Source organism: Sus scrofa, chromosome 2 (genome assembly GCF_000003025.6).
Source record: "Sus scrofa isolate TJ Tabasco breed Duroc chromosome 2, Sscrofa11.1, whole genome shotgun sequence".
NCBI lineage: Eukaryota > Metazoa > Chordata > Mammalia > Artiodactyla > Suidae > Sus > Sus scrofa.
The window spans coordinates 138,228,051-138,347,521 of record NC_010444.4 but is presented as its reverse complement, the minus strand read 5'-3'; the positions used below and the strand labels follow the sequence as shown (position 1 = coordinate 138,347,521).

The window sequence follows — 119,471 nt, the reverse complement described above, 5'->3', positions numbered from 1 at the left end:
CCCTCCTCCACCCTCCAAAACTGATCCGATCGGCAGAACTAGACAGGGGCTAAAACCATTAAAATAGGTTCTATTTTCACTTTCCATGGGGACAGGAATGCCTCCCTGTGATGGCTCTGCTGCCTGTAGCATGAAGCCTGGCTTGCAGTGTGCACGCAACACAGGTTTGGTGAGAGTAAGTGAAGAAGCAAAGGACGGACGAAGCCGGTCACAGTCGGAACTGTTACAACCAAGAACATGCCCCACCTCCACGTGTCTTTCTCGCCTAACCTTCCAGGACTAGCACAGCTCTGCCAGCCTCGTCCCTGAGCTTCCACGGCCACTTCAAGGCGGCTACCCCAGCTGCTACCATCGTATCTGCATTCCAGCCACAGGGAAGGGGAGGGGTGCGCGGACTCCTTGGCAGAGCGTTATGCCAAAACGACACAGATCATTTCTGCTCGAGACTTGGTCGCATGACCACCCCTAGCTGGAGAGGCTGGGAAATGTGGCACGAAGCTGGACACCGGTGTTCTAGGATCAAGGAAGGAGAAAATGGGAATCCGTAAACTCCTAGCAACTTATTAGACAGTTAAAGGAAAGCACGTGCCTTTTTTTTCAGATGAGGATCTTTTCAGGCTTCCTATTTACAGACAACCAGTCTGTGCGAGCATTCACCCCCTTCGCCTTCACTGCCGTCACTAGCCTGGCCTCGGCCAATTCTGTAAAATTCATGGAATTTTATGTAAATAAGACAATCAACGAATGCTTACTGTTAATCCTAATAATGTTTGCATCACCCTTCAAACACTCCTGTGCTTTTTCTCCCCCATCACACATGTACTCTCTTGAGCAAAATTCATCTTTTATTCTAAAAGTACAAGTTCAGGTCACTATGTTCTGTGTCTCAAAGGCATTACTTGTGGTGCCCCACTTGAATGTAACTGAAGGCATGTCCCTCAGGCACCACAGCTAGAGGTGACATTACGGCATCTAAGCCAGGGCACTGCCATCAAACTACAGGGTTCTCAATGCTGCCACCCCTGTAGGCTTACACTCTTCTTTTTGGTTATTTCCTCTTGTCAAATACATCAAGGCAACGGTACCCTTGATTTTTTTTTTTTAGGGCTGTACCTGTGGCATATGGAGGTTCCCAGGCTAGGGGTCGAATCAGAGCTGTAGCCACCGGCCTACGCCAGAGCCACAGCAACAAGGGATCCAAGCCATGTCTGCGACCTACACCACAGCTCATGGCAACGCCGGATCCTTAACCCACTGAGTGAGGCCAGGGATTGAACCTGCAACCTCGTGGATGCTTGTCAGATTTGCTTCCGCTGAGCCACAGTGGAAACTCCAGAAACTGTGCCCTTTCGCCTCTCTCTGGGAAAATATTCAATGTCAACAGGTTAAAGCTCCAACTTGACTGTTAATTTTGAAGCTTCTCTAAACAACAGTGCAGGAACCTGAACATTTTGAGGCAAAGATCTCAAAGGTCAGAGAGAAAGAACAGATAGGTGTGCTCTTAGTTGAGGTTCCTCCTTCTGCTATGAGGCATGTCATCAAGAGAGCGACAGAGTGCTGAGCTCAAATCCGTTCAATTAAGCACTGCGCTATTACATAATTCAATGCTACATTTTAGCGTAAAAAAAAGCACATCTGACTTCAGTATTCTCATTCATTTAACAAATTTTCGAGTACTTGCAGTATATCAAGAACTGTTCTAGCAGGGGGAACATGCGCCTGGCCACAGCTCACCTTCCTCTGAAATGAGACAGTCCATCAACAGGGTAAAGAAGGAAAACACGTAGGCCACTGAATGGTGAGAAATGCTGAGGAGAATGAAAACCTTTTTCTGTCTCATTTTCCAAGGTCTTATTTTCCTTCTTTCTGAAAGCCTTCCCAGATTAACACCCATTGTTTTTTTGCTGCTGTTGCCTGTTTTTGTCACTTCAGCAGTCTCATTAAAATATCTGGAGAGCTCAGCTTGATGTAATCTGTTTTGATGTAATCTGATGGAAAGGTCTGCCATTCAACAAAACAGGAGAGAGCTCAGAAAGGACAGTGCTCCCTTGAGGACACGGAATTCGAGAAATACTCTGGAACCAAACCAGTTTCTTCGCAAACTCTTTCTAAAAAGGTGCTACAGCTTCACTCCTAGTCAGCTAAATTTCTGTCAAAGAAGTAAAAGGACTGATGGAGGGTTACTATCTGAAAAGGTTAGAAGGCTACATGTACAGATGTTTAGTAGTTCGTTATGGGTTTGCGATTTTCAGTTCATACTTTACTGTTCAATTCTGAGGAGTTCCCTGGGGGCTCAGCGGCTTAAGGATTAGGCCTTGTCACTGCTGTAGCTTAGGTTCGATACCTGCCCAGGAACTTCTGTTTGCCGTGGGTACAGCCAAAAAGAAATTCTCAGCATTTATTTCAGATAAATAGGAATTATTTAAAATGAAATAGCACATGAGGGGAAAGGGGTAAGAGATTAAGACAAAGTATAAGGAGGCTTTCCAAATCCACCCCAAACATCAAAAACTGCCTCAGGAAACACCACTCACAGGAACTATACATACATCCACTTGAAAAAATATGGACAGTAAAATAATCTTAATCACCAACCCGACTCCTTCTTTCACTTCTCACTTCTATCCAACATACTTGAGAAGGAGATGTTTAAACAAGCTGGCAAAAAATCTTCTTTATATTTTCTCTAGAGCCCCATTCCCCTTTAAAATACAACCACAGAAAGTGATTTAGATCAAAAGAACACAAGAGGTTTTTTAAAACAAAAGTCAGTTTATTAAAGATAGGTTTACAAATTCAACAAAAAAAACCCAGGAATATTTAAAATGTTCAATGGAAGAAAAAAGTACTTTCTCAAAGTCCACTGACAGCCTTCTTATAAATATCTTATAAAATATAAACTTCATCAGAACTGCTGTCATATGAAATAGCATTAGCCACTGAGTCTCACGTCTAAAAGAAAACTGAAGCAGATGTCACAATTGATCCCTCTGTCACCTCAACTGTTTTGGCTATAGCAATTTGAAAACTAATTATCTTCAATCTGAGAGAAAACAACACCTCTCACTGTTAAAAATTGTGTGCCAGAACAAATGCTTTTAATATATGTTTCTAAAATAGCTGGTGAAGTTGCTAGTAAACACCTTCCTAAATGCCTTACATATGAAACAAGAAAAGCCTAAGAAGAAACTGATCCGGAAATGGAGTTTTTTGATGAAGCGTTTCCCTCTAAAGAAAATAATAAGTAGTTTTTTTATATTCATTCTTTTGGGTTAAAATATTTAGTTTGGGTTTTTTCCAGTAGGGTCACATGGGTTTTCATCCTCTCTTTCTAATTGGAAGAGTTTGTATTTCTTACATATACAACACAGAAGGTGGTAAAAGCAGGCACTTGGTGGGGATGACAAAACGAATGTGTGATTGTGAATATTTTTTTTTAAAGGATAAAATTAAGAAAAGCAAGGCTAATTTGCAAAGTGGGTAATCAAGGGTTAATCTACCAAGTTAATTAAGCAGCATCAGAAATAATCTCTCTCTTCCAGTTCAAAGAAGTACAGGAAGGTAAGAGATAATAACAAGAGTCCTTATGGGCTAGCACTGTTCTAAGTACTTTATTTGTATTACTTTACTTCATCTTCCCCTAAATCCTAGAAGGTAGTCTTTTACTTACAGATCAGGAAACTGAGGCACAGATGGTTAAGCAACCTGCCTAAATGCAGAGAGTGACGGAAGCGATGAGGCCCAGCACTCAAATGCAGGCAGGCAGATTCCAAGCCAGCTCTGCTAAGAGCTCTCCTCTCTCTCAACCATCTGGTCAAGACCTCTAATTTCAGAGTGCTCTAGAGAAGGGAAATGAATGGTTCAACTAAAAAGCCTACACACTCTAGATTCAAATACCTTTTCAAAACACAACTAAATTAACAAAGAAAAACACATCAACTGTCTTAAAAACAGAAAAGAAAAAAGCTGATCATTCTGAGCAAACCTCATGCTGATTGGAAAGGCATGGAATATTCATTTTCTATCACTAGTGCACAAACACAGATAACACAGCTGGTCACACAGCAACTGATAATCTCATCCTTTTTATAACTGTACTCAATGAAACATGTTAAGACAACAGAAAATACCCCCCAAAACAAACAAAAAACAAACATTAAGCAGATTTTGAGATTTATTAAAATAAAGTATTAGCAAACGATATGCAAAAACAAAGTTCTTAAGAGTTATGCTTTGAAAAGCACAATATAGTAAAACCTAATACATTTTCATAAGTATCAAAAAGATAACAGAATTGAAGCATGTTGCTAGAATTTCATTGTCTACAACATAAACAGAAGCAGAACAAGTATAAGTAAGAAGCGGACCTACAGTGCAGCCATTGGTTTGGTCTTTATCATCTGCATATGACATAGCTTTTTACAAGAACATGGGCAGTTACATACAAATACCCAGTTTTCATGATTATAATTTTACCCAATTTTAATAAAATGCAACTTTAACCAACCAGGTTAAGGAGAAACCAACCATTTTCTTCAAGAGTCCCTACAATTAAAATACTCTATGAATAAATCAAAGCAACATCATCTCCAATAGTACTAGGAAGGGAATATCAGACTCTAAAAGATGTATTCTTTACTTGGGATTGTCTGGCCTCATTGGGCTTTTGTTATAGCTAAGAAGGCACTATCTATCAACGGGGTAAAACAAGAGCTACCTCTACATAAAATTTTGAACTTTTTAAAAGCAATCTCTTCAAATAAATTCTTATGATGATTTTAAGAATTTTAAGAACTGAATTATCTGAAAGAGAACCACACACACCTTTTTCTCTCTGACATAAACAGTAGAAGTAGCCTGTTCCGAGACTCAATCTTTTCAATAAAACAACTCATCACTTGTTTTACAGCAATTGCTACCAGCAAATATTACAGAATATGCTCCTATTTTTTAAAAACAGTTGATAGGTAAAATCCATCTTACTGGTTTTTGTAAATCATCCAATTTTAGGGTAACATTTCAATTATAATAACTGCATTGTAGAAGATGAGTTTCTACTATGAAAAATCCAGTCTTACAAAGGCTTGACAAATACCGTTACCTCTTGTAATTAGGACAGGCTAAACCGCAAACCAGTGAATTACAAAGAACTGTCCAAGTTTCTGTTCAGCAGGTATGATTCTTTAGAAGAAATGCCTCAAATTCTCTCTCCATGCATGCATCTTCTGTAAGAAGAAAACCTCCCCAGATTTCCACCTGTATTAATCAAGAAAATGTTCCTGCTTCGGGGGAAACAGGCATCAAACCTGAGATTACGACCCCAAAAGCCGTGCTACTGAATACCTGAAGAGATGCCCATAAACTTCTGCCAAGGAGAATCACCAAACCCTTCTAAAATCACCAGGCTATCTACAACCTTAAAGAATTCTTGCTTATGGAGCTGACGGACACAGACTTAGATTCCTACCTGAGAGATTAGGTGAGGATGTAACTAAGAGCACAAAGAAGAGCCCCAAGCCTCCTCAAAGTTAACAGGTCCAAGATCTCAATCGTCACTGGAAGTGGAATTTAAGATTTATCTAAAGACTCCTCCTCAGAGAGTATAAAAAGCTACTTACATATTTTAGTGGGACACGATAATGATCCAAAGTACTGTTTAGCAGGCAACTAGGAAACGTGTAAAGAGATGGCTCTAAACTGGTGTACTAGATGCTCTCTGTAACAGAAGGACAGCTCTGACACGGGCACCGCCAAACTTTAGAGTTTCTCCGCTACAGGCCTGATTTCATTTTTGTATAAACTTTCTCTTTCAAAAGAACTCTATTACAGGGGAACCGTCTCCCACAGGTACTGGAAGGGCATACCGAAGGTTTTATAATGTGAGCCCCAGTCCTTATCTTGACAATAGATTTCAGATCTGAATTCCTGCTGATCATTTACATCCTAGATGAATGTCTTACTCTCAAATGTTATGAAAAGTATAAAACAGCTACACCCTCTTTCTGTACTATTTGGTTTAGCTTGTTGAACTACCTAGTAATATTACTGTGGATTTCACCTCAGAAACCCAGCCAACTCTATTATTATAGTTTATTTATATAACAAGAAAACGTAAAAAAGGGTTTATACTCTGATGTATATATGTGTCATTTAGACTGATACCTTCCTTAAATTTTCTCTATAAAGAAAAAGAGTTCACTTCAGCAGACCAATAACATGTCTACTAGTTTCTATTCCATAACCTAAGACAGGTAATTAGGAAGAGATGTTAGTCAAATGCACCTTTTAAATCTTTTCCAGTCAATATCTTTTTGTTGCTTTAATGAATTACTGAGATTAATTTTGATACTATTTCTCTTTTTGCATTTATCAAACTAGTTATAATTTTATTATTCCCAGACTCTCTTTTCAGCTGGCATATATTTATTTATATGTTGTACATGCTATAAAATGTGATTTTTCTGGTAGTGTTGATGTTTTCATAAATTCGACTATAAACCATCCTGAGGATTACGTAAAAACTTGAACTGTAACTTTCTGAAATGGTTTCTCTCAGGCACCTTTTTCACTGGTAGAATTTTACTTAGTTTTTTAAATCTCACTGGCAATTTTTATTTCCCATCCATTCCTACATTGAGAAACCACAGGAATTATAGAATCAGCTGGACTGAAGGAAGATAGTTCAGTTTTGGAAATAAAACAGCCTTACAGTTCTCACGAAGCTCTTCAGAGTTAAAAACTTTAGTACTATCATTCATAAGCCACACCTCTGTAGAGAAAATACAGAAAAAGCCAATCACATAAAATCCCATTAACTCTAAAGGCTGTTACATGAATAAAAAGTGATTTTTAATTGACTCCAAAGAAAGTATCAATAAAACAATTCAACAGTTTCCACCAGCTCAAGCCCACCGAAGTTGATTACATGTATCTGCCATTCAACCTGGGTGGTTTTTCTACAAACGTGTTCCAAAGATTGTGCCATGAGCCTGGTAAGTAAAAGAATGATGGAACTAGCTAAGTTCTATCACTAAGCAAATAATCCTCTTTTGTGTGGCTGACACATTTCTGGAAGACTGAGTATGCATGTCATGCAAAACTTAGGTTTAAGGCTCAGGTGACTGTCAGAAAGTTTCCTTTTACTTAAGCAAAGGACTGTGAGCATGAAACACATATGGCACTTCATCTGAGAGAAATGAAACCATCCCCTGGCTGCACTTTATAAAAGCAATAAACAATGTTATGGAAAACAAAAGGAATCACATTCTCCTTTCCTCAAAAAAAAAAAAAAAAATGCATTTTTCCCCCCCGCATAAAAGCAGAAAAAGTAGAAAGTCAAACCAAACTAAGAGTTTAAACAGAAGACAGACATGGCTCCACATACTTTCAAAAGGCACCAGAAAATAAGCTTCTTCTCTTAGGTAAATTAGGTGATTTTTCCCCCCAAAATAATGTCTTTCGTTCTTCATGCCACAACTAAGGGTCCATTTGGCTGCTCCACAGAAAAAGAGGTTAAGAGTCCTTTACTCAAAGGCCTTAAGTACAAGTGATTAAATGGATATTTTAGAGTTTTTCACATCTTTCCTCTGAGGACTGCAGAGACTAGCATCCACATAGGTGCTGGGGGAAAAAAAAAAAAAAAGAAAAAAAAAAAAAACAAGGAAAAAGAGCACACATGGTAACTGTTTCCAAATCAGTTAGCTCAATGATCACTGCTGATTCCTTTAAGCATCAGACCAGTGGCCTCATCCTTGGGGCCAAACTGAAGCGGAGAGATGGCTATAGGACACAGGTCCTTGCATGGGGAGACTGGTGCACGTTAAGAACAACGGGATTATATACACAATTTTTAACATTAATACCATCCATAAAACTGCAGGGAATTAAAAAGGCACCTTCAACTGGAGCTACTGAATAACAGTCTTATAATCTAGGCTGAAAATACAACAAAAGCTAGAAAAGAATAACTTCCTACAACTGTAATCTATAAACTGCAGTGTTTAATACAAAAGGGGGTACCGAGGAAGTCAGGATGGGCATCTAAGTCCAACTCACTTGAGTGTGTTTCACAAAAGGTTACACTAAAAACTGTCACCCATCAAAGTGCAAAATAAAAGATTAATGCATGTCAAAACTAGAGTTCTTGCAACATTGGCCAAAAGCAGCAAACACAGCTGAATAAAGCCAGGCATGCACTGGCACTAGCTATAAAGTAGTACTTAAGACAGATTCTGAGTCAATGACATATACTGGAGAGCTGTTGTTTGCAGTAATTTTTTTTTTAAAAGGAAATGTTTTAGAAAAGATATACTGAGTGAAGTCACAACACACTGACAAACATTTAGCTGTATTAAATGTAAATTTTACGATGTCATTTAGAAAACTATCACTTAGCTTTTATTGAACACTACTTGTTAGAGCAGTGCATAGTGTTCCTTCAAATAAAATATATTTTTATAGTTTCTTTTAAGGCCCTACCATATGATTTTATAAAACAGTGAATTACACTTTTTTAAAAAGTTGGTAGGACAAAGAAACTGGTAAAAAAAAAAAAAAAAAAAAAAAGTACAGCTTCTGGAAAATCAAGACTAGAAGGGAAGACTTTCACTGAACACCATCTTATACTGTTAACTCTTTTCCATCGTGTGACGTGTTACTTTTCCAAAAAAATTGTTGGGAAATAAGGCAACAAGTACATTCCAGTTTAAGATCAATGCCAAACTTTTGAACAGGGGCACAATACTTACTCTGCATCTTTCACAACACTTTTGAGAGTTAATCACATGAACATTAATACAAACAAATGTAGATTCTTCACAAAATACAAATGTATTGGTCACAATTATGTAGAAAAAAAATAAGCTGTGATATCTGTTTTCCATGTAAGCTCACAGTATCTGTACTGAAAGTTTCCCTAAAATTAAAACAAGTCCACTAATAATACAATTGAAAAAGAATACTTCTACACTATGAAACAGAAGAAATGGGGTTCAGAGGGGAGCCCATCTGAGTGAGGACTTTATCCAGCCACTGAAGAGGCCCATGAAGATGAATCTCAATCCAACACGGGGTGCTGGTAACATCCTGCCGGTGATATTCTGCTCCCCAGCCCTACAAAAATCAACAGACATCACAGCAAACCACTATTTAAGCTGTCAACCAGTCTAAACCAATTTAAACATACTAACCAAAAAAATACTTTAACAGTAGAGATGAATAGAATGTGTGAAAGGAAAAAACCATCATAAAACCAATCTTAACATTCACCATAGAATTAAAAGCAACACAATAGCTGCATCCATAATCCCTTAATGGAGCAAGATAGGTCTCAAAATTCTTGTTTTATTATTATTATTATTTTTTTTACTTTTAGAAAGGTAATACTGATGCAATATCTCATAATTAAACCATTAATATTTCTGCAGTGAGCAATATTCTCTCTTAATGGGATAAACAAAACCTGGATATAGCCTCATGTAAGTTCACATCAGATTTTGTTAAGTTTTTGATTTTCAGGGGTTTTTTTGGGGGGGGGTAATCAGATAAGGCACTGTAAATCTTATCAGTGGATATAAGTGTAATTAAAGTGGCAATCACATATCCTTTTTTTTTTTTTTTCTGGTCTTATTTTTTTTGGGGGGCTGCACCCACAGCATATGGAGGTTCCAAGGCTAGGAGTCAAATCGGAGCTGTAGCTGCCAGCCTGCACCACAGTCACAGCAACACGGGATCTGAGCTGCGTCTGTAACCTACACCACAGCTCAAGGCAATGCTGGATCGTTAACCCACTGAGCAAGGCCAGGGAGCAAACCTGCGTCCTCATGGATACTAGGCAGATTTGTTTCTGCTGAGCCACAGTGGGAACTCCTATCATTATCATTTTAAGATGGTAAATCATTGGGATGAACTGAGTTGGAACACTTTAGCCTAAAACCCCAAAGAGTGAAACAGAATTTTTTCACTTTTATTTACCAGATTTTTCAAGTTCTCTGCTTCACTGTTTACGGCGGTCCTGGCCCAAGAAAACTGGGCAGCTGTCGTTGGGCTGCAATAGGGGAGTACAAGTCATGTTTCTATAGAAGGGAAGGGAAATGCCTTCGGGGCTACTGATAAACTGCTGCGCAAACTGACCTATAACAAAGCAGCAAGGAAGAACTCACTGGGCTGTGAGACTGTGGGCCAAAAAGAAAGAACCTATACACAGTGAGTACTAGACAACTGCTCCTCTTTGGCTAAATCCAATTAAGGCCCAAGTGGATACAGCATAGGTTGCTTAAATCTATCACTAAAGTTCTAAATTGTGCCCATGAACCATCATTTGGAATGCCAATAAAATCCGGCCAAGAGCAAATAATAAATTTGGTAAGTTCTTTGAACTTTTGCAAGTCCTTAATAACAGAGCATAAAACAAGGACAATGATTTTAGTATTGTCAAGAATTCTTTAAGTCAATCTAATGGGATCTAATAATCACTGAAACTGCTAACGCCAAAAGGAACTTAAAAAGCAATTTTAACATTAAATGTTTTCTAGCAATTTAATCTTTAACCGAAATTCTTTATCAACTCAGCCCCTGCTCAATGTCAAAATCATTATCAACTACTTTATAATGTCTGGATTATAAAATAAAATCTCAGACCAATCACATGGTTTAAATTATAAATTGAAGGATATCATTTAAAAACCTGTTAAATCAGGTCAAAAGTAATTACTACCTTTCAAAGACTTTTAAGAAATCATCATCTGCAGACATGTACTATTCATATTTACAGTGACTCAAAGCTACAGATCACAACCCGCTTACCTTGACAAAACTCATTCGAATGGTACACATTTTGGTGAGCTCATACACCGCCTCGAATCCATGATTGACAGACTGGGCCAGAAGCTGAGCAAACTCCTGATTGTTAAAAATTTTGAGGCTGCAGCTGCTGGGAATCTTGCAGACAGTGGTAGGATGGAAGCCGTGATGAAAGTTGCAGTTCCTACTCTGTACAAATATGCTGCTGTCACTGAGGCACTCGGCATACACCTCTCCACCGACATAGTACAGATGAACACCTTAAAAAGACAGGCATGACAGAAGTCAACTTAAGGAAGCAGTACAATGAAACCAAAGAGGCTGTAATAGGTGCAACCAAGAATAACCACTGAACATAACCAGTTTTCAGACAGATGCTACCACTAGGTGGCCTTATATCGCTGAAGATAATCAAGATGTTGATGCCTGCCTACATTTAAAAGGACTCAAATAACTAAGACTTCGGCCTCCGGTCGGCAGCACACTAGGTTACCAGTTCTCAGGGGTTTTTTCCCTTTTCCAACAATCATTTACTGTTTCTATGAGGGGAAACGATGGCAAAAAGATCTCCCTGAAAAACACCTTCTGATGAATCCTTTCAAAGGAATATTGGTGCTATCAACAATCGTAAATAGTTGTTTGGCAAAGAGCTTTGCACTCTTTTTGCTAATGCAAAGGTCAGCTGCAGCTGCATTAAAAAAAGAAAGCTCGGAGTTCCCATCGTGGCGCAGTGGTTAATGAATCCGACTAGGAACCATGAGGTTGCGGGTTCGGTCCCTGCCCTTGCTCAGTAGGTTGACGATCTGGCGTTGCCCTGAGCTGTGGTGCAGGTTGCAGACGTGGCTCGGATCATGCGTTGCTGTGGCTCTTGTGTAGGCTGGTGGCTACGGCTCCGATTAGACCCCTAGTCTGGGAATCTCCATATGCCGCGGGAGCAGCCCAAGAAATAGCAAAAAAAGCCAAAAAAAAAAAAAAAAGAAAGCTGTAAGTCACAGACACAATTTCAGATCATAGAAGAGGCTTTAAATGGCAGGTCTATTTTACTTTCCTTTAAAAAGATGTTTTTGACACTTAAATTACATATAAATAATACATGAACATAGCTTTAATATGTAAAAATTAAAATTATATAGCTAAAGCTGAAGTTGTTTCCAACTTTTCACTACTGCAAATAGTACTAAAAAGACCATCACTGTATGCACATACCTCTGCACACATGTGAGTCACAGACTAGCATCAGGCTCTGATATTAAAAACTATGCTTTGCTTATGAGCAAATAAAAATGACCTGTGGAAGAAAGGATCTAGAACTGTATACCAGGGAAAAAGGGAAAAATGATTCTAGAATTTATGAATTCGCCAAGCAGATTTACTGTATTAAGAAAAATCAATGCATAGAAGAAAGGCATTCTTTTTTTTTTTTTTTTTTTGTCTTTTGTCTTTTGTTGTTGTTGTTGTTGTTGTTGTTGTTGCTATTTCTTGGGCCGCTCCCGCGGCATATGGAGGTTCCCAGGCTAGGGGTTGAATCGGAGCTGTAGCCACCAGCCTACACCAGAGCCACAGCAACGCGGGATCCGAGCCGCGTCTGCAACCTACACCACAGCTCACGGCAACGCCGGGTCCTTAACCCACTGAGCAAGGGCAGGGACCGAACCCGCAACCTCATGGTTCCTAGTCGGATTCGTTAACCACTGCGCCACGACGGGAACTCGCCGAAAGGCATTCTTACCTAAAAAATAATGGCTAGGTGATAATTAAGTCAAAAAAGAATGGAAACTTTCTTTCCAACTTATTTTTGGACACATCATTTTTCTGAATTTCTATAAGAAATTACATCACAATTACAGTTATTTAACTTTTGCCCCTAATTTGGACTTAGACTTTCTCAAGCCAAAGAAACAAAAAGTAGTAAGTAGTAAAAACAAAAGACAGGCAAATGGCTCTATCTGGGATGGGTTCCTTGTGAAAAGTTCCTTGTTTGTTGTGGCAACTGTCTTGTAGCATGAATTATATAAAAAACCTTATTACTGAATTTAAAAGGTGGGAGCAGTGGCAATGAAGGCATTGAAGACTTAAGTCTTTCAAACTGGAGTTTCTACTAGAAACCCTGCTCCTCCAACATAGCAGAAATTCTTCTAAGTTGTATCAAGGACTATTCAGCTTTAGCTATATAATTTTAATTTTTAAATACTGAAGCTATATTCATACATTTATACATAATTTAATTGTCAGATATCATAATTTAAAATTTTTAATCTTTCACTGACATTCACATATTCAACAAATATTTTTTATGTATGTACTATGAATGGAAATAATAATTCTATGCTACTGAAGACAATGTTGTGAACACGGCAGATTTCTGTAAAGCTTATATTTCAGTTAAAAAGACAATCAAAAAATAAATATAGAAGTAGTATGATTTCAGATCCTAAGTGTTATGAACAAAAAAACAGCCAGGATAAAGAAAAGAAGTCTGATTGTGTCTTCACTTATTTTCAGCATCTGCAACTTGAGGGCAGGATGTTGTGCCTAAAATTTCTCCGTATGCCCCAGCACCTTACACTATGCAGAATACACAGCCAGCACAACAAATGACTCAATTCAACTGAATGCAGGGAAATGTCGAAATCACCTTTTCCAATATGTCGCCTAGTGTTTTCAATTGTCGAATTACGATTAACATTTGACAACAACCCCAAGCAGAATCTACTTTTGTTATTTGAAGGGTCTGTGAATCCATCTACTAACACACTAGTAGAAGATGCATGGAAAGCTTCCCCAACACGATTATTTAATTCATAGTAGACAATTGAACACCAATGTTTGGGCTCTTCATAGGCAACAGGCTGAACATCTGTGAACAAACCAGACAGAAAAAATGTTTAATGATTATGAGATCATTAACTCCAGTTTCTGTGTTTCTCTTTAATCCAACCCAAGCGCTATATGAAAAAGAAAGATTTGGGGCTACTTCACTTAAGTCTCACTGTCTTTCCTGGACCTCAGTCTATATCAAAACAAAACAAAACAAAAAAACATCAGAAATGCCCTGAATATAACATTTTCTTAAGTCATACATATACAAGGATGGGCAACATCACATTTTATACTGTTTTTCTAGCAGAATCTAATCTGGGTTTAAATTTGAGATGACAAACTTCTGTTTCAACAAACTGAAAGATCCAATTATACCAGTATCCGTTAAATTATTTTAAACAAAAATTTGAACTAAAAAACTAAGTAAGACCCTCAGCAAAATAGGAATAGAATGGAACTTCTTCAACTTGATATAAAAAAATGTATAACAAATTTATAAAAAATTTAGGGAGTGCCCATCGTGGCACAGTGGAAACAAATCTGACTAGGAACCATGAGGTTGAGGGTTCAATCCCTGGCCTCACTCTGTGGGTTAAGGATCTGGCGTTGTCGTGAGTTGTGGTGTAGGTCGCAGACTCGGTTCAGATCCTTTGTGGCTGTGGCTGTGATGTAGGCTGGCAGCTGTAGCTCTGATCTGACACCTAGCCTGGGAACCTCCATATGCCGTAGGTGTGGCCCTAAAAAGCAAAAAATAAAAAAATGTAAAAAAATAAAAAACTTACAGTTAACATCATACTTGATGGTGAAAAACTAGAAACTTTCCTGCTAAGATCAGTAACAAGGCAAGGATGTTCTCACCAGTCCTTTTTAATAATACACTGGAAGTCTTAGCTAATGCAATAAGATAAGAAAAGGAAATAAAACACACAGATTGAGAAGGAAGAAATAAACTGTCTTTGTTCACAAATGACATGACTGTCTCTGCAGAAAATCTGAAAGGACTTACAAAAAAACTCCTGGAACTGATAAGCTATTATAGCAAGGTTGTAGAAGGTAATAAGGTTAATATACAAAAGTCAGTCACTTTCCCATACCAGCAATGAACAAGAGGATTTTAAAATTAAAATCTCATTGCCATTTACATTGGCACTCAAAAAATGAAACACCTAGGTAAAAACCAAACCAAATAGGTATAAGATCTATATGAGGAAACTATAAAACTTTAAAGAAAGAAATCAAGGAAGAACTAAGTAAATGAAGCTATATGCCATGTTCATGTACAGGAAGCCCCTGTAGTCTCAAGATTTCAGTTCTTCCCAGCATGACCTACAGAGTCAAAATCCCAGCAAATCATCTTGTGGATATCAATAAACTGATCCTGAAGTTTATATGGGGAGGCAAAAGACCCAGAATAGCTAACACATTAAAGAACAAAACTGGAAGACTAACACTATCCAACTGGGGACTCGTTATCAAGCTACAGTAATCAAGCCAGTGTGGTTTGGCTAAAGAGCTGACGAAAAGATCAAAGGAACAGAAATAGAAGCACATAAATATAGTTAACTGATCTTTGACAAAGCATCTCCATTATTTTCAAAAAACAGAGAAAACACAGTCTTTCCAACAAATGGAATAAGAACAACTGACATTCACATGCCAAAAAAAAAAAAAATCTAGTATCATACACCCCTCATGAAAATTACCTCAAAATGGATCACAGACCTATGATACAAAACCATAAAACTCTAGAAGACAACACAGAAGAAAATCCAGATGGCCTTGAATATAGTGATGGCTTTAAGATAACACCAAGCACAATTCATGAAAGAAATAATTGATAAGCTAGCCCTCATTAAAATTAAAAACTTCTACTCTGCTAAAGAAACTGTCAAGAGAATAAGTCAAGCCACAGAATGGGAGAATATATTTGCAAAATCCTGATAAAGGACTGTTAGGCAGGAGTTCCCACTGTGGCTCAGGAGACCAGTATCCATGAGGATGCAGGTTCAATCCCAGCATGTTAAGAATCCAACGTTGCCATAATCTGTGGTATAGGTGACAGACAGGCTCAGATCTGGCATTGCCATGGCTGTGCATAGGTAGGCAGCTCCAACTCTGATTCCACCCCTACCCTGGGAACTTCCATATGCAATAGATGCAGCCCTAAAAAGAAAAAGAAAAACAACAACAAAAAAGGACTGTAACATAAATATACAAAGAACTCTTAAAACCTAATATCCCAATTAGAAAAACTGGTCAAAGGTGTGAGGAGACATATCACTGAAGAAGCTATAAACATGGCAAATAACCACATATAAAGATGCTCCACATCTTATGTCATCAGGGAAATGCAAATTAAAACAGCAAGGAGATACTACTACACACCCACTAAAATGACCAAAATCCAAAACACTGACAACACCAAATGCTGCTAAGCATGCAGAGCAATAGCAGCTCTCATTCACTGCTGGTAAGAATATAAAATAGTATAGCCACTTTAGGTCAATGTATAAATAAACTACAGTACACCAGATAGCAGAATGTTATTTAACACTAAAAAGAAATGAGTCGTCCAGCCATGAAAAGGTAATGGCAGAGGTGGGGGTAGGGAGACTTAGATGCATATCACTAAGTGAAGAAGCCAATCTGAAAAGGCTACATACTGTAAGACTGCAATTATATGACTTTCTAGAAAAGGCAAAACTATGGAGACAATAAAAAGGTCAGTGGTTGTCAGGGGTTGGGAGATGAACAGGCAGAACACAGAGGATTTTTAGGACAGTGAAACTATCCTTTATGATACTATGATGATGGCTACATGTCATTCATTTGTTACAAGCCAAAGAATGTATAACACCAAGAAGCCTAATGTAAACCATGGATTGGGGGTGATAATGCAGTGTCAATGTAGGTTCAACGATAATAATAAATGTACCACTCTGATGAGGACTCTGAGAAGTTAGGGAGGCTATACATGTGTGTGCGGAGGGGGCATATATTTCCACTCAAATTTGCTGTGAACCTAAGGCTGATCTAAAAAAATCAGTGTGAAGAAAGAAAGGAAGGAGGGGGAGAGAAAAAAATATAACTAAGTAACCATTTACACCTTTGGATAAAAGGTGGTATATACATTTTAAATGCTAAGTGCTAGAACAGCCCATTGAAATAGGTTAGTACATAATATAAAATACTGGCCAAATTCTTATTGGTAAAAATCAACAATTCATAATGGAAACAATGGATGAAGCGACACATGGAAGCTCTTCATGAAGAGCTAGCAGGGTATCTTCCCTGGAGTTGAAACAAGGTAGAGAAGTCATGGACCCTCTTTTTTTTGTTTGTTTGTTTTTTGTTTTTTGTTTTTTCTTCAAGAAAAGCAGAAACAAAAAACGTCCAAGAAAAACATAGGAGTTGTCACAATGCCTATGTAGGCACTGCAAAAGACTTAACTTTTAAAATTCAATTCTGATTATTCAATTGCAAAGAATTCAAATGAGGGGAACAAAGAAAAACACACCAATGCAGACCTATAGTGAGAAGTACTAAGAGCTCAGATTTTAAAGAAGTTTATATAAAAGATAGAACAAAGAGGGGCGCATAACTAAAGACACACATATAGATGCATAGCAAGAAGTTATATAAAAAAAAGCTAAGCCAAAAAAAGACAATTTTAGTTTGAATAAAAAGAAGGAAAAGAGAAGTTTTGTCTCTGCTCAAAGCAAAGGACATATCGTTAACCAGTGAGTCAGGGTGTTACAGTTTAACTCTTTTCCTTTTGTTACTCTCTGTCAAAGAAAACAGACAAAAAACTCAGAACACCACTGAAATGAGAAGAAAATTTAGTGAAAAAAGACATCTACAAGGGTAAGGGGACTCTAAAGGGACTCTGTTTTGGCCAAGACAAATTATATTCCAAGGACTATCTAATATACAATACCACTGAAATTGCACTCTCTGATCACTGGACAATCAAGAGAAAGAGCAGGTAAATGATAGATGTGATAAATGTAGTTCATATTTTCAGAAGAAGGATGATAATACCATTTATTGGGTACTACCTCTGCTGTATGCCAAGATCATTACAAACTGTCTAATTCAATCAACATACTAACAATTCCTGTGTAGTATTATCTCTATTATACAAGTGGAAAAACTTCGGCTTGGATATTTTTTTAAAGCTACTCTAAGTTGCAAAGCAAATTAAGTAGAGATTTGGGAATTCAAATCCAGAAATTCATGTTCTGAGTTTGCTCTAAATGAAGATCGATTCTATGAATAGTAATCAAATTAGTATTGGAAAATTCCTAGATAAATTCTAGATTTTGAAAAAGCAAAAATATTACTCAAACATTAACAATATTAGTAGCGGGGCTTAAAATTTAACCACTTTTAGGAATGTGGAGCTCCTGGGCAAATAGAGTGGGACATCCAGTCATTCCATATTATCACAAACATACACAAAACACACAAAGACCTCATTCTTCTAAGAAATATATACAATGACAGCACCTTACATCCTCTAAACTTGTGACAAACTAAGAAGATTAAGGTCTCAAAGTGACTTTAAAACCACAAAGCAGGAAACCATAAAAAAAACAAAAAACAAAAAGACAACCTACAGAATGGGAGAAAATAGTTTCAAATGATGCAACTGACAAGGGCTTAATCTCAAAAATATACAAACAACTTATACAACTCAATAGCAAAAAACCCAACAACCCAATTGAAAATTGGGCAAAAGACCTGAACAGACATTTCTCCCAAGAAGATACATTAGATGGCCAACAGGCACAAGAAAAAAATAATCAACATCACTGATTATGAAAGAAATGCAAATCAAAACTACTATGAGGTACCACCTCACACCAGTCAGAATGGCCATCATTAATAAATCCACAAATAACAAATGCTGGAGAGGGTGTGGAGAAGAGGGAAGCCTCTACACTGTTGGTGGGAATGTAAACTGGTACAGCCACTATGGATAACAGTATGGTACCTCAGAAAACTAAATACAGAAATACCATTTGACCCAGCAATCCCAATCTTGCATATACTCGGACAAAACTTTCCTTGAAAAAGACACATGCACCCACATGTTCATTGCAGCACTATTCACAATAACCAAGACATGGAAACAACCTAAATGTCCATTGACAGATGAATGGATTAAGAAGATGTGGTATATATACACAATGGAATACTACTCAGCCATAAAAAAGAACAGAATCATGCCATTTGCAGCAACATGCATGGAACGAGAGGCTCTCTTATGGAGTGAAGTAAGTCAGAAAGAGAAAGACAAATACCATGTGATATCGCTAATATCTGGAATCTAATATATGGCACAAAGGAACCTTTCCACAGAAAAGAAACTCATGGACCTGGCGAACAGACTTGTGGTTGCTGGGGGTGGGGGGAGGAAGGGAGTGGGATTGAATGAGAATCTGGGGTTAAAAGATGCAAACAATTGTATTTGGAAAGGATAAACAATGAGATCCTCTCTATAGCACTGGGAACGATAGTCACTTACGATGGAGCATGATGGAAGATAATGTGAGAAAAAGAATGTATATATGTATGTGTGACTGGGTCACTTTACTGCACAGTAGAAAACTGACAAAATACTGTAAATCAACTATAATGGAAAAAAATAAAAATCATTTAAAAAATTTTTTTAAAAATTAAATAGTAAAGTGAGAAAGGCTACAGAAAAAAAAAAATAGCGAGACACCACTTCACATCCATTAGGATACTATTCTTTAAGGGGGGGGGGGAAGAAATAAAATAACAAGTGTTGGCAAAAATACGGAGAAATTGGAACCCTACTGCACTCCTGGTGAAAAAGTAATGGTGCAACCACCGTGGAAAACAGTTTGGTAGTTCCTCAAAATGCTAAACATAAAATCTAGAAATTCTATTTCCAGGCATGTAATACCAAATGAATTAAAAAACAGAGATTTGGAGTTCCCATCATGGTGCAGTGGAAACAAATCCGGCTAGGAATCATGAGGTTGCGGGTTTGATCCCTGGCCTCGCTCAGCAGGTCAAAGATTCAGCATTGCCATGAGCTATGGTGTAGGTAGAAGATGCGGCTCGGATCTGGCATTGCTGTGGCTGTGGCGTAGGCCGGCGGCTACAGCTCAATTAGACCCCTAGCCTGGGAACCTCCATATGCTATGGGTGCAGCCCTAAAAAGACAAAAAGACACACACAAACACACACACACAAAAACAGAGATTCAAACAGATACCTATACACTGATGTTCACAAGCAACACTGTTCAGGATTGTCAAAAGCTGTAAACAACCCAAATGTCCATTAAGCGATAAATGGATAAAGCAAATATGTTATATCCATACAACAGAGTATTTTCAGCCTTAAAAAGGAATGAAATTCTAATACATGCTATGACCTGGATAAATCCTGAAAACATTATGCTAAGTGAAATAAGCCAGACACCAAAGAACAAAAATAAGGTTCCACTTAGACACAGTAATTAGAATAGTCAAGCTCATAGAGATAGTAAGCAGAATGGTAGTTACCAAGGGGGTAAGGTGAGGGGGAATAGGAAGTTATTATTCAACAAGCAGAGTTCTGTTTGAGATGATGAAAAGTTCTGAAAACAGTGATGACTGCATGACACTGTGGATGTACTTAGTGCTACTGAATTGTACATTTGAACAACAGAGACCCCAAAACTAACAGAAGTGAAAGTAGAAATAAACGATTCAGTAGCAATAGCTGAGGACTTCAACCTCCCTCTCTCAATAACTGACAGAACTAAAAAGGAAATAAACAAGGATAAAGAAGAACTGAACAATACCACTGACCAACTTTTATCTAACTGAAATCCACAGACCCTATGACACCTTACAACATCAAAATACACAGTTTTTTCAAAGGCACATGGAATATTCTCTAAAAGACACTACATGTTTTGCCAGGTGTTAGCAAACCTTTTCTGCCCATGAGGTCTACCAACATATAAAAAGGATTATATAGCATAACCAAGTGGGATGCAAATACTTTAGGTTTTGCAGGCCACATACTATCTCTGTCATATATTCTTTAACAACCCTTTAATAAGCTCAAAACCATTCTTAGGTCACAGGCTATACAACACAGGCATAAAACAAGTTTCAAAATTTAAAAGAACCGAAATCATGCAAAATATGTTCACTGCTCATAACAGAATTAAGTTAGGAATCAATAACAGAAGGAAATTTAGGAAATCTTGAAATATCTGGATATTGATTAACATGCTACTAAATAATCCATGGGCCAAAGAAGAAGCCACAAGGGCAATTTAAAAATATTTTGAACTGGACAAAAATGAAAACAAATACATGAAAACTTATGTGATGCAATTAAAGGCTTGGTTAGAGGGAAATGAATAGTTTTGAACACCTATGCTAAAAAAGAAGCAACTGGAATTCCCTCTAAGACACAGCAGGTTAAGGATCCAGAATTGTCTCCGCAGCAGCTCAAGCTGCTGCTGAGGTGTGGGTTCAATCCCCAGCTTGGTGCAGAGGGTTAAGGATCTGGGGTTGCCACAACCATGGCTTGGATTCAATTGGTGGCATGGAAACTTCAGTATGTTGCAAGTGTGGCTAAATAAGGAAGTAAGTAAATAAATAAATAAATAAATAAATAAATAGAAGAATCAAACAGCTCGAATTAATAACTTAAGTGTCCAGGGAGTTCCTGTTGTAGCTCAGTGGGTTAAGAATCCAACCAGTATCCATGAGGATGTGGGTTTGATAGCTGGCCTCAATCAGTAGGTTGAGGATCCGTTGTTGCCATGAGCTGTGGGGTAAGTCATAGACAAAGCTTGGATCCCATGTTGCTGTGGCTGTGGTGTAGGCTGGCAGCTGCAGTTCCAATTCAACCCCTACCCTGGGAAGAAAAGCAAACCGAACCCAAGCAAGAAGAATAAAGGAGATAAAGATTAAAATAGACTTCAATGAAAAAGAGAAAAGCTGTTTCTTTCAAAAGATCAACAAAATTGATAACGTCTTATAGAAACCAAGCGAGAAAAAAAGAATAATAAAAAAAAGAATAATAGCAAAGGAAACCAAAAAGAAAAAAAAAAGACAACTTACAGAATGGGAGAAAATAGTTTCAAATGATGCAACCGACAAGGGCTTAATCTCTAGGATATATAAACAACTTATACAACCCAACAGCAAAAAAGCCAAAAAAGCAATGGAAAAATGGGCAAAAGACCTGAATAGACTGTTCTCCAAAGAAGATATACAGATGGCCAGCAAACACATGAAAAAATGCTCAACATCGCTGATTATAAGAGAAATGCAAATCAAAACTACCATGAGATACCACCTCACACCAGTCAGAATGGCCATCATTAATAAATCCACAAATAACAACTGCTGGAGGGGGTGTGGAGAAAAGGGAACCCTCCTGCACTGCTGGTGGGAATGTAAACTGGTACAGCCACTATGGAGAACAGTTTGGAGATACCTTAGAAATCTATACATAGAACTTCCATATGGGCATATATCCGGACAAAACTCTACTTAAAAGAGACACATGCACCCGCAATATTCACTGCAGCACTATTCACAATAGCCAGGACGTGGAAACAACCCAAATGTCCATCAACAGATGATTGGATTTGGAAGATGTGGTATATATACACAATGGAATACTACTCAGCCATAAAAAAGAATGACATAATGCCATTTGCAGCAACATGGATGGAACTAGAGAATCTCATACTGAGCGAAATGAGCCAGAAAGACAAAGACAAATACCATATGATATCACTTATAACTGGAATCTAATACCCAGCACAAATGAACATCTCCACAGAAAAGAAAATCATAGACTTGGAGAAAAGACTTGTGGCTGCCTGATGGGAGGGGGAGGGAGTGGGAGGGATCGGGAGCTTGGGCTTATCAGACACAACTTAGAATAGATTTACAAGGAGATCCTGCTGAACAGCATTGAGAACTCTGTCCAGACACTCATGCTGCAATAGAACAAAGGGTGGGGAAAAAAATGTAATTGTAATGTATACATGTAAGGATAACTTGATCCCCTTGCTGTACAGTGGGAAAATAAAAAAAAATAAAAAATAAAAATAAATAAATAAGTAAATAAATAAATAAATAAATTCAGGAGAAAAAAAAAAAAAAAAAAGAATAATAAATGAACTACCCAAATTAGGAATCGGTACCTACTCCTACAGTAGAAAGATTTAAAAAAAACAAACAATCCCTTTATATTAACAAATTAGACAATTTAAATGAGATGGACAACCCCCTAGAAAGATATAAATTACCAAAACTAACTCAAGAAAAAACAAACTCTGAATAGACCAATATAACAACTAAAGAAACTTGAATTGATAATTTAAAATCCTCCCACAAATAAAAATCCAGGCCCAAATGATTTCACTGATAAATTCTATCACATATTTAAAAAGGAAATAACACTGACACCTCACAATCTCTTCCAAAAATAGGAGGGAACTATTCCCAACTCATTCCATGAGGTTATAATTACCCGAGAGCAATACCAACAAGGGACGGCACAAAAAAAATTACAGATCATTGTTCCTCAAAAATATATAAGCAAAAATACTCAACAAAATATATTCAACTAAACCTAACCTAGCAATCTATAAAAAAGGATTAGGAGTTCCCGTCATGGTGCAGTGGTTAAAGAATCCGACTAGGAACCATGAGGTTGCGGGTTCGGTCCCTGCCCTTACTCAGTGGGTTAACGATCCGGCGTTGCCGTGAGCTGTGGTGTAGGTTGCAGACGCGGCTCGGATCCCGCGTGGCTGTGGCTCTGGCGTAGGCCAGTGGCTACAGCTCCGATTGGACCCCTAGACTGGGAACCTTCATATGCCGTGAGAGCGGCCCTATAAAAAGACAAAAAAAAAAGGATTATACACCATGACCCCATGGGATTTCTTTTTTTGCCACGCTTGCAACATATAGAAATTCCCAGGCTGGGGACTGAATCCAAGCCATAGTTGTGGCAAAAAAAAAAAAAAAAAAAAAAGTAATCCAGTCTTTTACCACTAATTATGATGACAGCTGTTGGTTTTCCACATACGCCCCTTAATAAGAAGAAGAAAAAGAAGTTAAAGACATCCAGGTTGGAGAGGTAAAAATAATACTGTTCTTTATTCATCGATGACATGCTTCTGTATTCAGAAGACCCTAAGGAATCCATATTTGCACACACACAAAAAAACCTACTATTAGAACCAACAAATGACTTCGTCAAGGTTGCAGGTTATAAGATTAATATACAAAAATCAATTGTATTTTTAATTAAAAATGTTTCATCTTTCTTCAGTTTTATTGATATAGGTGACATACAGAACTGTGTAAGTTTAAAGTGTAGAGCATAATGATTGATTTTACACACATCATGAAACATTTACCACAATTAAGTTTAATGAACATCCATCATCTCATACAGACACAAAATTAGAGAAACAGAAAAAATTTTTTTCCTTGTGATGAGAAAACCCTTCGGATTTACTCTCTTAACAACTTCATACATAACATACAACAGTGTTATAACATACAGCAGTGTTAATTACAGTTATCATGTTGTATGTTATATCCCTAGTACTGGAAATCTGTGTCTTAGGGCTGTCTTCATTCAATCAATTGTATTTCTATCTACTAATGAAGAATAAAAGCATGAAATAAAAAAAAATTCCACTCATTTGGCAATAAATTTAAAAAGAACAAAAGTAAAAGACTTACACACTGAAACTGAAGATCTAAAAGAAATGGAGAGGGAGTTCCCATCGTGGCTCAGCCGAAATGAACCCGACTAGAAACCATGAGGATACAGGTTCGACCCCTGGCCTTGCTCAGTGGTTAAGGATCCTGTGTTGCCATGAGCAGCAGTGTAGATCACAGAAGAGGCTTGGATCTGGCATTGCCGTGGCTGTGGCGCAGGCTGGCAGCTATAGCTCCAATTTGACCCTCAGGAAACTTCCATGTGCCACACCTGAGCCCCTAAAAAGAATAAAATAAATGGAGAGACATTCCATGCCTGCGTACTAGAAGATGATGGCAAATCTCCCCCAAGCCGACTTAAAGCCTCAAGAGGGCGGGGAGGGAGGGGAGACTGGGAGTTTGGGGTTGGTAGATGCAAACTATTACATTTGGAGTGGATAGGCAATGAGGTCCTGCTGTGTGGCACAGGAAACAAGTGAAGGAACTAGTGACAGAAATCCAGTCACTAGTGATGGAACATGAGAGAAGATAATGTAAGAAAAATTATGTATGTATATGCATAACTAGGTCACTGTGCTGTACAGCAGAAAATGAGAGAACATTATAAATCAACTATAATTAAAAAAAAAGAAACCATGGCAAAAAAAAAAAGATTCAATGTGACCTCTATCAAAATCCAAGGAGGGGTTTTTTTGGGGGGGAACAGACAAACTGATACTAAAATGATATGGAAATACAAAGAATGCAGAATTACCAATTTTCAAAAAGTACAAAGTTGGAGGACTAACATCTGTCATTTTCAAAGCTCCCTATAAAATTTTAGTAATCAAAACTATGAGGCAAGACAAAAAAAGGGGGAGTTCCTGTTGTGGCTCAGTGGTAACGAATCTGACTAATAGCCATGAGGACACAGGTTCAATCCCTGGCCTCACTTAGTGGGTTAAGGATCCAGTGTTGCCAGGAACTGTGGTGTAGCCTGGCAGCTACAGCTGTGGTTTGACCCCTAGCCTGGAAACTTCCACATGCTGCAGGTGCGACCCTAAAAAAAAAAAAAAAAAAAAAAAAAAACCAAAACCAAAAACAAAAATGTGAGGCATAGCTACATGGGCCAATGAATAAAACTGAGAGTCCCCCAAAAAACTCTCCCATTTATAGTAAATTGATTTTTCACAGAGATGCCAAGGCAATTTAATGGAGAAATGGTACTCTTTCAACAGCTAAGTTGATAGAACCAGCTGGATAAAGACTTGCACAAAGATGAGTTTAGACCTTTACTATACAAAAAGCTTAACTCAAAATGAATCTTAGACTTATGAATAAGAGCTAAAGACCTAGGAGAAAACACAGGAGAATAATTTTTATGACCCTGGGGTAGAGGAAGATTTCTTAGATGCAACACCAAAGCATGATCCAAAAAAGAAAAGAAAAAAAAAAAAACTGTTAAACTGAACTTCATCCAAATTAAAACGTTTGTGTTTCAAAAGACACCATTAAGAAAATGAAAATACACAGACTGAAAGAAAAAATTTGCAAATCATATTGTGATAAAGGACTGCTATCCAACATACATAAAGAACTCTTACACCTCAATAAGAAAAACACCCAATTTAAAAACTAAGCAAAAGATCATTAAATAAAAATTTCACCAAAAAGATACATGGATGGCTAATAAGTACCAAAAAAAATGTTCAAAATCATTACTCATTAGGGAAAACGCAAATTAAAACAAATGAGATATCACTTCACACCCACTAGGATAAACGCATCAAAAGATAAACAGTGTTAGGAGGATGTAAAGAAACTGGAATTCTCATATGGTAGTGGTAAGAATGCAAAATGGTACTGCCACTTTATGGTGATATGGCAGTCTTTCTTAGTATTTAAATTTTCCCTGTGACTCAGAAAAATAAAAACAAGGTCTACACAAAGACTTATCTGCAAATGTTTATAGGACGAAATCTAGAAAAAATGCAAATGTCCATCAACTGACAAATGGGTAAACGAAATGTGGTCCAATGAAATACGGTTCCGAAACAAAAAAGGATGAACTACTGACAGATACTGCAACATGGAGGAATCTTAAAGACACTATGCTAAGTGAAAGAAGCCAGGTGCAAAAAGACTACACATTGTTCAGAAAAGGCAAATCTACAGGAAGAGAAAACAGACTAGGTTTCTGGAGCTGAGGGGTAGGAGGAGAAAGACAACAAGCAGGCACAAGGGCTACTCCTAAAGGATTGTGGAAATGTTCTCAAACTAGATCATGGCAATGGTGTAAAACTTCACACATTTACTAAGAATCACCACATCATACACTTAAAATGATAAATTTCATGGTATATAAATTCTACCACAATAAAGCTGGTTTTTAAAAGTGGTTGAGAAGTTAAAAAAACAACAACAAAGTGAGTATTGTATTTCTCTTACCTCTGCTAGATATGCTGGGCATAATCTGAGGAATCATATTATTGCTTGTATCCATGGGCTGGGAATTGTCTTGACCCATCTGATCATCTGGTGGCATATAGGCAGGAGGAGGAGTATCAGCTATGAGGAAGAAAACGAGACAAGTTCCAAAAGAACAGTTAAAATACTCATCCTGCTCAGAGTTAATCTAAAAGCATCAGAAAATTCTTAAGATTACCAACAGGATTCATTACTGAACACCACAGACACATAAAAATGTAGGATGTTATCTCATGGCAAGGGAAAAGAAGAAACATACCCATTAGCTACCAAAAACCTACTGCAAGTCCACATGTATTTGGTCCAACCCAGGACAGCAAGGTGACTGTTAAAATTCACTAAAACAGAACGCAAGGTCAAGAATTTTGCCTTTATTTGCTTAGAATCATATGCTCAGAGAAACTGCAACTACCGGAAATCCATCTGAAAGCCACATATTATCCTCATTTAGATACCTACAGATACATTTTTAAATTATCAAGATCATGACATACTGTCCATTGTTACTTAAACCTGGAAAATAAAACTATGCTCTTTCAAAATTTACCAGCAACACGAACAGCAGCTAATTCTTTTGCAACATTCTAAACTGGTTGTATTGTCCTATTAAATGGCTAAGTAACTCTCTTAGGAAATTGAATGTTAACTAGAAAATCTTCTGAGTTCCAACATTTGTGGCTGAAAATCTTTACAAGAGCTACAGCTATACTCCTTTGTCTCAGTTAACTATAAATACTGACTATAACTTGTCTTTTCACCTTGGGTTTGTACAAGATGTTTTCTGAGACAAAGCACAGCACTGAATCTAGAACAAAGTATGAAAACTGGTTTTTAGAGCAAGTTAAACAGTTGAAACAACTCCTCTTCAAAAAAGCAAAAATAAAACTTCAATCAATATTTCACTGCATTAGAGAAACCACAAAGTATATATTTACATATGACTCTGCCTACAATAGTAGCCATTCCAATATTTCTTGAGAGACCTAAGGATGTATCCACACAGGCATGCCACTGACAAAAACTTACCAACTTTAAAAATCTACTTGTGATCTTTCTTTAGGCATATCAGTTCGTCAGTTATCTAATTAAATATAACTGGGAGTTTATTTTAACCTAACGACATTTAAAATGATTTAACAAGCAATGCAGCAAAGATAAAAGAGCATAGACTTTAGAATCAGAGAAACCTGAGCCTGAACCCCCACATATTAATTGTGTGGCCTAAAGCAAGGTACTCAAACTCTTGGGGGTAATACCAGTTTCATTTTCTATCTGTAAAATAAAAATATCTATCTCACATGGTTGTTTTCACGATTAAATTTAATGCAGTACTTTTTTTATCTTGAACTTTTTAAAAATAATTTTTATTTTTTTCCATTATAGTTGGTTTACAGTGTTCTGTCAGTTTGCTACTGTACAGTAAAGTGACCCAGTCACACATACATATATACATTCTTTTCCTCACATTATCCTCCATCATGCTCCATCATAAGTGACTAGATACAATTTCCAGCGCTATGCAGCAGGATCTCATTGCTTATCCATTCCAAATACAGTAGTTTGCATCTTTTAACCCAGATTCCCTTCAATCCCATTCCCTCCCCCTCCTCCCTGGCAACCACAAGGCTATTTTCCAAGTCCATGAGTTTCTTTTCTGTGGAAGGGTTCCTTTGTGCCATATATTAGATTCCAGATATTAGCAATATCACATGGTATTTCTTTCTGACTGACTTCACTCCGTATGAGAGCCTCTCGTTCTATGCATGTTGCTGCAAATGGCATGATTCTGTTCTTTTTTATGGCTGAGTAGTATTCCATTGTGTATATATAGCACATCTTCTTAATCTATTCATCCCTCGATGCAGAATCTTTTCATTGCAGTATCAGTTATATAAAATGCACTTAATAAATGGTACATGGTATTATAAGTTATGTGAAAACAGATATGTTAAATACAGCTAATTCCTTTGCTGTTGTTGTTGTTTTGGTCAAATTTAATTTTAATGCCTCAATATATGCATGGATTTAGTCATCTAAATGGTCCAATAAATGGTCAAGTGATACCAAAACTACTTTGTTTCCAGTTCATCTACTTTACTCCATATTCATCAAACAGATAGTTTTCTGTCTTAATGTTTTTGATAAGCTTTTACTACACTCTGCCTTTAAAGTTACCTAAGATTCCTCTCTGTGAAACTGCTCAAGTTAAATAACACAATTTGGCTTCAATCTCTCAAGTTGTAACTTGATGTAGGGGTATATCTATAGTTAGCAGTAAATGTATTTATGTGTTGCCATAATCTTATCCACTCATTTAGCAAATATTTATTGAGGATCTTCTGTGTACCAGACACTGATATAGGTATGGGGATGTGCCAATAAAAAAAGATGCTATAAAAATCTGTTTGCATGGAGTTTATCGTCAAGATAGAGAGGTAAAAGACACACCAAGTAAATAAAGACAATATTCACTATTTGGATTGTAATAAATGCTATAGAGAAAAACCAAACAATGAGAAAAGGTGGGTTGGGAGGAGGGAGTACAATTATTTTACTTTCTTGTCATTTTTAATGACACCCCAAACACCCCAAAAGTGTTTGCTTTTTTAAAAAATTCAATTTACTTAAACAAAAAAATAAAAATAGTCCACCCATTTCCCCCACTCCCACCTCTGCCAACCACCAATCTGTCCTCTGTATCTACAAGCTTATTTATTTGTTTATTTATTTTAGATTACGTATATGAGAGAGATCATATGGTATTTGTCTTGCTTGGTTTTATTTCACACAGCATAATGCCCTCAAGGTCTATCCATGTTGTCGCAAATGGCAAGATTTCATTCTTTCTTATGGGTGGATAATATTCCTGTGTGTGTGCACCTATCTTCTTTATCCATTCATCTACTGAGGGGCACTTAGGTTGCTTCCAAATTATAGCTACTGTAAATAAGAATGCAGTGAATATGAGGGTGCAGATACCCTTTCGGGTTAGTGTTTTTGTTTTCTTTGGATAAATATCCAGCAATAGACTTGCAGCACATGGTTGTTCTATTTTCTTTTTCTTTTTTGGTCTTTTGTCTTTTTAGGGCCACACCGGCGGCATATGGAAGTTCCCAGGCTAGGGGTTTAAATGGAGCTGTTGCTGCTGGCCTACACCAAAGCCACAGCAATGCCAGATCTGAGCTGTGTCTGCGACCTACACCACAGCTCATGGCAACACTGGATCCTTAATCCACTGAGCAAGGCAAGGGATCGAATCTGCAACCTCATGGTTCCGGGTTGGATTCATTTCCGCTGCGCCACGACGGGAACTCCTATTTTCAATTTTTTGAGGAAACTTCAAAAGTGGCTGTAACAAATCTCCATCCCCATCAATAATGCCTAAGAGTTCTTTTTTCTATACCCTTCTCAATACTTGTTATCTCCATCTTTTTAATGACAGCCATTCTAAGAGGTGCAAAGTGGTATCTCACTGTGGTTTTGTCCTGCATGTCCTTGATAAATGATGTACAGCATCTTTTCATGTACCTGTTGGCTAATTTTATGTCTTCTTTGGAAAAGAGTCTATTCAGATATTCCACCCATTTTTAAATAGAACTGTTTTCTTTCTATGCCACTGAGTTGTATGAGTTCATCATCTATTTTGCATATTAGCCCCTTATCAGACACATCATTCACAAATTTTCTTTTCCATTCAGCAGACTGCTTTTTCATTTTGTTGACGATTTACCTTGGTAGCAAAAACTTTTTCTTTTTGGCCGCACCCGCAGCATGTGGAAGTTCCTGGGCCAGGGATCAAACCTACACCAACAGCAGTGACCTGAGCAACAGCAGTGACACCACCAGATCCTTAATCCACAGTGCCACAAGAAAACTCCCAAAACTTTTTAGTTTGATGTAGTCTCAGCTGTGTATTTTTGCTCTTGTTGCTTTTGCTTTTAGTGTCAGATTCAAAAAATCACCAAGACTCATGTTAAGGAGTTTACCACCTACGTTTTCGTCTAGGAGTTTTACGATTTCAAGTCTTACATTCGATCATTAATGCATTTTGAGTTAATTTCTGAGTATGGTGTGAGAGAGAGATCGATCTCTGGCCTGGGAAGCTCCACATGCCACAAGTGTGGCCAAAACAATCTCATCCTTTTGCATGTAGCTGTCCAGTTTTCCCAACACTATTTGTTGAAGAGACTATCATTTCCTCAATGTGCATTCTTGGCTCCTTTGCTGTAAATCAACTGGCCATTCTTGCATGAGTTTATTTTTGGACTCTCTTTTCTGCTCCATTGACCTACGTATCTTGTTTTTATGTCAACGTTATACTCTTTTGATTACTATAGCTTTGTAAATACAGTTTGAAATCAGGGAGTATGATGCCTTCAGTTTCATCCTTCTTTCTCAAAACTTGGGCTATTCAGGATCTTTCATGGTTCCATGCAAATTTTAGGACTGTTTGTTATATTTTGTGAAAAACTATGTCTATGTACATTTTTTTAAACATATGGTACTTGACAAAATAAATAAATCCAAAACTATTCCGGAAATCAAAAAATTACCAAAGAATAAATAGTCTAATAAAACAGTTAACTATTGGCATAGTAACGGTTCACCCAGAGGATAAGCTGTAAAAGAACAATTCTCAGGAAATTTTTTTTTTTTTTTTTTTTTTTTGGTATCAATAAAATAAATTCTTACCTGGGAGCTGAAATGGACTTCCTGGTCCAGAACTTGCTGGGGAGTTGGGATACGTGCTGCTAGCAGGAGAAGGAGGGTAGGGACTATTCGGAGATAAGGGAAAAGGAGTGTTGTTGGGCTGATGGAAAGAATCTGGAAACGTTGCATTTTGTGGCATGTGTGGTTCATTGTGGCTTAAGTTTCTAAACTGAACCAGAAGGCTGTGTTGTGGATTGAATTCATTATGACGAGGCACTAATACTGGAGGTAAGACTGAAAGACAAAAATCAAAAGTCATTTGTCGGCAATGACTAACAAACATCTCATACACCTGAAGGGAAAGATAGAAAGGATTCAGGGAAGATTATAAACCTATTAAAACAATTTACTTTTAGGAAGGGCTGTTCTGTAGAACACTGAATCTGTATTTACATAATAACTAAAACAGCCTATACGAAATACTCTGAAAGACACAGCACCCAGAGCAGAAAAGACACCACTCCTGGAGTTCTATAGCAGATCAAGCACATTTAAAAACAACCATAATTACAATATAGGGAAAATAGACAATATTTATAAAAACCATAAATAGGTTCAATCTCTGGCCTGGGAACCTCCACATGCCACAAGTGTGGCCAAAACAAAACTATAAATAGAGTATAACTTTTAAGAATTTTAAATTCCCATGTTGTACACCTGAAACATATAATATTGAACATCAACTATACCTTAAAAAAAAAGATTAATTATGTCATTATCTCTTTAGATGTTGTTGCTGGTGATCTTGCTTTTTATCTACATGCAACAGGGAATATATTCCAAACTACATGTACAAAAGTATCATCCATCCTTTAGCTTCAAACAGGGCAGCTATTTTCATGACATTACGGTTTCTTTACATATTTGCTCTTTACCATTCAAGGCTGTGCAAGCTTTGAACGAAGTAAGATGTTCATATGATTTGAAATAAAATAGTGGATTTTTTAATTAATTTATTTATTTTTGCTTTTTAGGGCTGCACCTGTGGCATATGGAGTTTCCCAGGCTAGGGGTCAAATGGGAGCTGTAGCTGCCAGCCTACACCACAGCCACAGCCACAGCCACACGGGATTGGAGCTGCATCTGCGACCTACACCACAGCTCACGACAATGCCAAATTCTTAACCCACTGAAGAGAGGCCAGGGATCGAACCAGCAACCTCATGGTTCCTAGTCAGATTCGTTTCCACTTCGCATGCCAAATTCTTAACCAGGGATCGAACCAGCAACCTCATGCTTCCTAGTCAGATTCGTTTCCACTTCGCCACAACAGGAACTCCAAAATAGTGGATTTTTTTAGTTAAAGAAAATAGATAAATCGAGAAATCAAACAAAATACTGTGAAAAAGACAGCATCTGACTGGGCATCAAAGACCCGGGAGGGTTTCACGCAGAGGTGCTGGGGTGCTGGGGTGGAGAGAATGAAGGAAGGAGATAACAAGGACGTCAGGGGGCCTAAGCTCTGAATAGAAGGGTGTACGTCGGGGGCGCGGGGGGGCGGGATATATAAAACAAGAGTAGAGGTGAGGTCAGCTATGCACATGCCCTGAAAACCTCTGTGTTTCCAACTTTGAACATTTCATTGTTGTTTGCAAACTCCTGCATTTTTACCTTCTTCAGTAACATTTTCCCTAATGAAAACAGCAACATTTCCTAGGTAGACGTTTTCCATTCAAAATATTTTTATAAAAACACAACCGTAATGAAAACATATAAAGAAAGCCTAAACATTTTCAGAAGATACTTTTTATTTTTTTTTAAAGAACATACTTTTTAAAAGATTCACTTTGAATAAATGTTTGAATAACATTCATTTTCTGTAAGGACTCGAGTGATCAGGAGTTCCCACTGTGGCCCAGGTAGTTAAATACCCAACTAGTTAGAATCCATGAGGATGCGGGTTTGATCCCTGGCCTTGCTCAGTGGGTTAAGGATCCAGCATTGCTGCAAGTTGTGGCTTGGATCTGGCATTGCTGTGGCTGTAGTGTAGGACGGCAACTGCAGCTCCAATTCAGCCCCTAGCTGGGAACTGCCATAAGCCACGGGTGTAGCCCTAAAAAGACAGATAGACAGACACTCAGACAGGAAGAAAGAATAAAGACTCAAGCCATCAATCACACACCTTTCCCTATAGGAAACTGAAACAAAATAGCTTTCTCTCACCTCTTTCTGTACCAATTCATTTCTTGCACAACGTTCCTGGATCTGACAGCGTACTTTCATGTCTGAAAATGTCACTTTGACTCTGACACTAGTCAGCGTCAACAAAATCAACCTGTGTTTAAGTTAATGACGAATACTTCTGCTCCCTGAAGTAGGGATGAACCTGAGAATCAGGCTCTGTGAGTGAGTATTTGCACTGTTTTTGTCTCTTTTCATTTTACAGAACTAGTGCTGAAATTATGCAGTTAACATCTGATTACAAAACTGCTTTGTTCTACTGTGTAGTACTAACTGCTGACCCCTTAGAGAACGATGGGACAGCTGCCACTGGATAGTACATCATGAGACAGTAAGAATTTCTATGTTTAGCCGGCTAGCAATCTGAAAGCCTTAGTGAAATAACTACTCAGGAATTCAATCTGGTAGGGATTTTACTCTGTATGAGGCAAAACTAAAATCACTGATTTCTCTCTTACTTGTATATTATTTATATACATCATTTAAAAAGATTATTTTCATTCAAAAATAAGTAATTTTAAAAGATAGACACTATAAGAGGTTATAAATGAAAAGAATAATCTGTAAGCCTCCTCCCTCCCATACTGCTTCCACAGACAACAAATTTAAACTTACTCATTTCTTCTAATATTCACTTTGTGTACAACTACATAGTAACTTTATATTGCTGTTACTGGTTTCTCAAGACATTATTTGTAGACTTGCTGTTATGACGAATAAAGTATTTTATTAAATCATTCTATCCCACTGCCCTTTCCCATAATAAAATTACATAAAACATTTTGTTTAAATCAATATTCAATGTTTATATTTTATATATATTATACATATATACAATTCACTGCTGAACCAGGTATACACTATTTTTTCTCAAAAAGTGTTTTTATTAAAGTTAATTATTGCCTTATTCTTCATCTGCTTAATCTCAAGTAGGTATCATTGATTTCCAAAAGTCCAACAGATGTGTCAAATTCCTATCAGTTCAATTTTCCAGATGCCACAAATAAACAAATATCTGTTCACTCCATTTTCTCCCCTGGATCCTCCATCCTTTTGCTACAGTCTAGACTGGCTGCTTCTTAGGTCTCCTAGAAATCTGAGGTCTCTGGACCGCCCTTCTCTTCTCTCCTGTTGGATCCTGTTTCCTGGACTTTATTCTCTACTAGCTTCCTTAGGAAGGATGTAAAGAAGTTAAATTTTGAGTCCTTACCTATATGAAAATATCTTGTCCTATGTCTGTCTGCAGACAGATTCCCAAATAGATACCTTTTTCTCTTTGAATTTGGGGGGGAGGGGAGTATTGCTTCACTTTCTTCTAGAATCCACAACTACATTGAAAAATCGTATTCTCCTTGCCAATCTTTTGTAGGTACCCTGTCTTTTCTCTCTGGGAGCTTTCAAAACCTTCTCTTTTTATCCATGATATACTAAAATGTCATGTGTGAGTCTTTTTCTATCCCTGTTCTGGTTACTCAGTCACTAGGCCCTTTTGTTTTTCAGTTCTTGGAATTGTTCTGGTAGTATTTCTTCGATAATTTTCTCTTTGCCATTTTCTCTAATGCTTGACCTGTTTGATGAGACTGGTATATAATTTGAAACATTCTGAGTCAGTTAATGCATAAATTCATCTAATCCTCATGACTAACCTGAGGTAGGTATTATCCCCTCTTGACAGATGAGGGAACAAAGCCACCGAAAATTTAAGTAACTTGTCTGTGGTCACACCAATATGACTGGTAAAATCAGGATTTAAATCCAGAAAGTCTGATTCCAGAACAGAGTCTTAACCAACAGACCATAGTGCCTATTAGAGTAAACAGTAGACCACCTGGGTTGGCCATCTATTTTTCTTTTACCATTTTCCAACTATGTTCCTTTTTTAAACCATTTTGTAATAATTTATGGCTCCACTACATACTGGCTACGTAATTGTGCGTAAGGTACCTCCCTCTCAAGTTTGGATTTCCTTATCTGTAAATTTACCGTTAAACATAAAAGAACATTGTAAAATGTTAGTAGTATTTTCTAACCCTGTGAAGCAATAACCTCACAGGATTAGGCAAGTGTCTGGCCCTTAAATGCTCAATAAATATTCACAGAATTGAAAGTAACAGTAACCATTACTGTTACTATGACTTTATTAATACTGGTACTCTGAAGTGACCCATCCTGTGCCACAGCTGCTTAACTTGCTTAAGCATACCAGACCTAAGTCCCCGGCTTTTGTATAGAATGAATCACAGCTGAGAAAAATAGATGGCAAAAATAAGACATTTCTACTGACTCATTATCAGACAGACCCTGGCTATGGGGGAATTCACTAAATTCCTAGACTTTCTTTCCAACAACCCCTATTAAATATTAAGACTGGGAATTTTTCAGAGTATAGCTTCTCCATTAAATCCTCACATCTTTCTTTCCTCATCAATTCCTACAGCTACAGCTCTCCTTGGCATCTCTTAAGTAGTTGAGAGTCACCTCAAATACCACCTAGCAGCTCCAGAGCCCTTAAAATGAACTCTCCCTGATAGCACCACAAGTGCTATTATTTTGGGCTTGTCTCCACATCCAACATTATTTTTATAGAGTTTTTTTACCATCCTGGGCTTAAACTATCTTCATGTGAAACCCAGCATGGTCAGCAGACTAAGGTGACTACCATGACCATTCACCCCAGAGTAATCCCCTCCGAGTATATTATCTGCGACTTGCTTCTAACTAACCGGACATGGCAAAAGTGACAGGATGTACGTGATAACATTCCATAAGAACATAATGTCCCTTCTCACAAGAAGACCCTTTCTCTCGTACTGGCTTTGAGGAAGTAAGCTGCCATGACAGTAAAGCTGCCTATGGAGAAGATCATGTGGCAAGCAAATAAGGGCCGCCTCCAGTCAGGAACCCACCAGAATCAACAGCCTGCAAGGAACTGCATCTCTGAATATTCACATGAGCTGAGAAGCAGAGGCCTTCTCAGTTCAGACCCAAGCCCTGACCAATACCTAGACCATAGCCTTACAGTAGGACCCAGTAAAGCCATGTCTAGACTCCCAACCTACAGAAACTGTGAGATCATTAACGTGTGTTAAGCCACTCAGCTTGTGCTACTGTTATACGGCAAAAAAAATATCTAATGTACCCAGTCAGTATCTCAGCTTATACAATTTCTTCATTACAAAAAAAAATGTTTACTGAGCACTCCCTACTGAGTTCCAGGTCACAGTACTCTTCTAGGCACTGGGGATGCAGTACAGAGTAAGACAGCGAGGGTCCTTCTTACCTCAGTCAAAAAACAAAGTAAATACCTGAGGCAAGCAGTGATAAGAGCTTCTGAGCAAGGATGGAATGAAGAGATAAAATGTAACATGAAAAGAGCGCAGGGGTTTCTTCTAAGTAGAAGAAACAGGACAAAAAAAAAACAAACAAAAACAACTCCTAGATGCAGGAGTATGGCAAGTGTAAGGAGTGGAGGATGTCTGAGGATAGGTCGCGGAGGACCTTGTAGAAATCTGTTCTAAGGGTGACAGAAAGGCTTTAAAGTGTTTTGGGCAGGGACTGACATGACTTGATACATATTTTCTAAAGACCACTCTCCCCCCACAGAATGGGTGGGGGGAAAAGGAAACAGCAGCAACCAACCAGGAGACTACTTAAGGTGAAAGATGAATACTAGAGTTGCAGTGTTAGAGATGGTGAGAGGTGCTATCATCAAGATATATTCTGAAGGAACGGCAAACAGCATTTGCTCATAGCTCAAAAACCAGACTTCAGAGAGAAAAAGTAACTTCTAGGGAGCAGTTACACGAATGCTAGTGCCATTTACTTCAATAGGGAAAACTGGAGGAAAAAAGTGACGTGGTGGGGGAAAAAAAATCCTATTTAGACATATTAAACATGATATGTTTGTTAGACATTTGGGTGAAGATGTTAAGTAGGCAACTGGATACAGAAGACTGAAACTCAAAGGAGAAGCTGACTCTGGAGTTCAAAATATAAGCAAGAGCTTATAGACGGTTTTAAGATAAGTGGCGGCATGAGAGTACACAGAGGGAAAACAGAGGTCCAGGGGCTGAATCTTGTGAAAACAAGAAAATAAGCCAACAAAGAAACTAAGCAAAACAGCCAGCAAGGTAGAAGAACCCGCAGAGTGCAGTGTTTCAGAAGCCAAAATAAAAGTTTTGAGTGGGAGGGAAGGAGAGCAACTCTATCAAATGATGTTGAGAGGGAACGTATGATGAGGATGGAAATGAACGAGCTTTCCATCTGTAAGAAGGTAGTTATTAATGAATCTGACAAGTCAAATTGTACGGAAGAAAGACTAAGTGCAGGGGTGTCAAGAAAGAACTGGCAGAAAGTGATGCGGAGATAAGAGAGATGCAGACTCCTACAAAAGGACTAGAGGAAACGGCACAGTAGACCAGAGGGGGGCTATGCGAATGAGGTCGAGACAAAAATTCTTTAACTTTTATTTGAAGTTGGGCAGTATCATGACATGCTCGTATGCTGTCAGAAAAAGTCTAACAGAGAGAGAAAGTACAATGCTGGGCAGAGGGGCAATAGTTATAGAAACAAAGTTTGTGAACCTACAAAAAGGAATGGGACACAGTACACACGTGCACCTTGAGCCTTAGGTAAAATAGACAAACGGCAGAGTGTACGTATGACTGACTGCTTACAGTCAACAGTGAATTAGAACAAGCCTCTTGGGAGCCAAATCATCTACATATATTAAGCTAAATTCAAAATCCAGTATTCCTCTCAAGATTAAAATCTTTTTTTTTTTTTTTTTTTTAAAACGGCTGTACCTGTGGCATATCAAAGTTCCCAGGCAAGGGGTCTAACTGGAGCTGGAGCTGCTGGCCTACACCACAGCCACAGCAACGTCAGATCCAGGACGTGTCTGCAACCTACCCCACAGCTCATGGCAACGCCGGATCCTTAACCTGTGCAGGAAATGAACCTGCATCATGGATATTAGTCAAATTCGTTTCTGCTGAGCCATGGTGGGAACGCCTCAAGATTAAAACTTTAAGAAGGAAACATGAGGCTAAAATTACCTTTCAATTACTAAATTCAGTCAAGTGCAAATTATGAGAGAGGTTTTTATGATTCTTCCCAGGGGAGTAAAAACCTACCTGGACTCTCCACTCTCTTATAGTGGTATGGGTTGATACAAACTTCTTTTTGCTTAGATCCAAAAGGAAATTCACAAATATCCAATGGCTTTAGCTCATGATGACTCTGCAAATCAGGCCAGCGCCAAACACGACAATATATAACATGGGGTAAGCCTTTTCTGTGAGAAACCTGCAGGCGTCCGTCTAAAGATCTGGGAATAGTGACACATTTGCTCGGCTGTCCTGGGCTGCTCAAGGCTTTTTCCAGTTCCTCCATGGCACCCTTTTTCTTTTTTAGCTTCTTCACCAAAGCATCGACTGCCTTTTCTGCCCATTTCTCTTCTTCATCACCTTGCTTCCAGCCCAACAACCGCTTTACTGCTGGACTAGTAAAAGAAAACAAGCTGGCCATTGACGTCATTTGATAAAAATCTTCAGAGATCGTCCTGCAACTCAAAGTCAGTGGCTACTGAAGGAACAGATCACCGGTGAAAAGGCATGTACAGGTCCTAAGCAAAAGCACCAATTAAAAGGGAGGAGTGACATGTATCTTCCTCAGGGCCGTAAGCTTCTTTCATTGGTTCAAGTCCTGAAAGAGAAAGGGGGAAAGGATAATATCCTTAATTTAAATGAATTCAATTAACATACATTTAAATCAACATAATTGGAAAAACACGTTATTTTTTAAATAAGAGCAGAAAAGGATTACAAAGTTAAGCAAACAAACAAAAAAACCCCTAAACCTAGAAGGACAAATTTTTTCTAAGTCCTGTGACCACTCATTTCCTTCTTCATCATATGAACAAATGATGCAATGGCAATGCCAAATGTAACCAAAAGCAAAATAGGGTGCTCTACTTTCTATGTATTGTCTCCACAAAACTCAGCCCTAAACCTTCATTTCCTTCAATCAGAAGCCCCCAAATCTAAAGTTTAACTCTGAAGTACTTTACTGAAATCCATGTGTATGTGCTATGCCAGTTTTGAACATGATATTGTCCTGATTTCAACAAAAGTCTTAAGAGAAATCTAGCTAGGGTCATTATTTTCTTTAAAACATATCGCAGAGTTATAAGGTTTGGGCAGAAGTCATAGTACTATTCAAGCCACATTATCAGATGTAAATTTTATTAAAAGTTTTCATAAGACGCACAAAACCCTCAAATAAGTCCTAACACACTTAAATGGGAAGTATCTACTTTTAAAATAAAGAATGATAGATTTAAAGAGAATGAATTCAAAAGTTTAACCCCCAAAAGGATAGTTTATAATTTCATAAACCTATTGCCTTCTCTGATATTTTAAGTACGAAAAGTTAATGAATCTGACCCCCACCTTACACCCTGAAGAAGCTCTTGGCGATGGTGACAAGAGGAAGGCGATACGCACTGGCACTCCACCAATAAGAGTGAGCTGTCCTGCAACTCAAAGTCAGTGGCTACCACTATTGTCACTACATAGCCAGCTACAAACAATAAGGAGCCAGTGACCTAGGAGGAGTAATGTCTGGAAAAAGGATGTCAGTAACAAAAGATGTCCCAGAAAATCCCTTTTGCCCGGTGAAGTATTCTGGTAAACCATCTCTCAAAAACAAATGACAGGAGTTCCCGTCTTGGCTCAGCTGTCAACAAACCTGACTAGGATCCAAGTGGATGTGGGTTCAATCCCTGGCCTCACTCAGTGGGTTAAGGATCCAGCATTGATGTGAGCTGTGCTGTAGGTTGCAGACACAGCTCAGATCTAGCATTGCTGTGGCTGTGGCGGAGGCCGGCAGCTGTAGCTCCGAGTGGACCCCTAGCCTGCGGACCTCCACATGCTGTGGGTGCAGCCCTAAAAAGCAAAAAAAAAAAAAAGACACAACCAAATCCTGATGATAGTGCCTGCCAACTTCCCTGATGTAAATACTCCCATCTGGCTGATTCCAAGACGCTAGCATGGCACAGCTCAGTGTGGCCTTGGGAAGAGAGATGCAGATTGGGATCCCGTGAGCTGGACATTACTCACTGGACATTACTCCAGGACATTACTCACTGTGCCCCTTGGCAGAATACCCTTCTTCTCACCCTCATTTAATCACTGATCTATTATCTGTCCCTTTGGTTTTTGCCTTTCCCCCAAATCACGTAAATAGAATCCTATGTACATTCTAGTTATTCTTCTTAAACATCTATCTCTGCCTTCTCGACTCAGAGACGCCACGGTGCTCTGAACGAGTGTCCCCTTTCCTGCTGCACTGAAAAAAATGTCATCATCTTCTTCTTCTTTTTTTTTTTTTTTTTTTTTGTCTTTTTGCCTTTTCTATAGGGCCGCTTCCCGCAGCATATGGAGGTTCCCAGGCTAGGGGTCTAATCGGAGCTGTAGCCACCGGCCTACACCAGAGCCACAGCAACGCGGGAGCCGAGCTGCATCTGTGACCCACACCACAGTTCATGGCGATGCTGGATCCTTAACCCACTGAGCGAGGCCAGGGATCAAACCTTCAACCTCATACTTACTAGTTAGATTCGTGTCCACTGTGCCACAACGGGAACTCCAGAGCTGCAAGGATTTATTCACACTGCACGTCAGACCCAAAAAACCTGTATCATAACCTCTCAGCACCTGTCACTAGTCATGACACAATCTTCAATTAGACTGACTTCTCCTTACCTGCAAGGGCAGATCACACAGCCTGCAGAGAAGAACCTATGTCTGTTTCAACTCAATTCAAATTCCCAGCACCCTGCTGCCACTAGGAAGTCAGAGACATGCTCAGAGGCTCAGTAGTGGCTACCCAGACTGCGATGGTGGACCCGTGGGAGGAAGGGAGTGGGAAAGTAAAGATACACTCTTTAAGTACGGATGGATACACCCAACTCTACGCAGGATGTCTTCCCCAACCCCACACGGGATAATTTTTATCGGGTAAACAAAACTGCTGACATTAAACCAAAGAAATATAACAAGAGAATTAAAGCACAATTGTCAGCAACAGGTCACAAAATGTAAAGTGTTATGAGTTAACACATTGTAAGAAAGGGTCACTTCAGATGTAGCTACATTAAAGGTACAGGATAAGAGCCATCTGGGGAGAGGAAGACAAGTGGTTGGTTGTCTGAGACAAGTGAAATTTCAAAGGAAAAGGGGCACAAACGAAAAACTACACGGGTAGACATGAAGAGAGAATTTCCTAGGATAGAGAGGAGATAGGCCTGGCTGACCAGATGTATTCGGAATGTAACAGAGGCTTGACAGAGCAGTGCATGTGAGAGAGAGAGAGAGAGAGAGAGAGAGAGAGAGAGAGAGAGAGAGAGAGAGAGAGAGAGAAGGAGCAATGGTGTGCTGAAGAAGGGAGAGCCAAAAGGGGAGGAACTTGAAGACCAGATACCAGATTAGCAGTTAACCACCAGAAAGTGCATCATAAATGTTAACTACTAAGCTAGTATCACTATTATTATTATTAAATACTAACTACAGTATGCAGAAACAAGAGAAACGGGAAAAGATCTTTGTGTACATAAATCCAGAACAAGGGCTAAAAGAACACATCCTATTCTTTGCACTTACTCTGGGGAGAGGCATGGAATGGAAGACAGGCAGCAGAAGGGGTCCCGCACGATCTGTTCTACATGCTTCTGTACTGTTTTAACCTTTTAACAAAGGCCTAACGCTAAGACGAAAATAATGATTATGTAAAACAAATGACAGTGAATAGAATGGGGTAAAGAGTGCTAGGACAAAAAGCAGGTGACACTAACGCAGGCTATTAGAAGTCAGACTGTGGTTACCCCTTGAAGGGAAGGGTCGGCGGACTGACTAGAAGGGAACCTGAGGGTTTCTGCCATCCTGAAGTTCTTAATCTTGTTCTGGGTGATTTTATGAGAGAATCAGTTTGTGAAATTTTGGCCGGATGAATATTTAAGATGTATACACACAGGTGTTATGATTTCAAAGTATTTTCCTGCCATATAAAAAACAGAGAGTGATGAGCTCCCTTCGTCTTCTTCTCCCCATCTTCAGCACCCGTTCTCACAGATGACCCCTCTTGTATTTGTCATTCATGACTTCGCAGAAAAAATACAAATATATATATATCATTTATACTTATAATACAAATATATATATCATTTATACTTATAATCTATATAGAAAAATATATAAGATGTATAATCAATCTTTTTAACATAAATAGTGAAGAAAATCAAGGTATAGAAAAAGGTATAAACAACATATCTTCAAGATTTTTCCCTCTCTCTCTAGAAAGAGCTTCCACAGTCTTATTCCAGTGTAAAAGTAATCTTAAAAGTACATCAACTGTGTCACTTCTCTGATCAAAAGTCATACAGCAGCTTCCCATTACATTCGGTATCTAAATTTTTTCACATTACTTTATAGGACCTACATGATACAGCCTTTGGCTTTTCCTCCAAACTCATTTCTTAGCATTCTCCGAGCTAACTTTTCACTTAACCATACCTGAAGTCTTTCCATTTCTCAAATGCTCCAGTCATTTTTACCTCAAGGCCATTACACCTGATATTCATTCCCTCCTGTGGAAATCTCCTCTCCTTTTACTCTCTCAGTTCACTCAGCTGCTCAAATGTCACTTCCTGAAAAAAGACGGCCCTGACCACTTTAACTAAAATAGCATACATCCCACATCATTCTCTATCCCCTGATTCTGCTCAATTTTCTTTCATGACATTTATAATAATCTGATGTTATACCTATTTTATTTATTAACTACATGTCTCTTCCCCACAGAAATTTATTAGTAGGCGGGCAGCAGCCTTGTCTTCCTTAGCCATCATATTCCCCCGAACCTAGAACAGGGCCTATTTATTAAATGAATTTTTTAAAGGCAATTTATAAAAACATACATACCTTTATAAAAGCAACTGCATACAATTTTAAACAAAAAAATGTTATGTATGGATATGCAGAGATACAGTATACAGTAAGAGAAAAAAAGTATGCAAGAAAATGATGCATGACAACCTCAGGGTACTGACTACTGATTACCTCTGGTGAAAAAAGGAAAGAAGGTAGAAGAAACAATGGAAAAGTCTTAGCTGTGTTCCGTTTAAAACTACAATGGAAGAAAATTTGAAAAATCATGAGATATACTATTTTCTCTACTTTTCTATGTGTTTCAGAACTCAAAACATCCACTATTTTTAATTTTTCACGTATTATAATGAAAACAGAAGAGAATTCGATTCTGTCCTTTACTAGGTATATGACCAGGTATCATTCTTCCTTCTATAAAACAGAGATGATGGTTCCTACATCATTAAAACGTTGAAGTAATAAATAATGTGTGCCTAAAGACTGAAAACATAATACAGTTTTATAAACTGAAATGTGCCATTCACACATGAATTTCTAGCACTGGTAAAGGGGAAGGCACAAAATTTGCACTCACTGCTTTAAATAAAGAATGATTAAAAACTTCAAACATGTTTAATGACATTCCTTCTAAAAATGTTTTATGACTTTCCAAACTGCATAAATGGTATGTGCAAGTAATCCAAGTACTTGTTATCTAAGTTCCAACTCATAACGTTAAAAAAGGGAGCAAAACTGATCGTAAAAATTCACTAGGAAGTAAAAGACCTGATCAGGTACTTCACAAAAGATACCAAAATAGCCATGAGATGGTAAAATGGGCTTGACATCATTAGTTATCAAAGAAATTTTTTAAAACAGTGGAATATTATTACAATCTCCAAGGATAGACTTTAAAGAGAGAGAGAGAATAGATGTTTGTGACAATCACAACTGGTACTCTTACGTACTCTTGCGAGCAAGAATATACATTAGCCCAGTCACCGTGGAAAATTGTTGGACAACATCCACTAATGCTAAACATAGACCCCCATGACCAGGCCATTTCATTCCTAGGTGTATATCCAAGAGAAACAAGTACTCCGTCAACCAAAAGGCAAGCACATGTTCACAGCAACTTTATTTGTAACAGTCAGTCCCAAACTGGAAATAACCCAAATATCCATCAACAATAGAGTAAATAAATCACAGTAATAAATTCATACAACGGAACACTTGACAGCAATGAAACAGAACAAACACTTGTAAAACATGAATGAATCTCATTGATTTAATAGTGAAGAAGTCAGATACAAAAGATTACATATAATATCATTCCATCTACAGGATATACAAAAATAGGCAAAATTAACCTCTGGCACCAGAGGCAAGGATGCTACTAAGAGGGGACAAGACAAAGCCTTCTAAAGAGCTAGGAAACTTCTATATCTCCATCTGGGTGATGGTGGCATACATGTATTCATATGTACAAGTTCACTGAGCTATACACATTAGATTTGTCCACTTTAGGATATACTTCAATTTTTAAAATCTTCTAAAAACTGATGATTGCAGGGATCACTTACAATTAGTTCTCGTTCACTAGCCTCTCCCTCACTACAACGGCTTCTAAACTATGAGTGAAACATACAATTTGCAAAAACTGTACCATTTCATAAAGTTTACGAAAATGACAGCTAATGATGCAAGGTCTGAAGTTAATTTTACCCTACCACCCATAAACAAATAAGTTAGTCTGGTACTGCCTCATAGATACTGACAAAGAACATGAGACTCCTGGGTCAGAGACAAAGGACTTTATTAATCATGGCACAGTAAGTGACATAAGCATCAGATGTGCAGTTCCCTTTGCCTGTGAGACCCACAGGATTAATGCATTAGGGACTAGATGGATGGTATTCCTGTAGTGGGTCTGCATTGATGATGAACGTTGAGTATGAGAATTAACCACTTTTATAGTAATCAGTAAGCAAGCCTATTCTCTATAGAGAAATAGTAACTTGACTATCAAAGGATTAACAGAGGTCCTTGGGAAAATCAATATGTACATTTTTATGAATATTTTCACACAAAAAATCCTCTTCATACTAACAGTACAAATGTCAAATATGAAGGATGTCATATCATGCTACTAAGTTATTTTGTGAGAAAAATTAAGCCTATCCATCTACACTCAATTCAGTCTTTGCTCACTGTAAGATTTAATGCATATTCACAAGTATAACCCAATGTTTTTCCAAACTTTTAATTTTTCAAGATGAAGTCCCAATCAGACATTTTATTCACAATTTGGTATGAAATACTGGTCTGCATTTTAAGTGGTTTCATTTTAAATGGGCTTTTTCCTGAACCAATTATCACTGGTTCACAAAAAACTAAACACAGCATGAGTTTTTCTTAATGACTTATTATTATGAACCTCTGTATTGTGTCTGCTAGAAATCCTCTACAGAAAGTGTAGATAATGGGCTGCATTGCTACTGACAGAAAAAAACTGAAGTGAATGAGTGAGCTTAAAAAAGTTACCTATAAAAGGAGGCTTTTCAACATTTAACTTTCTTGAAAGTATATTGCTATTTCAAGAATTTGAACAGCTTTCTTTTTGCAAAAACAATTGCTAAAGAGGATGACAATATTCCCACAAGAATAATACCACTAACATTTATTGAACATTCACTATGGCAAGCACCATCAAGAATCTATAAACCCAAAATCATTAAAAACTCAAAACAGTCATATAAGGCAAATTCCATAATTGCCATTCAGCAGATAAGAAAATAAGTGAAAGGAAACTAGATGTAACTTTTTTATTTATATAAACAGGAAGAAATAAAGCTGGGAATGGAAGGCTGGCAGCCCAGCTCCAGAACCCACCCTCCTAGCCACTGCACACACTGCCTCCTAAAAATAAAGCCTCCTGGGGAGGAGTTTTCTTCCCTTAAAGATCTTCCCTCTTATCCTCCATACTTCTCTGACTTCTCCAATATATTCAAACCACTATATGCTATCAAAAAAGAACACACTGCTTCAGAGACCAAGGGTAATCCAGTCATTTTTAAACTGATTTTTATACCACTTAACACATCTCATCAACTTCTGTATCTAACTCACTCTTCTCTCAGTTAAGTTCAGTCAGTCCGTAGGTCTGACAGAACTAAGTATTTGCTACTATTGCATAAAATTTACATTTATTATGGAAGCCTTACTCCAAAGACTTTTAAATTATCATTACGACGTTTTTGCCACACTTATCACAACAACACAATTATCTTAGAAATGATGAAACACTGCACCAGTTTTTTAAAAACATTTTTTTCTAAATATGAAATTTCTAATTATAAAATACTCTTACCCATAACTACTTCATTAATATTTGGACTATTAATTCCTAATATTTTTTTCTCTGCATATATATAGTCTCCCCAATCTCTGGCCATGATTGAGGGCATAACACAACACTACGTGGTATTCTGCACTTTCCATTTAACACCAGAAGAATATGCCCAACGGGGGAGCTCCCGTTGTGGCTCAGCAGATTCAGGTTCGATTCCTGGTTCCACTCAGCGCGTTAAGGATCCAGCATTGCCATGAGCTGCAGTGTAGGTTGCAGACGCAGCTTGGCTTCTGGTATTGCTGTGGCTGTGGCAAAGGCCGTCAGGTGAAGCTCCAATTCAACCCCTAGCATGGGAACTTCTGTATGCCACAGGTGAGGCCCTAAAAAGCAAAAAAAAAAAAAAAAAAAAAAGAAAGAAAGAAAGAGAATATTCCCAAAGGTATTTCACACATCCACTTTCTTAATATTTAACATGTAGATTTCTCAATGAGATTGTTATACTAAGACTGAAACCATTTTATGGTACCCATGTGTAGATCAATTTTCTCCCGTTCTCTTTTCTGTATAATGTATCATACTTAGAGTAACACACTGTCCACAAATTGAAGTAAAAGTATCAGAGTGTCTGGGACAGATAGAGCAATAGATTTATTTTAGTATCCTCATATAAGTCCTTTTAGTATCCTCACAAATCCTCCATTATGAAAGAGTTTTTCATCACGTACACAAAAAAAGAGCAAAATAATAACTTTATGATTTGCTTATATTAGCATATGCAATACGAGCCCCAAGTGAACTTGAAATACTTTGAAAATAAGAATGTCATTAGGTTTTCTAGCAACCAAAAGGATTAATTTTAAACCTGTTATTGAAAAGCTGGATCGATCTTGCACATGCACTTCACCTTGTCACTAAAGAACATTAATTTAGAAACACTAGGAACAGCCCTGCTCAATTCAGTCAGCTGATGATGTCCACCATCATCTACTATACTCTCTATATTATCCCTAAACTTATCCTAGGAATCGAGAAAAGTCCAAAAAGGCGCTATTCAGTAACTTCAGTCTTTAGAGGTTACAGACTGCTGGCAGTTAGATTTGGTCCTCTGTACTCCCTTTCTATGATGCTTTCAGGATCTACAAGGCACAAATATACACAACCAGTGCTAAACTTAATCTCAGACTTACACTCTTATTTATACAACACATATTTACCAAGAGAACCTAAAAAGGGCCACTAAACTAGATTCTAAAGGGTTAAAAGATAAATCAAATCCATGCCTTAACTTTAAAGAATTACAAACTAATAAATAACTAAGATGTGCCCATTCCCATCTATAGTACACCATGAAGAATGGCAAATGCCCTACAGTGGAGAGGATTCTAAAAGAAATTCAGGGAACGGCCCTTTGGGGAAGGGAGCGGAGGGAAACAAACAACATGAAGTAGCTGTATCTTAGGCATAAAAGCTCTTCTGAGCAAAGACACAAAATCAGAGTTTTTAACTACCAGGATGGGGAAATACAACAGTTCAGCTTGCTAGAACACAGGTGGTAGAACAAGAAATCTGGCTAGAAATAGACAATAAGGCTAATCTATACAGGATGTTAATATTTGTATCATAACACACAAAATCACCAGATGTTAGTCTAATGACTAGAGTTCAAATTCTGGGTCTAACACTTATACCTAAATCTCCACTTTTCCTGTTTTGTATAATCAGTTCTGAGAATTAAATGAGATAAACACTTAACTCAATGCCTTGCACAGTACATACATAGTCTGTAAAGGGAAACTAAAATTAATATTGTAATAATCATGAAATTTTTTTATATCAGGCTGAGGATTTTAAATATATAGCTGGGCTACTTTATTTCGTCAAATACATAAAACCATGTACTTTCGAAGTACTATTATTTTATGAACCTTGAAGGAAGAAATAACTGCAAATTAAACTATCACACCATGCTTTCTCATCACTCAGATTTTTTTCTTCATAGTATCATCCTTCTCCATCAAGACTATAGGTCTGAAGAATGTTCCAGTACAACTCCAGAATTTCGTTCAAGCTACTGACACCCATCCTGCCAAATTTTGAAACTAGTGCTTGATCTAGAGTGTAAATCAAAGAGTTGACAGTAACAAAAAACAGCACAGGCAGAGTTTGTGCACATGCAAATGACAACAACATCAAAACTGCCACCTGGCCAAACCAATATTCAGATGCCATCAGCTTTATGACCCATCCAATTTCAGAGATGTTATGAAGGGGGGGGGGGGGGGAAAGCACATCTTAGAAGAAATAAGGCGGCTTTTTCTTTCCTCCTCTCCCAAAGTCCTTTCTGATGTTCTCTATCACATCCCACCAGCATCTACTATTCTTCTCTCTTGTTCTCATTCCTTCGACTCTTCTCCTTTCTTGCCTCCCCTTTCTCCATTCCTTACAGCTTCTCCCACATTCCTCACTGCTGATTTTGGAGAAGCCTGGCTACTACCTAGTGATGTATAAATAATGAACTTTTCTTCTAGCTCCTAAAGTATGTATTTGTATCTTTGGTATTTTCTTGTGCTCTAGGGCTTGCTTATCTCTGAATTTTCTTCTGAGTAGAGGAGAGGATGCCGTTTGACAGCCCAGATATGTGAGACAATGTCCTACATGAAAACCTGGCTTCTAGGCAAATTCTATTTGTGTCTCTGTCATCCTCCTCCTGGACCACCTAACACACTAAAGTTATCCTAAAGCATACCATTGGGAATAAGACAATTATTCTTTAAAGACTATATGTTTAGTTCCTAAGAAAACCAAAATATCAGTAGACTTCAAGGAATTTAAATCACGGAGTTATTTTCTTTTACAATAATTCTCCACAAGAAGTTCCTTTAAAATAGTTATTATTTATAAATGTTAGAGCCATATTTCAAGAGCATAATAACAGATAGAGAACAAATTCTGTTTTTCTTTTTTGCTCTTAATGAAGTCAAACTAAACCAACCATTTGAATGCTAAATATCAAACTGAGCCTTTTTCTTTAAACCCAAGTCTTACAACGATGCATAGTGGGCTAACAAAGTCATTAATACTACAACAACAAAACCCACAAACTAAACTGAACAATGTCCAAGATATCTTTCAGGGAATGTCTATCTCTAGTCTAAAAAAAAACTAGAGAATCCCACAAAACTAACATCCCATCAGGAACTACACAGGATAATCTGTCTAAGGTAAGTCAATCCTCATCAATACCGCAGTCTGAGTGAATATGATTAAATCAAGTGATCACTTTCAAACTTCTATCTATTTAGGGGAACTATAAACAGAACAGAAAGGAAGAGGAGTGATGACACTATAACTGGAAGACAGGGGAGGAAAAAGGAAAAAAGATTACATGCTTGTGAATAAGATTGCTGAGAAAGATTGAGCTGTGCTGCAAACAACTAGTGAAGACAAAAAGTGGAGGGCTTATAACTTGGAGTTCCCATCGTAGCTCAGCAGTAATGAACCTGACTAGTATCCATAACGAATCGGGTTCAATCCCTGGCCTTGCTTAGTAGATAAAGGATCCAGCGCTGCCATGAGCTGTGGTATAGGTCACAGACACAGCTCGGATCCTGCGTTGCCTGTGGCAGTGGTGTAGGCCAGCAGCTGCAGCTCCCATTCGATTCCTAGCCTGGGACCCTCCAAATGGTTTTTCGCCTTTTTTAATTATTTTTATTTCTTTCATTAAAGCACAGTTGATTTACAAGTTGTGCCAATTTCTGTTTGACAGCAAAGGGATTCAGTCACACACAAATATACATTATTTTTTATATTCTTTTCCATCATGGTCTATCCCAGGAGACTGGATACAGTTCCCTAAGCTATAGAGTAGGACCTTATTGCTTATCCATTCAAAATGTAATAGTTTGCATCTACTAACCACAAACTCCCAGTCCATCCCTTTCCCTCCCCCATCCCCCTTGGCAACCACAACTCCGTCCTCTCTGTGAGTCTGTTTCTGTTTTATAGATAGGTTCAAGAGTTGAACTTGATTCCGTCAAATTTATTGGGTACCTAATAAGCCAAGAATATTCTGTGCTGGGAACTGAGGCTTAAAAGACACCTGTAATCTCAAAGATCTTAAAAGGTAATGGCAAAAAAAAAAAAAAAAAAGAGAAGTTGCTATGAAGAGCTTCCCATGCTGTTTATTTAACACATCACTAAGTTTTACTCTATATATCCATATGCCAGCAAACAGAAATGCGGCAGTAACAAAGAGTGAAAAATACATACAGCAAGCACAGAAGGCCAGTAACTGAACAGACAGGAATGCATGCTACTTCTTACATCACAACTTGGAGGAACTTAAGAAAATAACTACAAACACATTATCTGCTATTAAGCTTGTCTTTTTACAGTTTACCTCTGGCTTATGAAGATCTAACTAGATGACTCTTTCATTGATGAGTTTTGTCATTTCAGACAGCTAGAAAGAAAACAGGGATTTAATCTTACTGCATCACATACCTCTATTTTGCAACACTTAACATACCTATGTTTTTACCTTTACCTGTCCAACCTGGCAAGAATATAAATGAAAGGAGCCCTATCTGTTTTTGCTCACCACTATAAACCCAGTGATACATGTGCTCAACAAATATTTGTCTAATGAATGAAACAGAACATGAATACAAAGCTTTTGAAAGGACGTTAGCCACTGGGGTGGGGTGGGGCTCAGGGCACTTTTTATTTTCTGCTTCATACAATTCTGTACTTCTTAAAATAAACATGGATTTCCAGAGTCCCCTGGTGGTGCAGCAGGTTAAGGACCCAGCCTTGTCACTGCTGTGGCTTGGGTTGCTGCTGTGGCATGAGTTCAAAGCCTGACGCAGGAACTTCTGCAGGCCACGGGTACAGCCAAAAACAAACAAAAAATCACATGGATTTCTTATATGCTTAGAGAAAAAAAGATTTTAAAATCAAAGTGCAGATGTACCTCAACTATACTAAAATTCTTACTAAAGAGAGGATTTATAAGAGTCATTCTTATTTCAAAATTCTCTTGAATATATTTAGGGTAATGCAAATTTAAGAAAAAGCAACTGAAAACTCGGGGCAAATACTTTCTGTCAACAAGTAATATTAAAAATTCATTTTTCAAAAGCATTTATCTTCCTGTACTGGAACACCTTTTGTACCTTCCTGTACATGAATATCACTCACGGCCTCACCACTTTCCTCAAACTCCACCACTAATTTTCAGCTCTCTCATCACTGAAGGCTTCAGCTTTAGCTAGCATCCCAGAGAACTTCCCTGATCACCCCGGAACTCTGTATAAAGAAGGCTTTTCCCAAACTCCAATCCAATACTACATTCATTTCCTTCCCTGTACTATCAAGGAGTTGGGACTATGAAAGTGAATAAAGGGAACCAAAATCCTCATCCTCATGTATCTTACGTTCCAGTGCAGGGAGACGGACAAAATACAGTAAACAACTGACACGGTATAGTCAGCCAGGTGAAAAATGCTATGGAGAAAAAAAGCAGACGATGGTGGATGGGAGGGCTGTAACTTGAAATAGAGTGGCTGGGCTGACCCTCCAAGCGAAGGCACCAAATGAATCAATACTTTAAGGAACTAAGAGTGAGCCAGGCAGACATCTAGGGGGAAACCATTCAGGCGAAGGCAACGGGCAATGTGAAGATCCCGAGGTGGAAGCATGTCTGGAGCACTCGAGGAAGTGCCAGACCATAAAGCCTGAGAATAAGTGAACAAGAAGGGCAAAACAAGGAATGAGGTCAAACAGGCAAGAGAGCCAGACTGGGCACGGTCGGTGGCTATGATAAGGGCTCTGTTTCTGGAAGTGAAATGTGGAGCCATCTGAGAGCTCTGAGTGGAGACATGACATTTTCAGACGTACATTATTAAAAAAAATATCTCTTACTGATGTGTTGAGAATAACGGGGGTTGGGGGACAGGGGGCAAGGGTAAAAAGCAAGGAGACCGGTTCAGAGTTGCAGTAATTTAGGTAAGGGATGATGATGGCTTAGACCACGATGACAGCAGTGGGATGGTGTGAAATAGACAGTTTCATATGTTTTGGAAGACATCAAGTTTCTAATTGAAGAGATATGGGGAGTGTGCCTGGGCTACTGGAAGAATGGGATTTGTCATCAAGGCTGAAGCTGAAGGCTAAAGTAAGGGATAATCAGAAGTTACATTTTGTACACATTAACTGTAGAAATAAAAAGTTAAACTTCACCAGGCTTTCATTCAAATGAATTTATATTACTGTCAAGAAACCAAAAGTCTTGTTCTTACTTCAAGCTACTTGAGTAGGACCTCCTGGCCAATTCTCAAATACACACACACACACACACACACACACACACACACACACACACACCTCTCTCAACAGTCTTTCCCCCAACAGACCTACACTAAATAATACACTGCTCATGCTCAGACTTCTGAGGTAAATTCTTAGAAACAGCTCCTTCACTTTCTGCTCAAATATCTCTCTAATCGCTTCAATGCAAAATAAAAGGAAAAAAAAATCCAAAAATTTCACCCAACATTGTCAGCCAAAAGGAAATCTGAGCATATCAACCTAGGCAAATAAGTGTGCATATGGTTCACAACCCACAATCATCAACCAAACCTACACAAAAGAATTCCAGATGGGGATTTTAAAGAAACAAATTCCTCATAACCATCCCACAAAATTCAGATTCATTAGGCTTCAGAGTAGGGACCTACCTCATACACTTTCAGTAAGAGTCCTGGATTCTACAGCAGGTTTGAGAACCAAGACCCCTGGAATCATCTCCAATCGAAGAAAGTCATTTGCCTATACACATCCAAGGATAACTTTTTTTTTCTTTTTTTTTTTTACGATTGGTGGGGGTAAAGCTTTTTCTTTTTTTTGCGGGGGTGGTAAAGCTTTAAGAATGTCTTACCCCTGTGGTTCTAACATCAATAGCCACCAAGAATTCACAAAAATAGAGAGCAGACCTACCACTACTGGCAAACCAATCCTAGATCTAGGTGTACAATTTCTATAAACCAAGCAGAGAAGAGAAAGAAACCAAGACCAAGTTTGCCACAAAGCTCTCCTAGATTCACAAATCCTACTCTTTACGGCAACATCTACAAAGAAGAGGAAGTACAATCACATGGGCACCAAAATTATTTCCCTAGAGAAATACTTAAAACACCACCTTTCCCAATGGTGGCTCCCAGTTTCCGAAGACATCCAAAGTTCTCACAGTGGATTTCAAAGACATTCAGGAGCTGAACTCATGATCCCTGACCCTTCTCACAGCAGAATGCTCTTGTCTAGTTTCTGTGCCCACACAAGTCTCTACTTTTTTATCTCTCACATCCAGACTTTTGTTTCCCAGTTTTTTAATCACTCTTTAAATTTCACCTGCTTCTCTAAGTCCTCTAATTAAGCAGAGGCTGATCTAGATGTATCACTCACCCCCACAGAGCCTGCAAGATTTCCGACACTGCTACCAGATGTGTCTGCGTACACTTGTACAGGCGTGTAGATACAGGAATAGACACAGAGCTGGCCAATGTTTATAGTGCTTTCCTTTAAATTATAAAATCGTCAAGGGCAGATACCAAATCATTACTTTACAAAACGTGTCTCTGAAGCACAATATGCTAACTCGTGTCCACAGTATATATTCCAAGGTGTTATGGAGGTGTTCTCCAGATACCTCATGTGCACCCCAGAGGTCAAGTCACCTGCCTAGAAGGAAAGGGAACATACATACTCTGGGTACCTTTTCAGCTCTAGTCATCATTTATTTAATTTACACTTGCAACTCCAAAGAGTGGAAATGGCCAGTGAGTTAAGTGGCTACTCATGGAAGTGGGCAGAAAGATGTGATTAAAGGGAAAGAAAAATTTCTGCAGGGGCCCCCTTCTCCTAGGAACACAGAAACCAGAATAACTAGATTTCAAGTTATACAGCCTACCAGATAGGATGCTAAGCAGATCCTAACACATCTTGAAAACAGAAGTGAACAAAACAAAACTTGCCTTGAAACTACCAGACATATTCTGAGACCATAGTTAAATTTGAAAAGTGTAAGACTGTTCGCAGGACTCAGCTGCTATGCTCAGAGAAAGGTGGAAAGGTGACACTAATTTTTCTTTTTTTATTATTACTTCCAGTAATAACAAAACAACATACACGAAAACCAAAAAGAAAAATCCAGTTAAAATCTCATAACAGATAAAGCCATTTCCAAATTTCCAGAGTATACCAGTCTATAAATTATACATATAATTTACGAAGACTATTGTACCAAAGAGTTCAAGAACAAACTCTGTTTACAAAATGCACTTCTGGCTTCCCAAAGTGAATTACAATAATAGTATTATTGCACACACAAAACTACTAAATTCTTTCTTCTAAAATATTGTCATAGCCAAGTTAGGAATACTGTAAAAGCAAGAAGAAAAGTCACTGAAACCATCTCTCTACCAGAAAGGAGCTAAAAATCTCCATGTCTAGCTACACAAAACAAACAAACAAATCAAAACTGCACAGCCCAGAACTAGTTGATTATTTATGAAAAACCAAGTAACTCTGTAATTCCCCCATCTTTTCAAAATTGTGGAACAATAAAAGCTGTCAGAAGATGAGACTGAAAAACCAGCTGGTCCTAACAACAACCTAGATTTTAATCATTCCTCAAAAAGAATTTTATATCGTAACCTTTGAACTAGTAAACATACTTCTCAGATTCAGACTGCTGGGTAATGGCAATGAACTAAATAACCCAGCCCTAAGAATTTCAATTACCTTTATTTGATTAACTGTGGCAGTAGAAAAACAAGGTATAAAAAGACATGGAAAGGCTTTGTAGGGTCATTCATCATCTTCTACGGTGGGGAAAGCTCCTATCTCTGTGCAGCCTTCTTCAGTCCAATCCTCCCAAATAATCTTTTCTCCAAAATATTCAGACTAGTAGAGCTTTCATCCCTCAGGCTACTTGTAAGAGTTCCTTTTATAAGACCTTCCCTTACAAAACTAAATCTCCAATGTCTTTGACTTTATTAGCATACTGGCAAACCCATAAGATATAAAACACCCAAAATGTCTGAAGAAACAAAACTATTTTGGCTTCTTCTTTTTCTTTTTTTATGGCCTCACCTGCACCGTAAGGAAGTTTCTGGCGAGGGGTCGAATTGGAGCTGCAGCTGGGGCCTAAGCCACAGCCACGGCAATGCCGGATCCTTAACCCACTGAGCAAGGCCAGGAATGGTACCCGCATCCTCACAGAGATAATGCCGGGTCCTTAACAATGGAACTCCTATTTGGCTTCTTTGTGGTTAATATGAAGCATGAAAAAGAGAAAGAAGGAACACGACCCTCTGGAAGTAAAGAGAACAGGGAAGACTGATAAACCAGAGCAATAAAGGCAGCTGTATCCTAAAGTGTACTCAAGTCAGCCATGAAACTCACCCAAATGTGCAGCTCACTGCCTAAACCAAAATATACATCTGGTAATAATAAACACTGATAAGTCATAAACAAAAAAGGCTTTCTTAATTCAAAGACCCTACCAACTACTGGTAATAATAAAATTTACATACAACAACAATCAATATGTACAAAATCGATTATTTAAGACAGTATCTCAACTTAAGTTCCTAAGAAATTAAAAATGATTTGGTATTATTTTACTGCCTAGTCTTCAAAACACTAAGACCCCAATATCTTTGATTTGACCAAGTTACAAATCTGTTTTCAGAATCGAGAGAAAACATACTGCCTCTGTTTAACACAAAGGACAAAAAAGATCATCACTGCAAATCATAATGTTTGGGTTCATGATGAAAACAGGAAACAGACAGGCTGCCCAGGTATAATTATGGTTATAGCCTAATGTGCCTTCAGGTTCAGCCAAGAATTAAAACCCAGGGAAGAGGGTAAGCAGAATTGACTTGCCTCTACCTTGCTACAGAAGGCAACTTTTAATAATACTTCCAGCAACATGTTACATAACCAGTAAACAACAATCTGATTCAGACCTCATTAGTAACAACATTCTGCCACTGCCTCTCACTGAAATTAATAACTCACTTTGCCAGAGGGGAAAGAAATGCAACACGTATCAATCTACCCATTTTTGTGGCGCCTACCACAGTGAACCAGACAAGCAGATAACCACATCTGCACAGAACCTACAAAAATATTCTTTTCTTTTCCAGATCCCTGTTCTTTTCTTCATTTTAAATAGACATCATATGGATGCATTTAAAATCTAAGAGGAAAGTCAGTTGGGAAGGTTCATCTAACTTTTATTGCCTATTTCAGCTGTGATCTCAAAGGAATGGAAGCATAAATGACGAATGGATTTTATTAACAAAAATAACTGGCTGAAGTTTATGCGATAAAAGCAGCTATGTGCAAAGCAAAGGCATACCGACTGAGAAAGCAGCAGTGCAGAGAAGGAAGAAGGGAGGAGGCTATGGAGACAATCATTTAAAAAAAAATCTAAAGGTAATTTATACAACCTTTATGAAGGTTACACTTTGTTAACTTGTTTCTTAAGAATTGTTCTGTATTCTTGTAATCTCAGATTCACCTTAAAGGAAAAAAACTTAACCAAAGTAGCAGTAAAAGAAGGGATATAAAATGTGTTCAGATCTATAAATAATTCCTTATTTACTTAACTTGGAACACAATGATTTCATTAAAATATATGGATCAAAAAACGTGAAACTGTCACACTGTGTAGAGAGGTCCTCTCCCCCACAACACTGGCATGTAAGAGCCATGTGAAACTGCTTGGAAGGTTACTAACCTCTGGGGATGAAGTTTTTTAACCTTTCAGCTTGCATATTGGAAACTAATTCACTCTGGGCAAGTTGGGTACTCTAATTGAAGGATATTTAACTACTCCAGTTAAAAAAAAAAAAAAGAATAAAGAGTTTAAAAAACAGCAACTCAAGAAACCCTTCCTCTCAACTTCTATAAGGCCAAGGCTCCTAGGACAACCTCCTACCTATCCAGTCTTTGTTGCTGGAAGAGAACACTTCTGGTGGTGCTAGGCAACAGGCATGATGTGACAAACCTAACGAGACTTCAAAACTTTTTCCACAGAAAGATAAGGTAAACAAGATACACTTAGTACCACACCCACAAAAACGCAGAGGCAGCCAGGAATGCTCCCCCCAACTCCCCCCACCCCACCCTCCGACCTCCAGCTGGTCAGGAAACAATGTCTCTACAATCAAGATAGAGATCTGGCCCAGGGTGTTCAGGCATTCCTCACCTCTAGGCTGGCCTACAGCTCCACTCTCCAATGCCATCCAAACCAGAACTGGAACATTTTGTTAGGAAGCGGGCAAACGTCCAAAATACCCGACTATCCTCGCCCCAGTTCTTTTTGCAACCAAAATCTGTTTGGGCTACTGAGCATGCTCCGACTTAAGACAGGCGCCACATGGGAGTTTTCAAAGCTTAGGCTCCAAACTCCACGTAATAACAGCAGCTGAAAGGGGAAGAGAGCAAAGAGGGGGAGGGAGGGGGAGGGGAGCCGACCCGACCGTGAATCTGAGTCCTGACACTCGACTGGAGGACCCCGGCAGGGGTGGAAGAGGCTGTAGGCAAACAGTCACTGTCTGCCGCTTGCCTTGCAGCAGCTGATAGGAAGTAGAAGAAATCTCTGCCAGGATGAAAACTGGCATGGCAAGTGGCTCAAACCAGGTCGAAGCACCAGCTGGGTGCAGCGGCAGGTCACAAATAACCAGGGTGTAATTCCCACCGATAAGCGTGGATCCTTAAGATAAGGACTGAAACACAAAGCGACGGCGGCACGGATTGATTCATCGAGCCACCGGGCTGCTTGGCAGGGTGGCCGACCCGGCTGCTCGGCCGAGCTCGGCCATCCTCCCAGGGGTGTGTTTGAGGGTGGCGCTTAGAAGAGGGAGAACAAACCGCTCCTCCGGACCGAAGCGAGGCCGGGGAGCCCCGCGAAGCGTCCTGAACGCCTCCCGCCTCAGTGCGGGCGGTAACGGCGGCGTCGGGACAAGGGCCAGCCTCTGCCCCGCCTCGGGACGGCCCCGGCCGCAGGCCAGGCCTCCGCAGCCGGCCGAGCCGCACCATGGGCGCCCGCCTGGACCCGGGCAGGCCGGGGCTCGGCCTACCTCCCGCCCCGCAGGCCCGGCTGGTTTCCGCTCCGCCCGCGGCCGCACGCCCCCGCCTCGGCCCGAGTCCGGCCGCTAGGGCAGAGCCGCGTCCCCGCACAGCCCGCAGCCCCCGCTCCCGCTCGCCCGCCCGTCCCAGGGCCCCACATTCACTCACGGGCCGGCGGCGCGCGCTCTCCCGGCGCCGTCGCCGCGCTTTCCCTCGGCGCAACTTTATTAGCAGCTCGGCCGCGGGACACGCGCACGGCGCCCGCTCGCCCAGGACCCGGATGAAGGAGGGAAGGAGCCGGGGAGGACGCCGCGGGCTCGGCGCATGCGCGCAAGCGGCCGAGTGACCGCTGCGGGACGGAGGGAAGGGCCGTCTCGCTCCGGCGGCTGAGGAAGCCTCCGCGCTTGGCTCGGCGCCCGCAATCTCCGGCTTCCGATCTGCGGATCTGGTGGAGGCTTCCCGTGTCCACGGCCAGGCCCAGGAGTGGCAGTCGGCTAGTTCCCACCACCGCTAGTAGTCTCCATTAACCAAGTCAGCCCACGTTGTAATAAAATAAAATAATTGTCCTTGACATGGACGGTTGAAGATTTTCTCAGTCACATATAAAGTGTAAATAAAAACATCTTCAGATGCCCCTTAGCTCCGCTTAATGATTTGCAATACAAATATAAATCTGAGGGCAGAGAGTCCTCTTTCTGCGGAGAGAGTAAGTTCAAAACAAGCTGCTTGGATACAGCTGCTTACTGGATGCGGCCTGAAAACCCCTCCCACGTGGAAATCTTGGCGCCTCTACCATCCTCCACCCCTTTTGCAGTGCCAGACCTTGGAGTTCCCCGAACTAGGGCTGTCCACGTACTGACACCCCAGCAGTGCAAGAGAGGCCGTCCTGGACAGCTGGGGACACCGAGGGGCGCAGAGGGCGCCCACAGACTGATAGAGCTCCACTCCATCTCCCCAAACAAGAGCCTACTTCTCTTTTCTCAGATACTGAGGCTCTTCTCAAAGCTCCCTCCCTCCCCCATCTTCCAAAGGGTCAGCATGTCCCAGAAAACGAGAGTGGTACCTTCTAAGGCACCCACTTTGGAGACGACGAAAGAAGAAGACTTTTCGGCAATTTTGTTTTTATTTGAAAACTTCCATACGGGTTTTCCATATTCCGCTATGGGTTAACTCAAATCAATCTAAGTCAAAATCAAAATTGGAGTCATTTTCAAATCCTCCCTCTCATTCCCTAAACCAAACCGTCGCGAAATCTTATTAATACTACCTTCCAAATATATCCCAAATCGGACCATTTCCTGTGGCCTCTTTGGCCACCACTGTGGCCTGCCCCAAGGTCATCTCACCTGAAACAAGTGGGAAGCAGCTGTCTTGCTCCAGGCTTCAGTGGTTGGTTTCAACGGTGAAGAGATATAGTCAATGGGAAATGTCCCTACATTCAAGGCAGTCATCTCAGACGTGGACAGAGGCCTCTGAGGGAGTGGGAAACCAGCGAGGCTCTGCTCTGTTCAAAGGGGGCAGCTGCTATTTCACCCCAGCTAACCATCACCATGGGGGAATGTGGGAATAAGAACCCAGGGTTGGCAGATCTTCTGATTTTTCAAAAACAGCTGGAAATCTGGACTTTAATGCAAAAAAATCTCAGTTTTATATGTTTAGCAACTTTTTTCATTCTTTCTCTCTTTGTCTCTCTCTGTCTTAGACATTCAGGAGGCCAACACTGTACAAGCCAAGTAAAACAAATCCATGGTCCCAATTTAGCCTGCTGGCCATTAGTTTGCAATCTCAGGTCCACGTCTTAAAACTCTTTACTACATCATAAACTTTGTGAAAGTAAAATCTGTGTACCTTAACTCTTTGTCACACTCACTGATTATTTGTTGTTAATTCAGAACTTCCCAGCCCTTGGAAGGCACATATTTCTGGAGCCTGCCAGGGTTTACAGCTCCCAGAAGTGCCCACAACCCTGCCTTGGAGAATGCAATTTTTTTTCCCCCCAAAACGGCTGTTTGCAGAGAGCTGTGCAGAGAACATTGTAAGACATACTTTGGTTTAAATATTTTCTATGCTACAGCTATTCCTCACTTCCAACAGCCAGCAAAGTCCTTCCCAAAGCAAACTGTCTGCTGTCTCACAGTCACTACACATGTATAACAATTTGTGATTACAGGATTCCTTTTGACAATCCCATGTTAATCTCAAAGCCAATAGTTTTGTTTCCAGAACTACTGATCAGATCAACTAGAGACTCCAATGTCTCCAAGTTGCTGTGTGGGCTCAGCTTAGGTCTTAAATTGGAAGAGATGATAGCATAGAAGACAGGAAGGGAAACTCCTCCCAAAGGACCAAGATGTTACCCAGACCTCAAAGGGTATAAAAAAATCAGACAGATCATTAAAGATCTATAGAGTCAAACAGATTATCTAACAGCAAATGACTATGCCTGTCAGAGCCATAAGAATGGAATAAGGAAGTCTCTGCTTGGGGCAATCAGATGGGATCTAAAAGCAAATGTAGAACAGGGCAATCTGAACATGTAGATATAGTCAGTGGGGCATCCAAATAAACTGCTTTTTCAGTTGAACATTTATGGACCAGAAAGACCAAACAGAAGCAGCATTAAAAGTCAAATATATTACTTCTAGAGAATACTGTTTCTGGACAATTTAGGCCAGTGATTCTCAAACAGGGGTCACCGTGGGCTCCAGGAAACATTTGACAATCTTTGAAAACAATCTTGGTTGTCGTCGAATCTAGGAGGGGGGTGCTCCTGACATCTGCTGGGTCAAAGCCAAGGATGCTGCTAAACATTCTATGATACACAGGAGAGCCTCTTCTACCAAGGATTATCTGGTCCAAAATACCAACAGTGATGGGGTTCAGAAACCCTGATTTGCGCTCCAAACAGTTCCCCTATAGCCAAGTGAATGTTTAAGGGTAAAATGAGCCCTTTCTTTAAATTTTTCCAACAACTCTGTTAATTATTCATTTGAAGTAAAGACCCAGCCTAAGTGTTTGGTCAATGACCTACTTCCACCTTGAATTTTGCAGATTCAGTAAGGGGGTAATTTTCAGGAAATGTGGGAGCGTCTATGGAACAAGAAGACCTGGAAAGACTAACTCAGTCTTTCCCTATTTTTTTAACTTTTTACTTTTTTTTTTTTTTTTTTTTTGTCTTTTTAGCTATTTCTTGGGCCGCTCCCTTGGCATATGGAGGTTCCCAGGCTAGGGGTCGAATTGGAGCTGCAGCCACCGGCCTACGCCAGAGCCACAGCAACGCGGGATCCAAGCAGCATCTGCAACCTACACCACAGCTCACGGCAACGCCGGATCGTTAACCCACTGAGCAAGGGCAGGGACCGAACCCGCAACCTCATGGTTCCTAGTCGGATTCGTGAACCACTGCGCCACGACGGGAACTCCCAACTTTTTACTTTTAAATATAGGGTAATTGAGGCAAATCGGGTTTGGTTCCTATATATTTAATATGTATCTCAATTCTACCCTTTGCTGTAGAGGAATTGACAGCAGAGTCTTCTTCTGTATTCTGCTGTGGAAGAATCTTCTGTATCAGAAGAGTCTCCCTAAATGACTGGTGCACACCCAACAGACCTGGAAGAGTGGGGTGATGTTCAGAGGAGTCACTGAGCATAGAAGGATCAATGGATGACATCATGGAGATCCAGAAAGGGTCCTAGTAGATCTCTCACCCCAGAGATCTCTCACTTCCTCACACGCTCATGGCAGGTGGACATCAGAGAAAGACGTGTCTGAGTTGGCATGACTCCTCCAGATAGTGTCCAGGAAACAATGCACCTGCCCTTCCAAATTCTGAAAAGTCTACATCCTTCAGTTGACAGACTAGCCCCACCTCCAATCTTTAATACTGGAGACAGTGCAGGATGCAGAGAAAAGTTCTCAGAAGAGTGAAGTCCCAGAGAAATGGTGCGCAAAGACATCCACCACAATCCCAGAGAGAGGAAAAAAAATCACCATGCTAACAATTTCCAAAAGAAATTTCACATTAGTTTTTAGCAGCATGAGTCCAGGTTCTGTCCCAACCGGAGAATACACTGAAGTGGCTTTATTTGAAATTTGAAAGGATTTTTTTTTTTCCCAGTAAAATTTGAGTGTTTGGGTGTGAAGTGATCCCTTAATAATACAGAGACCTTTTCTTTTCACAGAACTTAAGCATCTTGAAGTATTGAAAAAAAGGAAAAGTAAAATATAAGAATAACAGCAGCCTCCACTGGAAGCACAAGAATCTCACTGCCAGACACTCCTTGAAGCTTAGGGATGCATATCAGAGACTCCATGAGCCCTGTGGAATAAATATGCACATTTCGGTATATATACCTCTGTACAAATTTTCTGCAGAAAAATCTGTAGCTTTCATCAGAGTCTCAAAAGGTTTCCCGACCTCCAAACGTTTGCAGATGCCTAAAGCAGTGGTTACTTTACATGTGACATAAATTTAATGTGTCTATTTTAAGTTATCTATTTTTTCTCTTCTCTTTTCTGAGCAACATAATTGGGAGATTCCTCTCTGGGGAAGGCTGCTTGATGTCGAGAGGAGGAGCCCAGCGTGCCAGTCTCCAGCCATCTGCTACATTAAAGGAGGCCTCCTATGGCTGGAATCCAAAACACAAAATTAAAAGGGTTGCGTGCACCCAGAGTCATAAAACAAAGAGGCTTTCTAAAGCGAGGCTTGGAGGGAACGGTCATTTCTTCCTGACTAAAACAGCATCTGTTCTCCTGATGGCAAACACCCTCCGAGTTAACTCAACTGACCTCCCTGGTTTTACATTCTCAGTTTTCATCCTCAGACCCAGAGTCTCAGATGAGCCAAACCACGTGTGTGCACCGCTGCAAATCCGGAGCAGCAGGTGAAAACCTGGAAGTGTTATGGAACTGGGGAAAGGGGAAAGAGACAGAAACTTCTTGTTCTCCAAGGTGTCCTTTAACTGGATAAAATCTTGGTCCTGAGAACGCCGAAGCTAGATTTCCTGGTGTGAACAGAGACTGTCTTGCTGATGACATGTGTGACCTTTGCACGACTTCTCAGCCAGTCTGTGTCTTGGTCTTCTCATCTGTAAAATGTGGATAACAGTCGTTTCAACTTAATTATTGATTTGGAGTCAATGAATAGAGGCTTGTGAGGCACTTAGAACATTGCCTGGCACATAGTTAAGTGATATTGATTTGTTTTAAAAATACACATTTTCTCCAGCAACCTCTAAGATATTCTTAGCAGATTTGCTTGTTTTTTAAAATATGTGTTCATTTACCAGACTCTCTTCTCTTCTTGCTTTAATAGGTCATCTCACTCACTTTCAGCCCTCTGATATTATCTGTATTAACGATTCCCAATTTTTTGTTTCCATCTTGGACTTGGCTAATGAACTCCAGGCCCTTAATCTATCCTCTTAACCTCTCCGCTGGACTGCAGTAGTTGTGGATTTTATCTGCCTGCCCTACTCTCCAATCTCCTTTCTCCTGCTTCCTTTGTGGTACCATTTTCTGTTTCAACCGCAGGACCAGATGCCTGAGCTCAGAGATGGGTTATTGTAGTTTCCCACCAGCCAGGCCGCTGTGATTGGTTCACAGATGGGCATATGACTCAGCAAAGTAACACCTATCACTTCTTACGTTGATGTATAGATGTTGAGAAAGAAAAGCCTTCCTTCTTACTGCCGTCCTTGCTAAGCTAAGGATGACTCAGGGGCTACCAAGGGCTATCTTGCCACCATGTAGAGGGAATCTACTTCATTTCCATGAAGCCAAAAGAGAGAAGCAGAGCTGTGATGGAGAGGAGAAGACAAAGCCCTGGCAATATCCCTTGATCTGGCCGTGCCTGAAGCTCTAAAGACATTCTTTAGACTTTCCAATCACATTAGCCTATACATTCTGCTTTGGTTTAAGCGGGTTCTATGTCTACCACTTGTAACATCTGCCCTTGGCAGTCTAACTGGATTTAGCAGGTGCACATGTGAACTCCTGATGTTGGTCATTCTTCCTCCCCAACCTGGTCCTTCTCCAATCTTCACCATATCAATGAATAGCAGCTCCATCCACATAGATGCTCATACTTGGCAGTCATCTGTGATAGACTAGATTATTGTTCTAAATCTTCACCCTCTCCCTGTGGAAGGCGTACGCACTGTACACCCTTGGCCATGTGACTTTGTGGTAACCGCCCCCAGAAAAAGTGGAGTATACTTCCTTGCCCCTTGGATATCATCTTTGGCCATGTTGACTTTGGCAAGTAGACCGGATGTGAACATAAATCTGTAGATGTGCTTGGTGATTTGGTTTGGTCTTTTATGCTTTTGCCATCTACCTTTAGAAGAATAGACAACCCCTCCTCCCAGGTAGCCACCGGCCTGAGGAGGATAAAAATATACATAGAGCAGAGCAGACCCCAACCTATAGCTTGGAGCCTAGCTTGACAGACCTACAGCCAGAGCTCAGTTACCCAAGCTGATTCTCAGACCCATAAGTGGGAAAAATAATATTTGCTGTGGTAGGCAACTGCAATTCTGGGGTTGTTTGGTATCCTGCAACAGCCAACGAAAACACTTTGCCCATTCCTATTTCTCACTCTCATTTATTTATTCATGTGCTAACTCCCTCTGTCAATAAGGTGACAGATATTTACTGAATGACTATTATGTACCAAGCATAGTTTGGGGCCCCAGGAAAAAGATATTAAATAAGATGGACAGAAATTCCAGCTCCTGTGGAATTAATTTGATCACTTTTAAAAATATGGAAAGGAAAATTTAGTATATCATGTGATCATGAGCACTTGGTAGGAAAAAAAAAAAAAAAAAACCCTGGATGGGAGTTGGGGGAGAGGGTCATGGGAGGAGGAGAAGCAATGGCTGCTGTTTGGATGCAGAGTCAGGGTGAAATCAGGTTGTCCTTCCACTTCCCATCCAGCAGCAAGTCTGATCAGTTCTACCTTCAAGCCCATACCTTAAATCTATCTACTTCTCTCCACATCTACTGGCCCCAGCTGTCAGATCCACGGCCTGGTCACTATCATCTGCTTCCACCCAGCCTTGCTCCAATCTCTGATCACGCAACAGATAGAATATGTTGCAAATCTAAGTGAGGTTACAGTAACTCTTCAAGCAAAGCTCAGCAAGGTCCTTCCATGCAATTTGGATAAAACCCAGGCCCCCCACCATGCTCCGCCCTGAGTGATACGGTCCCTGACACTGCCAATGCTCCCGCATGTCCCTTGCCCACACTGGCCTCCTTTCTGTTCTCCATATGCCACAAGCCGCTTCCCACCTTAGGGCTGTGTTCCTGTGATTCCCTCTGCTTGTTCCCACCCTCCACCTTGGTCACCTCCGAAAGGCCTTGCCCATCACTTCGCACTTGTCTCTCTCCTTCTCATCAACCTGAGTCTCAGCTTAAAGGTCGCTTCCTTACAAAAGCTTCCTCTGCCACGCTCCTCCACTGGCCTCGCCACCCCGCACACACTGCATTTCCAAAGCATCCAGCTCCTTCCCCCAGGAGACGCTCTTCTTACATGTCAGGACTTGATCAAAGTTGATGTTCCCCCGTGGAATTAAGCTCCTCTTCACAACTGAATCCTCAACATTTAGATCAGGGCCTGGAGGGCTGCAGGCCCTCGATAAAGAGGCGTTGGGATTTTCTGCTTTAGTTTTTGGTTTGGTTTGCTCTTCATTTTACACCTAACTTTAAAAAATTTCCTAACCAAATTTTAATATGTAATAGGACCTCACTCCCTCATCTCCCAAGCAAAAAAATCAGCCCTTCCACTTAGCATTCATTCGTTCCCTTATTCAATCAATTTAAATATTTACATAGTACCTACTATGTCCCAGGCACAGGGCCAAGTACTGGGAATACAAAGGGGAGTGGTATTTTCTCTGCTCTGGTGAATCTCACAGTCTCCAGGGGGGATATTTTGTTGTCTTCTATTTTCAAGATCCTTGAACGCTTGATGGAAAAATCAGAAACCAGAAAATCAAAATCCATCCTTTCAAAGCTGAAAGACCAAATATTTACAGTGGAGGAAATGTTTCCTACCTTTGAGGATCTGTTGTTTTGTTTAAAAAAAAAAAAAAAAAGCTCCTGCAAATCATAGTCCATTCAATCAGAAAACGGTAACACAAAGACCTTTTTCTGAAATGGAGTTTTTAGCACTAAAGGGTTAAACTATTCAGTTTGATCATTTGAAAGACTATTAGAGGCATAGTTGCATTCCTCTAAACTACATCTCCTGAAATGTTTTATTGCTAAGTATGGATTTTTTTTTTTTTTTTTTTTTTTTTGGCTGTCCCATAGCATATGGACTTCCCAGGTGAGGATAAGATTCTAGCTGTAGTTGTGACCTAAGCCACAGTTGTAGCAATGCTGGATGCTTAAGCCACTATGCAGGGCCTGGGATCAAATCTGTGTCCCAGTGTTCCCGAGACCCTGCCAATCCTGTGGTGCTACAGCAGGATCTCTAGTACAGTTTTTTTTTTTTTTTTAATAGCTTTCTAGATTTTACTAAAATATTGCATGCTTATTAGAAAATGTTAAATTACAGAGGAGGAGTTCCCGTCGTGGCGCAGTGGTTAACAAATCCGACTAGGAACCATGAGGTTGCGGGTTCGGTCCCTGCCCTTGCTCAGTGGGTTAAGATCCGGCGTTGCCGTGAGCTGTGGTGTAGGTTGCAGACGCGGCTCGGATGCTGCGTTGCTGTGGCTCTGGTGTAGGCTGGTGGCTACAGCTCCGATTTGACCCCTAGCCTGGGAACCTCCACATGCCGTGGGAGCGGCCCAAAGAAATAGCAAAAAGACAATAAATAAATAAATAAATAAATAAATAAATTACAGAGGAAAGGTTAAAAAAAAAAAAAAGTAAAAGTTACTTGAAATCACACAAACAGAAACAATTGAAGTTAATAGGTTGATGGAACATTTCTTCCTGTGAATAGTAATAGCTAATGTTGATCAAACACCTACTTTATGATATAATTTATAAATTTCATTAAAAATGAAATATACCAGAGTTCCCGTCGTGCCTCAATGGTTAACAAATCTGACAAGCATCCGTGAGTTTGTGGGTTCAATCCCTGGCCTTCCTCAGTGGGTTGAGGATCCGGTGTTGCCATGAGCCGTGGTGTAGGTCACAGATGTGGCTCAGATTCCACGTTGCTGTGGCTGTGGCGTAGGCTGGCAGCTGTATCTCCAATCTGAGCCCTAGCCTTGGAACCTCTTTGTGCCATGCGTGTGGCCATAAAAAAGCAAAAAAATATAGATATGTATATATGTGTGTGTGTGTATATATATATATATATATATCACAGAACATTTATCACAGAAAATATACAGTGTAGTTACTATTACTCTCATCATCATCCTACTTTTTCTAAGTGAAGAAACTAAGCCACGAGTCATTGAGGAACAAGCCGTTGTGAATGCGTATAGTTCTACAGCCTCCTTGGGGTTCCCGCTCCTGGAAATGTTTCTAACTTCGCCTTGGAGGGTGTCCTTTTTCAGGAACTAAGGCTTGCAAAATCCTTTGCTAATCACTGACAGGGATAACAATTTGGTTGAAATATTTGGTACCTAGGCCCCCTTCCTCCCTCTGCACATTTTGTAAAATCTTGCATTCTCTGCTTCCCACAACCCTGTCCCTTCTAACTTCTGTACCACCAGCCTCTCCCATCACTAAGCTGGTCTCTTTGCAGTCCCGCTCCTCCCACGGCGTTGCCATCAACACACCTGTGCTTTCACAGGAAACGGCCCCTCCCTTGGCCTGTCCTATCTTTCCTTCCCAGGCCAACTTAAGTGCCTCCTCCCTGGTCCCCCCCTGATCTTTATGTATTCTTGGCACCGAGTGAGAGGTGCCTGAGGAGGACAGATGCAACACAGAGGTGGTGGGAAGGGCTTCACACCCACTTTATAATTAAGGATAAGGAGACTCAGAGAAGCGAAGTCGATTCCTAAGTTGATACAGGCTGTAAGCAGCAGGACTAGAATTCAAAACCAGGTAAGTCTGATGCCCAAACTCCCGCTCGAACCCCTATGCACACTGCCTGCTGTCTTGACTCACTCTCAGCAAGAAAGCCGCAGCTCTTGCTTCCCAGCAAACTGTTCTTGTGAATCCTATGATCATAATCAGGGAACACATTACTCTGTGGACTGGGCAGGAAAACCATCTCCGTTACTCTATCAAAGAATGAATGAATAAGTGAATGAGTGAATAATTAAATGTGTTGATGGATACCATTGCAATTTCTAAACCGAATGGGTGTGATCTGGCGATGGTAAAGTCACCCAGAGCAAGTAGGCCATAAAACTGTGTTTATTCTAACAGTCAGGTAAGGGCCCTGAGCAAGCTCCAAAGGCCCTGAGTGAATGGAGTTACTGTTCCAACATGTTTATCTTGAAGTGTAGTGAAACCTATTAATTCTATTTGTATAATGACTAATGCCTCTGTGGATGTATCATTTACAATATGGTGGCATTACTAATGTGCCACATTAAAGGTGATTTGACCTGATGAATCAAATCAGTTAAGCTCCTCTAAGTCAACTCTGGCTACCCGAGAGTCAGGTGGCATAATGCTCCCATTGCAGAGAGGCGCTGTGCTGAGTAGTCCAGGGGTTGATCTCATCTGTGTTGCTTCCACAAACCTGTTTTGGTAAGAGCGCTATCGCCCTATGTGCCAAAAACCAGGGTTGAAACATTTTTAAAAACGAGAAAAGTCAACAACATGGCCTGCCTTGACTACGACATCGATGGAGCAGGGGGGTGGTGGGGGCCGGGGTTGGGGTGGAGGGTTGCCAGGCTATTCTCCCAAAATCGAGATATCTGAGCTCCAGTGTGGTCCTGGGTCTGATGTGTCTGGGGTCTGAGCAAAAACCATCTGGGAGTGCTTCTGGTTTTAAGGACCAGAGGTAAGAAGTCTCTTTGTCATATTGGTTAAAGTATTTATTGTATTTGCTAATGACTGCTGGGTGAATGTATATTACATGCTAGGCCCTGTAATGGCAAGGAAATGACCCCATATAGTCCTCTATTTATTCATGAAAAATAAAGGCCACTCAGAGATAAAACCATCAGTGGAAAAGAACAGTTGGTTCTCTCCTTGGCGTTCCCTCCCATCTCTTCCTTCAGTCAGTTGTCTATTCTGATCTCTGCCTTCATGATAAAAACCTCTTTTCTGACTCATTCATTCACTCAACAAACATTTGTGGAGGGCCTGCTTTATGCTTGGCCTGGGTCCACATGCTGAGAAGGCCTTAGAGCGCAAAACCAGGCAGGGCCCCTGCTCACATGCAACGCAATCAAGCCAGGAAAACAAACATAAATGGCTTCCTCTCTAGTCCGCCCATCCAGCATGGACTCAAAACACCCCTTACTTCTTCTGATTAGCACCGCCTAAGCAGAACTTTTAAACTGCAAACTTATTTCCCCCCCCTACGCGTCTCATCATCCCATGGCTGGAATTCATTTCTGAGGTCTCTAACCAACCTCAGGGACACAGATACACTCACACCTTGCTTGTTTGTTTCGTTTTGGCAAGACTGACAAAACCACAAGCAAATCAGACCAACAAGAGGCACCAGATACCCAGGCATCCTTGTCTTCGCTGATTCCTGAAAGGCTTAGTACCTGGGATGCTGGTGATCACTATTGACTCAAACAGGCTATGCCTTCACCTGGCTGTGGGGTCACCTTAAGGACCCCAACATTTCTGGAACTACTAGGATGCTGTGATCGATTTCAGTAGCAGGTTAGCGTGCCCTAACCATGTGAGCATACTGGGGAAAAAAAGATGCTAGACACAGTGATTTGTGCTGAGTGGGTCCTAGCTGCTGCCTCTAGAGACTCCTAATAGGCTTAAGGAGGAAACGAAGGGGTCTTTTTTTTTTTTTTTTTTTTTTTTTTCCATGCTCAGCACTCAGTGAAGACAAACACACAGACAGAAACCGATGCCACATTTTCACCCTTGACTTGTTCTTACTCCTTGAAATTGAAAGGAGGGATGGACGTGAGTGACCAATGGTAAAGGAAGTGCAGCCAAAGCCGTCGGGCAGTGCAGTGTCACAAAGGATGTGGTTTCCTCAGCCATAAAGTCACTCTGATCCCAGGGCTACTGAGGCTGGGTTGTCCACAGGCCTCTAGAACAATCGCTCAGGGCACGGCTGGGGATTTCGCCAGCCCGAGAATGAGACCTCCTCTGTTTTCAGTTTTTCAGAATCCCTGGTAATGAGACTTCTCAAGAGAAACTCTCCACCACCAAAAATGAATTTTACTGGGTAGAATTTCATGCCAGTCCTCTTCAAAAAGTATGGGCTTCTCTCGTGCCCAGCTCATTTGCAACGTGGGACATCAGACCTCAGCTAGGCAACTGTCGCCAGGACTATAAGGCTGCTTCCACTCAAGCCACATGGCACAAGTCACAACAACTTCTCCAGGAATGAAGTGACTTGAGCCACTTTCCCCAAGGTTGCCATGGGCATGCAGAGCCCCCTGGGCCCTTGGACTCCCCCAGTGCCAGCCCAGCACACAAAGTGAGGGCCAGGATCTGCTCAGTATGGACAGCTACCTCCACACAAGGCATTCATTGATCCATTTATCCATCCAAGCACTCATCACACTTTCACTGAGAGCCTATCCTGCCACAGGCTTTGTGACAGGTGCCAGACACAGTGGGCAAAACCAGACCAGTTCCTGCCCACACGGATTGTATGCCCTCCTAGGAGAGACAGGTAATAATCAAATAACCAGGCTACACAAAAAGGAACACGGGCCCATAAGCCCATAGAACCAGGGGACAGACAAGGCTGCTCTGAAAAAGGGGTGCTGGAGCTGAGATATAAAGTACAAATAGGAGGTAATTAAGTGGGGTCAAGTGTGGGTGGGGATGAGTGTGGGGCGAGCCTTCCAGGCCGAGGAGGGAACCATGTGTATGAAGACCCCAAAGATGGGAGGGGTGTGGGGGTGACAGTGAGAAACAGAGACCAGCGATGGACAGAGAGAGCCAGGGGGCTGGGCTTGGGGACGTGAGCAGCACAAGTCAGGGCTCTGCAGGCCATGGCTTGTGGTTGGCATTATCCTAATGTGGACTGCATGTCAGAGCTGGGCCTCAGTCGCCTCCCTGGTGGCCTCAGAGGAGAGACAGGGACAATGGAGGAAGGAGACAGGAAGAGAGTATTCCTCATGAGACAAGCTCTCCATCAACATTTCAGGACTCTGACTTCTGTCTCACCTGTGACTTCCACCCCAGGGCAGCCCAGGAGCACTTGGCCACACCAGATCCACCCTGGCTGGTACGCCTGGGATGTCGTACCGCCTTCCTATTGGGCTGTGGGCCTGTAAGGGGACAGACCAGGATCTCACCCACCTGCACACCTGCTGTTGGGAAGGGCAGGAGTGAGATGGAACATCAGAGGAGCTGGTATGTCTGGGGCAAAGAGGCCCCACGGAAGACGAAGCCTCACAAACTGCTGTCACCCTTCCAGGAGGTGGGGGCAGTGGGGACTCCTCCATGACTCCCAGATGACAAGACATCCAAGAGTAGACCCATCTCTTGGCACCTGTGTGTGTGTGTGTGTGTGTGTGTGTGTGTGTGTGTGTGTATAGGGGGGTCCTCTCCTCTCAAGCAACCTAGGAAGGCACTAATTCTGGCTGGTCGGTCAGGAGTCACCAGACTGGTTCAAGGCTGTAGAGTGAATTTGGTGGACGTCTCTCGGGTGAAGGCATTGGAAAGAGTGCTTTGCTCCCTTGTGGACAGGGAGGAAAATTCTTGCCGCAGTGGACGACAGGAGAGAGGAAGGTCCCCTCCGTGATGGCCCTGTCCCCAAAAAGAAAAGTAATCCTTTCTTCCCCCTTTCCCTGTAGCCAGGACCTGGGGACTGGAGGCAGGATGAGGCCAGGTCTCCCCCGCCCTCCCTGGCCTGGGGAGGGGACTCAGGTGGTGCCCGCCCGCCACTGGCACACAGCTTACCTGGAGGTCTGGGCTCTCCCCTCCCTTCGTGGGGTCGAGTCCTTGCTGGGGGAAGAGCTCTGGGCACTTTACACAGGGACGTCTTTCCGGCAAGAGGACCCTTCACCTGTTCAAAGGGTGTGTGATCTCCCAGAGGCTAAGAACTCTTCTCCTTAAAAAAGGGAGTCTTTATATTTTATTTTCTCTTCCAGAATCCCTGACAACCGTGGTCTCCTTTGGGTCCAATCATCTCAGTGGCCCACCGAGGAGAGCCTGCGCCCCCTGAGTCTGTGAATGAAGGTGACACCCGAGGAAGTTTCCTGTGGGGCTGGAGGCTGGTCTCCCCGGGAGCTATTGCTCCTTTGAAGCAGAATTCCCAGAGAGGCGCCTTCTACGCCAGGCCGGGCCCTCTGCCGGTGCTGCTCTTCAGGCCAAACAGCTTGGAGATTCCAGCGCCAGGACAGCCCCCTCAGACACCCACAGCCCCTCTGCGTGCCCAGGCGGCCCTCTGCCTCTGATGGGAGGCTGGCCACCCAGGAAGATGGAGAGAGAGGGGGGCAAGTCAGGATGGAAGTGGGGCCTCAGGGGTCTTGACAGAGTCCTTCCTGGTGCTCGAGGCCTGGGGGACTGTCAAGCTTGGCCTGAGGCAAAGGAAGTGAAATGGTGGCGTGAAGCATCCTCTGGAGGAGAACCTGTGAGGGGAGGGAGGCCTGGGATGCCTGAGGGGCGTGGGGGGGCGGGGGGCTGGGCAGCTCAGAGGAGGCGGGAGGTCGGGTGGGGGCAGGAAGGGGGAAGGCAGGGTCCGGCAGGGGGAAGGCGTGGGCTCCCTCTGTGACGGGGAGGGGATGGCCGGCAGAGCGCGAATCCCCGAGGCTTTGAGTGGGGAACTCTTCAGGTGCAAGAGGGAGAGGGTCTGGGAGGCTGAGTCCATGGCAAAGGCCTGCGTTTCCTGAGGAAGGAAGAAGGCCCAGGAGTCCGGACGGGGAGCACGCGGCCTTGAACCAGACACCAGACGGTCTGGCATTTCGGATTCCTGTCCTGTTAAAAGGACAGAAGATTAAAATTAGACCACCAGGGGTGTGTATATATATATATATAATTTTTTTAACCATATTCACTTCAAATCTTCATCTTAATTGCTCATTTCTTTTTTCTTTCTTTTTTTTTAAAAAGTATATTGAAGTAGAGTTGATTTGTAATGTTGTGTTCTGTTTTTTCCTTAGCAGGCCCTTGAAGTGTCCCCTCATAGTTTCTCTTTCAGAGGACTGAACAGTTAGTCAGAAGAGGCATCTAGCCTAGGAGGAATCCTTTCGTCTCGAATCCTTTCGTTCACTGTCCACTGTTCCCAATAAGATATTCAGAGGCTGTGCTTTGGGGGGGGGCACAGTGGTGCTGGCGGTTGTGTGTGTCTCCATAAGGAGCAGTTCTTTGCCCGCTCTCACCCCGTCCACTTCTCTCCATCGTCCCTGCTGCCCCGCTGGCTCACAGCACCGTTTTCTCTGTCCAGAGGGTCTACCAAGGGGTTCCCTCCCTGAGCCTCTTGCCCTGTCCACTCTGTCCTCTCAGATCGCAGCATCATGTCCTTCCTTCCTGACCCCCAGACTCGAGGGGTTCCTTCGTTCTAGGTTCCCATACAACTGGATTCATCTTTCAGAGCACGTATGAGCCTTTGCTATTATATCCTCAGGATGCTGATTGAAGGTCATGCCTCTCGTTAGTCCAGAAGCTCCATGCAGTCAGACACACCTGTTGATGCTCCCCTGGACACTCCCACTGGGCCATAGCAGGTGTCCCCCCTCCCCTGGGACTCATGGCCATTAATGGGAGGGAAATAAAGGCTCTGGAAATTCACAGAGGGGTCTAAGGCCTTTTTCTGTGGGGTGACTTTTTAAATATTTCAGAGTAGTTCACATGATTCCTACCCCATTACTCATGACAACATCAATAAGCATCTGATGAGAGTTCTGGCCTTTGCCTCAGAAATATCATTAAAACGGTGGAAGCTCTCAAGGGAGGCAGACTTAAGGGGACCAAAGACTTCCCCCCTCACACCAGCTTTTCAACAGGTCCAGGTGATGTTGTGGAATCAAGAGAGACATGTGCTCTGTTCCTCAAGCTCAGGCAGTGGTGATCCTGGAGTTTTGATGGTGCCTGGTTGGGGAGGTGGCCCCCTTAGCGAGAAAACCACCAGATCATGAGAAGCCACGAGCAGAGCCTTCTCAGCCACCCGGTTCCCAGGACTGACGGTCCCCGGTGAATGAGCAGAGGTTTCCAGTCCGGTTCACCTGGAACCAAAATGTGAAGAATTAGAGGGTCATAAGGGGAAACACAGAAGCTTTTCTGGGGTCTCTGGGAGGAAGGGAAGAAGGGAAGAGCTGCCGTGCAGAGTTCCCAGCCAGCGAGATGGGTCAGGTCATAAGGAAGCCCTTCCTTCCCAGCTGGCTGAGACCCAGATCTGCTCCCCAGGGGGAGCCGGCTCTGCCCCTGGCCTCCCTGCATGCCAGCTCCACAGGAAGAAAAAGCAGGGGGTTGTCCCTGCCTCCAGGCCACACCCACTGCTCCTCTGCCCTGAAGCTGGCTGGCATTTGCTGCCCTCAGCGGGGGAACGGATCCTGGAGCTGCCTGCACTCCAGGTCCTGCAAAGCTCAATCACCGTCCACCAAAGATCCCACAGAAGAGTCCAAAGCAAACCTTCTCTCTGGTCCTTGAAAGTGCACTCCAGCCTAGCTGAATGCCCCAAGGTGGGCGCGGAGGCTCAGCCCCTTAGATTTATTTACCCTCAGGTTTGCTGATGTACATTTCCTTAACCATCTTTAGCGGGTTTTTTAAAAATTCAAAATGAATGTGTCTTCATCTCGGAGAAGTCAAGCAGTACATAATAAAGTACAAATGTCCTCTGCAAAGAAGTTCGTTGCAGCACAGAGAGTGACTCACAGACTGAAAATCTTATGGTTTCCAAGTCAGACAGGATGGGGGGTTGGGCGATGCACTGAGGGTTTGGGATGGAAATGCCTTAAAATTTGTTTGTGATGATTGTTGTACACCTATAAATGAAATAAAAGTCATTAAGTCCTTTTAAACAAGTACAAATCTCCTGCATTCTCCTTACCTCCCCCATCAAATTTACAAGCACCAAGAGTCCTGGGTCTTTTTTTCCAGACCTTGTCTCTAGGCATATACGAACAGAAGGGATTCCACTCTGTTTAATATTTTGCAATTTATTTTTTCTACTTAGTATGTATTAGAAACTTTTCATGCCACGCTCGTCCATATCCTAAATGCCCTCAATACTTCAAACGGCTCCCATAAATGGATTTTGCATGGTCTCCCTCGCTCTCTCCTGCGATTCCAAACATGGTGTAGTGAGCATCCTCACTTCTTTGCCCCTGGGGATGGGCACTGGGCTGTTTCCGATTCCTTTCCGTTCCTGGCCTGCCGCCGTCAGCAGGTTTATGCCTCTGCCTCTGCGCATGCGTGCGCTTGTTTCTCGACGAGACGGACTTCTTGACTGAAAGGCTGGGCGGAAGGGTAGGTGCATCTTTTAGTTTTGAAAGACTGCCAGATTGTGCTCTCAGAAGGCGGTGCGAGTTTTCAGTTCTCCTGGCAGGGTGTGAATTATTCCGTTGTGCGTTAAAGTCCTCCTTGGCTTTATCGAAGGAGGTACCAAGACACAGCTACACAGACCCCATTCCGGCACTTGCCATGGGATGTATGCTCAGCACAGTATGGGCAACATCACCGGGCACCTGCCAGAGAGTCCCACCTGAGGCTGCACACGAGTAATGAGAAGGCCTAAGGAAACTTCTAAGAAACCCTGACAGACAGATATAGGCATCTGGACAGATAGACACTGGGGAGACCCCTGTCCTCTCTCTTATCCAAAGAGTTACCTTTTTAATTAATTAATTAATTTATTTATTTATCTTTTTGCTATTTCTAGGGCGGCTCCCGCAGCATATGGAGGTTCCCAGGCTAGGGGTTGAATAGGAGCTGTAGCCACTGGCCTACGCCAAAGCCACAGCAACGCGGGATCCGAGCCGCGTCTGCAACCTACACCACAGCTCACGGCAACGCCGGATCGTTAACCCACTGAGCAAGGGCAGGGACCGAACCCGCAACCTCATGGTTCCTAGTCGGATTTGTTAACCACTGCACCATGACGGGAACTCCTACCTTTTTTTTTTTTTAAACTAGATGTTCTGTATTCCCTCTCCAAGACACACACACACACACACACACACAATCATTTTCACCAGTTTCCTCTGCCCTGGGCTCCATCAATTATCTAGATAAACGATCCAAGGCTCACTGAAGATTCCCTTACACCCCTGCCTGGTTCAGCAGGTGGACAAGTGTGTAGCAAGCCTGCAATGCCGTGTGACTGTCAGGTTCTGGAAAGAAATGACATCTTGATTTGTTAGATCTTAGCTGACTTGTGAACCATTATGACTTTAAGATCCTCCACTGCTCTGTCTACTCAGGCTACCCCTCTTTGTACGATGCAGTTCTGCTGTGGTAACATTGGGCATTTGAGCCACATCACCAGAAATGATTAGAAAAAGAAGTGACAGCGTTCCCATCGTGGCTCAGTGGTTAATGAATCTGACTAGTAACCATGAGGACACGGGTTCAATCCCTGGCCTTGCTCAGTGGGTTAAGGATCTGGTGTTGCCGTGAGCTGTGGTGTAGGTTGCAGACACGGCTTGGATCCCGAGTGGCTGTGGCTATAGTGTAGGCCAGCAGCTATAGCTCTGATTCGACCCCTGGCCTGGGAACCTCCATATCCCCATATGCCACAGATGCAGCCCTTAAATGACAAGAAATGAGAAAAAAAAAAAAAAAAAAAAAGAGAGAGAGAGAGAAAAAAAAAAAAAAAAAAAGAGAAATGAGGTATAAGCCCAAACTGGGCCTGTAGCCATAAGCTTGGATTAGTTACTGTCAGACAAGGCAGCCTTGAAAATAGCAACTCATCACACACAATAGTTAACACGGATTCAGTAACCACTCCAAATGCACTTAACATGTTTTAGATTATATGCATATACAACTTAATTTAACTCTCTCAGCAATCTTATGTGGTATGAATTATTTCCTGAGTCTGATCTGAGTGAAGCAGGCAGTCTCATTCCTCAGCTCGCCCTGCCAAATACTCTTGTTTACACATCACGTCTCTTATTTTATCAATCATTCCAAGTTCCAAACACATCATCTCGTTCGATGTCCAAAAAAAAGCAATGCCAGGAGTCTGCGTGGTAGACAGGTATGAATGGGCTTATCTGACAGGTGGGGAAGCTGAGGTCCAGAGATGCACCCGAAGAAATCCATGAAGCAAGTCCTTTGGGGTTGTTCACATGACACCCCAGTTGAGTGTCTGTTTTTAGGTCCCAGGTATTTCCTCAAAGTACAGGGTTTTCTCAGGACGTGAGGCCCTGGGCGGTCATCCCCAGTGGCCCCCTGCCAGGTGACAGGATCTGTACACAAGCCTGGTCCTTGCCAGCCTGCTAGTCCTCGGGCAATTATTTTCAGAAGCCATTGACATCTCTGTTGGCTAGAAAGCCTGGTTCTCACTCGCTGCCCAGGAACTGAACTGCTCATTGGTCCATGGGTTTATGAGTGTCAGCTGCTTTTTCTCATTACCACTTTCAATTAACTCATTGTTCTGGGCCCAAAGCTAACAGGCACCCCTTGGGATTCATTTACATTAATGTGGGGGCCCCGGTTTCTTTCTCTCTCTTTTTTTTTTTTTAGAAGAATGGTTCAGGTTTTGTGACACGAACGATTAGAAATATCAGTGTTAGAGCCTCTGGTTGTGGGCCCAGGACAGAAGGGACACATGGGTCCCACAGAGCCACTGTCAGAATGTGGAGCCCTGGCCACCGAGACAAGGTGAGCCCATCCTTCAGACGCCAGATCTGTGCTCCTGGTTGGAGGCAGCTGAGGCTGCAGGACAAAGGTGCAGGCGAGTGAGCAGACGGAGTGCGATGGGGCTGGCTGAACAAGCCCCCGCCGTCCTGGGAGGACCCACGGCCTGAGAGCTGCATTTCCAGTCCTCCGTTATGGAAGGAAGAGGTCAGGAAGAGAACTAAAATGCATGAAACATCTGCTGAGGGTGACTGCCCTCATGTCACATAATCCCTGTGTGAATGTGTCCAATAAGAACTAAACAAAGAAGGTACGTATATGTATGACTGGATCACTGCGCTGTACAGCAGAAATTGATGCAACAGTGCAAATCAACTACGATAAAAAACAATTTTTAAGACAAAAAGAAAAAAAGAACTATATTTCACTTTTATGGGTGAGGAAACTAAGCCACAGAGAGGACAGTCCTGAGCAGAGTCACATACGCCAGGGATGGAAGGATTCAGACAGACCTCAGGCAGCACAGATGCCCACGGGAAAGCCGAGTCGAGGCACAGGACTGGGTGCCACTGAGGGAACGTTCCTAAAAGTCCCATTTGAAAGGCTCCCTGGGACGACCCACTTGCTTATCACGGATTTCTTTGGGAGACACTTTCTCCTTATGGCCTGGAGGTAGCCCAAGGGTGCTGACTTGAAAACCAGCGTCTTTTCTGGGTGTATTTCTTCTTAGGTTTAAACAAACAAACATAAGGCTTCTGCTCACCTCCCCCCACCCCCTGCAATCAAGGTGTTTATGGGATGGCTGGTGGACGTGGGCGCAGATGAAAACTCCCACCACAGCTTCTGCTGCTGCTACGTGACAGGAGTTTGCAGATGGAGGCGACCCCTGAGAAGGAGACCCAGACGACTGCCGCCCCCACTCCCACCGCCCTGGAGCAGGAGGCAGAGGGAGGAGGCCGGCCAGGCCCAGACTCTTGATTGTCACTCTGCTTTACCAGAGTGGGCTATCTAAGCAGAGCCTAGACTGGGCTTTTGAGCTGCCATCAACCCCAGGACCCAGGGCAAGCCCTTCCTCACCAGGCAGAACCTCAGGTTCTCTACCTGCAAAAGGAAGGAAGTGGCTGAGCTGCTCTCTGCGCCCAAGTCCTCTGCTTTGCGTCAGCCCAAGTCCTCTGCTTTGCGTCAAAGACCTGGGACTGTCGTTACCCCGGAAGCTGAGACAATTGCCTCCCCTATTATTTTTTCACACCCAAACACTTTGATGGTAAACAGAATTTCTCCTGATTCTCTTCAGTTGCAAATTCATTTAATTACCTCCGTCTTTGATCAAGGCCACCGGGTCTTCAATGGATCTGAATGTAGTGATGGACCAAATGAATCCAAGAAGAGACAGGCTAGCTCTTCCCGCCGCCCCCCGCCCCAGACATCCAGCAGCCCTCACTCCCTGAGGAGGGTATAGAAAATTTGCAGGACTTTGCAGGCTACCTTTTGTTTCTCCTCGGAAGGGTGTTCACGTGTCTGAGCCAAAGGAGATGGGGCGTGAAGAAGCTGAAAGATCCAACCGGGAGGAAAGGCCGGAAGTTTACAGGGAAGATGGCTAAGCCTTGCCAGTGGGGTGAAAAAGTCAGACATCTGGTTGCTGGTTGTGTTTCCTGCTGAAATTCAGGGCAAAAGGTCCCCTACGCTTGGGTCTGGGCAAGAGGAGAAGAAAGGGCGGAGGAGGGGAGATGGGAGACAGAAATCCTGCAGCCGGGGGAGGGGACCGGGGGGGGCACAAACAACTGCTCTTATATTCTTTGGGCTCAACTCTTCTCCCAAGAGTGGGATGGAGATTTGGCAAAACATTCAAAGCGCCCCAGTTTCGGGGGAGTGAGCAGGATCCGAGAGGCCCTTGCAGGTCTGCCCTTGGCTCAGCTCCATGTCCGCAGGAGGAGCCGCACAGCTCTGATCCAAAGTCCTTCCAGATAACAGATGCTGGGAGTTAACCTGGGGTTCTTCATTAACAGTGCAAATTAGGGAGAAGGAAAATAAACAGATACCCGGACGCTCTGTCTGTGCCTCCGACTGCAATAACCTCTTATATCCTAAGAGCGCTTTGCCCTTTTCCAAAGGACAATGTCCTACATCTGATTCCCATCTTCCCATCCGGGTGAGGGATGAGGGGTCTGGCCCGGGATATGAATCCCCATTCACAGAACAAGAAACAGCCTCAGGAAAGAGAATAATTCGGTCGTGATTAGGCTGCTGGGGCGCAGACTGGTCCTGTCCTCCGAAATCGTATGTCCTCAGGGACTGTGAAGAAGCCTGAGCCCCACGGGTGGGCACAGGGCCCTTGCTGTTTCTGGGCCACAAGGTGCAGAAGCAATGTGCTGAAAAGGAGAACTCCGGAAGCATCTGGTAGCGATGCTGGTCCAGTGCCTATTTGTCTCACAAGCAACAAACCCGACTGAAAATTCAGTTTTCCCTGAAATGAACGGCAATTGATACTCCTTCTTTTAGTTAACAATGGATCAATCTCTCCCAGCCCATGATTTTCAACTTTCTAGGCCACTGAACATTTTCATAATGTGCTATCAGGGGAGTTCATTTCTATGTTTGAACCTTCAAATAAAAGCAATGCGTCAGCCTGCCCTCCTTCCCTTCTTGCAAACATCGTGTGACACGTATATTTTTGAGCTACGTGCCTGGGGATACATACGGCAGTGAACCAAACCGGCATGAACTTGACTTCATGATGAAGATGGACAATTCACGAATGAACACATTTGAAAACATCATGTACTCCTTGTAAGTGCCTAGAAGAAAAGCACTGCGTAGAGAACAATGAATACGAGGACCTGTGTTCAAGAGGAGGAGAAGGACCAGGGAGCCGGGAGGCAGAGCACGGCCAGCAAAGGCCTGCAGACAGGCCAGGGTGTCGGAGGCCTGGGAGCTCAAGAAAACCAGTGCAGCCTGAGCTCCCGGGAGACCCTGAAGGAGAAGCACATTGGGCAACTCAGCCTGGAGGATGCTTCCACTGTGCCGTTCAGTTTTGTCATCTATAAAGTTGGAGAGTGATACCAGCATCACCGGATGTTCAGAGAGAACAATCAGCTTCCAGCCCAGTACAGTGGACATCCTAACCTGAGGTCCACAAACGTGTGTCACACACCAGATTGGCTTCCCTGTGACGTCGCACTTGTCTTCATCAGCAGGGACCGGAGCAGTTTGCTGTGGGTTTCTCCTACCATTGACGTATTAAACGATCATAAACTTGACAGGTGGCCCCACCGAAGGACATTGCCAAGCTCTGGTCCCGGTTCACCTTCCAACTGACTGTTGGTGAGAGTTCCTGGGCGAATGGTGGGGGTCGCGCTTACGTAAGAGAAGAGGTTTGACTTTGCGTGGAGGAAAAAAAGCGCTCCCTTTGCTCATGTCACTCCCTGCCACTATGTTTGGGAGACATTTCGAAAACTTCAGGAATGAATTAAGTAGGGACAAAGTGTTTTATCACCTGTAAATCTGCGTTTCTCAACCCTCGGCCTTCTGGATCCCTTTCCTCTTTCCCACGGCTTTCAGAATCACAGACTCTTGGGTAGTTGGTATCACAAATGTATGGGTACTTTCTTGTGTTCTAAGAATTATGCTTTATGGGCACTCTCGGTGTGGCTCAGCAGATTGTGAACCTGAATCGTATCCATGAGGATACAGATTCAATCCCTGGCCTCGCTCAGTGGGTTAAGGATCCGGCGTTGCCACGCGCTGTGGTGTGGGTCACAGGCATGGCTTGGATCCCACCCTTCTGTGGCTGTGGTGTAGGCTGGCAGCTATGGTTCCTATTCAACCCCTAGCCTGGGAAACTTCCATATGCTCCGAGTATGTCCCTAAAAAGCAAAAAAAGAAAAAAAAATTGCTTTACATTATGTGCTATAGTTTACAAAGCCCTTTGATAAAACTTTTTGAAGGCCTGATAACCCTGGCCGTCTCATTCATTGCTGTGTCCGCAGCACCTAGAGATTCGCCTGGCCTGTAGGAGCAACCATGAACTAGGAGTCTGATGAATTAATTAATGAATCACAGTTTATAGATGGGGCAACTGAGGCTTAGCAAGGTTCAGTGGCTTTTCCACATTCATGCGGGTGTTAAATAGTAGGCCCAGGACTAGAAACCAGATCTTTAAATTTCTCATTTAGGACTATCCCCGCGATACGACCCCTCTTTTATTTTTTGAATTTATTTTTTTTACTTTTTGGTCTTTTTAGGGCTGCATGCACAGCGTATGGAGGTTCCCAGGCTAGGGGTCAAATCGGAGCTGTAGCTGCCAGCCTACACCACAGCCACAGCAACAGGGGATCCAAGCCGCGTCTGCGACTACACCACAGTTCACGGCAATGCCAGATCCTTAACCCACTGTGCGAGGCCAGGGATCCAGCCTGCGTCCTGTTGCATGCTAGTCAGATTCATTTCTACTGAGCCACCATGGGAACTCCACGACCCCTCTTTTTCATGGGATAATCATAGACTCAGAAATATATGAACTGTATTACATATCCAAAATAGCTGAAATGGCTATTCTAACCCACTCGTATAATCAATTTAATTTTTTTGTCGTCTAAACAAAAAGGATTAAAAACTATAACGAATGTGGGAAGGAGCAGGAGTGGGAAAGTCAGACACTCACATCGAGAAGCAGAAAGGCCGAGAACCAGGCCTGGAACTTGGAAGGACTGGCTGATTGGGACCAGTTAGTATAAAGGCAAACTTGTGCCCACTCTGTTATAACTGGAGACGAGAGCAGCTGCTCCATCTCAACATTTGATGGCGCTTCTAAGAAAACGCAAAATCACAAAGGACACGCCACAAACTCTAGGAGCGTTTACCTGGAGAATAGGAGCAGAGCCAGCAGACTTCCAATTTTGACTTTATAGACTCCTGCCGTGTTTATATTTGTATGGTGAAGCATATTAAGCACCAAAAAAGCCCAACAAAATCAAAAGCACTCACTGTCGTTCCTATGGTCTATTGAATAAGACTGGAAAGTAATACACTGCAGTTTAGCATGTTTCCATAAAATGTAATTAAGGTACAATGAAAAAGAAAGGAAGGGATCATTTTCACTGGCAGGTCAGGTTGCTGCTGTGAAATATTAATGCTTAACATGTACTGAAGGCCCACGACACATCAGGCTCCATCCTAAGTTCTCTGCCTACTTATCTCATGAACCTCTCATTACAACCCAACGAAGCCGTCCCTTTTATCATCCCAAATGCATGAGAGGGCCGAGCACAATAGTTTAAGAAAGTGGCACCAGGCAAGTCGCAGATCTCAGACTCAAACCCAGACCTAACAGCAAAGCTCGCTTTCTTAATGCCCTGAGCTGTGTTGGTTGTGTCTGTGTCTGTGTGTGTGTGTAAGAGGGAGACACAGAGAGAGAATCCTGTATTGAAGGGGTTGTGATAGATTAGAAGTTCACAGCAGTGTCCTTATTGTACAAAATAGCGCACCTTCAACAATTCTTTCCCTGCTCCCTGCTGGTTACAGACCAGCAGGTTAATTAGAAAACCTTCTCTCTTTTCCATTTGCCCACTCCCAGAAAGCCCTAGCCTCAGTTCCCCCCACTCCCAGAAACTCCCAGCTACTCCTTGTGAACAGGGAGATAACCCTATTTTCACTTGATTTAATCACTCGAATGTGTCCTGAATCCATAAAACATGTCGCTTATCCCTCTGTTTGGCATTTACAAAACAGCATTTGAAAGTGGCAGGATATTTTCCTTTGGATCCAAAAGGGGATTTGGACGTTTGGGTCACGAATTCCTCAGTGGCCCCAGCTTTGCTTTGTATCTTTGTGGTGGAATGTGGCATCTTGAAACATGGAGGTGGTGGTCCCAGGGAAAAGGTTTGCTCACTAAACAAAGGAGAAAACACAGGTGAATTTTGAGTCTTTTTAATTAAAGGAACTTGCTTTATATGTTTAAGATGTTAGCCTTGATTTGCTGGTGGAGCCTTAGAGGACGGTGTTTGTGGTGCTGCCTGAGGCTCAGAAAATGAAAGATCAAGTCCCTTCCTGGAGGGAGAGAGCTTTGCTTCCGTTTGATCAGTCTGGATGGGAAAAAGTTCCAAAAAGATGCCTACAGCTTGCATACCAGGAGCAGCAGCTTCGAGTGGGTGGAAGCAGGTACCGGGTCCATGACCTAGGACTGGGCGCTTCAGCAGCTTCCTCCTTTATAAAACAAGCACAATGGAAGACTCTGCATCATAAGGTGATGGAGAGGATTAAACATAACAAAACATGTAAACAGCACTTAAATATTGCCTAGCACGAGGCAAATTCCCAAGATAAGCTTTATTATTATCGTCTCTGTGAGGTGCCAGCTATTGACTAAATAAATCACAATATGGTTGAGCTAAATGCCACGAACTGTGAAGGGCAATGAAAAATTCCAGTAAGAGAACATCACCCCGCCTAGGTGGTCAGACAAAACTCGTTGGAGGAAGCAAATGTGAAACGGAAACCTCAAGGCCAAGAAGACTCCTTCACCTGGGAGAAAGTCAGTGCTAATTAAATCGTGCTTTTCAAAAACCACCTTACATCACAGGTGCCTTGAGTGCTTAAGGATTACAGCTTTAAACAAAAACTGCAAACATAAGAAACAGACTTTACTGTCAGTCCTGTTTGGTGTTTGGGTATTTTCAGCAATGAAGTTAAACATGGCTTCCGATATGTATCACATATCTGGGTCCTTAATGATTTCATCTATAAGCTTTGCCCAGATTTCTTATGAGGGGGTGTCTGTATTTTTATGGATCTTTAAACGTTATTTTTATATCAAATGTATTGACCCTTGGCCATAGTTATCACAGACAAATTTCCCCGCAATTTTGTAATGCTCTGTAAACTTAAAACAATGTATCTACCCAAACACATTGCTATGGTGATCCGTATATTTGCTGTTGTTGATGTTGTTTGACGGTTTGGAGAGTTCGTGCCCTTCCTCGCTTCAGATAGTTTCTTCTTTTACGGTTTGTTTCTGGGTTCGCATCCTTATAGTTTAAAATATCTCTGCAATGTTTCCATTATGTTTTATTGGTTCTACACCCATTTATTTGTGTTTCTTGCTTAGAACAGCCTATGCTTCTTGGACTCCGTCTCTATTATTTATCGTCCAAGTGCATCATTTCCTTTCTCATAATCTTTATTGCTTTTGCCACTTCCTCTGCTCTTTGTAAAGACGGCTGCAGTTTATCCTCCATGTCAATGATTTAATTTTCTGGGCATTTCGTTTTTTATGGCCTCCAACTCAGATGATTTTAATCGTACCGTTAATATAGTAGTTTCCTTGCCCTTCTATTCCTTTTTATCTCATTTTTGTTTTCCTTATGGTTTTCTACTTCGGTTTCATAGAAACTTTGTTTATTGAAGGTGCCAAAGAGTTTTCTAAAATCTTCTTCCGGGTTTGGCTGCAAGACATTTTTATTGCTAGTCTCCCTCTGAATGTTTCAGTTGTTTTTTTCTCTTTCTGTGATTCTTGCTGAGGGTCTTCAGGGTCCCCCTTCAGGCTCCCCTTCCTCACTTACTTCTGCACAAAGAGAAAATGAACCACAGAAGCAGATGAGTGGGTCGCTCGGCCGGCTCCACTTGGGCTCAGTTCAGCCGTACAGTCGGTGGCTGTAACAGCTCATGATCCAATTCCCAATGTCCAGTAGGAACAACTATCACGATTTTCAGCAGAACGTTTTTTTTTTTTTTTTCCAGAAAAGATCTTACTTGGAACTCCAGTGTCAAAAATCCATAAAATCATAAAAGCTTGATTTAACTGAGGGCGAAAGGCTCAGAATATCACTTCTGCCACCTGCCTCTTGTCCAAATGCAGCTCTTCTCCTACTTCCCCGTGCCTGGCTCTCTGAGGGGTTGAACTGACGGAATAAATGAGAAACGCACATCCTCATCAGGCGCTGCTATGAAGATTTCTTCTCTCTCTCTTGTTGTGTTGACACCTTGGGGTGCCAACTTTAAAACCCCCCATGCCATCTCTTTCTCTCTTGCCCGGCCCCAACATCCCCGCCCTCCTCTCTGTGTTCAGCAGGCTTTGGATGGATGGGGAGCATGTGGTACTGTGGGCCTGGGAGGGCAGTCCTCGGAGCTCCTGGCCTTCACCCTAACCCTAACCCTACCTGCCATCATGGCTGTTGCCAAACTCCTACAGGGTAGAACATGGAGGTTGCTAAGGATTCCTTCTGCCTTCTTTCTAGGAAGCAGGGATGCTCTGTTTCATGGATGAGGCAAGATGAGTCATCATTTTCCCTCGCTGTCCCACTCTCTGAGCCCTGAATGTGCTAAGACTTCTCCCCAAATTCGCCTTACAGGTGATCCTTCAGGCGACGTAAGATGGGAATTTTCCGTGCCTTCCTAAAGACTTTGGTGGGCTACTGGGGCTCAGGTCTTCTATGAGGCTGCTCCCTTGTCTTTAAAGCCCCAAGTTCTAGGAATCATGTCATAATTCATCAGGGCATCATGGAGACCGTAGGACTGAAGGGTCCTGGCCTGTCTGTGGAAGTGGTCTTATACGGAGACCTCAATTTCTCTTTTGCATTTAAAAGTTTCATCCTTTAACTTGCTGACTTCTTTTCATGTATGAGCTATTCAATAATGTAGCATTATGATCATTTATATGGAGCGTATAAGCTCAGACATTTTTACCCATAGAGGAAGTGTGATCAAAACAGCAGGGGGGAGGGAACGAGAGCGTGGAGGCCCCTGGTCTGTAAGATGCTCTGGCACCTCTGGCCATGGGAGGTTAAAGGGCTTCCCCCCCTGCCGCCCCCCACCCCCATCTCTCCTCCATCACACCCTAGAAGCCTGGGCCCCAGGAGAAGAGGCCACCTGGGCAGCAAGCCTCCCCCCCATCCCCAGACTCCCCAGTCCAGCTCCCTTGCCACCCGGGGCGCAGACACAGGTGTGAGGGTCCCCCTTCTTCCCCATTTGCTACAACCATGACCTTGCTTTAGGATATTTTGTTCTGTTCCAGAGCCCGACAAAGTCAGCCTTTAGCTAATGAGCACCACATTACCGAGAATGTAAAAGACCCCATTGTTTGCCCCGCTTTATGGAGGAGCGTGGCTTCCTGAGGTAAATTAATTTGCGGAAAGAGTCATAATAACCAATGGCTTTACAATGAGCGACGCTCTAGGTCCGTCTTGCCCAGGGTGGGGCGCAGGGAAAATATGACCCAGTATATTTTTCTTTAGCTTTGGTCTTTTATGGGAAAAAGTACGTCTCACCGTTTTAAGGTTTTCAAGCTGTGAACGCTGAATGGCTCTCAAATGCTCCCCTATGTTCTTCCTCATCTTCTTTGAATATCTTTGGAAGGGACACAAGGGTTGGGGCAGGGGACAAAGGCGACAGGCACATGAGGCTGGTTAAATATAGCTCTTTGCTCTGGGAGGGCAGATACTTCAGAGGAAATCACAGAAGCATCTGGCAGTGAACAAGAGGCAAGGATTTCAAAGAGTAGGAAGCCACTAAAGAGGGAGACAGAAAACCAGCCGTGTGTGTGTCTGTTGTCTGTTTGTGTGGACACGGGTAAAAATTCAAATGGCAGAGATGGGAATAGGTGATCTTGGTTCCAAAACAGTCAGAAACCCAGATACACACACACACACAGAAATGTTCATGTATAATCTATCTTCAAATCAGGTCTTTCATAAAAAGGGGGGGATTCTTCTTTAAGGTGTTCAAACTATTAACTCTAAACAGTTTTCACAACTGTTCAAAAGGTACCCTGGATTCTCCTTGTCTCATCTTTGATTATTTTTGCTGTGTTTGTTTCTTCCTTTTTGGCCGCACCCATGGCATGGAGAAGTTCCTGGGCCAGGGAGCAAGCCTGCTCAGCAAGAGGGACAATGTCAGATCCTTAACTGGCTGAGCCACCAGGGAGCTCCTTCTCTGATTACTTTGGGAAGAGAAGCCATTTTTTTTAGGTGAAACGCAATTGAGGGAAGAGAACAGCTAAAAATGTAAAACACAGGACAGTGAAATTGTGGCACATAGTAGACACTGAATTAGTATTTACTGAAATATCTATTTGCAAAATAAAACCGCAATGCTCTTTTACAATCTGATTTTTTTTTTCTCAATGGTATATTTCGGGCATCTTTCCATATCAGTTCCTGGAAGTTGGCAGCTTTGTTGTTAATTCCTTCAATGTGTTACATTGTAGGGATGCCCTGTAATTTTTTGAACTAATTGATGGACCTGTCAGTGTTTCCTCTTAGTTTTCTATCACAATCAAAGCTGTAACAAACATCCTTCTGCACACAAGTGGGAGCCCTTCAGTAATAAAGAAAACTACGAGTGTGGAGTTCCCACTGTGGCTCAGCAGGCTAAGAACCGAACTAATATCCCTGAGGATGTGGGTTCAATCCCTGGCCTCGCTCAGTGGGTTAAGGATCCAGCATTGCCACAAGCTGTAGCGTAGGTCACAGATGTGGCTCAGATCCCAAGTGGCTGTGTCTGTGGGATAGAGCAGCAGCTGCAGCTCTGATTTGACACCTAGCCTGGGAACGTCCATATGCTACAGGCACAGCCCTAAAAACAAACAAAACAAACAAAACAAAACAAAAAAACTAGGAGTGAAAGCACTGGGTCAAAGGGCATACAGAGGGTGGGATTTCAGGATAAAGCCCTAATAATTCTTTAGTGAGTCTGAGAAGTGGGAAAGGGATCAGGACTCCTCAGCCCTATCCCTTCATTCCAGGAACTCTTGAACCCATTCCCAACAGGGTTTCACCAACTGTTGTGTAGACCCTAAGAAAAGTATTCAAGAGCAAGTAGGTTTTTGGTAGGTGATCTCAGGAGATGTACGTAGAGGAATGGGTAAGTGAGACCGGCAATCAAGGGCATGTTATCAAACCATTGCCTACTGTGGGCAGGTGGGGTTGAATCCTGCTAGGAAAGACTGTAGAATACACCCCAGAGAAACCCCAACTATGGTACATGGGGGCTGGTGTACGTATCCCTTATGGCCATGCTCTCTATTGGTTCAGAACTCGATCAAGTGGTATTAGGTGGTATTGCAACCTGTCCTAGGTACAGGTCAAGTGCATCCCTGCAGCTGGCAGAGCACTGCAGATGCTCCTAGTCATCAGGTGCATGTAGAGATGAGTGCCAAGAGGGTAAGGCAGGGCCATGATAGCATCTGCCTCACCATCTCTGAGAAAGCGTCACAATTCCCAAACAGAACTAAAAACTCCTGCCCAGTGAAAGAAATCAGAGACTTCAGCTGATGTTTGCTAGGATGGACACATGTCCCTACTTAGCTGCTGGCATCTAAAACCGCTTTCTTTGCAGGGAGACTCCTTTGTGCTATAGTTCCTGGAGGGAGACCCAGCTCCCTTTCTACCATGAAAGCCCCAGTGGGGAATGTTTACACTCTGCCTGCTGTGTTTGAGACTAATGAGTGGCACAAAGGTTCAGGGACCGACCATCAATAAGAATTCACAGTGGCAGTAGCTGGGTGAAGAATCTAGCAGCATGCTGAGTCTTCAGGAGAACAGAACTGACCGAGTGTAGTAACCAGACTGTCCCCAGCCACCCCACCTCCATCAGTTTCTACCTGTTTTCAAAGCCTGCTTTTCTAACGTGTCCATCAATTCTCAGAGCTCCCCAGTAGCTTTCCAATAAAAACACACACAGAGAGAGTTTATGTTGTTAGCAATAAAGAAGCATAACTACCCTCTGGAATCATTTCTCCCTCCCACCCCATCTTCTCACATCTATCCATGCAAATAAATAATGATTTTGAACATCAGACACCAGGCTAGTGGGTAAGGGTTCTAGACATCAAGAGGATTCTCCATCAACAACAGCCTGGCTAAAGCCCATGGCTGATTGCTGTAGCTACAGGCAGGCAAAAAAAAAAAAAAAAAAAAAAGATAATGGGGGAATTTCTAACTGCTCTAGTGTGGTCCCCTTCTTATTAGATGTCGTCTTCCCTAAAGACAGGAGCCACCCCATCACCAACCTCGGCATAAGCGGAGCTTTCTAGACACTCCAGAGAAAGCAAATCAGTGTCCCACAAAGGAACAAAAATCAGGCCTGCACCAGAATTTTCCTCAATAATAACTTTACAGCAGAAACCAGTGGAGTAAAATGTCAGGGTTTTGAGCAAAGAATGTTCACAGTCATTTGAAGAAGAGAAGTCAAGTCCCCAACAGATACTGAAGGACCTATGGAAGCAGTTCTAATGGAGGAAGGACAAGAAATTGCTAACACTGAAAACTCTAAAGATGATATAATCTGAAAACAGCAAAAACATTTAAAAAATTAACCAAGGGACCACAAAAGGACACCAATTACTGCTGAGAATCGAATTTGTGTTCCAGAAAATCAAATGAGAAAAGCAGCACACATACCCAGAGAAAAACAAAAAGAAAAACAAAATCCCCTTAAATGCGAATCATGGGTATAAGATAAGATTCATAAAGGGAGATCTGGTATGCAAACAATAGGAGATCTTAAGGCAAAGCTATAGAAGAAGAAAAATGATAAATAATGAAAGAAAATGCTCAGCTATAGAAAAAATTTGTGTTTTCAAGACTAAAGGATTCAACTTTCACGTTGCATACACACACACACAAAAGCACAGCCTGATCACGCCTAGTGAAGCTTCTCAGATTTGAGGTTAAAGAGAAAATCCAACATGTTTCTAGGCACAGATAAAGCTTACTTACAAGGGAAAATGAACCAGACTGGTCTTACACATCTCACCTCAACAATGCAAAGCAGAAGACAACTCCATTTCGAAAGAAAAGGACTACATTCCAAATTTCTGCAACTTCTCTTTCATGCATAAAGACTATTTTTCTGGATACACAGGGACTCAGAAAGTACACTTTCTCTCGTTTCTGGGAGAAAGGACTAAGGACAGTACTTTAGGTTAAATTTAAATCGGAAAACAAAGCTTGCAAGCTATGGAAAGATGAAAAGTACAGAAAACATTTGGGAAAAAGAGCCTTGTAAGCTTTGTGGTTGAACCTACAATCAAATGACAAGAATGTGGCTGAGCTTTTACTATTCGTGTTAAATGTTAAGAAGATGGGAAGGAGTAAAGGCTTGTGATTAAGGTTACACGGAAGAATGTCAACAGAGTTTCATTTGGGACATCCCTGGTTAGAGAAATAGCTTTAAGTTTCTCTGGAAAAGGTGAAGAGTTAACAACACTGGAGTTAAATTCTCCTACCAAATGACTACCAAAAAAAAAAAAAAAAAAAAGAGGAAAATGAAGCCAATAAAACGTGTGTATGTTGCCGTGTAAGTGTGTAAGTATGACTGATAGCATATACAGCAAAATATTGACAATTGATGGCAGGTTTACTCGTAACATTTAATTTACAAAAATAATGAATCGAATTCTACATGTGGAGGTGAGACTAGGGGTCTGTTTGGATCTGCCCATCCCCCTTTGGGGGATGACACCTCTCTAGCTCCAGGCTCCTACTGCCTGATCCACATGATGGGGTATGATTGGTCCTGGGCAATCAGACAGCTCTGTCCAGCAGGTGGTTCAGGGATGGTACAAGATCCACGAGTATGTAGCTTTTTTTTTTTTTTTTTTAAACTGCTGTACGTGTGCTCTGTGGATGTTCCCAGCTAGGGGTCGAATCAGAGCTGCAGCTGTAGTCTACACCACTGCCATGGCAACACCGGATTTGAGCCACATCTGTGAACTATGCCACAGCTTGGGGCAATGCCGGATCCTTGACCACTGAGAGAGGTCAGGGATTGAGCCAACATCCTCACAGATAATATGTTGGGTCCTGAATGTGCTGAGCCACAATGGGAACTCCTTGAACATATGGCTTTTGGACTCTGAATGCACAGAACAATCTTGCTCTTTTTCCTGAAGTGGCATAAAGTTGCCTGTTTTTGAAATGAAGCCACGTCAGAGTAAATCAGTAGAAGAGAGAAGGAAAAGTGAGAACCGAGGGAGCAAGGAAGACCAAAAGGGACAGACAGTGACAAGTTTGAACTTCTCCACCCATCAGTTTACTCCTTAGACTCCCCAACCATTTGAGTCCAAACATTTCTTTCTTTCTTTTTTTTTTTTTAACCTAAGCTAATTTGAGTTGTTTTCTGCCACTATTAACCAAGAATCCCAGGGCAATGTCCCAGCCCCTAAAAGTACAGCACACGTTGACTCACGTGACCTGTCTGGGTTGACTTTAATCCAGAATGCTTTCCGTTGCCAGAATGATGTGATTTTAACCCAAGGTAATTTCTTTTATGAAACCAAATGTCATCCTCACTGTCCTTAGGAAACATTCCAGGGGGAGGAGGTCCTCCTCTCAGCAAGGGGTGGTGTTTCGGGGATGGTTCCACCACCTTCCTCGGGCCCTAAATCCTTATCTGCACTTCCTCATTAGAGACTCTCATTCATTGAAAATCTGCCCCCCGTCTCACTGTTCCACTCATCCCCTCTCACTTTCCTCCCCTGCTCACCAACTCCAGATATGATGGGGTTTTGTTCATCTGTTTCTACCATGACCTTGAAAGTGCCAGACCCCAGGACCTTCTTCATCCATGCTGCTTCCCCTGCCTGGAAAATGTTCTTTCTTCTGAGGTTCTCTCCTTCCTTCTTGGGGTTGCCTCTTCATGTGTCGGCTTGACTATTACTCATAATATTCCTTCTTCCTACTTCCAGAACCATCTCTTCTAAGATCTGACATTGACCTTCATGTCACGCTTTACTTTCAGAGCATTTAGCACAAAACAGAATTATACAGTTAGCTGTACTTCTGTAATCATGTGTCTAAGATCTCTCCCTTCCCTAGATGACAAGCCCCCTGGGGGCAGTGGCAGGGCCTGTGTTATTCGTGGCTCCATCCCCAGTGTCCAGAACAGTGCCTGACCCACGGCTGGCCTCCCCTAGGGGGCTGCTGAATGGATGAATGCAGGCTAGTGACCAGCCATTAATACGTTGGACAGTTCCTGGAACACAGTCAGAAGGAGGCCTGCTTTCAGGAACAGGGCATCTCTTATACGGCTTGCCAATGAGATGCTGCATAGATTAATAGCCTTTGCACTGACTCCAGCCCAACAATTAAAAAAAGAATCAGGAAGGGGAGCTTCCAGGAACACCCTGGAGTCTGGAGAGTAAATGGATGGCATAGACCTGGGGAAAGTTCCATATCCCATTTGTCTCTTGCAGACATTGGCCAGGATGCACTTGCAGCCTCTCTGGAGAGAGTGTTTCAGAGCCACTGTTCACTCAGATTAACTGGGAAACGCCTGGCACAAATGTGTTTTCACAATATGAGAAGGTACCATCAAATCCTGAGGATGTATACAGACAAATTTAAGAGCCAAGTTAGAGGAACGGCCTAATGAAGGTGTTAGATTCTGAGATCAGAGGGAAGGAGTGGTTTTAACATGAGGATCATGGTTTTCCATTTTATAGGCATTTTACAAGCTATTTCTCAAATAGAGAGTAATGCCAGGGCAAGGGCTTTGGAGTCAGCAAGGCCAGGGTTTGAATCAGTCCTGGTACTTGCCAGCTATGAGACCCAGAGCAAGTTACTTAACCTTTCCAGGCTTTAGGTTTTGGGGTATTTTCTTTTTCTTTCCAGAAGGAGGATACTATCAGAACCTATGGCATAGGGCTTCAGTGTATGAGTGGGCATTAAAATGTCCTAATTAATGCGAAGCACTCAGCATAATGCCTGGCACCCAATGAGCACTCAGTACTGGCGAGCTATTGTCATCTCATTGTCATTGCTGTTCTTGTACAAGTAGGTAAAGTGTCTAGAATGGTGGGTGTCTGGCTTATAGCAAATAGCAATTGACCACAGTTATTCTTTTAGGTCCAGCAAAGGGGATATTCAGATATTTAAGCACCCTGGCACCAGCCAATCAGAGGGAGGCTAACCATTTACTTTTGGGTGGCTGGGTTTGTGGAAGGCAAGAGGTAGACTCCCATGGGTCAGAGGGGTTGGGGAGGGCAGGGGTTGCCAGGATGGCGGGAGGGTCATTTTAGGGGATATGAGCAGTGCCTAGTCACCAACCAGCTCAGAAATGTTCCTGGAGTTCCCACAGTGGTGCAATGAGATCAGCAATGTCTCTGCAGTGCCAGGACGTAAATTCAATCCCCGGCCTGGCACAGGGGTGGCATAGGTTGCAACTGCGGCTCGGATCTGATCCCTGGCTGGGGAGCTCCATATGCCTTGGACCGACAAACCCCACTGCCAGCCCTGGAGCCGGGATTGTGTAAGGTTCTGTGGAGGATCTCAACTGGGGGGGCACTGCTGATTCTCACCCTGTTAGCAAAACACCTCTGGATGCTCACTTACAGGCCAGCGTCACTGTCCAGCCTCTGGCTCCTTCTCTGGACCCTCCTCTGTTCACTACCCGCACGGGAACCATCAGCTCCGTCCAAGCCCAGGCACCTGTAGCCTCAGCAACACCTCCACCGTGGCCGCTCAGCAGGAGCTGGCTCTCCTGGGAAAGCCTTCCCAGTCCTCAAAGCTCACTCCATGCTGGGCCTGCCTTCCCACCCCTAGCTGACTGTCACCGGGGAAGTGGCGGGCCTCTATTTTGAGCAGAGGGACACGCCACACCTCCCTGGGCCAGGACACCTCTTCCCTTGCCAAAAAATCCACACTCCCAGTATGCTTAGCCACAACCTTGCAGTCCTGGTCTGCAGAAGCTGTCAGGACCTTTCAAGGTGCCTAAAGCCTCTGAGCCTCCAAAAAGTAAATCTTATTTTCTCTTTCTTCCCCACGGTTGGCTATATATAGCTCCACGCACAATAGCTAACCTTGGAGGGCTGAGGGCTTGGACAGGCTTGGTCTATTGTCTTAACACCCGCCCACGTGCAGCCAGAAGCCCCAGCTGCCCAGGCAGGAACTGCCTGCAGGGAGGGGTCCACAAGGACAGACAGGGAACCAGGCCAGCCATTTGGGCCCCCGCAGGTCCTGCCGCTTCTCTGCTGTGCAGTTTTGGAGATTTGACTTGAGACCTCTCAGTCTCAGCTTTCTAAACCATCAAAGTATTATAAATTGTCTGGGAGGGTCCAAAATAAAATATTACCATATATATACTTGTCAAGAATTTACATCAAGGCTGGGGTATGGTGGTTATTAACAAATACTTGCTATTGGTTAGGTTACCTGGTGACTTTATTTTATTTTATTTTATTTGCTTTTTAGGGCCGCACCTGCAGAATATGGAAGTTCCCAGGCTAGGGACTGAATCAGAGCAACCACTGCCAGCCTACGCCACAGCCTACGCCACACAGGATCCGAGCCACGTCTGCAAAGTACACCATAGCTCACGGCAACGCTGGATCCCTGACCCACCGAGTGAGGCCAGGGATCGAAACCCACATCCTCATGGATACTAGTCGGATTCATTTCTGCTGAGTCACAAAATGAGAACAATGTCTTTCATCTATCTGTCCTCACACAGTACACTCACTCACACACACTTAGGAAAGGCTACACGCTCATCTTTCTCATGTTTCACTCATATCTATTGATGGCCCATCACAAAGCTCATCATGACATATACATTTTTGGATGTTTGTTCTAGTTCTGTGAAAAAATGTCATGGGTAATTTGATAGGGATTGCATTCAATCTGCAGATTGCTTTTGGGTAGTATGGCCATTTTTATGATGTTAATTTTTCCAATCCATGAACGTGGAATATCTTTCCATTTCTTAACATCTTCTTTAATTTCCTTGATTAATGTTTTATAGTTCTCGGCATATAAGTCCTTTACCTCCTTGGTCAGTTTTATTACCAAATATGTAGTTTTTGGGTGTGATTTTAAAAGGTACTATATTTTTGTATTCCTTTTCTAGTATTTCATTTTAACTACACAGAAATGCAGCCTATTTCTGAATGTTAATCTTGTATCCTGCTACTTTGCTGAATTCATTGATCAGTTTGAGCAGTTTTTGCGTGGAGTCCTTAGGGTTTTTGGTATATGGTATCATGTCACCTGTATACAGTGACAGTTTTATTATTTCTTTAGTTTGTCTGTTTGCTGTGGCTAGAACTTCCAATACTATGTTGAATAGCAGCGGTGAGAGTGGGCATCCTTGTCTTATTCCAGATTTGAGTGAGAAGGCTTTCAGCTTTTCTACACTGAGTATTATATTAGCTGTGGGTTTGTCGTAAATGGCTTTGATTATGTTCAGGAATGTTCCCTGTATCCCCACTTTGGTAAGAGCTTTTATCATGAAGGGATGTTGGACTTTGTCAAATGCTTTTTCTGCATCTACTGAGATGATCATGTAGTTTTCAACGTTTCTTTTGTTAATGTGGTGTATGACTTTGACTGATTTGTGCATGTTGAACCATCCTTACAAACCTGGTCGTGGTGTATGATCTTTTTGATATGTTGTTGGATTCGGCTGGCTAAAATTTTGTTGAGAATTTTTGCATCTATAGTCATCAAAGATATTGGCCATATTTTTCTTTTTTGGTAGTATCTTTGTCTGGTTTTGGAATTAGGGTGACGGTGGCATCATAGAATGTCTTGGGAGTGTTTCTTTTTCCTCAAAATTTTTGGGGAAAAAGTTTAAGGAAGATGGGTATAAGTTCCTCTTTGTATGTTTGGTAGAAAACCTCAACAAATTTAAAAGACATAAATTATTTCAAGTATCTTCTCTGACCACAGTGGCATGAAACTAGAAATCAACCACAGGAAAAGAAATGAGAAACAACTACTACACGGAGATTAAACAACATGCTACTAAAAAACCAATGGGTCAAAAGGAATCAAAAAGTAAATTTAAAAATACCTTGAGACAAATGGTAATGAAGACACCACCATTCAAAATCTGTGGGATGCCACAAGAGCAGTGCTTGGAGGGAAATTCATAGTCATTCATGCCTCCCTCAAAAAAAGAGGAAGAATTGCAAATCAACAGCTTAACTCACCACCTAAATGAATTAGAAAAAGAACAAACAAAACCTAAAGTCAGCAGAAGGAAAGAAATCATAAAGATCAGAGAGGAAATTAATAAAATAGATTCGAAAAACAATAGAAAAAAACCAACAAAACCAAGAGCTGCTTTTTGAAAAGGTAAACAAAATTGACAAACCTCTGGCCAGAATCATCAAGAAGAGGAGAGAAAAACCAAAATAAACAAAATAAGGAAAAAGGAGAAACTGCAACGAATACTGCAGAAATACAAAAAAACATGAGAATACTATGAACAATTACATGCCAACAAATTCGACCATGTAGAAGAAGTGGACAACTTTCTAGAGACAGCCTGTGAAAACTGAATCAAGAAGACGTAGATCAACTGAACAGACTTATCACTAGAAATGAAATTGAATATGTAATAAAAAACACTCCCTACAAACTAAAGTCCAGGACCAGTGCCTTCACAGGTAAAGAGGAACTTATACCCGTTCTTCTTAAAGTTTTGCAAAAGGTTGAAGAAGAAGGAACACTCCCAAGACATTCTATGATGCCACCATCACCCTAATTCCAAAACCAGACAAAGATACTACCAAAAAAGAAAAATATGGCCAATATCTTTGATGACTATAGATGCAAAAATTCTCAACAAAATTTTAGCCAGCCGAATCCAACAACATATCAAAAAGATCATACACCACGACCAAGTGGGATTCAGCCCAGGTTTGTAGGATGGTTCAACATGCACAAATCAGTCAAAGTCATACACCACATTAACAAAAGAAACGTTGAAAACTACATGATCATCTCAATAGATGCAGAAAAAGCATTTGACAAAGTCCAACATCCCTTCATGATAAAAGCTCTTACCAAAGTGGGGATACAGGGAACATTCCTGAACATAATCAAAGCCATTTACGACAAACCCACAGCTAATATAATACTCAGTGTAGAAAAGCTGAAAGCCTCTCACTCAAATCTGGAACAAGACAAGGATGTCCACTCTCACCGCTGCTATTCAACATAGTATTGGAAGTTCTAGCCACAGCAAACAGACAAACTAAAGAAATAAAACTGTCACTGTATACAGATGACATGATACTATACATAGAAAACCCTAAGGACTCAACCCCAAAACTACTTGAACTGATTAACAAATTCAGCAAAGTAGCAGGATGTAAGATTAACATTTAGAAATCAGTTGCATTTCTGTATACTAACAATGAAATATTAGAAAAGGAATACAAAAATACAATACCTTTTAAAATTGCACCTCAAAAATCAAATACCTGGGAATACACCTGACCAAGGAGGTAAAGGACTTATATGCAAGAACTATAAAACATTAATCAAGGAAATTAAAGAAGATGTTAAGAAATGGAAAGATATTCCATGTTCATGGATTGGAAAAATTAACATCATAAAAATGGCCATACTACCCAAAAGTAATCTGCAGATTGAATGCAATCCCTATCAAATTACCCATGACATTTTTCACAGAACTAGAACAAACAATCCAAAAACGTATATGGACCCACAAAAGACCCAGAATTGCCAAAGCAATTCTGAGGAACAAAAACCAAGCAGGAGGCATAACTCTCCCAGACTTCAAGCAATATTACAAAGCCATAGTCATCAAAACAGTGTGGTACTGGTATCAAACAGACAGACAGACCAATGGAACAGAATAGAGAATCCAGAAATAAACCCTGACACCTATGGTCAACTAATCTTTGACAAAGGAGGCAAGAACATAAAATGGGAAAAAAAAGTCTTTTCAGCAAGAATTGCGGGGAAACCTGGACAGCTGCATGTGAAGCAATGAAACTAGAACACACCCTCACACCATGCACAAAAATAAACTCAAAATGGCTGAAAGACTTAAATTTAAGACAAGACACCATCAAACTCCTCGAAGAGAACATAGGCAAAACATTCTACGACATCAACCTCATGAATATTTTCTCAGCTCATTCTCCCAAGGCAACAGAAATAAGAGCAAAAATAAACCGATGGGACCTAATCAAACTGAAAAGCTTTTGCACAGCAAAGGAAACCAAAAGAAAACAAAAAGACAACTTACAGAATGGGAGAAAATAGTTTCAAATGATGCAACTGACAAAGTATCAATCTCTAGAATATACAAGCAACTTATACAACTCAACAGCAAAAAAGCCAATAACCCAATGGAAAAATGGGCAAAAGACCTGAATAGACTGTCCTCCAAGAAAGATATACAGATGGCCAGCAAACACATGAAAAAATGCTCAACATCACTGATTATTAGAGAAATGCAAATCAGAACTACCATGAGATACCACCTCGCACCAGTCAGAATGGCCATCACTAATAAGTCCACAAATAACAAGTGCTGGAGGGGGTGTGGAGAAAAGACAGCCCTCCTGCACTGTTGGTGGGAATGTAAGCTGGTACAGCCACTATGGAGAACAGTATGGAGGTACCTTAGAAATCTCTACATAGAACTACCATATGACCCAGCAATCCCACTCTTGGGCATATATCCGGACAGAACTTTCCTTAAAAAAACACATGCACTCGCATGTTCATTGCAGCACTATTCACAGTAGCCAAGACATGGAAAAAACCCAAATGTCCATTGACAGATGACTGAATTAGGAAGATGTGGTATATGTACACAATGGAATACTACTCAGCCATAAAAAGAATGACATAATGCCATTTGCGGCAACATGGATGGAACTAGAGACTGTCATACTGAGTGAAATAAGTCAGAAAGAGAAAGACAAAACCATATGATATACTTATCACTGGAATCTAAAATACAGCACAAATGAACATTTCCAGAGAAAAGAAAATCATGGACTCGGAGAATAGACTTGTGGTTGCCTGGGGCGGCGGGGAGTGGGAGGGATCAGGAGCTTGGGGTTAAAAGATGCAAATTATTGCTCTTAGAATGGATTTACAATGAGATCCTGCTGTGTAGCATTGAGAACTATGTCTAGATACTTACATCGCGACACAACAATGGGAGGAAAAAGTATGTATACATGTATGTGTAACTTGGTCCCCATTCTATACAGTGGGAAAAAATATTAAAAAATAATTAAAATATAAATAAAAAATAAATTTGTTGAGGTTAGTTTTGTGACCCAGAATGTGGCAGTCCTTGAGAATGTTCCATGTGCACTCAAGAATGTATATTCTGATTTTTTTGGATGTAATGTCCTGAAAGTGTCAGTTAAGTCTAACTTTTCTATTGGTCATTTAGGATCTCTGTTGCTTTATTGATTTTCTATCTAGAGGATCTGTCCATTGATGTGATTGGGTGTTCAAGTCTCTATTACTGTATTCCCATCAATTTCTCCTTTTATGTCTGTTAGTATCTGTTGATGTATCTGGGTGGTCCTATATTAGGACATATATATTGATGATTGTAATATCCTCTTTTTGAATGGCTTCTTTTATTATTAAAAAGTGTCCTTGTCTTTATGACCTTCTTTGCAATGTCTATCTTGTCTGATAGGAGTATTGCAACTCCTGCTTTCCTGTCTATTGGCATGAAATATGTTTCCCTATCCCCTCACTTTCAATCTACGTGTGTCCTTTGCCCTAAGGTGAGTCTTTTGTAGACATCAATTGTAGGCTTTTGCTTTTATATCCAATCTGCCACTCTGTGTCTTTTGATTGGGGCATTCAGTCCATTGACTTTAAAGGTAATTATTGATAAATATGTATTTATTACCACTTTAAACCTTGTTTTCCAGTTGAATCTATGTTCCTCCTTTGTTCCCTTCTCTTTTTGGTTGGATGATTTCCATTTATTTTATGCTTGTGTAATTTTCAGTTTTTGTGAATGTAATGTTTGGTTTTGATTTGTGGTTGCCCTTTAAGTATGGTAATGCCTTTCCGTATTTCCTTGCTATAGCCTGATAGTCATATAGGCTCAAACACATTATTTTTTTTTAAAGTTAGATTTTCTTACTTTCCTTCCCCACATTCTGTGATTTTGAAGTCCTTTTTTAACATCTTCATATTTGTCCTTTTGCTGTTCCTTGTGTCTACTATGAGTTTTAAGTAGATTCTTTTCCCCCCTTTTAGATCTGTATACTGGCTTAAGTGATTGCTTTCCAATTGTGATTTCTTCCTACTTTTATTTAGAAAAGCCCTTTCAGCATTTCTTTTATAATGGGTTTAGTATTGCTGTACTTTTTTGCTTTTGCTTATTGAAGAAATTCTTTATTTCCCCTTCTATTTTAAATGATATTCTTGCTGGGTAGAGTGTTCTAGGCTGCAAATTTTTCCGTTTTAGAACTTTGACTATATCTTGCCACTCTCCTCTGACCTGAAGTGTTTCTGTACAGAAATCAGCTGATAGCCTTATGGAGTTCTCTTATAATTAACGCTTTGTGTTTCTCTTTCTGCCTTTAGAATCCTCTCTTTAACTTTTGCCATTTTTATTATAATACGTCTTGGCCTGCTGGGTTCAACTTGTTTGGGGCCCTCTATGCTTCCTGTATCTTGATATCTGTTTTCTTTAGATTTGGAAAGTTTTCAGACATAATTTCTTTAAATATATTTTCACTCCCCTTTTCTTTTTCTTCTCCTTCTGAAAATCCTATTACATGTAGATGGCGCACTTTATATTATCCCACAGATCTCTTATAATGCTTTCAATTTTTTTCTTTTGGTTTTCTGTCTGCTGTCCTGATTCAGTGATTTCCATTATTTTATCTTCTAAGTCACTAATTTGTGCCTCTGCATTATTCATTCTGCTCTTTAGCACCTTTAGCTCAGTTTGAGTCTCTGCAAATGAGTTTTCCAATTTTTCTTGGTTCCTCCTTGGCTTTTCTAGTTCCTCTCTAAAGTAATCTGCATTACTATTTATAACAACTCTTAATTCCTTCATATCCACCCTTAATATCTTCAGAATTTTCACTATTTTTTTTTTTGTCTTTTTGCCATTTCTTGGGCTGCTCCCGCGGCATATGGAGATTCCCAGGCTAGGGGTCTAATCGGAGCTGTAGCTGCCAGCCTATGCCAGAGCCACAGCAATGTGGGATCCAAGCCGCGTCTGCAACGCCGGATCCTTAACCCACTGAGCAAGGGCAGGATCGAACCCGCAACCTCATGGTTCCTAGTCAGATTTGTTAACCACTGCGCCACGATGGGAACGCCACTATCTCTCTTTTGAATGCAGTGTCTATTAGACTGCAGAGGTCTGTTTCATTGTTTGCTGCTGCAGGTGAATTTTCATGTTCTTTTAATGGTTCCTGAGCTTCTTCATCTTGCTTATATTTTTCTTTTTCTGTGAGTTTTGGGAAACCAACTACTATAGCCTTAGAGGGTTATTTTTATGCAAGAGCACCCCCTTGTACTTTGTGGGGGGAGGTTACTATTTATTTTGAGTGTGGGAGTTTGGGTATTTGCTCTCTCTTCGGTGTGAGCAGGCTGTTATCCCCAGGGTACTGAGTGTGTCTCCAGGGAGAAGGAAGCAATGGGTAGGGCTAGTAGTCAGTGCCTGGTTGCTGTGCTCTTGACAGTAGCAAGGACCTGAAGGAAGGTAGCATAGGCTACTCCTAGTTGCAGGATACTAAGGTTTTTTTTAAATCAATAATAGATAATGGGGGAGTTCCTACTGTGGCTCAGTGATCAACGAATCCAACTAGGAACCATGAGGTTGTGAGTTTGATCCCTGGCCTCACTCAGTGGGTTAGGGATCCGGCATTGCTGTGAGCTGTGGTATAGGTTGCAGACATGGCTCAGATCCAGTGTTGCTGTGGCTTGGTGTAGGCCATTGGCTACAGCTCTAATTAGACGCCTAGCCTGGGAACCTCCATATGCTACGGATGTGGCCCTAGAAAAGACAAAAAGACAAAACAAACAAAAATAGATACTGGATTTCTAAATACCTTTCCTGCATCTACTACTATGATTTCCTATGTGTGTACATGTTTGTATGCACATATATGTTCAAATACTTACATATTTTCATAGTTCGTTAATATAGTGAACTCTATATTAGTTAACCAACTATACGAAGGCTAAACCAATCTATTTCTGAGATAAAACTCTATTCAACCCAGATGTACTAGCCCCTTTGTAGAGTATGAGATTCTATTATTAGAATCTACTCCATAGTTTATTATATTCTTTATAAAATCTAAAAATGTTTTGTTTAGAATTTTTATATCTATGTTCATAGGGGATGTCAGTTTGTTTTCCTGTAATGAGTTTTTCTGGTGTGGTGTGAGAGTACATTTAGCAACATAAAAATGAACCGGCTTCCCCTTGGGTGTGGTCTATTCTTGGGAGGATATCCTGAGAAAAAAAGGCCCACGTAAACCCTGGAAAAGCAGCAGGGCCATTCTAACAGGTGGTCTGGGTATTCCAGTTACCTGGTGGTATGATCTAGAAGAGTCCTAGTTATGCCTTTTCCCTTGGCTCCTCAACAATTCCTTATTGCATCAGGGGGTACACTGCAGGCAGGGCTCTTTAAAGCCCTAGGCCTAGGCCAGGGGTCCCATTTTGCCAGGGCTGAGGCACACCACCCCCACCAAGGCTTGTGGAATGCTGCTGGGCCATCATGTGGAATCTTTGCCCACTTTGAACCTAACCCCTAGCCCTCCCAGAAACCATCGCCTGTCAATCATGGTAGTCAAGACACCCTCTACTGAATTTTCGACATCTCCTTACTACATCCTTCCCAACAGCATCTGGACACACACAAGGCTCTCATCTCAAAGACCAGCCAAAAAATGCAACTCTCATTGATCCTCAGGCCCTTACCACCCTGCTCCCTCTCTCCTGTCATAGCCCAATTTCCAGAAAGAAATCAACACCCTCATCCTGTCCCCATATCCTGTTCCCTTCTCAACCTACATCATCCTCATCACCCTACCAAGGTCACCAGTCAACTCCGGGTTGCCAGCCACTCGGGAGCCCTTCCCTGTGTGACTCTTCAGAGCCTTTGGCACTGCTGGCTGCCTCTCCATCTGGATTCCTCTTCTGTTGGTTAACAGCCCAGTCTTCCTCCTGCCTCTCTGGCTTGTGCTTCTTCCACAGATTCCGACACACTGGCGTGAGATGGCTTCTCTCTTCTCCTCCTCAGACTGATCACCTAATTCCAGCCAACTCACCCTATCCCCATCAGGAGCCACACATACTGGCTCTGATTGTGCACTGCCAGCTCCAGAGAGCACCACTCACAGTGCAGGCATGTGAAGGGCAATGCCCAGAGGGCAGTTATGCATCAGCTGGCCATATGGATGCGCTGCTTGTCCAGACGCCAATCATACCACCTGGCAGGCTGCAGAACAAGAGTCTATGACATCTCTTGACGGTGAGGCTTTTCAAGGCTGAATTCACTCCTTAATCATGTTTGAAGGGTCCAGCACACAGTGGATGATTTTGAGGGTGTGCTAAACAGATGAGCCCACCCCCCAGTCCCAGCCCGTGGAGATCCCAGGGTCAATCTCTCCACGGAGAAAAGCCACCATGCTGGAAATGTCGGGCTGTGCTTCCTTTAGACTCTGTGTCCTTGTGGACAAGAGGAAATGTCTGTTTGCTAAACTTCCTCTTACCAGACACTCCCATTCTCTGAATGGATGCTAGCTGTGCATGCTTCTGCGTCTCTGAGCCCGAGTTTGCTCATCCAGAAAATAGGGTCTACTTTACAAACCAAGGTGGGGATGACTGAGGGAAAGGTGTCAGAACCACCCTGCCTTCTACCCCCTTCTCTCTCTCTACTGCACAGCACACAAGATAAGAGCTCTGGCTAAAGCTCACCCCAAGAAAATTGTTTCTCATTGATCACAAAGGGCATCTAGAAGAGAAAGGGAGCCAGAACTTGGCAAGTGTGATCTGCCTTACCCCTGCTAGCTCTCAATGTCCATTCTATTCCTGCTTGTTCGTATTCTTCAGTTACTCATCCATGCATTCATTTAACACATGGTGAATGCTCGCTCCTGCCAGGTGCTGTGGCAGGCACTGGGAGACGAGGATCATGTGTAAGACAGATGTGGTCCCTGTCGTCGTGACACTGTACCCTGCCATGCTTGGACACGTCTGGGTTGATTTAGGTGTGAACTTGCTAATGCAGCAATAACACAGGCTGTTTTGACACAGAGTAAGGGGGGGAGTGGTGGAGAGTAGAGTGCCCCTTTAGACAGAGGGGCTTGAAGTGCCCTTTGAAGAGGTGGCATATGAGTTAAGTATTAAAGACGAACATTTAGGCTGTGGGGAATCTCCAAGCACGAGCGAAGGAGCTAGAAAGGGGATGTGTGAGGAGACGGAGAAGGCCATGTGGTTGCTGCAAAACAAGGGAAGGAGAGAGCAAGCCCTATGATCCAGGCAGGCAGGCAGGCAGGCACCGAGCACCCAGCAAACGAGGTCTGGGCTGGATTCTAGGAAAGAGGGGGCCTTTCGGGGTTCTAAGTGGGCACGGGGATGCTCGTCTTTAGGATTTACCAAGAGGCAAGATTTCTTCCTGTCCAGGGGCATCTGCCCACCAGGGGGAGCGCCTGGAACACACCCGCAGCATCCGTCCGCCCCTTTCTGCCGCCAGTTCCCCTTCCTAAACCTGGCTCTAGGCGCCACAGCCAGGGCTTGCTCACATTGAAGGGCTGGGGCTGGAGAGGAGAGAAATGACCACTGGCAACTGCTCTGGGAAATGCTTACTGGGCCAACCATGTGCCCGGCCTGAGTGACTCACCTAATTACAGCCTAACTTCGCCGGCCTCCATGAGGTCCACGCTATTCCTAAGCCCATTTTTGGATGGCAACTGGGCAATTACCATTTTAAATGCATCTGTTACTCAGCCCAGCAATCCCACTTCTGGGAATTTACCCTCAAGAAATGTGTCGGTTCATGAAGGGGTTTATGCAAAAGAAGTTCCCTGGAACAGTATCTGTAAACTGATGAAAAAAAACCAAACAACTTCAATGTCCAGACTGACAAGGAAGATGGCAAAATAAATCATGGTTCACGTACCCTTGGGGGGGTTCTGACCAATATGAAGAGCTCTTCAGAGCATGTGGAAGGACCATCTCCAGACACACAGCGCAAATCTCCCCCAAAGAGGGTGCAGCACGGTCCCAGCTTATCAAGCAAAACGGAGCCATAACCCAAACAAAGCTATATATCTTCCTTTACCGCTGTCTGTAAATACAGGAAGAGGACTAGGAGAAACCAGAGGAAACTTTTAAAAAACCGGCTGTAACCTCCGGGGAGGGTTAGATGAGTAGTTGGGATTAAGTCAAATATGGCTTTCATTACCTGTATTCAGGTTTTCATTTTTCATGTGTTTCTTGGTTTCATACAGCATGAATATACACAGCAATGCAAAGTGTCAGCTTGAGGTCACACAGCTAAGAAGTGGGGGGAGCTGGGATTCAGCCCAGGTTGGGAGCAGCACAGGGTCTAGTAGAAATGGGGTTCCACACTCACTCATTCACTCACCACATGTTTATTCAGGGTCTACCGTGGACCAGGCACTGGGCAAGAGAAACGGGAACGAGCAAACTGCAAGGTCTCTTGTCCAGCGGCGCTTACTAATTATTTGCAACCTATTAAAACACAGATAAAACTCTGCAGATAACTCTCCCCTCTTTCCCAAACTTTGGTTCTGTCCTTGAATAATTCTGTTCCCTTTTGGCATTCCCAGCATGTCAGTTATTTAACTCTGAGCCTCAGTTTATTCACCTGCAAAATGGGCCAACATTACCAACCCCACAGATTTGTTCTGGCCATGCAATGAGGCAAACGCTTCCTCCAGAGCTTGGTGCCCGGTGTGTGCTCGATAAACTGGTACCTTGTTCATCTTGAGGTCGCAGCCCCTGGGTTAGCAATTTATGGGGAAGGTCTTCCTCTAGCTTCTGAACCCTCCAAAAGGAAAGAAGGTTGCACTAAGGATGGGGTGGGGAGGAGGAGAAACGATGCCTGCTCCTTTATCCTAGACAGGGATTTTTCACCTGAGCTGGGAAGCTGTCAACACCTGGGCTTTCTCCAGGACTTCCAAAGCCTGATTCATGTGCTCCTCTTCCATGCAAAAAGCACTTGCTTCCCGCAGAGTCTGTGTCCCCAGGGCACAGCTCAAAGCCTAACATGGAGATAAGAAGACCAGGCCTCTGCCCTGGGTTACTTTATGGAGGGCCCAGGCTCTCCCCACCTGCTCAGAACACCTTGAGGGATTTTGAGAAGAGAACCTCTCGGCGGCCTTCCCTGATCCAGGGCCACGATCTGCTCTCCCGGGCCCTCTGTCCTCCTGCCAGGGATTCTTGTCCCTTTCTGGGTTCCTCTAGGAGATGCAGTTGCGGGGGCGCAGAGCCTCCATGATGCCTCAGGCGACCTCTCAGCACCGAGTGGAGAAGCAAAGGACAGACTGCCACACCAGAGGTTTGGGGGCGTGGAGTAGATGCAGCCTGGCCCCTCCATGTCACCATAATCCTATTTTTTTGTGTTTGTTTGCTTTTTTTAAAGCTGCATGTGCAGTATATGGAGGTTCCCAGGCTAGGGGTCAAATCGGAGCTACAGCTGCCGGCCTACACCACAGCCACAGCAACTCAGGATCTGAGCTATGTCTTCGACCTACACCACAGTTCGCAGCAACACCAGATCCTTAACCCACTGAGCAAGGCCAGGGATCGAACCCACATCTTCATGGATACTAATCAGGTTCATGACCGCTGCGCCCCAACAGGAACTCCACTGTAATCCGTTAGAGGCTGGGTCTCTACCGCCATCCAGGGTGGCTTTAGCTCAAGCGCTTGCTCCATCCCCTTGGACTTCCAATTCCTCTACTGGGGTTCGAGGCCCGCAGGTACTTTCTGACCCTTTTATTGAATGAATTAAAATTTCATCTCTTCAAAAACTTTAAATATGTCCTTTATCACTCTTCATTTTGCCCAATAACTTAATTCATCGGTTGGTAACATAAATCAGGGTAGATTTGATGGCCGGACAGAGCATATAGAACAGGTCGCTCCTGGGTCCCCCGTCACCCTGGTCCTAGATGACCAACTAACCAGCCTCCACTGAGCGGTGGGATCCATGGCGGCTAAAAAATAGTGTGTGACGCGAGATTCACGGTCAAGGTCAGAGCCCTGGGACCTTTAGGCCTCCGTGTGGATTCTGGGTACCATTCCACATAAAAGAACAGCTCCCCAACTTAAACACGATCACTGCCACTTGCTTCATCTACGACTTTTGTGTGTGTCCACTGCCCTCAACGGACCGCAAAGCAAGACCTCCAGTTTCTTGCACCTCAGCTGCCCGGGGTTTTTTTTTTCAGGTCCCCGAAAGATGCTCCCTCGCAGCCCCGGCAGTTTTACCCCCGAGGACCAGTCCACCGCGCGCCTCCCTCCGTCCCATCCAAAGATCTCTGCCCCTGTCCCCCCCGCCCCCGACTTCCTTCTGGCTCTCGCAGCATCTCCAGACACCATGCGTGACCTGGTTTAATGCGGGGACCTTCGACCTACATAGTGTCCTCCGCATCTAGCACTTGGTAGGCCAGACTGAGCGCACACACCTGCACACGTATTTTTCAGCTTAAATGCCCAGAAGTGGAGGTGCTACCCTCAGGGCTTTAGAGGAACGCAGTGGACGCGCCCTCTGCAAAGGCCTGCGGAGGCTGGGCTGGTATGGGGAGGGGCCTTGGTTCTCTGGGGAGGAAATCCCAGCAGCCCCAGGGAGGAGGAGACAGGGCACAGCAGGGAGGGGTCAGGGCCACAGAGAGGGTCTCCTGGAGCGGCTCTCAGGCTACTATGCCGACTATCCTCTTGGCCCTAGAAGGTGGGGACCGCTGACCAACTGGCTTTGCCTTCCACCTGCCGTGGCTCGGGAAAGGCCACAGGTGCCTTTGATCAGGCCACGCTGTCTCCTGCTTTCCAGTCTTTCCAGTCTTTTGCTTTCCAGCCTTTTCCAGTCCCCCTCCTCCCAGCACACAGCTCAGCCCACAGCCTCAGCTCAGGTGCCTGGGGCCCTGTTGTCACAGAGAGCACCTCTCTTCACCCCTCAACCCAGGCAGAGAGAGTCCCTAAGACCTAGTGCCTTCAGGTGTTGGGCCACCAAGGCTTGTGTGGTCCCCTTGTGCGCCTGAAGCTGGCGGTAGCAGAGGAAGCCTTTGGAGGCTGGCCTATCCCTTCTGTTTCCCACTTGTCAGCTGCAGGATCCTGAAAGGGGACTGGACACCCCACAAGCGTACATCTCCATCTGCGGGGAAAACAGGCTAGCGAAGAAAGAGAAGCTTCCAGAAAGAGAGCTTCCACCCACCCACCCACCCCAGGACCTTGAACCTTGCAAAGGACAGAAGGGTGAGTTATTAGCAGGCATGGGGGGCTGGGGGTGGGGTGGGTGGGGAGAGGCGGGAAGTAAACTGGACATGAGTCAATCCTTATTTCCTAATTTTACCTAGAGAACACAAATTACTTAACTAAAGCAAAACAAGTGACAAATGCTTCCTGCTACGGTTCAGAGGACTTCCCTCGCTGGTCATCACCAGAGGATCTTGCTAAAACCTCACATTCCTGGGCTGCAACGAGGGCTGAATCAGGATCACGGACTGGTGCCCTGGAGTCTGCATTTTTAAAGAACTCTAGAGGAACTATTTCATGTCTCCCCCCCACCTGGTGGCCCTGTCTTATCTTGCATAAAATGAGTTCATGCAAACCCAGGAGCACTTCCTCGCCTTCCCGTCACCAAAGCCATGTCTCCCTCTCCTTCCTGGCACCAGGATTTGGCATACAACAGGCATGCAGCATGTATTTATCCAAAGCATGAATGACTGTTCAGAGGGATAATCCCCCCCCCCACCCCTGCAACCCCATTCTTTCAGGGAGGTGCTAACTTTCCCCATTTCCTTAGGCCAGGAAAGTCCCATTGCTTTCCAGAGGTAGATGTTTAGGCTCCAGAAGCTGAGGCATTGAATTCAGGAAAAACCCAAACTCTGTCTTACATCTCCCCAGCAACTACTGGTGAACCCATCAATAGACATCTTCAGAGAGTGCAGATTTCATTAAAATCATTAAGTCAATGACTTCCCTTTAGAATGCTGTTTTTTTTTTTTTTTTGCAGATTTGCATAAAGATATCAACACAGCTGGAAACTGGGGGATTTGTGCTGGGTTCCAGATGTGGCTGGCAGGACCTGAACCTGCTTCCTGCTAACCTGACCTGGCCCCCTGGGGAAACAAAGCTTTGCCTTTGGAGCCCCAAGCAGAGACCCCTTCTCCAGCGGCTCTGAGCTGCTCTCCCAGCCAACATCAGCAGCAGCAGTTCTAAAACTCTGCCCCAGCATCAAAATCACCTGAGAGGCTTGTTAAACTTGCTGGCTCCATCCCCTGCGTTTCTAACCCAGCAAGTCTGAGGTGGGGCCCCCCCAAATGTCATTTCTGACAGGTGATGCTGCTGAGACTGCAGTTCCCAGGATGACTCTTTAAGAAACTGTGGTCTATGGCAGTTCTTCCAAATCACCTGGGACGTTTTCTGCTCTAAGTGGAGCTCCTGGACCAGTGGTATTCGTGTCACCTGGAGACTCGTTGGAAATGCAGAATCTGAGGTGGCATCTTAGAACAATTAAATCAGAATGGTCCTCTTCACAAGTGTGAGAAGCACTGACCTCGGGCGTGGGGTAAATAGGCTAATTCCTGGTCTTCTCCAGGCCCAGCTAAAAGGGACTCTCACGGGGGAGGGCCTAGAAATCCGCCTCGGTGACAAGGTCCCTAAGGGGTTCTGAGGCAGGGCAGTGGGTGTGGAGAACCACCGCTCTGCGCATTAAACTCACCAGGGCAGGTCTGGAAACTACGGAGGCGCCTGGTCCCTTCAAACCAATTAAAATCAGAATCTCTGACACTGAGGTCTCGCCTTTGGAATTTACAAAACCCCTCAGGATTCTGCCACGCAGTGGGGTTGAGAACCCCTGGCTCTTGGGTCCTTGCTGAATATACAGGCTTCCTCTTAGCTCCCCAAGGCGTGGTTAGAAGAGTCTAGAGTCAGAGTTGGGATGGAATCCTGCCTTAGCCATTACCAATGCCTCCTTGAGACAATTACACGACCTCGCTGAGCCTCAGTTTCCCACTTTGTAAACGAAAGCGAAGATAAGCTAGTGTGTGCTACCATTCCCATTATTATGGCTGGCACCAGAGGATGGGCTTGGAGGAGCTCCGGGAGGGACCCTCTGTGATCCAAGACCCCTCTTCCCCGCCAGCTCGGCAGCTACCCTTGGCTGCTCTAACACACTTGCAGACGGTTGAGTGTGTTCAAATGCAAAGGTGAGCCCTTGCTCCCGGAAGGCCCCCGTGAACACCCACAGGCCCAGGTGATGGGCCTCATCATGTGACTGTCAAGGGCAGTCCCACTAAGTGTGAGCATCCTCAGGGTGACAGCCAGCCCCCTGGGGGCCATGCCTGAGAACACGGGAGGAGGGGAAGGGGCCAGCCCTTGGCAGTTCCGTAGCCCCAGCTCTTGGCAGGTCTTCTGGGGGGCCTGGGATGGTTTTAGAGTCAGAGGATCACCCTGCTTCCAGAGAAAGGGCCTTGGCCTGCCCAGAGGGGCCTCCCAGGGCCTGGCCCTGAATCCTAACCCCAGAGACCCCATTTCAGCCCAGGATGCCAGCTTTCCAAGAAGCAAGGGCAATTCAGAGACCTCCACAAAAATGAAACCAAATTCACAGGATTCTCCCCAAATGTGGTTTTTCCCATGTGGAACATACAATCAGAATGTTGACAAAAGGGCTTTTCTTCCTAACCGTTCAGTGGTTTGCAGGCCTAGGTTAGTTTCCATTGCTGTGTAACACGTTCCCACACACTTGGTGGCTTAAAACCACACCAGCGCTGGCCCAGTTGTAGGTGAATTCTGGGTGGACCTGCCGGGGTTCTCTGCTGAGGGTCCCCCAGGCTGAAAAGCCAGTGTCGGTGGGCTCTTACCTGGAAGCTCTGGACGGAAGTCGGTGTCCCTGTCCATTTACGAGGGGGCTGTTGAAGGTCTGACGGCCCCATTCCCCTGCTGGCTGTTTCCCTTCTCCCTCGGCGCCCTCCAGCCTCAAACAAGCACCTCTGCACGGGGCGCTCCTCACATGTCAAATCTTCAGCTGCAGAAACTCCCCTTTTAACTGAGGGCATGTGATTAGATCGGACCCACCTGGATAATCTCCCTTTTGCCATCAAGCGAGTAACACTGAGGGGCGGAGGTTGTGTAGGGTGTCTTAAAATGTGGCCTGCCGCAATGCCTGCTTTCTCGGATTTTGAATTTATTCGTAATTCACTGAGCACAATAAAGGAGGATCACACTATGGGCTGTAGGCTCACATTTTCCTCAAAAACAATATCTGGAAGCAAAGTTCCCGTAATGTGACAAAGACTGTCACCGGTTGTTAGATTTGTAAGTCAGCCTGATTTTTCTTGCTGCGTCTCTCTATTTTCTAAACCTTTTGCAAGGAGAAAGTGTTAATTTTGCAGAAGGGAAGTCACCTTCAAAGGCAAGGCAATCTGACGCTGTTAGATGTTCAAAGATACCAAATTAACACCAATTCAAGCGGTGCGACGCAGGCGCAGGCACAGGTACGTGGATCAAAGGAAGAGAAAACTGTGGCTGAGACACAGCTGACATGAATAATCAAATGTATTGTCAAGATGGCAAAACGTTATAATGGGCAAGGAAGTAACTGTTGACTTCCTAGGGATGGAATAAAAATTTAGAGGTGAAAGGCCCATCTTAGAATAAATCGAATGCAAACTGGATGGAAACGTTAGGAAGAAACTGACAGACACACTAGGACATAAGGCTATATGTACAACCATGCTCTGAAGCTATATATGTGGTTAGGAAGATGACAGGGGGCTTTTATTTTTTAATCATCCACTGGCGTAAATTTCATAATCTCCAAAAAAAGGCACGGGCTATTGAAAACTACCTTCAAAGATCTACGTTCTGCATGGAGTGTTCCCCCTGGATGAAACTGTCAAGAATGTAGACTATAACCCCCCCAAAAAAAAAACCAATGTGTCCACGTTACTCAGGTACTTGGGGGTTTTCCCCCAGTGCAGCATCTCTGATGCTGACAACAGCGTGTGGCTTTTTGTTTTTTGTTCTTCCTTTTTATGGCTGCACCTGTGGCATATGGACGTTCCCAGGCAAGGGGGTTGAACCAGAGCTGCAGCTGCTGGCTCGCACCATAGCCATGGCAACACCAGATCTGAGCCGCATCTGCCGTTTGTAGCAACTGCCAGATCCTTAACCCGCTGAGCGGGACCAGAGATCGAACCTGCATCCTGAAGGACACTATGGTGGGTTCTTAACCCACAACGGGAACCCCGGTTTGCATTCTGAGCATAGGTCTTCCCACACCCCAGACATCCGCAGGGTTTCTCACCAGAGTGCCAAGGTGGGCGGTGTCAGGAGCTTGCTCTGAGGCCTTTCCACATCACACCAGGTTACATGGTGCCTCTCCTGTCTTGCTGTCAGGCCACCACTGCCCAGTGAGGGACAGCCAGATGCCCTGCTGCAGGCTCAGAAACTGGGTTGGGCTTTGATGGTCTACTCATTCTATACTTATTGACAACCCAGGGTGTGTCGAAGTCAGATGCTGTGGGGCAGAGGACCTTCCTAGGGCACCAATGAGCCTGCAGGGCCTGGGATTGGGGTCTGTATGAAAGTATTAGGAAGGGTACCCCAGGGGGCGGGGCCATCAACACCGGGTCGTAGGTCCCTGTGCTTTTCTCGGAGGGGAAGCTCCCCTGTTTTTGCCAGGATTCCTGGCTTCTGCGGGATCAGGAAGCCCTGCTCTAGGGCTGGAAGGGACTAGGGTCGGAGGAAGCTGTTTAGATCTGGGACTGGGCTGGGCTGGACGCTGCGTCTTGGCACTTCCCTGCCTGTTCTTCCTTGGTTCTCAGCCTCGTTGGGAGGAGCTGCCCCTGCACGCCCGGAGAACTGAGGACACGGGGTGCTCACAGGCCGCCCCGTGTCCCCTCCCCTGCCCCACCCCACGGTGGCGGGACGGACCTTCTCCTCCCGCAGGGCCGCTTCCTTCACCCTCGCTTCTGGGAGCCCGAGGGCTGGCCGTCATGAGGGACGGGCCCTGCGTGCCGATGGCGTCCTTGAACGCAGATTCTTTCTGGGCTGTTGCCAAGAAGCCAGAGGGACTCAGGGGAGAGAGTGGTTTTCCATCTGTTCACTCAAAAACTCATTTCCGCCCAAACGAGGATATTTAATCAGACGCCCTCGCCTCCGCCTTTGCTGCTCCCAAATCTCAGACCTTCTTGCTTCCAACAGAACTGGAGGAAGAGGGTCCTGGCAAGGGGGGAACGACTCTCTAAGCACAAGACCTCCCCGGTACCGTCGTTAGGGGGTCAGGGCGCCTGCATGAGCGGCGTGACGGGTTCGGCCGAGGGACCGAGCAGCCCTGCGCTGGACCCGCGTGTTCTCCCCGCCCCGGGGGCCTCTGACCAAGGCATCTTCGCAGCCAACGAGGGCTGGAGCTGCCGCGGGGGCCGTGATGCCTACGAGGCCGCCCTCTGCTTTCCTGGAAGAGCCCTGAGGGCTGGACGCCGGCTTCCTCCAGCCCACACGCATGCGCGCCCCCAGATGGCCACTCCCAAGTGTCTTGGAAGCATCCTCTGGCTTTTCAGAGCACAGGAGGGGCCTGAGCCCACCCTGGCGAAGGGAGGGACCCTTTGTGCTTGGAAACCAGGCTCTGGGGTAACATCTCCTGCACGCTTCCTGAGCATCAGGTGCTGGGACACAGGCGCAGACAGAGGCCCTCCCTCGCTGCGGCAGCTCACACCCTAACAGGGGGAGCCAAAAGGATGTAAATTACTCCCAATATATTATTAGGGCTGTGATAATGGATACATAGGGCATGGAGGGAGGAGCTTCTGCCCTAGGCATGAAGGATGGGATTGAACAAATCCCTTATTTCCGGTTTTTCATTTACCTGCAGGCTTTCTCAAGCCTGGGAAATGGCATCCCTTCAAACACTCAACCCGAAACATGCATGCTGCTCAGCCCTTTCCCCCTCACTCCAGATGCAAGTCTTCCTGCTGAGGTTACTGATGACATGCATGTGGCCCAATCTGATGGGGACACCCATGGTTTAGCATGGTGGATGCTCTCTTCTTGAAAGCGCCCTCCCCACCCCAGGCCTCACACAATGTCTCAGGCCCTCTTGCAAGCGTCTCTCCCTCTGCCAAGCCTCTAAATACTGGAGAAACGCTGGGCTCTGTCCCTGGCACCCTTCTTTCTTTATATTCCGATAGGTGACCTCGCCCAGTCACGGTTTTTGAATAACACCTATAGTATTTGATGGCATCCAGACACCCCATCTCAGACCTGACCTCTTCCCTGAGCTCCAGGCTTGGAAACCTAGGCTCTAGGTTTCTTGACATCTCACTTGGGTGTTTAATGGTTTCTCTAAAAGAAAAATATCCAAATTTGGAGTTCCCATTGTGGCGCAGAAAAAACAAATCCGACTAAGAACCTTGAGGTCGCAGGTTCAATCCCTGGCCTCACTCAGGGGGTTAAGGATCTGGCGTTTCCATGAGCTGTGGTGTAGGTTGCAGACGTGGCTCGGATCTGGCATTGCTGTGCTTGTGGCGTAGGCTGGCAGCTACAGCTCTGATTAGACCCTTAGCCTGGAAATCTCCATATGCTGTGAGTGTGGCCCTAAAAACCAAAATAATAATAATAATAATAATAATAATAATAATCCAAATTAGAGCCCTTACTTTTCTTCTAATAGTGGCTTCTCTTCCATTCCTTTGCATTAAAAAAAAATAATAATAGCACCAACCACCTCTGAGCCAGTCGTTCAAGATGAAAGCATGAGCATCATCCTTGAATTCTGCCTTTCACGTCACTTCTCCAACCCACCCTCAAGTCCTGTCTATCCTACCTTCAAAATCCATCTCAAATCCTTCCATGTCCTTCCATCTCCAGAGCCACTGCCTGGGTCCTCCATCATGGCTTGCCTGGATAACTGTGAGAGCCTCCTAACTGGTTTCCCAGCTGCCACGCTTAACCTCCACCCCAAGCCGTCCTCCACACGGAAGCCGAAGTAACCTGTTAAAAGCACACTGGGAGACTGAAAAACAATCCCATTTACAGTAGGATCAAAAAATACAATACTTAGGAATGAACATAACCAGGCTTCTATGAAAGACTTGTACATTGAAAAGTGATTAACACTTAAAAGAAATTAAAGACACAAATGGGAAGACCGCCTCTATTCATGCTTAATACTGCTGTCAGTAACAGCACGAAGTGATTGACAAATTCAATGTCATCCTTATCAAAATCCCAGTAATTTTTTTTTTTTTTGCAAAAATCCATCTTAGAATTTTCGTGGAATCTCAAGGGACCATGCGTATCCACAACAATCCTGAAAAATAACCAAGATCAATGACCCACATTTCTTGATTTCAAAACTCACTGCAAAGCTATGGTAATCCAAACCATGTGGTACTGGCATAGAGACTGGCACATAGACCAATAGAGAGCTCCTATCTGGCCCAACGATTTTCAGCAAAAGTGCCCTTCATTGGGGAAGGAACAGTCTTCCCAGCATGATACTGGGAAAACTGAATATCTATGTGCAAAAGGATGAAGCTAGATTCTTAGATCTTTATTTACATCATACACAAAAATTAACTCATAATAAGCCAAAGATCTAAATATAAGAGCTAAAACTGTAAAACTTTTAGAAGAAAGCCTAGGGGAAAAGCTTTATGACATTGAATTTGGCAACAATTTCCTGCGTATGACATCAAAAATAGTGGGAACAAGAGAAAAAAAAATAAATTGCACTTTATCAAAATTAAAAGTTTTTAAGCACCAAAGGACAATATCAGCAGAGAAAAAAGGCAACTCACAGAATGGGAGAAAATATCTGCAGATGATGTCTTATAAGAGATCAATATCTAGAATATGCAAACACTAAAAAATGTAGCAATAAATATTAAAAAAGCAAACAACCCAAGTAAAGGACAGAGAAAGGACTTGAATATTTTTCCAAAGAAGAAATACAAGTGGCTATAAGCACATGAAAAGACGGGAGTTCCCGTCATGGCTCAGTGGTTAATGACTCTGACTAGCATCCATGAGGATGCAGGTTCGATCCCTAGGTTAATGATCCAGCTTTGCTGTGACCTGTGGTGTAGGTTGCAGACATGGCCTGAATCCTGCACTGCTGCGGCTATGGTGTAGGCCAGCAGCTGTAGCTCCGATTGGACCTCTAGCCTGGGAACCTCCATATGCCGCAGGTGCAGCCCTAAAACACAAAAAAGAAAAGATGCTTAACATCCCTAAATGTTTGGGAATGAAATTAAAAATCAGAACCACAATGAGTTGCCACATCACCAGAGAAGACTGCAGGGGTTGGTGAGATGTGGAAAAGCTGAGACCCTGATGCACTGTCGGTGGAAACATAAAATGGTGCAGTCACTCTGGAAAAAAGCATGGCACTTCCTCAGAAATTTAAAAATAGAACTACCATATGATCCAGCAATTCCATTTCTGGGTATATACCCCAAAAGACCTGAAAGCAGGACTCGGATATCTGTACACTCACCTTCATAGCAGCATTACTCACAAGTCAGAAGCAGTCCAGCTCCCCAGTGATGAATAAATGGAACAACAAAATGTGGCATATACATAATGGAATATTATTCAGCCCTCAAAATGAAGGATGTTCTGAAACATGCTATCATGTGGATGAAACCTGAAGATAATTGTTAAGTGACATAAGCTGGTCACAAGAGGACAAATACTGTACGCTTCCATTGATGAGAAGGACCTAGAGTATTCACCGTCATAAGGGCAAAACATTGAAAGTGGGTTGCCAGGGGTTGGGGGAAAGGGAGAATGAGGAATTAGGGTTAATGGGTATAGTTTTGATCTTGCGAGATGCAAAGAATCCTGGAGATTGGTTGCACAACATGTGTATGTATTTAATGTCACTGAACTGTGCATTTAAAAAGGGGTAAAATGGTAAATGCCATGCTGTGTGTATTTTACCACAATAAAAAAAAGAAAATCTGATCATGGCACACACCTTTCCCCATCTTTACCCCCAGCTAAAACCCAACCCTCTTGGCTCCTCATTGTCCTAAGGACAATGTCTAAAAAAAATCCTTACCGCAGCCCACACGGCCAGTCTGACTCCCGGTTATCCACCGCAGCAGAGGAATGGCTCCTCACTGTGCAGCTCTGTGCTGGCAGGGACCCTGGGGGGGCCTGGGGCACAGATGGCTCTGTGCAGCCTGCCCCCTACAGGGCAGAGCTGGAAGTTTCCTGGGGGCCGCCCGACCTCAGCTGCGGCTTTCCTTCTGCAGCTCCAGAGTCCCGCCCTCACCCAGGAAGAGCTATGCAGGGCCAGTTACCTGTGCCTGAGGCTCTAACTCGGGCCCCTCAGGCCAGTGGAGGGTGAGTGAGTGTGTGTGTTCAGGGGGTTATTCTCTGAACCCCCTCACTCATTTCCTGAACGGGGACTCGGCCTCAGGACCCCATGGAGTGCGCGTGTTCCTGCCTCGCCAGGCAGGGCTGGGCAGGGAGGTGGCCCCATCTGACTTTTCAGGACAGGGCACTGGGCCCATCCCTCATTCCATGGCCTTCTTTCCTGGCTTCAGAAAGATTTCTGAGCACA

The 119,471-nt window shown here is 42.7% G+C and overlaps 1 protein-coding gene across 4 annotated transcripts; it reads right to left on the bottom strand.

Moving 5' to 3' along the window:
• SMAD5 (SMAD family member 5) lies at positions 3,430 to 59,887 on the bottom strand. 4 transcript variants are annotated; one of them, XM_021084785.1, is made up of 7 exons: positions 59,295 to 59,887; positions 38,843 to 39,413; positions 31,509 to 31,760; positions 26,778 to 26,897; positions 13,436 to 13,657; positions 10,804 to 11,060; positions 3,430 to 9,111 (listed from the first exon to the last, which is right to left on the bottom strand). In XM_021084785.1, exons 2-7 carry the CDS (start codon positions 39,243 to 39,245, stop codon positions 8,968 to 8,970), a joined length of 1,398 nt encoding a protein of 465 aa, XP_020940444.1. In that variant the 5' UTR covers positions 39,246 to 39,413; positions 59,295 to 59,887; the 3' UTR covers positions 3,430 to 8,967. The 4 variants fall into 4 exon arrangements, with proteins under 4 accessions (XP_020940444.1, XP_020940445.1, XP_020940446.1 ...); XM_021084786.1 differs by lacking the exon at positions 59,295 to 59,887 and adding an exon at positions 58,264 to 58,997; XM_021084787.1 differs by lacking the exon at positions 59,295 to 59,887 and adding an exon at positions 51,385 to 51,818.

Excerpts from the sequence above, each read along its gene's own strand:
- SMAD5 (XM_021084785.1), bottom strand. The coding sequence starts at position 39,245 with ATGACGTCAATGGCCAGCTTGTTTTCTTTTACTAGTCCAGCAGTAAAG. Across the intron at positions 31,761-38,842 it reads TAAGAGAGTGGAGAGTCCAG|TCTTACCTCCAGTATTAGTG; the intron begins GTAGGTTTTTAC and ends TTTGTCTTTCAG. Across the intron at positions 9,112-10,803 it reads TTCGAATGAGTTTTGTCAAG|GGCTGGGGAGCAGAATATCA; the intron begins GTAAGCGGGTTG and ends TGATTTTTGTAG.